Source organism: Felis catus, chromosome C1, assembly GCF_018350175.1.
Source record: "Felis catus isolate Fca126 chromosome C1, F.catus_Fca126_mat1.0, whole genome shotgun sequence".
Classification (NCBI taxonomy): Eukaryota; Metazoa; Chordata; class Mammalia; order Carnivora; family Felidae; genus Felis; species Felis catus.
In genome coordinates, this window is record NC_058375.1 from 112,390,386 (window position 1) to 112,534,564 (window position 144,179).

The 144,179-nt window shown below is 37.0% G+C and overlaps 1 long non-coding RNA gene across 2 annotated transcripts; it reads left to right on the top strand.

Moving 5' to 3' along the window:
* Positions 1-7,149: 7,149 nt before the first annotated feature.
* Positions 7,150-107,891, top strand: LOC109502622. Of its 2 annotated transcripts, XR_002161341.3 has the most exons (3): positions 7,150-7,515; positions 93,434-93,666; positions 106,235-107,891. It is a non-coding gene; the product is annotated as an uncharacterized LOC109502622 (long non-coding RNA). The 2 variants fall into 2 exon arrangements; XR_002161342.3 differs by lacking the exons at positions 93,434-93,666; positions 106,235-107,891 and adding an exon at positions 27,804-28,901.
* The last annotated feature ends 36,288 nt before the right edge of the window (positions 107,892-144,179 follow it).

The following is a 144,179-nucleotide window of genomic DNA, read 5'->3' on the forward strand; positions in this document are numbered from 1 at the left end:
GGGAAGAAAGTGCTCCAGAGAATGAACAGTTTCCACAGGGGTATATACTTTTTTACATCTTGTAAAAGCTCAAAAGATTATAAATTAGCATATAGGCAGGAATCATGAGTTTTAACATCAAGGAACACAGGGAGTAGAAACATTGATCAATATCTTAAGAACGAGATGGTTTTCCTTTAGGCTACTTATGCACAAAGCAGATGTACAATGCGTATTTGGCGGGCTATCAATCAGTCTTTTGGTTTGAACAAAGTTTATGTATGGTGATGCTGACTTAGAAATAAATCTAAATGGCTTCCCTTGTAGATCAGGCTGTAAGAGAGTTTTTCTCTCATCAAGTCATTCTATATCATGCTCACTTAATTATGTGTAACTCTCCTTAGACTAAGATCTTAGAAAAGCAATTACAATTCATTTCCAACTTTGTATTATCATTAGTTAGATGCCAGAGAGGGCCTATGATGATTAATTGTTAATGCCCCCGTTCACTTTTGGGGGCCTGACAGATGATGCTTACTGGTAGCAAGCAGGATGTGTAATGGCGCTACTCAAGTTGAATACGGGTTCATTTTCTTCTCAGATATGAGAAGAAATATTTTTTTTCAAAAAAAGAGAAAGTTCCTTGTAATTCACATCCCTACCTCAAATATCTCTAATTGATACAGATACTCAAGGGCCAAGTAAGCAATAATAAAACACTGTTAGGACCTTCAAAAATGCAAGCCATCAACTTTCAGAGAACAATGAAAGATGCAAGGCCCTTTTGGGAATCAAGGGATGGAGACTTGGTTTGAAAATGAACCTGGGGCGTTTGCATATGCAAAGGCCAGGTCATTTCTTCAGAAAGAAGTAACTGTTCTATTTCCTGGATGGCACTTTTTCTAATGGAAATGAAGCAAAACAGAAAGGTGCTCACAGCAGAGGGTCCTCAGAACTCACCAACACCTGACACCAATCAATCAAAAAGAGCAATTCCAGTCCAGTGCACAACTCTGTGGGGCGAATGCTACTTTCTTCTGACAACCTCCCAGACTCCCTTCATCCCTTAACCAAATTCTTTCCTGACCATTCTTTGGACCCCATTGAGAGTCCATGCCCTTATGACAAGAATTGAGCTCTGTACTTCCTCTTTTCACATCTGGTGCTCAGCTATACAGGACATTTTTGTGCATTCTGTTGCTTTAAAAAAAAGAATATCAGGGAAGGGTTTCCAAATTGATGGGAGAGACCCTCCTGCTATATCTTTGATCTCTCTGCTATTTGTAGGTAAACCAAACCAGCTAGGACCTGTCTGTAGGCAGCGATTTGTTAATTTGTTAGTGTTCTCACAGTCTGCCTCTGGTATTCATAGGCTTTCTGCCTTCTGGGTTAAACTCAAGGAGGAAGCAGAAAACCTCACATAAGCCTAAGACCTACAATATCTAGCACAGATTAGTAGACTGCCGAAGGCCATTTTCCTCTGAATTAACTATATTTTCTTAATTTTCTGCATTCCTTTATGCCCCAGCCTTATTGAGATAATAATTGACATAACATTCTATACATTTAATGTACAACATGATGATTTGATGTATGTATATAATGCACAATTATTAGCATAACTAGGTTAGTTAATACATCTGTAACCTTACACAATTACATTTGTGTATGTGTGTGTGGTGAGAATTTAAAACCTATTCTTTTGGCAAATTTCAAATATATAATAAATATTGTTAACTATAGTTACTTACTGAATAATAGATCACCAGAACTTATTCATAACTATAAGTTTATATCCAACATCTCATTTCCTCACCACACCCCATACTCCAGCCCCTTGACAACTACTGTTCTACCTCTGGTTTTCTGTGTTTGATTTTTTTTTTAGATCCCACATATAAGGGATATCATGCAATATTTACCTTTCTCTGTCTGACTTATTACACTTAGTTAGCATAATGCCCTCAATGTTCATCCACGTTGCTGCAAATGGTAAGGATTCTTTCTTTTTTATGGTTGAATAATATTCTGTATATGTATATATTTTTCTTTGTCTCACATTTTCTTTATCCAGTTATCTGTCAACAGACACTTAGGTCGTTTCCATGTCATGGATATTGTGATATTGACAACATGGGGATACCGTTAATTTTTCTCCTTCTTTCTTTTTTCTTTCTTTCTTTCTTTCTTTCTTTCTTTCTTTCTTTCTTTCTTTCATTCTTTTTCTTTCCTTCTTTTTTATCTTTCTTTCATGAGACAGCATGAGTGGGGGAGGGCAGAGGGAGAGGGAGAGAGAGAATGTTAAGTAGGTTCCATGCCCATCATGAAGCCCTATGCAGGGCTTGAACTCACAAACCATGAAATCATGACCTGAGCTGAAATCAAGAGTCAGATGCTTAACCGACTGAGCCACCCAGGTGCTCCTAGATAGTTTTTCTAGTTAGTTAGTGATTTCATTTCCGTATGCCACAAAATAGGATTGTTGGATCATATGGTAGCTCTATTTTTAATTTTTTGAGGAATCTTAACATGTGGCTGCACCAAATTATATTCACACCAAAGTATGTAAGAGTTCCATTTGCTCCACGTCCTCGCCAGGACTTGTTACCTCTTTTCCTTTTAATAATAACATTCTAGCAGGTATACTATGATATCTCCTTGTGGTTTTGCTGCTAATTAGTGATGTTGAGTGCCTTTACTTGTGCCCATTGTCCACTTGTCTATCTTTTAAGTTTTAATTTTGTCTGTTTTTTGTCTTTTAATTTTAATTTTTAATTTTTAAAATATTTTTCCCATTGAGTTGTATAAGTTCCTGAGATATTTTGAATACTAACCCCTTATCTGATACATGGCTTGCAAATATTTTCTCCCCTTTCATAGCCCCTTTGTTCTGTTGTTTCTTTTCTGCAAATAAGCCTTTCAGGTGGATGTAGTCCTACTTGTTTATTCTTGCTTTAGTTGGATGTGCTTTTGGTGTCATGTCTAAAAAACTGTTGCCAAGAGCAATGTCGAGGAGATGTTTCTCTGTGTTTTGTTTGAAGAGTTTTACAGTGTCAGGTCTTACGTTTAAGTCTTTAATCCATTTCAAGTTAATTTTTTGTGAGTGATATAAGATAGGGGTCCACTTGTATTCTTTTGCATGTGTATATCCAGTTTCCCCAATACCATTTATTGAAAAGAGAATGTTTTCCCCACTGAGTGTTTTTTTCAGCTCCCTTGTCAAATATTAGGTGATTGTACATACACAGATTTATTTCTGGGCTTTCTTTTATTTGTGTATGTTTTATGCCAGTATATTATGGTTTTGGTTACTATAGCTTTGTTGTATAGTTTGAAATAAAAAAGTATGATGCCTCCAGCTTTGTTTTTCCTTATGAGAATTTCATTGGCTACTGGGTTCTTTGGAGGTTCCAGACAACTCTTAGAATTGTTTTTTTCTATTTTTGTGAAAAAATGCCACAGGAATTATGATACGACTTTTATTGAATTTAAAGATTCTTGGGATAGAATGGACATTTTAACGATATTAATTCTTCTGATCAATGAACGCAGGATACATTTCCATTTATTTGTGACTTCTTAAATTTCTTTCATCAAATTCTTACAGTTTTCCATGAACTAATCTTTCACCCCCATGGTTAAATTTATTCCAAAGTGTTTTCTTCCTTTTGATGTTCTTGTAACTAAGATTATTTCCTTTCTTTCTTTTTCAGATATTTCATTAGTGACTAAAGAGGGACTGTCCCTCCCTGGGTTAGGTCAATTCCTAAAGATGGCAAGCAATGTGCCCAAGGAATGTACCTTTCATATACAGATGAACCAATACAGAGCCTATAAGCTTCCCACCCCATCTTCTTTATTGGGTTCTTACACTCCAAGACAATGTTCCCTTTATCACCCCAGGGCGAGGTAGCACACGACTAGAGAGAGCCTCTGTGCCCAAGAGCATGTTGAAATTATTCAACCTAGCCAATCCTAAATTTGGTTGGCTTGCCTTGCACTTCTTTTCTCAGGAAACCACAATAAAACCTCTCACCCACATTTTCCCCTCACTGCCCTTGATTGCTGACCAATTCTGGTGTTTCTCCATGTAGTCTTGCATGGTGTAGATAGCATGACCCCACCTCTTAGTTATTGTGAGTAACAATACTGTCTTTTCAATTGTAGTCATCCTTTGATCTTTTGGTTTCATCACACCTAAACAATAATAAAAACCACATTTTAAAACATCCTCACACTTCTTTTTAGTAGCAGAATTCCTCCTATGTAGAAGGTTGAAATGCTCTTTTCCTTCTCACTTTCCTCATTAGAGGTAGCCATGGGATCCAGTTCTGGTGAATGGGACAAAAGAAGTAAAAGAAGACTGCTTTTATGAGGCATCTGGAAATGTTATTTCTACTAAATAAAATTAAGAGATGCTGGGGAAAAAATTATTCTCTTTAGTGTATGGACGGAACACAATTGTCTTAGGATGTGATGTCTTAATGTGAATTGTCGTCTTGCAATCAAGGAGCAACATATCTCAAAATGAAAATCAACCCATTGGGGATTATGGCAGAGGCAGGAAGGAAAGTGCCTAAGTCTCAGAAGACAGTATTGAACAGCTGAGCTGTCAGCACAGAGCCTGATGCGGGGCTCAAACTCATGAACCGCGAGATCATGACCTGAGCTGAAGTCAGATGCTTAACTGACTGAGTCACCCAGGTGCCCCAGATCCTCACATTGTAAGCCAATTTTTTATAGCATCTTCTGCAACTTCTAACCAATGACATCCTAAGTGCTACAATCTGCTTTTTAAAAGATTATAGGGTTTTCTTCAAGATAATTAACATGGTACTTGATTTCTCAATTGGCTTCCAATGTGCTTTTTTTGCCTGAAAAGAATACCAGAATCTCTAGAAGAAAAAAAATCTATGAAAAAGTGAAACTCCTCATGAAATATTTCCATCATCCATAACAAAACTTCTCATAAGCTTTTAACTTAGGAAAAATTAGAAATTTATACAGAATGAAGAAATGAATATGGTTTATTATAGAGTTAACTACTATATAAAGTGCTCTTTATATCTTTTGTTTTAACAAGTATAAGAAATAAACTTTATAAATTTATATGTTAAAAATGCCTCTAGCAACACTAAACTTAGAAGTATAGATTGAAGAGGTAGATTTTTGTGGTGGTTAAAACCAGAGTCCCTGGAGATAGATGATTTCAATTTATACTCCTGGTTTAGCATCTTTCTATGTGTAAAATAATGGGGAAAGAACTCAGATTGTCTTAGTTGTTATTTTACATTTTGAAATGGAATGATGACATATAGTACTATATATTTATATATACTGTACGTATGTCCATACACACACACACACGCGCACACACACACACACAACCAATATACGTATAGTATATATAGTAATTGTATATATAAATTTCCTTAAGACACCACTAGAAGCTTAGTAAGTGCTGAATGTATTAGCTATTATAATTATCAGCTATATTTTTACCTGCTATTCATCTGTTTTTTGCCCTACTCATCACACAAGATAAGACCCTTCAAGAAATGCTGGTTAAAAAAAAAATATATATATATATATATATATATATATATATATGCTGGTTAAAAAATATATATATATAAACATATATATATATATGTTTAAGAAGTATAGTTTTCTTTATAAGTTTAATCCTTTATATTTGGTCCATGTCAACTTGATCTTCTACTTCACAGTTTAATTTTTTCAAGCAGGGGTATTGGTGTCAGCCCCAGAAGTTCAATAATTTCAATAGATAATGTTTTCCCTTATTGGTTTTATTTAAATGTCAAAATATTCTTTGCACTGAATTCCAGCTCAGGGAGAGATAAAAGACTAAAACTTGGTAGACTAATATGAGTACACCAAAACCAGGCTTCTGGGAATCACTGCTGCACATTTATAGCAAATTTCCTTACAATAAAACCAACCTCTAAATCACTGTCTTTTTACCTGTTATGTCACCTTAGAGAGCCCAAGACTACATGACCATTACTATAACCAAGCACCTACTGTACATCAAATACTATGCAAAGTGTTTGATCTGCATTAGCCGATTCTACAAGAAGCTTATGTGGTACATGTGGTTCAGGGGAATCCAGCCAGTTGTAGCCAGTAAGTTGTAGAGCCAGGAACAGAACAAAGTGTTTTGGTCCCCAGTTTTTTCCCCATGAAATCTTACCAAAATATTTTTTTATGGTTGATTTTTGGTAAAATACACACAACATAAAATCTACCATTAGAGACATTTAGTAAATTTACAGTGTTGTGCAATTATCATCACATCTAGTTCAAGATCTTTCGCACTACCATTAAAGGAAAACTGCCACTCATTATGAACCACTCTTGGTTCCCCCTCCCCACTATCACTGATAGCCACTGATCTTCCTTCTGTTACTATGAGTGCTCCTATTCTGGATATTTCATATACATTGAATCAATGTATATGAATGTACATTAAATGTACAAATGTACATTGTACATTTAATGGCCTTTTCAATTAGAACTTATTTGAAATATAGAAAGTCTATATAGGATCAAATTATTGAAACGTCTTACTGTAATAGAGAATTTTGTAGATATCTTAGTAAAATAATTTTGATCTTGAGTACTTAACTTAATTTACAACATGAGAAAAGCTGCCAAAAAAGCATGAGATTTGGAACAAAGGGGTTTGAATCTAGGATCTATTTCAATTATCTGCTGACTTTGTGATGCCAGGGAAATAATTCAAGATAAGATTCTAGGGGCTACAGAGCAGTCAGTCTATATCATTTTGAAGTCTAGTCTTAGAATGCTTCTCCCTAGTAGTCTATGTTCTAAAACAAGGCTTAACTCTGGTAGCAGCCCCTGGGTAGCACCATCCCTCTTTGTCCTGAGAATCAGGACTAGTTCTACAAATAATATTAAAAATAAATAAAGAGATGACTAATTATATAACATGATTTGAGGGTCATCATAAGACCTGTGCCACCCCAAATATATTCACAGTCAGATTGTCCTCTGTAGCCAAAAAGTTGCCTACTAAACTCATCCTCTGAATCCGCTGAATAGAGGCATTGTTTCCACAGAGTCATCGTTAGACTGTGCTTGTGTTGTCTAGTTGCTAATTAATATGCTTTTACACTTTGTGTCCTGTGAATAGACCATTTTCAGCCTAACGTTTGTAATGTAACACCATAACTACAATCAAGTTCTGCCTCTCCTAGGAGAAATAGCATGACTCTGCTGCCTGACTTCTGAGCATCTCTGCCTGAACATCTGAACACCCTGGTTGCTACCAGATCAAGTCATTTTGTCATGTCCATTAGGCCTGGTTTGCGCTGTTACTGTGGCCAGTGTGAAAGCAAAGGTCTCAGCTTCCCGCAACTCTGATCTCAATCCTTCTGATTTCCTTTAATTTTTTACTGTGATGGATGCTGGAGAGAGTATAGCAAATCCCTTAAGAGCCTGGACTGTGACACCTGCAGTGTGTTCCTTCATCTCTGGCCTTCCATGTACAAGGTAAGTGTCTGTGAGCAAGTTGGCTTTCTTCACCTCAGTATGACTCTGTTTCTCACTTGTACAGTGGAAAAAGAAGGAAATTTTGTTGACACACATCTCTGAGAAGGTGTAACTCATTTTACCAAGATGTGCATCAACATGATTAATTTAACAGAAGTTTTGTGTTTAAACTGGCATTCAGGCAAGATTGTACATAATAACTTCAAGGGGAGGTTGCAAATATGAAAAAGGAAAATGCTCTAAATGAAATGATAGCTAGTGTTCACAGCACAGGCAAGATACAAAAACTATAATCCACATTTAACATTGAGAAAACTAAAGCATAAAGAGGTTAATAGGCCCAAGGTCAACAGCTGGTGAGTCATAGGTCTAGGATTTGAACCAAGGCAGTTTAGTTCCAGAGCCTGTGATATCAGACATTTGGATGTATTTCCTGAACAATTCATCTAGAACAGAATTTCAATATGGTTTATGTTATTGGTTATGGTAAAGCTGGGTCCAATGGGAGTTAATAAGGAGTTCAGTTTCTGCATGTTCTAAAAATGCTAACAATGAAACTGTGGTACACCCAGGAAGAAATAAATTCTGAAGCAGTAAAGGTGTGCAAGCAGAGATTGGAACATAATCTTTGGGGACTACAGTAAAAAGTGTTCCTGCACTAAAAATGGCAGGTGAGTTTGGTAAATCTTGGGTTTCTTCCGAAGATTCTATGAATGCGGACCTCAGTATTCTGGACTAGATCTGGCATTTTCTGCAGGATTCCATATACACAGCCTTCCACTGAAACATTCATATGCATCAGTTCTAATCTTCAACATAGATCTGAAAAAGCCTGCTATCATTCCCATTTCACGGAGGGAGACATTGGTCTCAGATACATACACAATGAGTAGAGTGGTGGATATTATCTCAGGCTTCCTAATTCCAAAGCTCATGCTCTTTAATAGCCACTTTTGTGTTATATTGAATTTCTCAACAATAGCCCCAAAATGAGTCATCTGCGCAGGAAGACTTGCCTGATTCATTCTTTACTGTGTTCTCTTTAATTGTTGTAATATTAATGTAGATGAGGGTGGTGATAGCATTCATAATTATAATTTGAATACCACCCTAATTGGCTTTTATTGCTTCTTGGGAATGGGTCAGGGTTGTACATGGAATATTTAAGTTGAAATGTCGTTTCCAATACTTAATAGAATCTAATTAGGATTTTATTGATTAATTAGTGTCTACATGAAGCATTCTATTTTCCAAAGGCCAGTAATGCGCCTGACTGTTCCCTAAATGTTAACATATTCAGATAATTATAACTGCATCATACTTGCTGCTTAGACTGCTTGAGTTATTTGCCTTTACTGGAGTTTCAGATTCAAGTAAAGCAATCTTTTAAAGTAAAAATGATATTTAAATAACCTGAACTAATCGTTATGGAAAACCTCTCTTAAACATTCACTAATTTATGGCTATAAACGTGCTAGCATCTTTCTACACAAAGGCTCATTTGCAAATCCTTTAAAGGTGACAAAGATGGGGTGGGTAAAAGGGCAAACTGTATAGCCAATGAGGGACCCTAAAATATTGCAGTGCTTTAGGGTTGGATGTATTAAGGAATTTCAAATTTCAAACAACTGTACAGTGGCATGTATGAGAAACATAGGTTTAAAAATCAGACCAAGTATTATCCAACGAGTGGTGTTCAGTAAAATTCCGTGTCATGTAGGAATGGTTTGTTATTATCACTTGCTTCTCTAAAATCACACGAGCTGACACTGGATGGTACTCAGTGCCTGAAGAAAGTCATGTGAGTAACTGGAAGAGATTAGGAAGAGGCAAAAAAGCATGAAACAACTTTTGTTTGTTGGACCAGTGCCCATCTGTACTGGGTCGATGCTTGGGTCACAAATGGACAGACCAGCAAAAAAGTAGTTATATATTGTTATGAGGCAAATTACAAGAATGATATATCTGAGACACATATAAGTCCCAAATTGTACACTGAAGGAAATTAAGTCACTGATGTTTGAAATATTTTCTAGTTGTATTTAAAATCAATATTGAGCATTTACTATGGAAAAATATTTTGCCAATTGAACACATATGTGGAAAGATAAATGTTCCTAAGATGCATGTGCCAGGCTGTACCATATACATGACAATGCAATGTAATATACTATTACCACAAAATGTAGTATGGTTATCCTCATGTTACATAAAAAGATGGTAATAACTTAGACAAGGTTAAGTAACTTGCCCGAGATTATCCAGTTATGTCCAAATTACAAAGTCTGTCTTTATTAGAACAATCTGGGATTAATAATAATAATACCAGTAATAATTACAAAATCAGCAAAATTCTGGGGCCATGCCTTTCCAGTAGAAACACAACCTGTGGCAGTGAGATAAGCCACCTATAGTGAATTAGTTAGAGTTCTCCAGAGAGACAGAACCAACAGGATGTATATATATGTAAGCACACACACACACACATACACACACAGATTTATTATCAGGAATTGTGTCACAGAATTATGGAGGCTAACAGGTCCCAAGATTTGCAGTCAGCAATCCAGAGACCCAGAGAACCTGTGGTGTAAACCTCCAGTCTGAAAACCAGCAGCTTCAAGACCCAAAAGCCAATGTTAACATTTGCGTAAGAAGGCAGGAAAGGACCCCTGTCCTGGCTCAATAGCCAGACAGAAGTTCCTCTTGATCGAGGGTGAGTCAGCCTTTTTGTTCTATTTAGGTCTTTGATTGGATGAGGGCCACTCACATTGGGGAGGACAATTTGCTTTACTCAGTCTACAGATTCAAATGTGTATCTCACCTAGAAATATCCTGACAGAAACACACAGAACAATGTTTGCCCAAGTATCTGGTCACCGCTTGTTCCAGTCAAGTTTCCACATAAGATTAATCATCACATGCCATTTTGGAAATCTCCCTAGGTTATTTATATTCATAAGGGCCTGAACCCCCTGGAATATCCCTACCATTGTATTCATTAGGTCTTAAATTTGTCCATTGAAATTACTTGAAGGGCTTCAATAGTGACTTATGCCTTTGTTCCCATCCCTAGGAATTCTTCTTTAATTAATATGATTTTAATGTGTAGTCAAGCCTGAGACTAAGGTTATAGCCATTGTTCTGAAATGAAGCTGGTGGCCTTCTGTTCCCAGCTACCAGGCATTGTGGTCTTCCTGCCCCTCTCGGATGGCGTGCCACGGCCAGGGATTGTGGTCGTTCTGTCCCTCTCAGATGGTGTGTCACTGCTCACTCCATACTGAGAAGTGGCCAGGAATCAAATTATACCCACAGCTTTTAGACTCATACAAGGACAGTCCTGACATATCTTTTGGCTATCTCCATCCCATTGCAAGGAGAAAGATCTTCCCCCAAGGGATTTCAGACCTATTTCCCTTTTGCACAGAGAGAAGGAAAATGTTCATCTTTGTCCTTTAAGCCAATACTTTATGAGTTGCCAATGACACTGACACACTAGCAAATTGCTGCTCCAGAGAACTTCAGGAATGACAGTCATTGTTTCTAAATGGTATTTCATAGGTTTTCCACATCAGCACACTTGATGAATGGAGAAATTGCATGCAGTGGCCTCTGCTTGTATTATATTTGCAGTGACTGTGTTTAAAGAGTATGTGTTTGTACACAGGTAGGGAGAGTGGATCAAAGGTGCCTGGGTCACACCTATCCCACGTTCAGCAAGAAAAATGATCAGTAATTTGTGCATGTCATGTGCTCAACAATTGTGCATTAATAACATCAGCTCCTACTTTTGAGCATCTTCTATGTGACAATCATGGACAAATGCTGTGAGTAACCTCTGAGTATGAGTTCGGTCTCTATTCTCATAAGAACATACAGCACACAATGCACCATACACAGGTTCATGTAAAATCAGTTGAGAAAGGATATGCCAGCATGTGGGAGCCACAGGGATAGGAAAACACCAGCGAATGATGGTTGGAAGAAATTGGACTAAGTCCATGTTTTTAAAAGTGCAGGTTGTGGGGGCATCTGGGTGGTTCATTTGGTTGAACATCAGACTCTTGATTTCAGCTCAGGTCATGATCTCGGGTGTGTGGGATTGAACCCTGTGTGGGGGCCTGCACTGACATCATGGAGCCTGCTTGGAATTCTCTCTCTCTGCCCCTCCTCTGCTCATGTTCTCTCTCTATCTCAAAATAAATTAAAAATATTTTCACAAAATAAAAAGAAAATGAAAGTGCAGATCAGGATATGGTAGGGAAAAATGGTGACAGAACCTTCTAGGCAGAGTACGACTTGAGCAAAAATCTGAGATTGAAGAATGAAGGCAAGAGGTGGGCAATGGAAAGACTTGCCTCTGGCAGAGAAGTCTGGAGGAGTTGGCCAGCCATGGTGTGTGTATGTATATCTCTATCTCTATCTCTATCTCTATCTCTATCTCTATCTCTATCTCTATCTCTATCTCTATCTCTATCTATCTATATCATCTATATCTATATCTATACATCTATATCTATCTATATTTGTATCTATCTATAGATATCTACACACATATGCATACATATATATATACATATACATACTTTTTTTCCATAAAAAATAGCAGAAACCCATGTTAGTCTGTACCTATCTCTACCATAGTTCAATTAGCCATTCTTATATTGGTCTGCTTATTCATTTTTTCCCCAACTAGAGTGTCAGTTTATTTTTAGAAAAGGTTTCATATTAATCTGTATATTCCCACTTCTAGTTTAGTATCTAGCATAGAGTAGGTGCTCAACAAACCAATGCTAAGTGAATGAATGAGTAAATGAATGACCTGTTGCGTGGGTACAGGATGCAAGTAATTTACTTTCCTTTTCATATACCTCTTGAGTGAAAACAATAGTTTAGGGGAAAAAATGTCAGTTTTTATAGCAATACCGCATTTGTTATTGTGTGTGCCAGTTATTATTATAAATAAATAGTGTATGTCTATACTAGCCACTCACTAGTTGTTGTTTTTTAAATTTATTTAAAAAGATAAAAAAATTACCACTAGATTTTGACTTGAATTGTAGGCAAAACACTTGTTGGCTTGTAAAAGCTCTGTCTCCGCAGCAATGAGGGCAATGAAACAATATTTAGGACAAAATTTAGTTTTTGAGGTCTGCCTAAATTATATTTTTTCTGCTTTGATTTATTAGACTCTTCTTAGCGCTTCATTATAAACATGTATTTCTTTGGTGCTCGGTCAGTAGAGCATGCAACTTTTAGTGTCAGGGTTGTGATTTGAACCCCACATTGGCCATGGAGTCTACTAATTAAAAAAAATGTATTCCTCCACTTCAGCATTGGGTAAACAAAGATGAGTAAGGCTCTCTTCCTCTGGTGCCCAGTGGGAGTCAGGAAGGGTGTTGGTCAGTGTCAATAATAAACAGTAAACACACAAAAGATTTAAACACATATTTTTTAAAGTTTATTTACCTACTCTGAGAGAGAGAGAGAGTGAGTGAGTGAGCAAGGGGCATAAAGAGAGAGAGAATCCCAAGCAGGCTCTGTGCTGTCTGCATAGAGCCTGAGGCAGGACTTGATCCCACGAATCATGAGAACATGACCTGAGCCAAAACCAAGAGCCAGCCAGTTAACCAATGAGCCACTCAGGCACCCCAAACATATTTTTGTTTTAATTGAGGTAAAATTTGCATACAATGAAATGCACAGGCTGTAAGTATACAGTTCAACAAGGTTTAGTAATAAGTACAACCATGTAACTAACACACAACAATCAAGGTATAAAATATTTCTATCAACCAAGAAGTTGGAGCCATATTGTAGGCACAAGGTGGAAGTATGTTACATGTTTTATGACTCTATTTAAATGGAATAATTTTTTCACTGAGGTTTCCAGTTATTTCCTGCTAGTATAAAAATACTGTATCTCATAATCTTGAGAAATTTACTTATTAGTTGAGAAATTTCTTTTGTTTTGTTTTTAGGTTCCTTAGGGAATATTGATTTGAAGTAGTAGGAGCAGATACCCTTGTCTTATTTCTGTTTTTTTGAGAAAATGTTCAAAATTTCACCTGTAAGGATGTTGTAGATATGCCTTATCCTATCAAGAAATTTCCCTTCTATTCCCAGTTTTCTATTTTTATCATGGATGGATAGCGATTTTTATCCAATGGTTTTCCTACATCTGTTGAGATAATTATTTCCTCCTTTACTCAGTCAATGTGATAAATCAGTACATTTTTGAATGTTAAATCCATCTGACCACCTGGGATAAACACTATGTGGTTATATAATGTACTATTCTTTTTTATATATTGCTAAATCTGTTTGATAATATTTAGTAATTTTTTTTTGTTTTTTTTTTTTGCTATTGCTGTTTACATTCAGAAGAGTCTTAGTCTGTAATTTTCTTTGTAAGGACTTTCTCAGGTTTTGGTATCAAAATTTCCTAGCTTGATATCCTTTTCAGAAAAGAGAGTGTCTAAAATTTCCTTAGGTTCAGTATTATTTCACTCTTAAACATTTAGTAGTATTAGCCAGCATAATTATTTTGTGTTTTCTTTCTGATGAGGTTTTTAATTATTAATTCTTTCTCTTTCTCTTTCTCTTTCTCTTTCTCATTCTTTTCTTTTCTTTCTTTCTTTCACTTAGATTTTTATTTCTTATGAGTCAGTTTGGTAATTTCTGTTTCTCGAGTAATTGGTCCATTCTCTGATTTGTCAAATTTAATTACAAACAGTTGTTCAAAACTGTTATTTATTTTACTTTTAATGTCTGTAAGATGTATAGAGATAATGTTTATTTTATTTCTAATTGTGATAATTTTTTTTATCTTTTTAAAAAAAATCTCATTAGTTTTGCTTGAGAGTTTTCATTTTATTAATATTTTAAAAGAACCATCTTTATCCATGACTTTTTCTATTTCTGTTTTTAAGATAAAATGAATTATGTTCTTATTTTTATTATCTTCTTTTTTTCATCTTACTTTGGGTTTAACTTCCTTTTCATTTTTAGCTTCTTAAGACAACTGATTTTAAACCATCCTTTTCTTTTCTAAAATAAGTATTTAAAAATATAAAATTCCCTCAATTGCTACTTTGACTGCATTCTACAAGTTCTGTTATGCTGTATTTCTGTTATAACATGAGTTAAAGTTAGTTAAAAACATTTCCTTATATGTCTTGCAATTAACTTACTACACAATTATTATTGTGAAGTGTCTTGTTTAATTTCCAAATATTTGGGAACTTTTCTAAGTGTGCTATTATAACTGAATTATATAATAATTATGTTCTGGTCAGAAGTTGTATTATGAAATATTCCAATCATTTAATAATTTGTTGAGATTTATTTTAATGTCCCAATATGTAATCTATCTTAGTTTTTTTAAATGTATTTTTATTTTTGAGAGACAGAGAGAGAGCACAAGCAGGGGAGGGCAGAGAGAGGGAGACAGAGGATCTGAAGCAGGCTCTGCGCTGATAGCAGAGAGCTAGATGTGGGGCTCGAACTCACAAATATGAGATCAAGACCTGGGCCAAAGTTGGTTGTTTAACCAACTGAGCCACCCAGGCACCCCTGTAGTCTATCTTAGTGAGGATTCCAGGTGTAATTGAAAAACAATTTACATCTGTCAGATGTCATGTTCTATAAAGTCTAATAATGTCAGTTTGATTAACAGTGTTCTTCAAATGTATATTGTTATTATTTTCCTATTGTTTTTATTGGTTACTGAGAGATTAAAATTACCTGGAGGTCAGTGCTCACCTTACACCAATTAAATCAGAATCACTGGAAATGCACCCTCGACCTCAAGTAATTATAATGTGTCAGCAGGGTTGAAAACTATCAATTTAGAAAAAAATGAAATTCTTATTGATGCTATATTTGTTGACAAAAATGCCTTTTATAATTATGTTGCTTAAATGTGTACAAAATAGATATTTAAACTTTGATTACAGCTTACTTATAGTATAGAACTGTAAAAGCAAGATAAATATAAGAATTACATAAAAGGCACAAAACCAATATTCAAATTAACAAAATTAATTTAATGTCTTATGGATTGTGTTTTGCTAAAACAACATTGCCAGTGTTGGCTTTAATAGTGGAAAGATGTGGCTTCAGATTTTGTTCTATATTTAATTTCCTTTTACATTTTGAATTCAATAATACTTACGCAGAGATCTTTCCTATAACTATGTTGTACTAAATTGTATTGATAACAGCATTATTATCTGGTTAAAAAAAATGATCATTTTCTGTTCTTAACCAAAATTTTGCCGGCAAGCAATTCTTGAAGGCTAATATTAATGAATGGTAAGTTCAAATCTTAATATTTGATATTTTTTCTATATTATGACAGATTTTTACTTTTATTAATTTGTAGAAAAACAAAAGTATTCTTAATAAAAAGCAAAAACACCATATATATTGAAAGAACTGTTCCCCATTTGTGGTGGATTCAGCTCTCTGCTACCCATTGATCCTTCCCTTTGCCATTAAATGCCTGATCATTGTAGAACCTGCCTAAAATTTCCAGAATACTGTCCAAAAAAGAAATTTTGAGGCTGTTGCTTGGAGGTGAGATGACATTCATATCTGTGTTCATTGACCCCTGCCACTGCAAAGTGTCATTGTTGAGTCACATTTATAGTTTCTGAAAAACTGGGAGTCTTTTGCTCCAAATGGTCCCTAGTCACACAACCATTGTTTTGTCAGGCAGAGGACAATGCTAACTAGCAAAGATGGTGACCTTATTGGACATCAGACAATAAAGATGTCCAAGCTTACCTGCCAATAGCAAATCCTGTGCTACTGTGATTATGTTAGTGTGTGTACCAAGGATTTGATAAGGTCTTACAGTTACTACGTACATCACTTAATAACTCTGTTAAGTTGTTTCGTCTAGTTGAAGATCAAATTATGATTATACTGTTATTAAAACCTGTCTCAATGCAATTGTTTATGGAATAGGAACAAGACTCCTTCTTGCTTAGTTATTTCTGTATGTGCTACTAGTAAAACTTTGGCAAGAGTAAAACAGTGATAAGAGCAAAGTAGTGCCTCAACTCTATCAGTTCAACCAGAGAAGCAGAAAGACTAGTTTACAACATAATGGGATTTATTGCAGAGGATTAGCTGACATAATTGTAAGAGCTAGTTGAATCACCTCCAGAAGACTATTGTCTTTGCTTCTGAAACTAGAGCTTGAAGTCCACCTGACAGACATGCAGGAAGAAAAGAAGGAATCAAAGTGGGAGCTGTCAAGGGTAAACTGAACCTACATCAGGAGCTAAAATCCCAAAAGGAAGGACCAATATCTTCATCAGTTCTCATTGTCTCTGACTTTGGAGCTATGGGTATTCTTCAGAAGCCTGGACCTTTCATTACAGAGCTAAGCATACACATGCATCCCAGGAGTTGGGAAGTAAATGTATCTTAAAAACTGATGTAGACCTTAGAATCTTGGGTGTGAATTAGATCATAAGGTGGTCATAAAATGATCCTGAATACAGAATTATATTTTTTTTATATTACCAATGAAATAAAAACAAAGCAATTAAAACTACTGTGGTTTCCGTCGGAATTGTCATAGCAATCACAGAACCCAGTTTGAAAAGCAATTGCTTCACATTGGTGATACTAAATTAATTTAGACAATAAACCCCATAAGCAATTTCAGAGTTCTGATCTGTGTTGGAAAAAAATGATAAGATCTGGAGCTGCAACATTAAATCAGAGGCTCTGTTCACAAGGAGCACCCATAATCCAAGATCAATAATCACGTGTTAACACGAAGTTCTATGGTCAGAGAACAACATAGGATCCAGAGTTTTGGAGAAGATTTATATTTATTTTCTGGGGCTTTGCTGAAACAAACTGGACTGTCTATCCATCTCCCTTTACTCAATTACCACTACAGCCTAACTAGAGAGCTATTTGAATGGATATCCACTCACGGTTGTTTGTGTGATGAATATCCACTCTGAGATTCTCCCTGTTTCATCAACTGTTGTCAGGGGCTATTTGTGTACCCACTTGCTTAAAACTGAAAAATGGGAACTGGCGTTCTAACAGCTTCTGGTAGGTTTTACATAGAGAATAGTTAAATGTAAAATTCCCCTTTAGGTTTTGTACAGCATGGTTTTGTCTCCATTTGGCATTGATGATGTCTGACTCTTGGACTATTTCTCCAGGAGTCATTAAGTTCCAGTGGACTTGCTGAGGTAGATTTTAATGTGGCAAACTATTTACATTGTCTTCAGTAGAAACTTGCCAATTGGCCACATTCATGTTAGAAGGACTGTTTCTTTCTTTTTTTAAAATTTCTTTTCTTGCATTATTAAAATGAATCCCATCAGGTTATGGTGGTATAATTCTTTTTGTATGTTGCTTTATATGGTGTAGTATTTTTTAAGAGGATTTTGCATCAAAACATATGAGTTAAATTAGTCTTTAATTTGCTTCTCTTGTGATTTCTTTGATTTTCATGTGAGGATAATACTGACTTCATAAAATTAATTGGAAAGTGTTTGCTCTTCTATTTTTTGATAGAGAATGTTGATAACTGGTATTAATTCTTTTCTAAAAGAAAAGAATTTACCAGTTGAAGCCTTCTGATCCTGGTCTTTTCTTTGTGGGAGGTTTTTAATTAATAATATAGTCATTATAGGTCTATTTTAATAGTTTGTATATTTCAAGATTTTTGTCTATTTATCTAGGTTATCTAATTTGTTGGCATCCAGTTTTTCATAGTATTCTCTTATAATTCCTTTTTATCTCTGTAAAGTAAGTAGTAATACCCCCCCCCTTTTTTTCTGATTCTAGTAATTTGAGTTTTATCTCTATTAATAAGCCTAGCTACAGTTTTGTCAATTTTGATGATCTTTTCAAATAACTGGCTTTGGGTTTTGTTGGTGCTCTCTGTTATGATTATATCCTTTAATTAATTTTTGCTCTAATCATTATTTCCTGTGTTAAACTTCTTCAGGTTTAGTTTCCTTTTTTCTCTGAGTTTCTAAAGGTTACAGGATAGATTATTGATGTCATATTTTACCTCATCTTTGTAAGTTTATTTATTTTGAGAGAGTGAGAGCAAGTGGGGAGGGGCAGAGAGAGAGAGAGAGAGAGAGAGAGACAGGGAGAGAGAGAATCCCAAGCAAGCTCCGTATCATCAGCTCGGAGCCCAACATTGGACTTGATCGCAAAAACCATGAGATCATGGCCTGTGCTAAGACCAAGAGTCAGAAACCTAACTGACTGAGCCACTCAGGTGCCCCAGACTTCATCTTATTTCAATACAGGTGCTTACAGCTATATATTTTCTTGTGGGCACTGCTTCAGCTGAATCTTCTATCTTTGGATATATTGTTTTTTACTTTTCCATTTCTGTCAAAGTACTTTATTTTCCAAATTTACTGAGGTATAATTGAACAACAGAATTGTAAGATATTTAAAGAATAACTTGCAATGATCTGTTATATGTATATTGTGGAAAGATTCCTCTTATAAAATTAACACATCTATCACCTCACATACTTGTCTTTGTGTGTGTGTGTGTGTGTGTGTGTGTGTGTGTGTGTGTGAAAGAGAGAGAGAGAGAACATTTCAGTTCTACTCTCTTAACAAGTGTCAATTATACACTACAGTCTTATTTACTATAGTCACCAGGTTCTATATTCGATATTCAAATCTTATTCATTTTAGAGCTGACACTTTGCATCCTTTTGTAAAACTCTCCCTATTTATTACACTTCCTAGCACCTAACAGCCACTTTTTTACTCCTTGTTTCTATGTGTTCGACTTTTCTTTAAGTTCCAAATATAAGTGATTCCATTTAGTATTTGTCTTTCTGAGCATAATGCCCTCACAGCTCATCCATGTTGTAATGTATCTCACATCTTCTTTATCCATTCATCCATTGATGGGCACTTAGGTTATTCTATATCTTGGGTACTGTAAATAATGCTGCAATGAACAAGGGAGGGCAAATATCTCTGTGATATCCTGCTTTCAATCCCTTTGGATACATACCTAGAAGTGGGTTTGCTGGATCATATGGTATTTCTATTTTTAATTTTTTTAAGAGCTTCCATACTGTTTTCTATATTCCATTTCCATACTTCCAATTCACATTCCCTTCAACAGTGCACAAGGGTTATTTCTTCTCCATGTCCTTGCCAGTGCTTATTATCAGTTGTCTTTTTTTTTAAGTTTATTTATTTATTTTGAGAGAGAGAGAACACACATAAGGGGAGGAGGGGAACAGAAAGAGGGAGAGAGAGAATCCCAAGTAGTCCCCATGCTCAATGCAGAGCCTGATGGGAGGCTCGATCTCAGATCTCATGACTGTGAGATCACAACCTGAGCCAGTATCAATATTCGGACACTAATTGACTGAGCCACCCAGGCATCCCTGTTGTCTTTTTGAAATAGCAATTCTAGGGTGCAAGGTAGTCTAACACTGTGGTTTTGATTTGCATTTCTCTGATATTAGTGATCTTGGGTATATTTTCATGTACTTTTTGGCCTTTGGGTGTCTTCTTTGGTAAAATGGGTGTTCAGGTCCTCTGGCCATTTTTAATTAAGTTTTGTTGTTGTTGTTGTTCTTCTTCTTTTTCTTATTTGTTTTGTTTGGTTGTTTTTGCTATTCAGCTGTATAAATTTCTTGTGTAGCAGTAGATTACGTATGCCCACGTAGAGAGGTGAACTCATGGGCTTCTATGTTGCCACTTGGACTGGAACCACTCTACCAAAGTTTCTTCTAAATTTCCTTGTGGCTTAGTCTTTGACCCATCAGTTGTTGGAACATCTGTAGTGAAATTTCCATATATTTACTGAATTTCCCAAGTTGGCTTCTGTTATTGATTTTTAGTTTCATTTCATGAATTTAGAGAACATGATTTTGTATGATTTAAAACCTTTTAAATTTATTCAAACATGTTTTATGGCCTATGTAGAGAATGTTCCAGTGTACTTAAGAAGAAGGCATATTCTGCTACTATTGGGTGGACTGTTCTGTAGATATCTGTGAAGGTTGCTTGCTTTAAAGCATTTTTCAAGTCTTCTATTTTTTTGCTTTTATTTTCTGTGTAGTTGTTGTAGCTGTTACTGAAGGTAATGTATTGAAGTTCCAAGTATTACTATGAAATTTCTTTCTTTTCTCTTCAGTTCTGTCAGTTTTTACTTCTTATATTTTAGGATTCTTTTCTTTCATGCATATATGTTTATAATCAACTTTTATCATAAAAAAGTCTTTAGCAACATTATTTATCTTTTAATCTCTATTAGGTTTTCTATTGTTACTGTAAAAAATGACCTCAAATTTAATTGCATAAATCTCAAAGTTATTATATTTCAATTCTGGAAATCAGAAGTGCATTATGAGTCTTATAGGATAAATTTAAGCCATCAACTGAGCCAAAGTCATTTTGGAGGTTTTAGGAGAGAATACTTTTTTCTGACTTTTTTAATTTCTAGAGGCCATTTGCTTTCCTTGGCCTATGATCCCTTCCTCCATTTTGGATGCACATCATTCCAGTCAATTACTTCTTACATCATATTTCTTCTTTCTGACTTTGATTCTCATTCCTCAAGATCCATAACACAATCACACCTGCAAAGTCTCTGTCGACACATATTGTAACATATTTATGACTTCCGCGGATTAATATGTGCACTTGGGTGATGGCCATCATCCTACCTACCATAAAATGTATCTTGTCTGATATTAATATAGTCAATCTATTTGTCACTATTTACATGTATCGCTTTTTCCATGATTTTATTTTCGACGTATTTGTATTTTTGAATTAACGTATGTCTCTTGTAGATAGCCTATAGTTGGATAATTTTTTAAGTTCTGTTGCCATTTTCTACCTTTTAGTAATGTTTCATTAATTTACCTGATCAATCTAATTATTGATAATGTAAAATTTATATCTACTTTTTCCTGTTTCTTTTCTGTATATCTTATGTCTTTTTTCTCCTAATTCTTCCATTATTGTCTTTTATGAGTTCAGTAAATATTTTATAGAGTAGCCTTTTACACTCTTGTCATTTCTTTTAATAGGTATTTTTTAGTTATTTTCTTGGTAACTTCCCTGGGGGTTACCATTCATGTTTTAATATATAACTGTCTAGTTCATACTAACATCAACCTAATTTTTAGTATATAATAGCTCTGGCACTTGTTTAGCTTCATTCAATCTTCTCTCTGTAGTGTTATTATATGTATCACATCTTATACATCGTGCACCCATCAACAAAGATTTATAATCATTGCTTTATAAAGTTTTTTTAAAAATATGATAAGACAGGGGAGGCTGTGTGGCTCAGTTGGTTAAGCTTCTGACTTCAGCCTAGGTCATGATCTCACGGTCTGTGAGTTCAAACCTCATATCAGGCTCTGTGCTGACAGCTCAGAGCCTGGAGCCTGCTCCAGATTCTGTGTCTCCCTCTCTCTCTGCTCCTCCTCTGATCAATAAACATAAAAAAAAAAAGATGACAAGACAAAAAGTTACATACAAAAATATATTTATACTATGTTTTATATTACCTATATATTTTAGTTCTTTTTATTCTTCAGGTGGATTTGAGTTACAATCTAGTGATCTTTTGTTTCAACCTGAAGAACTCCCTTTAGTATTCCTTGCAGGGCAAGTCTGCTGGCAATAAATTCTCCCTGTTCTTGTTTATTTAGGGATGTGTTAATTTCTCCTTAATTTCTGAAGGATAGTTTTATAAGCTATAAAATTACTGGTTGACAACCTTTCTTTTAGCACTTTGAATATGCCACCCAACTGTACCTTGGTCTCTATTGTTTCTAATCAAAAACTTCATGAGGATCCCTTCTATATGACGAGTCTTATTTCTTGATGCTGTCAGGAATATCCTTGTCTTTGAGTTTTACCACTTTAGTTATGATGTCTAGGTGTGAGTCTCTTTGAATTGATCCAACATGCACTTAACTGAGATTTGGGGCTGTAAAGATTAATATTTCAAAATCAAATTTGGAAAATTTTTGGTATTATTTATTCAAATATCTTTGTGCCTCCCTCTTTAACTTTTCTTCTGTGACCCCCATTATACATGTGTCCTTATTTTAGATGGTGTGTCATTGATCTCTGCAACTCTGCCATTTTTCTTCATTCTTTTCTTCTTTTTGTTTCTCAGACTAGATAATTGATCTGTCTTCTAGTTCACTGATTCTCCCTCCTTGCTCAAGTCTCATGTCAAACTCTAGTGAAATTTTCATTTCAGTTATTATAGACTTACAGCAGTGTATAATAAAGAATATGATTCTTTTTATAATTTTTAGAAAATTGTAAAATTTTATAAAAATTATAATTTTTATAATTTTAAAAAATTTTAAATATTTATATTTGAGAGAGAGAAAGTGAGAGAGAGAAGTGCAAGTGGGGGCAGGGCAGAGAGAGGGAAACAGAATCTGAAGCAGGCTCCAGGTTCCAAACTGTCAGCAAAGAGCCCAACATGGGGCTCAAACTCACAAGCCATGAGATCATGAACTGAGCCGAAGTCGGATGCTTAATGGACTGAGCTGCCCAGGTGCCCCTTTATTTTATAATTTTGCTTTCTCTTTGTAGATATTCTTCATTGTGAGAAATATAGTTTTAATACTTTCTTTTAGTTCTTTATATGTGGATTTTAGTCCCTTAAGCATATTTATAATAGATGATTATTTATTTATTTATTTATTTATTTATTTTCTACTAAATCCGATGTCTGGGCTTCTTCAGGGATAGTTTCCATTGACTATTAAACTTTGCTGTCTATGAGCCAACATTTCCTGTTTCTTTGCATGTCTTGTATTTTTGTTGTTGAAAACTGAATATTTAAAATCATATTATTTGGCACTTCTGGAGATCAGATTACTTTCCCTGACCAGGGCTTGTTTTTGCTGCATTTTGTTGTTTTATTGTTATTTGTTTGTTCAATGACATCTCTGAAAAAATTCTGTATAAAGTCTGTGATGTTTGTTGTGTGTGTTCACAGAAGTCTCTGCTCTATTAGATTTGTGGTCAGCTAATAATTATATAAATATTCTAAAATGGATTGAACCAATGGTTTTCTAAGTATTTTCCAAAGAACTCCATGTGCATATTGAGGCAGGAAGTCAACACTCAGCCTGACATTTGAGAACTCTGATTTAACCTCCATTTCATGGTTGTACAGAGCCTCAAAGTTAGTGCAAGGTCCGATCTTAGGGCTTTCTCAGTCTTCTTTTCTTAGTACGTGCACAGCCCAGAGCATGCAAATAACCATATTGGATGGTTCTGGCCCAGTGCGCGTGTGAAACATTATGATATGTGGTTTGAACATCAAGACATAACAGTGAGATTAGTTTTAATTTTTACGAGGTGTCTCATCTGGAGTAAGTTAACCTCCCATTATTAGGGAATTTCTGTAATTCCAGAAATATTCCAGAGACTTTCAAAGACACTCTGGATATCTTCTTCTCCAGATACGTTTTTTAAGTTTTTTAAAACAATTATTGCATAGTTTTCACCAACTGTTGTCCACTGCCTCAGGCAGCTGCAGAGTCAAAAATTTCTTCTCACTGTTTTTTGACAAATGCTGTGGGGAAGCTTTTGCAGCACTGGGTGTGCTCTGAGCCATGTCAAGTAAAGACAGTCTTGCAAGTAGGATCTTCCAATGACTATCAGACAGGTTAAAGTAATGACATTTCTCTGGGAATGACAGTTCTCTGGTTTGAAGGAGGTTCAACACTATCTGACTCTTCGTGTTCCTGCCAGGCTACTAGTTTACAGTGTAATTTCAGCCTACAGTTTTCCAAGGTTACTATGGAGCTGGAGTGGTATGGATGAAAATGAGACTAATGAAAGTACCATGAAGTTTACTGTTATTATTGAATTCAGCTGTTTTCTCTAATAAATTGCTTTGTGGAAACTCTGGTTAATTTCCAGAGTCTTGAAAAAACTTGGTTTTCACAATTTTTGCTAGTTTTCTAACTTCTTTTATGGAAACAAAAATTCAGAGGTCTTTATTCCATCATTTGTGCTAAGTCTAGGGATTACATTTTGAAAAATGAAAAAAGAGTTGAAGAGAAACAGTGATGCTAGACTGAGGAAAAAATCTGAGTTAAAGAAAATTCTTTCTAAGAAAACTATTGTTTAGGCCTTTGTTGTCTATACAGTAGCCACCAGCCACATATATCTGTTTAAATTCAAATTACTAAAATTAAATGAAATTTAATATTCAATTTCTCATTCACAGTAGCAAAATTTGAAGAGTTCAATAGTCACATGGAGCTAGTGACTAACATTTTAAACAGTACAAATTTATAATATTTCCATAATTGATAAGTGTTCTACTGGAAAGTGCTGGTCTAGTGTGTCTATAAAGAATCGTGGTATGATTTGAACATCAGATTATGAGATTGAGATTGGCTTTAATATTTATTAGCTGTCTCATCTGAAACAAGTGACTTAATTTCTAAGTAGGAGGGATCTTGAAGCAGTAGGGAATGCAATTATTGAATCAAGAGAACACATGTGAAAGCATCTTAACTCAGATTCCAGCATGTGGTAGTATTCAATACATGTTGCTATTCCTCTCCTATGCCCATATATTTTCACTTTTACTTTCTCTTGAAATACTTGCCAAATGAACTGTCTTCTTTCCTGATAACATGGAATATTAGTCTCTCTTTCTTCATGTGAGCAGGTACTTTTAGGTAGTGGAAGAAAATATCATGGAGTCAACAACCTTCAGGGACAGAGAGGAGGTTACCTTCATTAGAGGTCTATTTATTTATATGTGGGGGGAAGACTGGATCTCAAAGTGGAAGGCCTCTGTTATTTTATTCATTATGGTTCTAGAAAGAACCATAAAATAGGACAAACCAAGCCCTTTGAGGAGCCAGATCCACCTTTGGTTTGGACCACTCTCCATTCTGTGGCACTACCCTGTCTTTATAAGTAAACCTCACCACTCTCAGCTAGTCTCAGCATATGGTCTGTAAACCTGTTTCCACTTACAGAGACATTTTTCTGTAAGTAAATAATATTTTCTCTTTTATAGTTAATCATGAAGCTTTTATTGAAAATTTCAATTTAAAAAAATTTTTCTAAATTTCTGTTAGGTAACATAAAGTCAAATGTCAGTTTTTGATGTACAGTTTAGTGATTCAACACTTCCATACATCACCCAGTGCTCATCACAAGTGCATCCTTAATCCCCATCACCTATTGCACCCATCCCCCCACTTACCTCCGCTCTGGTAACCAGCAGTTTGTTCTCTATAGTTAAGCATCTGATTCTTAGTTTGCCTCTCTCTTTTTTCTTCCTCCTATGATCGTTTGATTCATTTCTTAAATTTCACATGTGAATGAAATCATATGGTATTTGTCTTTCTTAGTCTGACTTACTTCACTTAGCATAATATTCTCTAATTCCATCCATGTTGTTGCAAATGGCACAATTTTGTTAAATTTTTTAAAAAAAATGTTTATTTATTTTGAGGGAGGTGGGTGGAGAGAGGGGGAGAGAGAGCGGGGGACAGAGAATCTCAAGCAGACTCCTTGCTGTCAGCACAGAGCCAGATACAAGGCTTGCACTCACAAACTGTGAGACCACGACATGAGCCAAAATCAAGAGTTGGATCCTTAACTGACTGAGCCACCCAGACACCCTTAGATTTCATTAAATTTAAGAAAATATCACTCTTGGCTTTTTATAACTCTCATTTATTAAGAAACAAGGAATGTATTTACTTCTTTTCTAATAAAAGTATACATTTTCACTGCAACATTTTTTTTTCTTAAAATCCTTAAACTAGAAGACATACAGTGAGACACTAAAAGCCATGGATTCTTTACTGGTGCATCTTAATGGTCACTTCATGTCTGAAGGAAAATGAATATTCCTTATGGGATAACTCCCAGGATTTATGAAGAAAGGACAAGGCTGTCAACAGTGATATAACTTTCCTATTAGGCTAGAATTGCACAGTGAAAGATGGACCTTGGCTTTGCTAGGAACCAAGCTCTCAGAGGAGGTGGTAATAACATGGAACCCTCCCCCAACTATCTTCTGAAAAATAAAAGAAGCTGTGATTATGGTAGCCTCCTGTAAAGCCCAAAACTATTAAGTCAAATTTCTTTGAAAAAGTTTTGGGTTAGGAGATTCCAAAGAGTAATAAATGCTATACACTTTTCTTGAAGAAAAAAAAAAGTGTATATAAACTTTTTTTAGGGAAACAAAACTACTATTTTCATAAAATTACTACATTGTTATTTTATTACTTAATAAACTATGACTTAAACAACTGTCCAGTATTGCTTCAAGATTTTCAACATTTCAAATGTTTTTCTCGACCATTATCTCTGTTCTTCATAACACTTTGAAAGGGATTAAATTTTCTAATAGCTCTGACTATTTAACAAATATAAAGACCATAGAGCAATAGCCAACTACTTGAGCCTGAGGGGAGAAAAGTCCAGCTTTCCTGCCTTATAGTTAAGGAAAGGTGACTTAGCATCATAATTAAGATTTTAAAAAGGTAGCATCATGATTGGTGCTCATCTAAAGGATCCTGTACGTGTGTTGCATGGAGTTTCATGATTTCAAAGCAAAAGAAGGAGTGATGGGGGAAAGAACAAGAGGCAAACAGGTAAAAAAACAAACAACATAATTCAGGAGATATGAGATGGGGTCCACTGGGTCTGTCACAAGAGGATGGTTGCACTTTGAATCTGTGCTGGTGCACATAAAGCTCACCATCTCATTGTCTTTGCAGAATCCAGGGTGATAAGAAAAAAAATAATGATAAAAGATAATAGAGGAAAGAAGGGTCAGAGAGGGATTTCATTGAGTCTACTCCAGTGAGCATTGAGGCAGCCATTAGGGATTCCCCATTTAATTGATGGGACTTTGGAGTCAAAGCTTATTGGTCAATATTCTCTCCTTTGGAGTGCCTGGGTTACTTAGTTAAGCAACCGACTCTTAATTTCGGTTCAGATCATGATCTCAAGGTTTGTGAGATCAAGCCTTGCACTGGGCCCTGTGCCATTAATGCAGAGCCTGCTTAGGATTCTCTCTTTCCCTCTCTCTCTCTGCCCTCCCCTTGCTTGTTCTCTCTCACTTTCAAAATAAACAAATAAATTGAGAAAGCATATTTTCTACTCTGATCTCTAGAAATAGGCAAAAATACAACCCTGTATGATTATCCATTTACTTAGTTACTTAAAAAAAGGCATTTGATAATAACTGTGTTTTGAAACTTTTAACTTCTCTTTTCACCCAGGTTGTTTGCAGCATTTACGGACCTTTGGGATTCCTGACTTACTGATGGTGGATTTACGGTATAATCCAATGGTTACCCCAGTACAGGATGCAGAAAAAAACTCACCCTAACACAGAACATGTTCTCATTATGGTGGAAGCAACAGGCATAGGCTGCTGAGAACCCATATGAAAAATGCATGATGGGATAGATCTTGCTGGTTAAACTGGGGCAGAAGTCAGACTTCTTTCTGGATTATGCCCCGCTCACTCCTTTGGAAAAAAAATATTATATTATGGAGAGAGACACAAGACTCATACTGGGGGATTCTAATGAAACTTTGTAATATGAGGAGTTTTTGGAACTTCTGAAAGCCTTGGTCAAACACGTGTGCCTTTAAGTTGAGTTGCAGACCTCTCTATCCTTGCCCTGGTTTCATTGATATTATAACATCAAAAAAATATTCTGAAATATCTGTCATCCAGATTAATTTCTGTGTTCTCTATATCCTTGCTGCTCAACATGTGGTTTCTGAACCGGCATTGTTGTAATCTCTCACACATTTGTTAGGAAGGTAGACTCTCAAACTTTACTGTAGACTTACTGTATCAGAAATTGCATTCTCAAATGATCTCCTAGTCATTGGATACACATTTGGCAAACAATGATCTATATTACCACAGCATTCCAAGGGGCCATAGGTACTCAGTAGGGAGTCGGTTCTGACATCCAGTCATAATGAGGTGGGTGAGAAACTTCATTAGCCAATGAAAAAGAATGGTTAAGTCAGAAGACCCTGAAAGGTTTTTCTTGTCCATCTCTTAAGGCAAATGCAAGCCAGAAGCAAGGAACAGCCTTGGGGAGGAAGAGGGCTTCATATTCCAATGAAGACACATTTGGAGTGATCTTAAATGAGAACCAAATTCATCAGCTTTAATGAAAGTCTGAGAAAGTGATGGAATTTTAAGATTAGTACAAAGTAGGTGAACACTGTTTAAGATTTTCCATCTGGGTCTAGGGAAGAATCTGGGGTAATAGCCATTTATGTGCCACACTGCCTAAGAATTCTTTGCTTTTGTGCATGAACACTGTTTGCAGAAATAAACCATTTTCCTTTTTTTTTTTTTTGGTGTGTTTGTTTATATTTCAGATATAATCAGGATACTGAAAAAGGATAGTAGCCATTTTCCTTGGTATTGCTACAGAGATCCCTGGTATTTCTATTTCATAGTATTTTGTATGCTTTTTACTGCTGAGTTAGAATGGCAAGACTCCCCACCTTTTTTTACTTTAAGTTACATGAGGCCAACGGGTTTGTTGGTGGTGTTCACCAGCAGGGCTTTTGGAACCCGATGGAACAAATAGCAACTGCTACTTGTTTATGTGCAGAAGGCAAGTGATTCATATGTACGATAAAGAGTACTATGGTGGTAGGTGAGCAGAGGCTTGAGGCGGCGCAGAGAGGAGGACCTCACTACCATCTGAAAGATGACCAAGATAAGTGGGGGTGCACCCACCCCAATGGGATGCTTCAGAAGAATGAAATGCAGTGATAAAATAGAGATAGTGAAGAGGAGGTGATGAGAAATCAGTAATCAGTAGAAGACCAGAATGAGCTTAAATGCTGGGGCATAAGAGAAAGATAAATGTCTCTCTTGCAGTCACTATTTTGGTGACCAAAAAACAAACAAACAAACAACAACAAAAAAACCCAAAAAAACAACAAAAACCCTAAACCAAAACACACACACACACACACACACACACACACACACACACACACAAACCTGTACAAACTAGCAGCTTAAAACAGACAAAACCAACAGTGGTATGTCCTGCCTAGCTCACCATACCCCATATATAATGTGTTTCATTATTTCACGGACACACAAAAAAGTGATGGCCTATCACTGTACTTACTGAATGTGATTTGTGATAGTTTGGGTTATCATGTAATTACATTTTGTTTAAAATATTGAACAAAGTCAATACCAGAGTTATAAGGAAAAATCCTTATCAGGATGAACAAATTACCTGGCAAGTGAATTAATTAACACCAATTTCAAGCAATGAAATACATTATTAATTACTCTCTATCACTACAGATTTCTTGCGAAATGGGTAAGTTTATTTATCACCATTAACAGTTTTAATTACTGAAACATCAACAATTAATAAATTTTGAAAGTGTTCAGTGTTAGATACTACTGTTTTATCATATTTAAAATTCTTGTCTGTACAATGTTCTTTAAACTCAGGCTAGCACAGGTAAATCCCCAATCTGGGCACTGTTTTCCCCATTTGTAAAGTTTGCCATTGAACAAGGAAATTTCTCAAATGCCTTCCCACTCTCAGATGTTATGTTACTAATTATGAAAAAAGATATAGATTTTTAATGACTTTTACACAATATATAGGACTTAAGGTTTATAAATGTCTTTTTTTTCAATATATGAAATTTATTGTCAAATTGGTTTCCATACAGCACCCAGTGCTCATCCAAGTTTATAAATGTCTTTGAGATACATTGTCTTATTTGATTTTCAAGTCAACATTTTGTCTAGGATGCTGGGTTGAGGGAATTTTTTTTCTTTTCTAGTACATTTCATTTTTGAAAAAAGGACACACACAAGCATATATAGTATTAGTAATTCCTAGAAAACTAGAACACATTTATGCTCATTTTCTTTCTTTCTTTCTTTCTTTCTTTCTTTCTTTCTTTCTTTCTTTCTCTCTCTCTTTCTTTCCTTCTTTCTTTCTCTCCTTCCTTCCTTCCTTCCTTCCTTCCTTCCTTCCTTCCTTCCTTCTTTGAGAAAGAGAGAAAGAGAGCGTGAGAGGGAGCATGAGTGGGGGAGGGGCAGAGAGAGAAGGGGTCAGAGCATCTGAAGTGGGCTCTGCACTAACAGCAGTGATCCTGATGTGGGACTTGAACTCACGAACCATGAGATCCTGACCTGAGCTGAAGTGGGCCACTCAACTGACTGAGACACCCAGGTTCCCCTGCTCATCATTTTCTAATCATAATTTTAGGTAATAATTTTATTGACCTGGATATAGATTGTTAGAGAAACCATTGCTTTGTGATTTCAAACCCTTTGGCCACCTTAAAGCATGGCTGCTAGGAAGAGTCACAAGGCTAAAAACATCGCTGTAAAATGTGTGTCCATTTCTGCAAGTTTTCAAACCTTTAATGACCAAAGTTCTGGCTCTAATGCTCTTCCTTGGAGGAACAGACTTTCCAAAGGCATCAGAGAACTCTTTCATGAATTTCAAGGTTCCTGGAAAGCCCATCCACTCCTGATACTTCTCATCTTTCTATGTTACATAAAAAGCCCAAGGTTCCAGCCCACTGCTATATTTCTGATTATTGTGCACTCTAAAGTTGCTGCAGTTTTAAGCTTGATATTGCTTTACCTAGTTTAGCATAGGCATCTCATAAATTTAAATTGCCAGCATCCAAAACCCAAGGTTTTGATATGCTCTTACTCCATATAATAGTACATCAATCTATGTTTTAATAATCCGTTTGCATGAAATTAATTAAAATGCAATTGCCATTGCAATTAGATGTTTACTTTTTTGATTTAAAGAGCAATTTCCCTTTATCTTAATATTAAGAAAAACATTAGTAGTTCTAATCATTTGGCATTTATATATTATCGGTTTCTATACAATCAGTTTAGTTTGAAAGGGTCTTTAGTAAATAAGAAATAATCCGGCATTAACTAATAAATTATTTTCTGGTGCACGTGAAAATTTTACAAAGAGCTGCAATTATATTTGTGTATGGCAGTGGTAGCTAATTTAAAAGAAAAAAATTTAGGCTATCAACTTTGCCTCCACAAACATATGGCCTTCTCATTAAATTCTTCTTTTATTGTACCCCATGTAAGTGATTATTGACTTTTTAGCGATCTCACTGTTCCATCACTAAATTGCTTATGTTCCAAATGCTTATGTTCTATCACTCTTCTATTACTAAATGTCATTATCTGACATGCATATCTTTGCTTTTAGTATTATTTTATAAAATTCTCCCCAAGTGGACTATAAGCCCCAAGAGAACACGAACTGTATTGTATATAGAATTTCATCATTGTCACTGGCCCTAAATAAAACACAGCACAGAGAGTATGCCCTTAGTCAATATTTGTTAACCATGACCATCATTTCTGCATTTCTGCAACATCTACATATGAATTTCAAGGCAACAACACAGCCTTTTAAGGGAAAGACTGTAAGACACAGAGCCAGAAAGTTATATTTGTTTTTTTTTCTTAACATTTTAATAGAGTATAACATGCATACAGTAAAGTACACCATCCTGTGTTCAGCTCAGTGCATTCTCACAAAGTGAACATACTCTGGGTTGAAAAATAGAATATTACTTGTCACTCAGAAGCCTGCCATGGGCCCTCCAGTCACTAACCTGTCCCCCCCAAATGTAACCACTATGCTATCCTCTGTCAACATTGAGTAGTTTTACTCTGAACTTCCTATAAATTGGATCTTATAATACAGATGATTTATAATTTTTTTCATATAGCATTATGTTTATGGGGTTTATTTATGTTTTTGCATGCTGTTGCACTTAGCAAAAGTGGCTTACTTACCATTAGTAGACCACAATTTGTTTATCTAATCTATAGTTAATAGAAAGATTGTTTCTAGTCTGTGTGTGTGTGTGTGTGTGTGTGTGTGTGTGTGTGTGTCTACAAGTTGGGGAGGGGCAGAGAGAGAGAGAGAGAGAGAGAGAGAATCCCAAGCAGGCTCCAGGTTGTCAGCTGTGGAGCTCTATGAGGGGCTCAAACTCACCAACTGTGAGATCATGACCTGAGCTGCAGTCAAGAGCCAGACGCTTAACCAACTGAGCCACCAGGCACCCCTGTTGGGAATTACTTTACAACTCAATTTATGACCAATTTTGGTGAATATTCTAAGAACAAATATAAATTCTGATGTCTGTGTGCACTGTTTTCCGTCAGTTTTTAATCACTTATACATATTAATACCTATAGTATTATACACATTTTAATTTGTTAATGTAAATGTACTATGATATATATATATATAATATATATATATATGCATTTTATTAAGTTTAGAAAAAAAAGACCAGTACATCCTCAAATATTTTTTTTCTTTTTCAGATATTCCAATTTTACATACACACACTTACTTTTCCTGTTTTTATATTTGCAGTTCTTTTCCTTTAGAATTTTAGTAAATATATTCCAATTACCTGGTTTCCATCATTCCTTCTGGAAAGTCTTATTTTAGCTGTGTTATTTTTCCTTTCAGTGTGATGGGTCTTTTTTCCTCTGGTTTCTTTTAAAACCTTTTTCACATGTTCTGTTAGTGTTCTGATGTGCTTAATTTTATTGTCTTTAGATGCCTCTGCTTAGAGTTTGTATCATGTTTTGAATTTGTGAGATAATTTTTTTTTCAATTTAAAAAAATGTTAATTTTTTAATTAAAAGTTTTTAAAGTGTATTTATTTTTGGGGTGGCTGGGTGGCTCAGTTGGTTGAGCATCCAACTTCGGCTCAGGTCATGATTTCACAGTTTGTGAGTTTGAGCCCCGCGTCGGGCTCTGTGATGACAGCTTGGAGCCTGGAGCCTGCTTTCGATTCTGTGTCTCCCCCTCTCTCTGCCCTTCCCATGCTCATGCTCTGTCTCTCTCTGTCTCTCAATAATAAATAAATGTTAAAAAAAATTAAAGTGTATTTTTTTTTTCAAGGGTGGAAAGAGACAGAGAAAGAGAGAGAGAATCCCAAGCAGGTTCTGTGCTGTCAGTGCAGAGCCTGGCGTGGTGCTCGATCACATGTATCATGAGATCATGACCTGAACTGAAATCAAGAGTCAGACACCTAACCAAGTGAGCCACCCAGGTGCCCTATCAATTTTTGAGAATTTTTAGGAATTATCTCTTTTAAACCCAATCTTTTGTTTCCTACACTTTTTGGACTTTAATTATATATACATAATTACTGACAAGTTAAAACTTTTCACCTTGTATCATAGTCTTCTTCATCACTTTAAAAAAATTTCCATGCTTTTAATGGTTAATACCATATTTTTTTTTCTTCTGACTTCTTTTAGCTAATGCTGTATTCATCTGTGTCTGAGGTTAAACCCATCTGTTGTTTCTAATTTCAGTTGTCATATCTACTAATTCCATAATTACTTCTTTAAAATGTATTTTTTTTCAACTTTTTTTTTGTTTGTTTGGGTTTTTTTTTATTTATTTTGGGACAGAGAGAGACAGAGCATGAACGGGGGAGGGGCAGAGAGAGAGGGAGACACAGAATCGGAAACAGGCTCCAGGTTCTGAGCCATCAGCCCAGAGCCTGACGTGGGGCTCGAACTCACGGACCACGAGATCGTGACCTGGCTGAAGTCGGACGCTTAACCGACTGCGCCACCCAGGCGCCCCTTTAAAATGTATTTTTAGGGTCACCTGGGTGGGTCAGTCAGTTTCACACCTGGCTCCTGATTTTGGCTCAGGTCATGATCTTGCATCTGTGAGATCGAGCCCTGAATTGGGCTCTGTGCTGACAACATGGGGCCTGCTTGGGATTCTCTGTCTCGCTCTCTCTCTGCCTCTCCCCTACTCATTGTCTGTCTCTCTCTCTCTCTCTGTCTCTCTCTCTTAAAATAAATAAACATTAAAAAAATTTTAAGTGTATTTTTAAAGCTTTACTGAGGCCCAGTTGACCTACAATAATTTGCCCATATTGAAAATGTATAATTTGATTTGTTTCACTGTACATGTACACGGAGATAGTGGTGCCAAAATCATGAAAATGAACATATTCTTTCCTTAAGTTTCTGTGCATCTTTATAATCATAAAACAAGGGGCATAAGAGTACCCCTTGTTTTCTCTGTCATCAAGCAATTGCTGATTTATGTCATAATAAATCAGTTTTCAACTTCTAGAACTTTATGTAAATTTAGCTATATAATATTACTTTCTTTTCTGTTCATTTTTTATTGTGCTAAATAAACATGACATAAAACTTACTGTTAAAGCTATTTTTAAGTGCACAGTTAGCTGGCATTAATTACATTCGCATTGTTGTGCAACCATCACCACCATCCAGCCCAGAGCATTTTTCATCATTCTGAATTAAAAACTCTGTACCTGGTAAGCAGTAACTTTCCATTACTTCCTTCCCAGACTCCTGGTAACTATCATTCTACCTCGTTTCTACAAATTCGACTATTCTTAGATAACTTATATAAAGTACTTCATATATTTGTCCCTTTGGGTCTGGTATTTTACGTAGTATAATGTCTTCAAGGTTAACATGTGCTGTAACACGAATCAAAAGTCCATTGATTTTTAATGCTGAATAATATTTCATTGTGCATTTATACCATATTTTGTTTAACTGTTCATCTCTTGATGGAACCTTTGGGTTGTTTCCACCTTTTAGCTATTGTGAATAATGCTTTTATGAACACTGTTGTGCAAATATGTTTTAGGCCCTCCTTCCAACATTTAGATATATACCCAGAAGTGGAATTTCTGGATCATTTGGTAATTATTTAACTTTTTTGAGGACCCATCACACTGTTTTCCAGAGTGGCTACATCATTTTATATTCCCATCAGTGATGCACAAGGTCTCCAAATTTTTCATGTTTTGGCCAACACTTACTTTGGTTGTGTTTGTTTGTTTCATGATAGCTATCCTAATGGGTATAAAGTGGTACAACATTGTGGATTTTACTTGCATCTCCCTAATGGTTACTAATGTTGAGTATTTTTTCATGTGTTTATTTGCTTTTTGTATGTCTTTGGAGAAATGTCTATTCAATTCTTTTGCCCATTTTTAATTGGGCTGTTTATTTTGTTGTTGATATGTACCCTTTTTTGACTGGCTTCTTTCACTTAGGGTAATTTGTTTGTTAATTGCATGATCAATAGTTCATTAGCTTTAATAGTGAACAGTATTTCACTGTGTAGATGTACAATAGTTTGTCTATACATTCACTTCTTGACATGCACATAGGCTCTTTTCAGTTTTTAGCTTAGAAATAAAGCCACTATGAACATTTGCATGCAAGTCTTTGTGTGTACATGTTTCCATTTCTACAAGTATGTGTAAATATATAGAAGTAGAATGACTGATTCATATTGTAATTATATATTCAAAACTACAGTTATAGAGAAACTCATCTCAGCAGCAGTGTGTGAGAATGTCATTTCCTCCAAGTCTTTATCAGCACATGATTTGGTTAATCATCAATATTAGTCATTATGATAGGTGTACTGGTACCCTATCATGGTTTTGATTTGCATTTTGTTAAGTTTAGAAAAAAATGACCATTACATACTCAAATATTTTTTTTTCTTTTTCAGACGCTCCAGTTATACATAATTTAGGCTAATGGAAGCTGTATTCCTGATTACTAATGATAAGGCTATCCTTATTTTGTTGTTGTTGTTGTTGTTGTTTTGTTTGTTTTGAATCTTTTAGTCTTTGTTTTTAATTTGGGAAATTTCTATTGCTGTGTTCTCAGACTACTAATTATTTCTTCTGTAACATCTAAACTGTCTAACTTGTCACTAATCTTATTCGGTGTATTATATTTTATCTCACACATAATATTTTTCATTTCTACATGTATAATGTGGGTTTTAGTATCTTTCTGTCTATTTAACATATTAAATTTGACTCCCAGCTTTTTGAACATATGGAATACAGTTGTAAAACTATTTGTGATTTTTTTCGTTGCTAATTCTAACATCTGTGTCAATTCTGGATGTTTGGATTTACTGACTTTATTCCTCCCTTTGGATCATACTTTCCTGCTTCTTTTCATGCTAGTAGTTTTTGGTTGGCTTAAAATATAGTGAATTTTACCTGGTGTTGGATATTTTTATGTTTCTAATTTTGTTTTTGAACTTTTCCCTGGAATACAGTTACAATATTCAGGAATAGTTTGATTCTTTGCAAACTGCTTTCAGTGTTTGTTAAATGAAGTCAGAACGGCCATTATTTTAAGGCAAATTATCTTCCACTACTTTGATAAGACCCAGCTGAGTACCCTACCCAATGCCTTGTGACTCATTAGACTTTACAATCAGTTGGGTAAGAACAGGCACTATCGCCAGTCCTCTGTGAGTTTTAAATACTATCGTGTGTGTGTATGTGTGTGTGTGTGTGTGTGTGTGTGTTGTTTTATTTTATTAATATATTTTATTTTTGAGGGCAGTTTTAGATTCATAGAAAAAAATTAGTAGAAAGTACTAAGATTTGTCATATTTACCTCCTCCTACAGATGTATAACTTCCAGTTATCTCATACCATAGTGATAACGTTTATTATACTTGATAAACATACACTGACACATCATTATCACTTAGAGTCCATAGTTTACCTTCAGTTTTATTCTTGGTGTTGTATATCATATGGGTTTGGATAAAAGTATAATGACACATATTTGCTATTGGGAGATCATAATTTTATATCCTGAATATCCTCTGTGATCTGCTTATTTACTTCTCTCTCCCTACCTAATCCCTGGAAACAATTGATGTTTTTACTCTCTCCATAGTTTTTCCTTTTCAAAGCTGTCATGTAATTGGAATCATACAAGATGCAGCCTTTTCAGATGACTTCGTAAACTTAGTAACTTTCATTTAAGCTTTGTCCATGTCTTTTCATGGTTTAATATAACATTTTTTTAAATACTGAATATATTGCATTGTCTGGATGTACCAGAGTTTATTTATCTATTCACATAAGCATATCTTGATTATTTTCAAGTTTTGGCAATTAATGAATCAAACTGCCATAAACTTATGCATGAAGGTGTTTTTAATGTGTGCACAAGTTTTTAACTCCTTTGGGAAAATTTTCAAAAGCACAATTACTGTATTATATGGTAAAAATATGTTTAGTTTGTAAGAAATTGCCCCTTCTGATAATTTTGTCTTTAACATCGCTAGTTTAATTCCATTGTGGTCTCATAGCAGGCATGATAGAATTTTTATTCTTTTAAATTTTTCAAGGTGTGTTTTACAGCCTAGAATGTGGTGCATCTTGGTGAATGTTCCATGTTAACTTGAGAAAACTGTGTATTCCGTTGTTGTTTTATAGTCTATAAATGCCCATTATATCCAGTTGATTGATGGTGTTGTTGAATTTAATTATGTCCCTACTGATTTTTTGTCTGAGGGTCTGTACATTTCTGATAGAAGGTTGTTGAAGTCATCAAGTATAATAATGGATTCATCCATTTCTCCTTGTAGTTCTAATTGTTTTTGTCTCAATGAATTTTTATGCTCTCTTGTTACATGTGTGGATATTGAGGATTGTTATGTCTTTTTGGAAAATTGACTCCTTTATCATGTAATGCCTCTGATAACTTTCCTAGCTCTGAGGTCTACTCTTTCTGAAATTAGTATAATTTTTCTGGTTTCTTTTGATTAATGTTAGAATGGTATATTGTCTCCATATTTTTACTTTTAATTTATATTTAAAGTGTATTTCTTATGGATGACATATAGTTGGGTATTATTTCCAATCTACTCTGACAAACCCTATCTTTTAATTGGTGCATTTAGACCACTGATGTTCAATGTGATTATTGATATAGAGTGATGGATATCAACCTTATTTGTTTCTGTTTTTTACTTATTGCTCTTGATTTTTGTTACTATCTTTGTCTTCCACTATTTTTCTCCATTTTGTTGTTTTGTGTAATAAAAAAAATACGTATCCTGACACAGAGCTCTTGAAACCCTTGTAAATTCCTAAGTGATAAGAGGACTAGGGCCATCTTTGGTTCTATTGAGGTGGCTCTTACTGGGCTCTTGGATGATTCCTAGACTGGAACTGTCACCAAAAATCCAAGCCATGATTAAAGGCTTGGAATTTTCAGCTCTACCTCCTATCCTCCAACGAGGAGAGAGGGGCCAGAAATGGGGTTAAATAATTGGTCATGCTTATGTGAGGAAGCCTCCAAAAAATTCTAATACTAGGGGATTTGAGGAACTTCCAAGCTGATGAAAACCTGCACAGTTAAAGGGTGATGCATCACAACTCCATGAGGTCAGAAGCTCCTGAGCTCAGGACCCTCCAAGACCTTGCCCTATGTATTTCTTCATCCAGCTGTTCATCTGTTCTTTATGACATTATATAAATAAATAAATAAATAAATAAATAAATAAAGTAAACAAATAATACATATATACGTGCATAAATGCATAAATAAATAAAGTAAAAAAAGTAGTATTTTTCCCCCTGAATTCTGTGAGCTGCTCTGGGAAATAAATCAAAACTGAGAAGAGGGTCATGAGAACCCCTGATTTGTAGTCACCCTGGACAGAAGTTGTGGGTACCCTGGGGACCTACTACTTGAGATTGGCATCTGAAATAGGGTGGGAGCAGTCTTGTGGGAATGAGCCCTTAATCTGTTGGTTCTGATGTTATCTCTGGGTATATAGTGTCAGAATTGATTTAAATTGTAGGATGCCAGCTGGTGTCACAGATAATTTCTTGATGTAGGGTAAAACCTCCATACGTTTGGTAATCAGAAGTGTCAAAGTGTGAGCAGTAAAAGAGGCTCACAGAAAAGAAAGACAAAGAGGGAAGAACTGGGTTTTTCCCTACAAAAGAAGAAAAGAACTTGTTTTTCAATATAGGTTCTAATTGAGCTTTTTGTATTCTATATGATTCTATTTCTTAGCATATTTTATACACTTTTTTTTTACTTTTCTTAGAAGTTACCTTAAAATTTGCAATATACATTAAAACTAACCCAAATTCATTTTTGAATAACACTATAGTGCTTTACAGGTATTGTGTCTTATAACAATATTTTCTCTCGTCCCTAATGTTGTTTTGTGTATACATAAGCATAATAAGTATATATGTATGTATATATCTATATATGCATACATAACTGAATATGTTATTACTATTATTATTTTGAACACTGTTTCCTTTTAGATCAATTAATACTAAAATAATTTATTATACCTTTACTATTCCATCTTTAGTTTGTTCTTTGTTTCTTTCTTTGTTTCTTTGTTTCTTTCTAGATCAAGTTTTTTACCTATATTATTTTCCTTCTCTAAGGAACTTCTTTTAACATTTCTTGAAATATAGGTATAGGTCTTCTGATAACAAATAACCTCAATTTATGTTTATCTGAGAAAGCCTGTATTTCTTCTTCCTTTTTGACGGATAATTTTGTAGGGTATAATATTCTAGGTTTGAGGGTTGTTTTATTATTTTTACTTTTTTTCTCTTTAACACTTTATTTCACTCCACTGTCTTCTCGGTTGCATAATTTCTTAAGGGAAATTAGATGTAATACTTATTTTTACTTCTTCATAAGTAAGGTGTTATTTTCTTTTTTTTTTAAGTTTATTTATTTATTTTGAAAGAGAGAGAGAGAGAGAGAGAGAGAGAGAGAGGAGAGAGCTAGGAAGGGGCAGAGAGAGGGAGAGAGAGAATCCCAAGCAGTCTTCGTGCTGCCATCACAGAGCCCAATGTGGGCTTGATCTCAAGAACCATGAGATCATGTTCTGAGCCAAGATCAAGAGTTGACACTTAACTGACTGAGCCACCCAGGTGCCCTTAAAGTGTTATTTTTCTTGTGACTTCTTGTAGAACTTTATCTTTGATATTCTATATTTTGAAAATGATATGCCTAGGTGTTGTACATTTGGAATTTATCCTAGTGGGTGGTCTCTGAGCTTCCCAGATCTATGATTTGACCTCTGACATTAATTTGAGGGGGAATTCTCAGTCGCTATTGTTACAAATATTTCTTCTAACCCTTTCTATCTTCTCCTTGTGGTATTCCTATTACACTTATGTTACATATTTTGTAGTTGTCCTATAGTTTGGGGGTATTGTATTTTGTTTTGTTTTGTCTATTTTACTTCTTGCTTTTATTTTTGGAGTTTTCTTTTGTGATATCCTCCAGCTCAGAGATTCTTTCCTCAGCTATGTCCAGTCTACTAATAAGCCCTACAAGAGCATTACTCATTTCTCTTACTGTGTTCTTGATTTTTTAGCATTTATTTTGTTTCTTTCTTAAGATTCTCACCTCTACTTATAACGTTCATCTATGTTTGCATGCTACTTCCTATATCTATTAGAGCCCTTACCTTAATCATAGTTGTTTTAAATCCCTGTTACGATAATTGCAACATCCTTGTCATACCTGAGCCTGGTTCTGAAGCTTGTTCTGTTTCTTCAAACCATGGTTTTTGTTTGGTTGGTTTTGCTATTACATTTTGGTACTTTATATATATATATATATATATGTATATATATATATATATATATTTGATAGATGGACATGTACGGAGTAAAAGGGACTGCTCTCAGTAGGCTAATAGTAATTTGATGATAAGCATTCTATAGTCAATTAATTAGTTCTCAGTTTTTTAGAGCATTTGTTTTTTGATGTGAACTTCACAAGTGTTTATCAGCCCCTACCATCACTCTCCCCACTTAGGTGGAACAGGATGTCTAGAAGGGTCTGGAGAGGGAGGTATTTCCCTTCCTCTACATGGAAGGCTAGAATTTAATGAAGCTGAAAACTTTCCTTATCCCAGGTTATATAGATTCTGTTAAGTCCTGGAAGGCTCTGATTAAATAGTTTTTCCTGAAGTCAAACCTTTATAAGAGAAACCTTGTTAAGAAAAACACAGTGCTCTGGTATACTTAAACATGCTTCATTTTTTCCCTCTCCTTGACAGAAATTTTTTTTTTTCTGATATTGACTTTGAGTATCTGTCAGAGCTTCAGGATATAAAAATATAACATAAATGCGGGGCCTCCTGATAACTGAATCCCTTGGAGTTTTTATTTCTCATACTTGCTCACACTGAGCTTCCAGCAATAAGTCAATTACAGCTCAGGTTTTCCTACTCCAGCTCTGGTTCCCATGGAGGCTTCTGCTCTTGTGGGCTATGATTCTCTATATTTGCTTGTATGTCTTTCCAGTTTGGGGGACAGCAGTTTTCCCTGTAAGCTCATTTCTTGTATGCATCTAAGAAGAACTTCAGATTTTTCCAATTTTTCAGCTTTTTATTTTCTGCTAGGATGGACTGACTCCCAAAGCCCTCATGTGCATTATTAGAAATGAGAAACCCCAAGTATTCTTCTCCCTAATCCTTTCAGGCATTTCTTTCCAGACTTTAGGTAGTTTTCTTACAAGTATGTATCAATCAATACTCTGTGGAGTACTTAAAAGAGCGGCATCTGCAGATGTCTAGAATCCCATGTGCAATCCTCTGCCTGTGTAGCTCTTCCTTCTCTGGTACTCCACCCTGAAAACTCTAACCTCCTTGACCTCCTCTGATGCTCAGTCCTATTTTTTCAACTCAGGGTGTCTTCTGATTTCTTCCCAGGTTTCTTTTTCTTGAGCTGCAGCCTAGAAGCTCTGTCAAGGAAACAATATGGGCAATTATAGGGCTCCCCTTATTTTATTTTCAACTCATAGGAATCACTGTTTTCATTTATTGACGTTCAGTGTCTTGGAAACGATCTTTTATATTTTATTCATTATTTTATTTTATTTTTTTTCTGGTGGGAGGTCATGTCTGATTCATTTTACTCCAATTTGGTCTGAAGTAGAAGCTATGCATTCTATAATTGCTCTTTGCTTCTTTTTTATTGATTTTGCCTTCTGGTAAATTTTTATATCTTGTCATCTACTTTCTTAAACATATAAATCAAAACAAAATTTGAGTCCATTTCAGGTAACTTAGATATCTGGACCATCTATGAATTTATTTCTTTTCTTTCTTTCTTTCTTTCTTTCTTTCTTTCTTTCTTTCTTTCTTTCTTCTTCCCTTTCTTTCTTTCTTTCTTTCTTTCTTTCTTTCTTTCTTTTTTCCTTTCTTTCTTTCCTTCCTTCCTTCTCTTGGTACTGTTTTGGTGTTGGAATGAAAATTTATAATCAAACCCTAGACATTGTGTATAGGTAAGTTATAGAGATGCTGCTTGATGCTATATACCTTATGGTGATTTAATTTAATGTTTCTAGCCAGTTAGAAAAGGGGCAGATCACAAACTTCTATTGGGATCTAGGTGAATACAGTCTGGGTTTTTGTGTTTTAATGCATGCTCTATTTCTGAGTTCTCCCTACTCTCAGTGTGAAGTCCTTCAGAGTCCCAACTCTGAGCCTGGGTGTTTATATAAGGTCTCTATTTCTCATTTAGACAAGTATTTCTTTGTGCACATCGTAGTGTAAGGCTTTCAAAAGCTCTGTTTATCTTCTCAGCTTCTTAGGCACTGCTTTATTCTTGATATTTAGACTGTCATCTTTGTTTAAAAATCTATATCAAATGCTTTCAAGGGAAACATGAAGAAGTTTATTGTCCTCACTTCTTTGTTTTTCCTTAATGTCATGAAATAGTTGTATTTGTGTGTACCTCTGTGTGTGTGTGTGTGTGTGTGCGTGTGTGTGTTTACACAGTTGTCTTATTTGTTTTTGGTAGGAGGATTGTGTTGATAAAAACTCTTAATTCATATATGCAAGTGGAGGGCCATGGTACTGTTTTGAATTTCATTTTTATTGTCTTTTTAAGTCTATGATCTTTAAAAGTCTTTTAACCAGGGGTGCCTGGGTGGCTCAGCTGGTTAAGCGTTGGACTTCCATTTAGGACATGATCCCATTGTATGGAGTATGAGCGCTGTGTCAGGCTCTGTTCTGGCAGCTCAGAGCCTGGAACCTGCTTCAGATTCTGTATCTCTCTCTCTCTCTCTGCCCCTCCCCTGCTTGTACTCTGTCTCTCTGTCTCTCTCTCAAAAAAATAAACATTAAAAAATAAATAAAAATAAAAATAAATAAAAGTCACTTAACCTGAAGACATTTTTGTTTCCTTATCTTTAAAGTAGAGACATCCTATTTTATAGAGCTGATGTAAACATAATGTAAGATAATTTTCTTGAAAACACCATAAGCTAAAATTTTCTGTAAAACATGGTCACAAGTTATGTATAATATTATTGTTTATAACATTACTTATAATAATACTAATAATAATAAACTGATGTGATACCAACTGAATACAACTTGCTACATAGCAAATATACTATAATGATTTTTATTTGCATTGTTTGTGACAATCCTCACAATAAATGTATAATTCAGTTATTTATATTTTCTTTGCAAGACACCATTGAATCTAATCTTTCTTTTTAAAATTTATTTTGTTTGGGTATTTTTAGGACTCTAAACTCATTACTGTAAAAATAAGTCTCAGTAGAAAAGAATATGTATATTTTCACATTCTGCTTTTTTAGATTCTTATTGGGATTTTGAATTCTTAAGAGATGAGACCTTGTTTAAACACTTTATCCTCTCTGAGCCTAATTTATCTCACCTGAAGAATAGAGCTGATACTGCCTTTTTAACATGATTATTGAGTAAGATAATGTATGTAAAGCCCCCTACCATAATGCTTTAGACATAGTTGTCATTCAAAATTGCTGTCAATGCATAGCATTTGATTTTATATAAATATTTTCATAAGCATTTGAATTGACATAGAACAGCAAGTATCTTCCACCTAGAATTCCATGAAACTTGTTGAAATAAGTTCATATTAATGATAAACTAATACTTTGCTTTTAATTTGTGTGATGTGATTTTTGAACATGAATTGGTTCTACTTGAAGTACTTCAACAAACATGGTATTTTGTCCTCTGAATTCATTCCCTCTGTGTGAAATTATCTCATCCTTTTACCTTTCTGAATGATTCCTATAATTCCTTCTAATTTTAACTATAACCTGATCAAGAAAGTTCTCTCCAATGCAATAGCATGATCTAGAAAACCTCCCATTCTTAATTAACTGCACAAACTTATGCCAAGCATTGAAATTGAATTGCTTTCTTAAATGTCTCTATTCTGGCTCACTCCCCACCAGAAAAACTACTCCTCAAAATGACAGACGGTATATTTTTCATTTCTGAATTTCCAAGGCTTAGCTCAATGCTTGATGCATGGCAAATGCTCTGGAAATATTTGTTTCAAGAATAAATTTTATTTTATTTTACTTTATTTTATTTTTTAATGCTTATTTATTTTTGAGAGAGTGAGAAAGAGAGAGACAGAGTGCTAGTAGGGGAGGGACATAAAGAGAGGGAGACAAAGAATCTGAAGCAGGCTTCAGGCTCTGAGCTATCAGCACAGAGCCTGAAATGGGGCTTGAACCCATGAACAGTGAGATCATGACCTGAGTTGAAGACAGTCATCTAACTGACCGAGCCACCCAGGTGCCCCTCAGGAACACAGTTTAAAAAGAATGAATGAATCAATGAATGCTAGTCTTTTTTTTTTTTTTTTTTTTTTTTTTTTTTAGTGTGGTCTTGTTTTTGCTTTTGTTTTCTTTTTTTTATAATTTATTTATTTTTAAATTTACATCCAAGTTAGCATATAGTGCAACAATGATTTCAGAAGTAGATTCCTTAATGCCCTTTACTCATTTAGCCCATCCCCCTCCCACAGCTCTTCCAGTAACCCTCTGTTTGTTCTCCATATTTAAGAGTCTCATGTTTTGTCCCCGTCCCTGTTTCTATACTATTTTTGTTTCCCTTCCCTTATGTTCATGTGTCTTGTATCTTAAATTCCTCATATGAGTGAAGTCATATGATTTTGTCTTTCTCTGACTAATTTCACTTAGCATAATATCCTCCAGTTCCATCCATGTAGTTGCAAATGGCAAGATTTCTTTCTTTTTGATTGCTGAGTAATACTCCATTGTGTGTGTGTGTGTGTGTGTGTGTGTGTGTATCATATCTTCTTTATCCATTCATGCATCGATGGACATTTGGGCTCTTTACATACTTTGGCTATTGTCAATAGTGCTACTATAAACATTGAGGTGCCTGTGCCCCTTCGAAACAGCACACCCAGATCCCTTGGATCAATACCTAGTATTGCAATTGCTGGATCATAGGGTAGTTCTCTTTTTAATATTTTGAGGAACTTCCATACTGTTTTCCAGAGTGGCTGCACCAGCTTGCATTCCCACCAGTGGTTGAATGCTACAGTCTTATCCACTGCTATATAGCTTTAAAATAAGTTGATCTATTGCACATGGAGCAAATTGGACTAAACTAGTGGTTTCAAATGCTGCCTGCACTTTAGAATCTTTTGGGGAACATTTAAAATATAAAATGTCTAGAGCTCTTGCCAGAGATTCATGTTTACTTGGCTTGGGAAGAGTGAGTTCTGGAAATTGAATGTTTTAAAAGCTTCCTAGGAGATTACAAGTGTTGTCATGTTTTAGAAGCATTCTATTAAATCCTTCACCCCCAGTAAGGAATCCTAGACAGTTATGGTTGATTAACATATATCTTGACTTTTTTTCGAGTTTTTATTTAAATTCCAGTTAGTTACCATACAGTGTTATATTAGTTTCAGGTATACAATGTGGTGATTTATGACTCAATATATAACACCCAGGGCTCATCACAAGTGCCTTCCTTAATCCCCATTATCTATTTCACCCAAATGCCCACCCACATTCCCTCCAACAACCCTGTTTGTTGTCCATAGTTAAGAGTCTATTTTCTGGTTTGCCTCAAAAAGTTAAAAATAGAACTACCCTATGATCCAGCAATTGCACTAATAGGTATTTACTCAAAGGATACAAAAATACTGATTTGAAGGGACACATGAATCCCGATGTTTACAGCAGCATTATCAACAATAGCCTAATTATGGAAAAACATGAATTATCCATCCACTGATGGATAAATGGATACAGAAGTTTTGGTGTATATATACAATGGAATATTACTCAGCCATAAAAATAAGAATGCAATCTTGACATTTGCAATGACATGGATGGAGCTAGAGAGCATTATGCTAAGTGAAATAAGTGAATCAGAAAAACACGAATACCATATCATTTCATTCATATGTGGAATTTAAGAAACAACAATAGTGAACATGGGGAGAAAAGGCACAGTATACAATTTTTAATTTTTTTCAAATGTTTCTTTATTTATTTTGAGAAAGAGTGAGAAAGAGCTTGAGCAGGAGAGGGGCAGAGAGAGAGAGAGGGAGAGAGAGAATACTGTCAGCACAGAGCATGAAATGGGGCTTGATCCCATGAACCATGAGATCATGACCCATGCTGAAATACAGAGTTGAATGCTTAACCGACTAAGCCACCCACGCAACCTAGTTATGAAATTTTGGTAGGGAATTGCAAATAGAACAAAATAAGCAGAAATATAGAGATGATTGAAAATATAAATATTGGATTCTATATGTGAATGCCATTTATTGCTTTTTCTGAAGCAAACTTTCAGACACCTAGAATATAAAAGTGTTTTCTCTGACTTGAAAATGGACTTAAATCTACACACTTACATGTGTGCAAACATAAAATTTCCATTCAGTTATTGTAGAAATCCAAATTTTATTAAGCCCAAATTGTCTTAGAAGATCTAGAATATTCTCCATGAATACCAGAATGAATATGGGGCTTGTAGTTAAGGGATTACAATTTGGACCCTGGATTGACTACTTTAGGCTTTGTTAATGGAGGGGAGTCTCCTTTCATGTCTCAGCCCAAGTTTCTCTTTGTGTAAAATCAAGGGTACTATAAGACATATTTCCCCCCTTCCTTAGAAAAGTAACCTCCATAGACCTGTGTGACCAGTTGTTCTAGAGTGAGCTTTCTGAGAATCAGGTCCTGAGATGGAATTTGCAGGATATTTGTTGGGGAATATCCTTGTGGAGGGAAAGAAAGCAAGATTTGGTACAAGTCAAATTTGAGGTAGAATGCCTGAAGACAGCCCTAGCAAACTCCATGGAGAGCTCTATTGTAAAATGACCATCAGTTATCCTTATAATGAGTTGAAAAATTCTGGTCTTTACACTCAAGGCCTAGACCACACACACGCACATGTGTGTGCGCACACACACACACACACACACACACACCCATTCTTTATTTCATGTGTCTCATCCAGGTCCTGGCATATTAAAAGAAAAATCAGTATATATCAATACACTGGTACTTAAATTATTAAATTGCCATCTCAAATATTGTCACTTCAAGAATGTTCTTTTTAGCACATCATTTCTCCAACTTAGGGGTGATATCTGTCTCATATCACTTCTTTCTATTATTGCACTTAAGTAACAACTGATGTTTACAAAGAGTATGATAAGTGTTCTAAATTTTTTAGAATTTTTTAAAGTTTATTTATTTATTTTGAGAGAGAGAGAGTGCACAAGCTGGGGAAGGGTAGTGAAAGAGAAAGACAAAGAGAGAGAGAGAGAGAGAGAGAGAGAGAGAGAGAGAAAATAGCAAGCAAGATCCATGCTGTCAGTGCAGAGCCTGTCGTAGGGCTTAAACTCACAAACTGGGACATCATGACCTGAGGTGAAATCAAGTCGGCCGCTTAACCAACTGAGCCACCCAGGTGTCCTTAGAACTTTTTATATATTAGCTCATTTGTTCTTCCTAATAATCATACATATAATAAAATATTTTTTATCCTCATTTTACACATGAGGAAATTGAAGAATGGGCTAAAATCATACAATCAGATTATGGTGAGTTTGAATCCAGGTAGTGTAGTAACTGCAGCCTCTGTGCCTGACTTCTCATAGCTGGTGTAAAAGTTGAGACATAGTCTAATCTCTTAGGCAAGATAGTAAGTTCCTGGAGGAAAGGAAGAATATTGTACTCACATCATATAGATCACATTATTTTTGTACTCACATCATATAGTAGATCTATAAGATTCCTTAAAAAGTACTACAAATTTTGGGACTGAGCAGTGGGAAGAAGGAAAAAGAGAAAGAAAGAGAAAAAGGAAGGAAGGATTATAATGTAATATATAAGGAGAAAGAGAAAATTCTGGCAGGGAAATGTTTTCTCAAAATCTACAAGGTTAAACATGTAATCAAGATGAGGGTAATTTTATTGAAACAGAAAGATCAATAGGTCCATTTAAATAGCTAGACATGAGAGTGTTTAATTTGAATATCTAAATGGATTTTCTTAGTGATAATGTCAGATGTCTATTGCCCCTTCAGCTTCCATTGTTAATTTCTCCTCTGCCCATATGTTTCCTGACCAGAGTACAGCTTTGCTGAGATAATGTTTCTCACTTAGCCTTGGGGTGGGCATTCCGTCCTGTCTGAATGGTATCCTGATAGCCGCAAGCACCTTGGGAAGAAGCCATATCACTGAATTCACCAGGGCATATTAACAGATAAGCTAAGTTCTAGATATGGCAATTAACACAATCACTCATTTAGAGAAATAATTTATTTAAAATTCCTTTGAGTCCTTTCGTCCTAAGATATAATTATCAAATCCATGCTTATTTTATTACCCACCAAGTTATGAGTTCTTAGCCAAATAGCTCTTGACATTTTGCAGAGGGAAATGATGAGGTTTTAAAAAATGCACTGGGAATAGCTTACTTTTACCGCGATGGCTCTTTCCCCCTAAGGAGGACGCTTCCCACGGAGCAGTGGAAACTATGATGTTTATCCTCTTTTTGGTACTAGTGATCTACCCTTACAAGAATTGTAAGAAAACAGGCTCAGTGGAAATAAATTGGAAGACTGATTATGACAGGCAAAGGCAAAGTAGGAAAATGACAGTCAAAAGAGATAGGCAACGTACACATTCAATCAACAAATACTGAGCGCTTCTGTGTTCTGTGTTCTGTCCTAAAAGCTAGAGGCACAACCGTGAAGAGAGAAATGTTGAGTTACTAACCTTCATGGCTATGACTATCCTTGAGAGGGCTGGATAAAATGTGGGGAGGGGATCTGTTTGTCAGAGTTCATTCACTATTTATGACTCTCGCCTGAAAAAGCCTTCAAGGCTGTGTGGAAATGAGTTAAATCACTGGATTTCAAATGTGTTCATGAATCAGATTCACCCAGAAGTCTTGTGAAATCACCAATTGCTGGGTCCAATGTTTCTGGTTCAGTTGGACTGCGAAGGGGCTGGAGAAGTTGTTTGTGTCTTTAAAAAATTCACAGACGATATTGATGCTGCTGGTCTGAGGTCCACTATTTGAGAGTCATTGAATGGGATGCTAGAACTTGAGGCAAGAGTCCCCCTTAGAAAGCCATTGCATAAAGACACACAGTAAAATATTATTTAAGTAGAGCCAAGACTTGATTAAAACAGGGCTAGATTTCATGGGGCACCTGGGTGGCTCAGTCAGTTAAGCATCCGACTTTGGCTCAGGTCACGATCTTGCGGTTTGTGAGTTCAAGCCCTGTGTTGGGCTTTGTGCTGACAGCTCAGATCCTGGAGCCCGTTTTGGATTCTGTGTCTCCCTCTTTCTCTGCCCCTCCCCTGTTCATGCTCTGTTTCTGTCTCCTTCAAAAATAAATAAACATTAAAAAAAAAGACAGATGTAGATTTCAACTTGGCTCCATTTTTTATTAATATTTTGCCACCGTGCAAGGTCCTTAAACTAACAGACCAGTTCAAAACAAACACAACACTGTTAAGGGCATCAGACACATCACATTAGTTAAGCAGGAAAATACCATTCTCAAGACCTAGGTGGGAGCCTGATACCCTTCTTAAGAATTCTGGAAACCAGAGTTGAAGCAGAGGTTCTCAGATCAGGCTTAAAGGAAGGCTTCCATGTGTCCTTCGTAAGTTACTTTCAGATTCTTCATTTTTTTTTCTTATCTGTTCTGAACCAGCATGGACCAAAGCCCTCACCTTGTTCACAGGATTGATGCTACTGCAGCTTATTTGAGTACTCTATCCATCTTGCTGTATTCTAATCTATTTTTCATGATGCAATCAGAGTGATCTATACCAAAATGCAAATACGATCACATGAGCCCTTTTGGAAAGATTTAATTGGCTCCCATGATATTTGGGCTGTGGTTTCACATTCTCAATACGAGCTGTGTACCCATGAATCATTTGGGTCCTGCCTGGCCCTTCAGGATCATGCATTCCACACACTGGATTTGACTCAGCACCAACCACTCTGCTCCTCCAGTCCTTAGCTGTTCTTTCGGCCACAGAATTGCAGTTGCTGCTAATTCTTTTTGGAAAAAGTTTCTCCTTTCTGTCCACCCTCTGCTCATTTTACTTAGACTGCTCCTCCTATCTATTCTTATTATCTCAGCATGACTATCAGATTTCAAAAAAACCTCTGTGCCTACTGCCCTCTTGCTCATCCCAGGTCCCAAGTTCCAATCACTTTAATTCATTTGCTTGTAACTCCATGTACTTTCCCTTCATTGCTTTTATGACAGTTGCAATTATATTTATTGGTTGGTTTTTAATCTGTCCATCCTTACCCTAAGCTCCTTGTGGGGACACAGTCAGTGTTGTTCATTACCCGGCACTTAGCGGAGTAGCTGACACACAGTTATTGGCCAACAATTAGCCACTGAGCAAGTGAATGAATGAAGTGACCCAAAGCGATGGCCAGAATGCATGGGTCTGTGTATAGGGGGGAAAATACACACCCATATGGAGTGGAAGAGAAGGCCACGCATTGATGCATTTCTTTCAAGTACCTGATGAGTGAGTTCTGGCTTGGGGATACATTTCAACCAACATTCTAGTCTGGTGGTTTCCTAATAGAGACACAACTGTTATTTTATTTGAGGCCATTCTTCATCATGTAGTACTACTTTGTTTGATGTAGGAATTTTAACATTCTTGGTCTTGACCCACAAAATCCCAGCAGCACCTTTCCTCTAACCATTTCTAAATAGTCCCAAACATGTCCATATGCTTGTGATGAGTAATGCTGCTGTCTCTTGAGAATTACCATCTAAATCACGTTAGCATCTACCTCCACCTTGCAGAGGAGAAAGAAAAGGAATGAACACAAACACAATGTCTAGGGTTTCCCTAAAGATTACTTGTTAACGTAAATATGAAGTCCTTAGTATCAGTCTAACACATAGTAAATGCTCAATAAATAGTGGCTGTAAGTAACAGGAAGTGATGTTGAAAGCCTGAAGTAAAAAGTGAGGTGAAGTTGGAGAAAATGCAAAAGATTCAAGAATCTATTTAGGAGGTAAAGTGAATTTATCTTGGTAACGTTGTTCGAGGTCAGAAAAAGAAAAAAAAAATGTTTTGTAATGTATGCTTGGACAATGAGTACCATTAACTGAGATATAGAATATAACAAAAAGGATACTCTTTCAAAGGGGAAGGTCATTAATTTGTTATGGGGCACCTGGATTTGAGCTGTCTCTGGGGTGAATTGCAAGAGATAATTCAGTAGCAGTTGGGCATTGGGCAATAGTAGTTTTGGAATTCATGTTGTAGGAGGTGAAATTTGAAACTTTCACAGAAGTGATGGGAACTGTTCAACAAGAAGGTATTGAGTGGAAATCCAGGGGAATAGCCCATAAAGGTTAAGCCAAGGATGAACAGAAGGGAAGGAGACCTTCAGGGATAACTGAGAAAGAGAAGGAGGACCTTAAGTTACATGTGTCTTAGAATCCAAGGGAGGAGTGTATTTTAATAGTAAGGGAGCTGTCATCAGAGTTCAAAGTCATGGAGATGTTTACCACACATCCTGAGAGTATATAGCTCAAAGTAGTGATTTACTACTCATTTAGGATTCTATATTTGTGTTTGTCTATGGAATGGACCATTGTTTTCTTCCCAGCAGCCTTTCCTCTTTCTGTACAAATGAAAGACTTTGGAAAACTGTGGTTCCTCTAATTCACATGGTTCTGATGGATCTGCTGACGTTAGGATCTCACTCTTTTCTCCCTGGTAGGCATAGGACATTCGCTTGGCCATTCTCCAACTTAATACACTATGTTTTTAGTTACAGGGTTTATTCCCAGGAATAAACATGTCTACTAAGCTGAGCTAATCAGAGATTTTTTTTTTTTATGTTTTTTTTTTTCCCTGAAATTTGTATAAGGACCCTGTGGAAGAGGGCTTTCTTCAGTGGTCTCCAGCTAAAATGATGTAAGCTTGGAGTTGCTGACAGCCCTGTCCACCATCCATGCCTCCACCACTCCCACCACCAACTGAAGAAAACTACTTACAGTAGGAGAAATGACACCAGCAAGAGAGGCAGAAGCAGAGAGAGACAGTGTCTGGACAAGTGATGAGAAGAGAACAATGGCACTCCAAAAGATTGTGAGAATAGCTGTCCCCTCAGCCTTTTGGCTACCTGAATCAATCAATTCCTATTTTCACCTATGCTAGTTTTAGTAGGGTCTTTGTCACTTGCAATTAAAGTATATTGACTCACAATGTGCTTTGCTTCCTCAGTAAAGTTTTCTCTGACCCCCAAACCAGATCTAGATACTCAGTTTTACTGTTTCTTGCCTTCTGTGGACACTCTCCAAGCACTGCACCCCTTTCCACTTCATTCATAAAGTAGATTCCTCACACTGAGGGTCTTCAACCTTCCTGCTTATGGACTTATGTCTCCACCTCAATCCCATTGCATTAACCTCTATTGTCTCACCTCTTGAGAAAGCCCTCTATGCCAACTTCCTCCACCTACTCATCCCTGCTCAGTCTTTCTGCACCTAGACACCAGCACTGGTGCCTGCTGTCTCCTCACGCCTGCCCCACACACCAACACACCTACCAGACGCTTCTCATGTCCATCTCAGGGCTCCTTCTCTATTAACCATAACATTCCTAGTCCAGTCTAATAGCTTTTACTGCAATTAAGACAGATATGTTTCTCTCAAGTTTACATGAAGCAAACAAAGCTGTGCAAATTATTTGACTTACTAAATATTATGCTATGTAAAGTAAAACACAGATTTTTTTTTTCAGACCAGGGCTTTTTTTTTTTTTTTTTTTTTTTTTTGGTCATTTTTACTCAATTTACCATCTTTCTTTTCCTGTTCCTTTAATTATATTTACACAGAACCTACAAAGAGCATATTAAAATAGGAGGCCCATAAATAATGTAAGAACTATATTCTCAATTCCTGCTTTTAAGAAATTTCTGATGTCCTTAATGGAACAAAGCTAACATAACATGTAATAACAATAAACAATATTACAAGGTTTTCTTTTGTGGCACAAATATCCAGCTATCAATAGACTGATCGATTGATTGATAGACCGAACTGGCTAATAAATGAGGATTGCATCAGTTGGGGAAGGCTCCTCCTCCTGGAGAAGGTTGTGTTTGAGTAAGGACTTTAATAGTGTCAAGAAGGAAAGGAGATATTATAGCACTAATGGGAACAACATCTTGCTGACTGGCCTGACTGGACCAACCAGGAAAACCCTTCATCAAGTTGAGGAAATTCCCCTGTATTCTTATGAGTTTTTAACACAAATGAGAGTTGGATTTTGTTAAATGTTATTCTGTGTCAGTTGATGAGATGACACGACTTTTCTTCTTTAGCTTGCTAATATGGTGGATTACACTGATTTATTGTCAAATGTTGAACTCTTGCATACCTGGAAAAAAATCCCACTTAGACCTAAGTTATAATTCCTTTTATACAGTGATGGATTCATTTGCTAATATTTTGTTGAGGGTTTTGGAGTCTAAGTTCATTAGAGATATTGGTCTGTAGTTTCCCTTCTTAAGGAAATTTTGACTTTATAGGCTTTTGGTATCAGGGTAATGTTGGACTTATGAATTGGAAAACACTTTGTCTTAATATTTTTCTGGAAGAGATTTTGTGAAAATTTTCTTTAAATATTTTGAGGAATTTTCCAGTTTATAAATACTAGGAGATTTCTTTTTCTGGAGCATTTAATTATGAATTCAATTTCCTTAATGGTTATAAGACTGTTCAGATTAATTATTTATGTCATCTTGGTTTTTGAAGAATTCATTTATTTCTCATAAGCTGTCAAATTTATGAGTATAAAGTTGTGTGCAGTGTTCCCTAATTATCTTTATTGCTCCAGGATCTGTGGTGCTGTCTCATTTCATTCTTAATATTGCCCTCTCTTTTTGTTTTCCTGTCTTTTCAGTGGTTTACCAATTTTATTATTTTTTAAAAAAACAAATCAGCTCTTGTTTCATTGACTTTCTTTATAGCTTACCAAGTTTCAATTTCCTTCATTTCTGCTCTTATTTTCAAATAAAAATTATATAATTTCAAATTAGATAGTTTTAAAAAAAGAAATATTTTATCTTTGCTTGATCTGGGCTTATATTACTTTTCCTTCCCTAGTTTTCTTTAAGATAAAAACTTAGACTGTTTATTTGAGGCCACCTTGATTGGCTTCTTCATATTTGGCCAACCTTGCATTCCTATGATAAATCTCATTTGCTAATATTGTCCTTATTGTCTATTGTTGGATTCCATTTGCTAATACTTTGTTAAGGATTTTTAGGTATATGGTCATAAATGTTTTGGTCTCTACTTTTCATTTTTTGTGCTGCCTTTGTCTGATATTGGTATCAGTATGGTGCTGGCCTCACAAGGTAAATTGGGATGTCTTTCTTCTTATTATATTTTTCTAGAAGAAATTTTATGCTTTCATGTAACTTTTTTCTTAAATATTAGGAATATTTCACCAGTGAACTTATGTATGTCTGTATTTCTCTTTGTGGAATGGGTCGTGAATAAGAATTCAATGTCTTGAATAGGTATAGAACTGTTCATTATATGTAAAGCTTCTTGTGACTTTTGATGGTTTGTGGCTTTTATCCTTGTAGGATGTCTTCAACTTGTATTTTGAAAATTTGTGTCATTTATGGTTTTGGTTTATCTTTACAAGAACAAGTTTTTTTTTTTGTTTTGTTTTGTTTTGTTTTGTCTCATTTACTTCCTCTACTGTTTTTATGTTTCCTATATTACTAATTTCTTCTCTGATCTTCATTATTCCCTTTCGTTGGCTTGCTTGGTGTTTAATTTGCTCTATCTTTCCAAGTTCCTTGAGGCTGAAGGCTAAATAATTGATTCAAGCCATTTTTCTTTTCTAATATAAGCATTTTATATCATACATTTTCCCTTATGCACTGCTTTAGATCTATCCAAGGAATTTTTATATGTTGTATTTTTATTTTAATTTAATATAAAATATATAATGCCTTATATAATTATATATAAAATATATAATGTGATTTCCTCTTTGATCACTGTATTATTTAGAAATATGTTGCTTAATTTATAAATATTGGCAAGTTTCCTGAATATTATTTTTTAATTGGTTTCTACTTTAATTTTATTTTGGTCCAAGAATGTACTTTGTATGATATCAATTCTTTAAAATATATATATATATTTTTTATGACTAAGGGTATGGTCTATCATAGTGAACTCTCCACGTGCACTTTGAAAGTATGTGTATTCTGTTGTTGTTGGTTGAAGTGTTCTGTAGATGTCATTTAGGTCATGGGGATAGATAATGTCCAGGTATTAAATATGTTTACTCATTTCAGGACACTTGTTTCATCACTTAAAGGGGATTACTTATGTCTATAACTATAATTGTGAGTTGTTCTATTTTTTTTTTCTTTTAGTTTGATCAATTTCTGCTGCAAGTATTTTAAAATTGTGCTTAAAGGACATATAAATTTACAATGGGTATGTCTTCTTGAGGAATTTACCCCCTTACAATTATGTAAAATCTCTATTTATCCATTATATTATACCTTGCCTTGAATTCTACTTTGTCTGCTTGTAATATAGTCACTCTAGATTTATTTTTGTTATAATTTGCTTTGTGTATCTTTTCCTATCTTTTTATTTTAATATATCTTTAACTTTATATTTGATATGTTGCATTACATTTACTTATTTTTGAATGTCAGCCTTGGATACCTAGAATAACCACCTCTTGGTCACGGAGTGTAATTCTTTATACACAGTTATAGATTCATTTGCTAATATCTTGGGGGGACTATTGTGTCTATGTTCATGAGAAATAATGTTTTGTAGTCATTTTTTGTACTATATTTTTAAGTCCTTTGATATCAGGACAATACTAGCCTCATAAAATAATTGGGAGATGTTCCATCTCCTTGTATTTTCTGGAAGGAATTGCATAAAATTAGTGTGACTCTAGTTCTGCCTACCTGGCCTGGAGTCACCTAGAAGGGAAAAGGGTCTCAGACATATGGAGAAAGAGAGAATTTCTGGGCAGACTGTTTGTCATGGCTGGGTCCCTCCTGCTGATCCCATCTGCTTATGTTTGTATGTCTTAGAAGAGAATGGACATCTCAGGCATAGTGGGAAGTAGAGGCACTTCCTCTAGCCACTTATTGTTAGTGGGGTTTCCAATTGATCCCCCCTTGCTTGTGGTGTAAAGCTCTTCTGATGTTTGGGCTTCCCTTAGATCCCTGGGAGGGATTGCCTTCTGTTGCTAGGCTGAGGGTCAGGAAACACAAGGTGGCATGTTCCACTAGGTGAGGGAGGCTGAGGCTGTGCTGTTCCTGGAGTCTCAAACCATTTTGCTCTCCTCTTCCACATCTCCTTCTTCTCCTTTGGTTATTTCTTTCGTTATTTCTATGGATCACCATTGTGTTTGGTGGGCAGAAAGAGAAATGAATCTATGTCATCTTGTCATGTCACACATTCATGCACTTTTTTCTGTTTACTTATATGTCTTCCCCCTCTTACTATGAATTCCTTAGCAAAGGTATGGGGATTTTGTATATCTGTATGTCTCCAGGGACTTAGATTGTGCCTGAAAAGTATGTAGTAGGCACTAAATGAATGTCAAATTAATACACTGACAGTTTTATGTTTCAATAGATAAAAGGGAAAAGAGAAGAATATTTTTCTCATTAGATTATGCTAGTGGGCCATTCTTTTGGGCATATAAAAACCTTCTTGGAATACAGGAAAGGGAACCATTGATAGCATATCTTTCCATGACTGAATTCAAATAGTCTGTAATCATGACACTCTAGTCCTTACCAAAGCAAACAGTCACATGTCAAAAAAGTTGACATAATTCACCAAACAATATACCCATGTGTTGGTTTCAGGGCCTTGGCAGACTCAGACTCCATGAATGGTTCCGTCTCTATTATCTACTGATTATCTTTATAAAAAATAATTATTAATTTATTTTATTCAGGAGAGGGGAGAAGAAGGGGGAGAGAGAGAGAGAGAGAGAGAGAGAGAGAATCAATCTTAAGCAGACCCCACGCTCAGCATGGAGCCTGACATGGGGCTCAATCCCACAACCCTGGGATCATGACCTGAGCCAGAATCAAGAGTCAGATGCTCTACTGACTGAGCCACCCAGGCACCCTGACTATCTATTATCTTTATACCCACTCAATCAAGCAACTATCAGAGATGGGAAAATTTGAGTCTGTAAGAAGGCAGAGAAAGAGGTACATTTCAGATAGAAAAAATTCAGTGTTGCACATTTAATCACACAATAACATCAACACGTATGCATTAATGAAACCAAATTGTGGAAGTGATGGCATGTGCCTAATACAAATTATGAAAATATGAAGAGCTACGAAATAGTAGAATGAGGTGATTCAGTTCCAGTTTATTTCATGTTTCTTGCTTTGTACATCCCTTAATTACTCAGAATGGAAAGGTAAGTGCTAGTGTTCATTAAACATTATGTGGATCAGTGCTCCAGGAGAGGAGAGAAAATGCCAACTGAAGCTACTTCAGTCTTCTGGGACTAGGCTTATCATGCAGTTCTAACCACAACTATAGCAAAAAGGAAATCACATTAAAATATTTTAAAATTTCAGTATAATTAACATATAGTGTTTTACTAGTTTCAGGTGTACAATGTGAATGATTTGACAATTCTAAATATTTCTAAGTACTCATCAAGTTAAGTGAACCCTTAATTCCCTTCACCTATTTCACCCATCCCCACCCCAGATCCCCTCTAGGAACCAACCATCAGTTTGTTCTCTATGGTTAAGAGTCTGGTTTTTGGTTTGTCTCTTTTTTCTTTGCTTGTTTCATGTCTTAAATTCCACATATGACTGAAATCATACGGTATGTATTTCTTTGACTTAATATTATACTCTCTAGCTCCATCCATGTTGCTACAAACAGCAACGTTTCATTTTTTTTATGGAAATCACATTTTTGAGGGGCTGTGGTCAAGGACTGACATTTCTCAGATGTGATTTTCAGGCCACCACCTGCCTCATCCCATCTCTTAACGCCACTCCAAAACATGTGTCTTAACAGTCTGTGACTTGCTTGAAATGCCATTGGTGAGACACTCATTTTGGGTTAAATTACTGTTGTCGTAAGTATAATTCTTCAAAATAACCCTGGAAACAAACGACCTTAGATAAATCATCAATTAGATGTTAATTTTTTATGAGCTGGGAATGCCTCTTAAACCATGCTGTGCCCTTTTGTCTCTTCAATGTCCTTGGCTCTGAAGCAAGGATTGAGGATATTTTTTGAGGATATTTTTTATAGGGAGTACAAGAAGGATAAGTTAGGAATGTGATGCTGTGTCAAAAGAAGACAGACCTGGATAAGAGGTTTTAGAAGGCCTGGATTGGAGGTACTGTGAAGCCAGGGGTCAATGCAATGAAGTTAACGGGAGCCCACAGACAGTGGGGCATAGTTACTATAGTGGAGTGAGTTATAGGAAAGGGACAAGACCAAAGAAAGAGGAAAGATACTTTTGGAGTTGGCCCCAATATATTATGTTCACGTATAGTCTACAATGAAAGTGAGTGTTTGCTAGTTTGGCACATTAGCTACACCCTCCAACCTGTTTTTCAAGGTTGCAAGCTTCTGACAAGTCATTACTGATTTATGTATGGTTTCAGGATGTGCCTCTTGTCTTTTATTTAAAATGTCTTCTTGGGGGGCCTGGGTGGCGCAGTCGGTTAAGCGTCCGACTTCAGCCAGGTCACGATCTCGTGGTCTGTGAGTTCGAGCCCCGCGTCAGGCTCTGGGCTGATGGCTCAGAGCCTGGAGCCTGTTTCCGATTCTGTGTCTCCCTCTCTGCCCCTCCCCCGTTCATGCTCTGTCTCTCTCTGTCCCAAAAATAAATAAACGTTGAAAAAAAATTTTTTTTAAATGTCTTCTTCTCTGTCATATCTGTGTTTTATTTTCTCCTTCATTCAATATTTTTGAGCACCTTCTACGTTCAGGCACTGATCTAGGAATGCAGAATGAACAACAGAAACAAAATTCCTGCCCTCCTCATGTTACCATTCCAAAGAGGGAATAAGTAAACAAATAAGTAGAGTTTATAATGTTAGTATGTTTCATATCAATCTTGTCCCTTGTGCTCTAACCTTGGTTCTATGATTCAAGTAAGTGAACTGCCAGCCCTCTTGTTTTGGTAGGATTCTTGGCTCTCACCTTCTATGCCAGGCAGCCCCCAGGGAAATGACACCTGAGATCTATCACACCTCAACCTTTACTCAAATGTTCATTACCTGCTCAAAGTCTTGTCTATCTGGGAAAGATAATTTGATGTGAGGTACTTAGCTACTATGTGTATGTTGGATGCTCCCAATGCAGGTGTTGAATGGAAGTTTTGCTGGATAGGGGAAGGTTTCTATTGTCTATCTACCTTTTAATGAGGAACAAATGTTACACACATATAAGCGGTGATAGGTTGGGCTGGATTCCACACTCCTGGGTCTCAGCACCTGTTAACTTCCCAGAGGTTCATATTTACCCAGCTCCATTTCCTATTCTTCAACTCAAAAGTTTCAGCTTTACATCTTCTTTCCCCAGCTCCATGTCCCCCAAGTACCTTGCTTACTTCTGGTTCACTTCTCTGTGCAATAACTTTACTGGGCTACAGTGTTATTGCTGCCTATTTGTGGCTTGCCCAATATGCCACAATAGTAATTTGTGTGTCAAGTACTTTCTAGGTGGTGAGCATATGACTGAGCAGGAGATCCCTATTCTCTGTCCTTGTACAGCTTATAATCTAGATGAGATCTTCTCAAAGTTTAGCGTGTGTGTAAGAACCCTGAAGGATGCATTGAGATTAGACTCCCAGAACCATGCAGATGAAGATGTGTGGTTGGACCTAGGATTGAGATGCCTAATAAGCTCCCAGGTGATATTGCTGCTGTGTTGGTCTGCTGACTACATTCTGAGGGACATACAAATGAATGGTCAAGTATATTAGTCAGAACTCTATTACAAGAGATACAGATCCATTAAAGAACATAAATAAAAAAGAAAATTAGTGGTTCTAGGATTCAGAAAGATTAAGGAAGAACTTCCTGAAGTGGAATCTTAGAGTTTTCAATCAAATAACATATATCTTTCCAGAAGCTTCTTTTTGCTTCTCCCACTTCTCCTAGGTTCTGTTTGACTGTGTTCGGCAGAGAAGACTTTTCAATTACCAGGTGAATATGGCCTTTGGTGACTCTGGATTTTCATCTTCTCATTTAAATGCTCCAATAGAGACATCCATATCAGCCCCAGTGAAAAGCTCTAATCAGTGTATTAAAGTACTTACAATCTGAAGCCCTTGTTGTTCCCAGGGGCATGGGCTATGCCAAGTATCAAAGTGGAGGGGTCTAATATCAGAAGTAGAAGGGAAAAGTCTGTCATATTTAAAACAATAGTCCCCCAAGTCCTGTGGAATAGTTCCTTACAGTTGATGAGTGTTCTCATGGGGCAAATGCAGGGTGCTTATTGATTACTCAGAGAAGCTTCATGAAGAAAGTGGCATTTGAAACTGAGACCACACAGATGAGTACATGTCAGGTATGTGAAGAAAAGTAAGACTGTCCTAACACAAAGAGAGGGACTGTGTGGAGGGAGAGTGAGTGAAGAGAGAGATGGAGAATGAGACAGGCAGACAGGAGTGAGAGTGTAAAAGCAAGAGAGAAGAAAGGACCCTGTGTGACTCAGGCTGAAACTTACTGGATTGCTCTGATTGTCCCCTTCAGTGCTTCCTGAGGGATTTTGATTGCCGCTATACTGGAACTAATAGGAATCATCTGGATTTACAGAAGAAGCCGATTAACTGAAGATATAGATACGATGATTGGAGCAGAGGTCGAAGTTCTGGCTATAGTGGAGAACTTGCTGGTGTTTCATTATGCCTACCCTTTTAATTACGACTTTTATCTGGTCACTAGTGAAATTTCAAAGACCCGATTATGCTTAAGTCTTACACCCTGGCTATAGAGTTGCTGTAGGCTAATATATGGTTATTTTTTTGCAATGTTTGCATTCCAATTGTGGCCATCATAAAAATAATTCAGGCTAATGAAACATCATTCAATGCATCGTAACCAGCTAGAGTTGAGCTTCTTACTGGGATGCAAATCTCAATCATCGTCAGGAGAAGTATATGAGGGCTCTGTAGGGCCTGAAATGGAGACTGACCATGAAATACTTACTGTTAGTGCCAGTAGAAAGCTGGAAGGAAATCTCACTTCATGCCACATGTAAAGTTGTACACCAGCTGTATTAAAGACCTAATTATGAAAAGTACATACACACACACACACACACACACACACACATTTTCTTCTTTAATGGAAAAAAAACACAAAAGAACATCATTTTGACGTTTTGGAGAAAGCTTCAAAAACACAAAATATAAGTAAAAACTTGCAAATTCAATTACATTGCGAATTAAAACTTTAATTAACAAATGTGCTAACTGAATAGACACACATGCACAAGTATAGACACATGTATTTTGGGCTCAAATGTAAACATTTGAATAAATATTTCTTGGCTCCATATAAGTTATCATATCGTTCAATTCAAGAACCCACTTATTCATGTATTTATTTATTTGCTTATTTGTTTGCTTATTTTCTACCCTTTATCTTCATTCTGCACTCATATCCCTCTCTCCTGTCTTCATAAACAACCATTCTAACATGTGGGTGGATTGGTTTTTGTTTGTTTAACTGTCCCTGATTTTATATAGTTTTGTAGAAGTTCTTAAAACTTTGTTTAAATACTATTATATTATACATTTTAGATTCCTTTTTGTTTTTATTTTTTTTCCCTTTCAGCTATGTGGGTGGGCTTCAGTTCCATCCATGTTTCTCTATGTAAAATTAACCTTTTTGTATTCACAGTGTTCCATTGTGACCTGTTTCCTATCTTATTGATTCCACTAAATTCACATGAGGAAGTTCAATGAATAACAAAAGCAGGAAAAGAACATTTAAAAAATTTACTCCCAGACATATCATGTTGAAACTGCAGGACACCCAAGAAAGTAAACATTTAAAAGCAGCCACAGACCAAAAGATCGATCCACTACAGAAGAACATTACTTAGCATGGCCTGATTTATTAAAAACAACTAGTAAAGCCAGAGTACAGTGAAATATTATCTCTAATGTGCTGATATTACATAAATCTTTCCCCAGAATACTATACTCCGAACACTTTTCGAGGATGAGAACGAGAGAAGATAATGACGGGGGTTGGGGGGGGGGGAATCTGTACTATCAACAGATTTTTTTTTTAATAAGGAAATTCTAAATGACACATATAAGGCAGAAATAAATAATATCAGGTAAGAGCTGGAATTTGTAATGAATTATGACCATTTATATAAGTATGTTGTTAAAATACGTTTACATGTACTTAATACATACCGTAAGCGTGTACGGATGTATTAGAAACAGTAATGCCTCATTTGTGTGTAGTGGGTGGGGGAGCATGACAAGGGAGAAGTAAACAAACAAACAACAAAAACAAATACGAACAACAACAAAAAAGCAACCCTGGAAATCAATATAACTTCAGGTGAAAGGGATAATCAAAGTTAAAATATATCATGGTTCTTTTAGAGGAGAATAAGAACTTAGATTAACTTTATGCTGTATTATATATGTATTTTTAAAAGCTCAGGCTCTCTGCTAAAAGAATAAGAACATGTAACTTCCAAACCAGTAGGAGGAATAAAAAATAATGAGGATACCGGTTGTTTCTCTATATTTATGAGTCTGTTTCTGTTTTTTAGTTTGCTTTGTTTCACTTTGTAGATTCCACATATAAGTGAAACTGTATGGTGTTTGTCTTTCCCTGACTTATGTCACTTAGCATAATAGCCTCTAGAAAGGAGGGAAGTGGGGGGTGGATGCAATAGGTGAAGGGGATTAAGAGGTACAAGCTTCCAGCTATGAAATAAGTGCAGTGCAGGGCACGCCAACAGTCATGTTGCAATTACATTGTATGGTGACAGGCACTACGCTTACGGTGAGCACTGAATAACGTTGGGAATTGTCCGGTCACTGTATTGTGTACCTGCAACTGACATAAGATTATACGTCAACGCTTCAATAATTAAAGAGAAAGAGAGTAAGAATAAGGTTAAAAAAAAGAAGCTTGTAATCTTTCTAAAAAAGAGAATATATGTATAGAAAGTCTGTAAACCAAGTGGGCATAAAGCGCTTAGTGAGATGTTAGAGATAAATGCAAGGACAACTGGAAAAATGAAAAAGTTTAAGACAAAAATTTAAAGATTAAAAACAATAAAAACAAAACAAGGTTTTTGTTGTTTTTAAGAAACAAAGCAAAAAGGAGTAGCTAAAGAGTTAAAGAATGGAAAAGCCTCGGGGCGCCTGGGTGGCGCAGTCGGTTAAGCGTCCGACTTCAGCCAGGTCACTATCTCGCGGTCCGGAAGTTCGAGCCCCGCGTCAGGCTCTGGGCTGATGGCTCAGAGCCTGGAGCCTGTTTCCGATTCTGTGTCTCCCTCTCTCTCTGCCCCTCCCCCGTTCATGCTCTGTCTCTCTCTGTCCCAAAAATAAATAAACGTTGAAAAAAAAATTAAAAAAAAAAAAAAAGAATGGAAAAGCCTAGCCCCAGAAATACTAACCTGAAGAAAACTGGTGTGACCAGACAAAATAGATTTTTAAAACTTAATAATATTAGAGAGAATAATTCCATTAACAATATGTATTCAGTTCATGAGGAAGATACAACAATTCTAACCTTGATATAATTGAAGGATTGGGATATAAAGAGTAATAATTGGTTGAACTACAAGAAACAATTTAAAAACTCACAAACTCAGGGGGCAGATTTTAAAATTCATATTCTTTAGTAAATTATTCCTCAAGGAGACAGAGAGAGAGAGAGAGAGAGAGAGAGAGAGAGAGAGAAGAGGGAGAAGAGAGAGAGAAAGAGGGAGAGGAAGAGAGAGAGAGGGAAAGAGAGAATAAAGGAAGCGGAAAAAAAAAACAACAGAAGAATTTTGAGGTTTTTGAAAAGGACAATAACCTTGGGCAAACATATAAAATAGCCCACACAACTTTGGAAAACACACTGCTTTATAAACACGTGGTAACCAGTTTTTAAAAATTTCCACATGTGAGATAAAATTTAGTAACTACACATTTTAAAGACTGGTGTCATATGAATCACATTCTCTGTGAATAAGCGATTAAAAGAAAACTGGAAAAAGAAAAGCCATGTGTTTAGAAATTTAAAAGTAAAATTCTAAAAACAAACCACTCATAGATCAAAAGGGAAATTAGAAACCATTTGGAACTAAATGAAAATGAAAAATACTGTCATCAAAACTGGTGAAAACAGTGAGAAGCCCTGTTACAGGGAATTAGAAGCTTTTCCTATAAAAGGGCGAAATATTGAAAATCAAAAGTTAAGGCAAATAGACTCTGACAAAATAGAAGAAAATGTTAAAAGATGAGAGTCAAATTGATATGGGAGAAATTACAAGGAGATTAACAAAGGCAAAACAGGTCTTTTGAAAAGGCTAGAGAAAGGAAGAAATCTCTGGCAAGATTGAATAAGGAAGAAAAGACTACGGGCACAAAAGGCACAAATAGCCAAGAGAATGCAAAGAGGGACATTACTACAGATCAGATATGACAAAGAGTGTCAGAAGACACTGCAATCAATCTGAAAATTTTATTCAATAAACTACAATTCATCAGAAGTTGTACCAAAGTAATAGAAAATCTATTTTAAAAACTATTAAAAAATGGAATGAATGAGTGAAGACCTTTCTTTCCACAAAGAAGTTCTAGGACCAGACTTCTGGGATTCCCTGGTAAATTCTAGAAAATATTGAAGAAAGAATGTTGCCAATCTTATATAAATTCATCTGAAAAATGGAAAAAGAAAAAAAAAACATTTCCAGCTCATTTTATGGGTTGTACATTGTGTTGATCCCAAAACCAGGAAGAAAATTAAAGCCAAACTTAGGGGTACATATGCAATTAAAAATATCATGTAAAATATCAGCAGGTAGCTCTGCCAAGCTGAATTTATCCAGAAAAGCTGGGATTATTAGCAAAGTGATTGTTGTAATTTATCATGTTAACCAATAGGAGAAAACTGCATGTTCATTTCAACAAATATAGAAATGGTGCCTCATGATATTCAAAAAAATAATCCTCAACAAACTAAGAATAGAAAAAACAATTTCTTAAATAGTTACCCATCAGTAGTATCTAAACAACAACAACAACAAATTATTGTACCAGGATTCTTGCACAGAGTCACCACACCGAGGCTTCTCCTTCCAGGAAACAACTTTATTCGTGATGACACTGCTCAGTTGGGTTAGTACCGGAAAACTGAGCCCCGAACATCACGTGAAGTAGTTTTTTATACATTTTCTATTTCTTAGTCTCCCATATATGGTAACACACAAACATGCAATCTGATTGTCTCATGTTACAAGGTCGTGAGGGATGTTGTCACCTTCCCTAAAGCCATGTTGCCTTGAGGTTTTTTTGTTCTTTTTTCTCCTTAGTGAGGGGCCCCTACCACATTATAGCAACTCGTATATTAATGGTGAAATGTTGGAAATAGTTTCCTGATGAGGAGGGACAAAATAAAGTCACAGATTATTGTTTTCATTTTTTTTAAATAGAATTCTCAGACAGTACAGTTAGTCAAAGAAAAACAAAGCCATACAAATCGGAAAGGAGGCATGATGGTTACTTTTGTGTGTCAACTTGACTGGACTACAGGGTGCTTGAACATTTGCTCGCAATTCTTGGGTTTGTGGGTTGGCAAACCAAGAGCTGGTGAGTTAAGAATATGCAGGGTTATGTTTGCTTGTTTTTGTTTTTGAGAGAGAGAGAGAGAGAGAGAGAGCGAGAGAGAGCGCATGAGCAGGGAAGGCTGCAGAGGGAGAAGATGGGAATCTTAAGCAGGCTCCATTCTCAGTGCGAAGCTCAATCTCAGGACAATGGGATCATGACCTGAGCTCAAATCAATAGTTGGATGCTTAAACAACTGAGCTACTCAGGTGCCCAAGAAAATGCAGATTTTGACCTGTAGAATGAGGAGGCACATGCACCCACATGGGGCCAGCAGGGAGTGTCCTCAGCCTTCTAGCACCACCTTCGGGGAAGTGAAAACCCCCAGTTTTGCTTTGTTTCTTTTTTTTTTTTAATTTAAATTTTAGTTAATTAACCTACAGTGCAATATTGGTTTCAGGAGTAAAACCCAGTGATTCATCCCTTACATACAATAGCCAGTGCTCTTCACAGCAAGTGGCCTCCTTAATACCCATCCCCCATCTAGCCCATCCCCCATCTCTCTCCCTCCCTCAACCCTCAGTTCATTCTCTAAGAATCTCTTGTGGTTTGTTTCCCTCTCTTTTTTTTTTCCCCTCCCTTCCCATATGTTCCTCTGTTTGGTTTCTTAAATTCCACATACTAGTGCTGTTTTGAGCAAAGGCAGGGTTTGAAGACACTCACACAAAGGAAGTAAGGTCATAAGGTTTATTATTTACAAATCCTAGAACCCAAGTGCCCCGAACCAGCAGAAGGGCAGTCCTTCCTCCCAGGTCACAAGCAAGCAGGAGACAGAGAAGAGGGAGCAAGCATCTGCTGCTTATAAGGTGGTTGGAGCAGTGACCATGGCTGGTTTCTCATCACAGTGTGTCTTGTGAGGGTGTTTTTGGATGAAAGCCACATTTGAAACGGTATAGACTGAGTAAAGCAGAATATCTCTTCCGATGTAAGTGGGCCTCCTCCAATCAACTGAATACCTGAATAGAACACAAACTCCAGTAAGAGGGAACTTCTGCCAGTAAGATGAGAGCTGCTATTCTCCTGTTCCTAGGCTGAAACTCACACCATCAGCTCTCCCACTTCTCAGGCCTTCAGACTCAGGCTGGAACTACACTTCGAATCTCCTGGATCCTCAGCTTGCTGACTACAGATGTGGGGATTTCTCAGCCTCCATAATTCTGTAAGCCAATTCCTTAAAATAAATCTCTCTCTCTCTCTCTCTCTCTCTCTCTCTCTGCTTCTATCTCTATCTCTATCTCTATCTCTCTCTATCCCTATCTCTATCTCTATCTCTATCTCTATCTATCTCTATCTCTATCATCTATCTCTACTCTCTCTCTCTTTCTCCATCTCTATCTCTCTATCTCTATTTCTCTCTCTGTCTCTTTCTATCTCTATTTTTATCTACCTCTATCTCTATCCCTATCTCTATCTCTCTCTATCTCTCTCTTTCTCTATTCTCTATCTCTATTTCTATCTATCTCTGTCTCTATCTCTATCATCTCTATTTCTCTATCTCTATTTTTATCTATCTCTATCTCTCTATCTCTATGTTATCTCTGTCTCTGTCTCTCTATCTCTATTTCTATCTCTATCTCTCTCTATCTCTCTCTTTATCATCCTCTCTTTCTATCTCTCTCTATCTCTATTTCTCTCTATCTCTATCTCTGTCTCTCTATCTCTATTTTTATCTCTATCTCTCTCTATATCTCTATCTCTCTATCATCCTTTCTCTCTCTTTCTATCTCTCTCTATCTCTATTTCTATCTATTTTTATCTCTATCTCTGTCTCTCTCTATCTCTATTTTTATCTATCTCTTATCTCTATCATCTCTATCTCTCTATCTCTATTTTTATCTCTCTCTCTCTATCAATCATCTATATATTTCTACCTATATCATCTATCTATATCCTTATCCATATCTATCTATCTATGCAATTGACCCTTGAGCAACATAGGGTTAAATTATGCAGGTCCACTTATATGCCAATTGTTTTGATAAGTAAGTCCAGTTCTATAAATGTATTTTCTTTTCCTTATGATGTTCTCAATAACATCTTCTTTTCTCAACCTTAAATTATTGGAAGAATAAAGTATACAATACATAATATAAAAAATATGTGATCACCAACTGTTTATGTTATTGGTGAGGTCAACAGTTGGCTATTAGTAGGTTTGAGGGAGTCAAAGTTTCCCTAACCCACATTGTTCAAGGGTCAACTGTATATATATATATATATATATATATATATATATATATATACACATATATATATATATAATAAAATATAAATTAAAAAATATTAAATATAGATACCAGGGGAAGATGGTGGCATAGGAGAACGCTGGGCTTACCGTGCGTCCTGCTGATCACTTAGATTCCACCTACACATGCCTAAATAACCCATAAAACTGCCAGAAGACTAGCAGAATGGAGTCTCCAGAGCCAAGCGCAGACGAGAGGCCCACGGAAGAGGGTAAGAAAGGTAGAGAGGCGGTGCTTGCTACACGGACTGGTGGGAGGAAGCCTGGGCAGAGGGGCAGCCCACCGGCCAAGCAGAGACCTCGAGTCTGGCTTGCAAAAGCGGAGCGGCTGGTCGCAGTGTGTTTGGATAGTGAGCAGGACTTAACATCTGGAAGGTTATAAGTTAACAGCTCTGCTCGGAGAGTGGGAAGGCTGGAGGACAACGGGAGGGAGAGTTGAGCCGCTGACAACATTGCTCAGTTTGGTGGGGAATAAAGGCGCTCGCCAGCGCCATCTCCCTCACCCATCCCCCAGCCCAAATCCCAAAGGGAACCAGTTCCTGCCAGAGAACTTGCTCGCACCCCGCAAACACTGAACGCTGTGCTTCTGTGGATCCATCCCTCCAGCGGTGGGTCTGACTCCCTCCCGCTGCCACAGGGCCCCTCCTGAAGCAGACCACTGAAGGAGAAGCGAGCTAAGCCTGCCCCTCCCGCCCCCATGCACCTTGCCCATCCACTCCAGCTAATATGCCAGATCCCTAGCACCACAAGCCTGGCAGTGTGCAAGTAGCCTAGATGGGCCACGCCACCACACAGTGAATCCTGCCCCTAGGAGAGGAGAAGAGAAGGCATACACCAGTCTGACTGTGGCCCCAGTGGTGGGCTGGGGGCAGACATCAGATCTGACTGCGGCCCCACCCACCAACTCCAGTTATCCAAGACAGCACAGGGGAAGTGCCCTGCAGGTCCCCACCACTCCAGGGACTATCCAAAATGACCAAACAGAAGAATTCCCCTCAAAAAAATCTCCAGGAAATAACAACAGCTAATGAACTGATCAAAAAGGATTTAAACAATAAAACTGAAAGAAAATTTAGAATAATAGTCATAAAACTAATCACTGGGCTTGAAAACAGTATAGAGGACAGCAGACAATCTACTGCTACAGATCAAGGGACTAAGGAATCATCAGGAGGAGCTAAAAAATTCTATAAACAAGCTGCAAAATAAAATGGAAACGACCACGGCTCGGATTGAAGAGGCAGAGGAGAGAATCGGTGAACTAGAAGATAAAATTATGGAAAAAGAGGAAGCTGAGAAAAAGAGAGATAAAAAAAATCCAGGAGTATGAGGGGAAAATTAGAGAACTAAGTGATGCACTAAAGAGAAATAATATACGCATAATTGGTATTCCAAAGGAGGAAGAGAGAGAGAAAGGTGCTGAAGGTTTACTTGAAGAAATAATAGCTGAGAACTTCCCTGAAATGGAGAAGGAAAAAGGCATTGAAATCCAAGAGGCACAGAGAACTCTCTTCAGACGTAACTTGAATCGATCTTCTGCATGACATATCATAGTGAAACTGGCAAAATACAAGGATAAAGAGAAAATTCTGAAAGCAGCTAGAGATAAATGTGCCCTAACATATAAAGGGAGACCTACAAGACTTGTGGCCAATCTCTCTTCTGAAACTTGGCAGGCCAGAAAGGAATGGCAGGAGATCTTCAATGTGATGAACAGAAAAAATATGCAGCCGAGAATCCTTTATCCAGCAAGTCTGTCATTTAGAATAGAAGGAGAGATAAAGGTCTTCCCAAACAAACAAAAACTGAAGGAATTCATCACCACTAAACCAAACTTACAAGAGATCCTAAGGGGGATCCTGTGAGACAAAGTACCAGAGACATTGCTACAAGCATAAAACATACAGACATCACAATGACTCTAAACCTATATCTTTCTATAATAACACTGAATGTAAATGGACTAAATGCGCCAACTAAAAGACATAGGGTATCAGAATGGATAAAAAAAAACAAGACCCATCTATTTGCTGTCTACAAGAGACTCATTTTAGACCTGAGGACACCTTCAGATTGAGAGTGAGGGGATGGAGAACTATTTATCATGCTACTGGAAGCCAAAAGAAAGCTGGAGTAGCCATACTTGTATCAGACAAACTAGACTTTAAATTAAAGGCTGTAACAAGTGATGAAGAAGGGCATTATATAATAATCACAGGGTGTATCCATCAGGAAGAGCTGACAATTATAAATGTCTATGCGCCGAATACCAGAGCCCCCAAATATATAAAACAATTACTCATAAACATAAGCAACCTTATTGATAAGAATGTGGTAATTGCAGGGGACTTGAACACTCCACTTACAGAAATGGATAGGTCATCTAGACACATGGTCAATAAAGAAACAAGGGCCCTGAATGATACATTGGATCAGATGGACTTGACAGATATATTTAGAACTCTGCATCCCAAAGCAACAGAATATACTTTCTTCTCGAGTGCACATGGAACATTCTCCAAGATAGATCACATACTGGGTCATAAAACAGCCCTTCATAAGTATACAAGAATTGAGATCATACCATGCATACTTTCAGACCACAATGCTATGAAGCTTGAAATCAACCACAGGAAAGAGTCTGGAAAACCTCCAAAGGAATGGAGGTTAAAGAACACCCTACTAAAGAATGAATGGGTCAACCAGGCAATTAGAAAAGAAATTAAAAAATATATGGAAACAAACGAAAATGAAAATACAACAATCCAAACGCTTTGGGATGCAGCGAAGGCAGTCCTGAGAGGAAAATACATTGCAATCCAGGCCTATCTCAAGAAACAAGAAAAATCCCAAATACAAAATCTAACAGCACACCTAAAGGAAATAGAAGCAGAACAGCAAAGACAGCCTAAACCCAGCAGAAGAAGAGAAATAATAAAGATCAGAGCAGAAATAAACAACATAGAATCTAAAAAAACTGTAGAGCAGATCAATGAAACCAAGAGTTGCTTTTTTGAAAATATAAACAAAATTGATAAACCTCTAGCCAGGCTTCTCAAAAAGAAAAGGGAGATGACCCAAATAGATAAAATCATGAATGAAAATGGAATTATTACAACCAATCCCTCAGAGATACAAATAATTATCAGGGAATACTATGAAAAATTATATGCCAACAAACTGGACAAACTGGAAGAAATGGACAAATTCCTAAACACCCACACTCTTCCAAAACTCAATCAGGAGGAAATAGAAAGCTTGAACAGACCCATAACCAGCGAAGAAATTGAATTGGTTATCAAAAATCTCCCAACAAATAAGAGTCCAGGACCAGATGGCTTCCCAGGGGAGTTCCACCAGACGTTTAAAGCAGACATAATACCTATCCTTCTCAAGCTATTCCAAGAAATACAAAGGGAAGGAAAACTTCCAGACTCATTCTATGAAGCCAGTATTACTTTGATTCCCAAACCAGACAGAGATCCAGTAAAAAAGGAGAATTTCAGGCCAATATCCCTGATGAATATGGATGCAAAAATTCTCAATAAGATACTAGCAAATCGAATTCAACAGCGTATAAAAAGAATTATTCACCATGATCAAGTGGGATTCATTCCTGGGATGCAGGGCTGGTTCAACATTCGCAAATCAATCAATGTGATACATCACATTAATAAAAGAAAAGATAAGAACCATATGATCCTGTCAATCGATGCAAAAAAGCATTTGACAAAATTCAGCACACTTTCTTAATAAAAACCCTGCAGAAAGTCGGGATAGAAGGAACATACTTAAACATCATAAAAGCCATTTATGAAAAGCCCACAGCTAACATCATCCTCAATGGGGAAAAACTGAGAGTTTTTTCCCTGAGATCAGGAACACGACAGGGATGTCCACTCTCACCGCTGTTGTTTAACATAGTGTTGGAAGTTCTAGCATCAGCAATCAGACAACAAAAGGAAATCAAAGGCATCAAAATTGGCAAAGATGAAGTCAACCTTTCACTTTTTGGAGATGACATAATATTATACATGGAAATCTGATAGATTCCACCAAAAGTCTGCTAGAACTGATACATGAATTCAGCAAAGTTGCAGGATACAAAATCAGTGTACAGAAATCAGTCGCATTCTTATACACTTATAATGAAACAACAGAAATGCAAATAAACTGATCCCATTCACAATTGCACCAAGAAGCATAAAATACCTAGGGATAAATCTAACCAAAGATGTAAAAGATCTGTATGCTGAAAACTATAGAAAGCTTATGAAGGAAATTGAAGAAGATATAAAGAAATGGAAAGACATTCCCTGCTCAAGGGTTGGAAGAATAAATATTGTTAAAATGTCAATACTACCCAAAGCTATCTACACATTCAATGCAATCCCAATCAAAATTACACCAGCATTCTTCTCGAAACTAGAACAAGCAATCCTAAAATTCATATGGAACCACAAAAGGCCCCGAATAGCCAAAGTAATTTTGAAGAAGAAGACCAAAGCAGGAGGCATCACAATCCCAGACTTTAGCCTCTACTACAAATCTGTAACCATCAAGACAGCATGGTATTGGCACAAAAACAGACACATAGACCAATGGAATAGAATAGAAACCCCAGAACTAGACCCACAAATGCATGGCCAACTAATCTTTGACAAAGCAGGAAAGAACATCCAATGGAAAAAAGACAGTCTCTTTAACAAATGGTGCTGGGAGAACTGGACAGCACCATGCAGAAGGTTGAAACTAGACCACTTTCTCACACCATTCACAAAAATAAACTCAAAATGGATCAAGGACCTGAATGTGAGACAGGAAACCATCAAAACCCTAGAGGAGAAAGCAGGAAAAGACCTCTCTGACCTCAGCCATAGCAATCTCTTACTCGACACATCCCCAAAGGCAAGGGAATTGGTGCAGCCACTCTTGTAAACAGTGTGGAGGTTCCCCCCAAAATTAAAAATAGACCTACCCTATGACCCAGCAATAGCACTGCTAGGAATTTACCCAAGGGATAAAGGAGTACTGATGCATAGGGGCACTTGTATCCCAATGTTTATAGCAGCACTCGCAACAATAGCCAAATTATGGAAAGAGCCTAAATGTCCATCAACTGATGAATGGATAAAGAAATTGTGGTTTATCTACACAATGGAGTACTGCGTGGCAATGAGAAAGAAGTATGGCCCTTCATAAAACGTGGATGGAACTGGAGAGTGTGATGCTAAGTGAAATAAGCCATACAGAGAAAGACAGATATCATATGTTTTCACTCTTAAGTGGATTATGAGAAACTTAACACAAACCCATGGGGGAGGGGAAGGAAAAAAAAAGAGGTTAGAGTAGGAGAGAGCCAAAGCATAAGAGACTCTTAAAAACTGAGAACAAACTGAGGGTTGATGGAGGGTGGGAAGAAGGGGAGGGTGGGTGATGGGTATTGAGGAGGGCACCTTTTGGGATGAGCATTGGGTGTTGTATGGAAACCAATTTGACAATAAATTTCATATATTGGAAAAAATATTAAATATATATATTCTACTGATTCTGAGTTTCTGAAAAACTCTGTTTAATAAAGGAGGAAACAAAATTACTATTATTTGTATATAATATTTTCTATGTAGAAAACCTAAGAAATCTATTAAAATAAGGGAATTCATGTTTACTGAATTAAAATCAATATGCAGAATTCACTTGCCTTTCTATATGCTAGCAACAACGCTGTTAGAAATATGTAATATAAAAAGCACTAAGGCACTGTTATAGGCTGAATTATGTCACACAAAAGACGTGATGAAATCCCATTCCCTGGTACTGGTGCACCTGACCTTATTTGGAAAAAGGGTCTTTCCAAATGTAATCAACTAAGAGGAATTCATTAGAATGGACTCCAATCCAATATGACTGGTGCCCTTATAAGAAGAGAAAAGAGGCACCTGGGTGGTTCAGTTGGTTGAGCATCTGATTTCAACTCAGGTCATGATCTCACAGTTTGTGAGTTCGAGCTCTGCATGTGGCTCTGCTGACAGCTCAGAGCCTGGAACCTGTTTCAGATTCTGTGTCTCCCTCTCTCTCTGTCCCTCCCCCGCTCATGCTCTGTCTCTCAAAAATAAATAAAAACATTAAAAAAAGAAAAAGAGAAGAAACACAGAGACAGACAGAAACACAGATACAGACACAGACATTGGAGTGAGGTAGCTACAAGTCAAAGAAAGCAAAGGGTCTATAGCCACTATAGGAAGCTAGGAAGAGGCAAGAAAGGATTCTACTCAGAATCTACCAGGAAGTACGACCAATGCTGACATTTTGGATTTAGACTTCTATTCTCCAAGACTGTGAATAAATTAGGAAACTACTAGAGATACCATTTACACTCATCATTAAAAAGTTACTCAAGAAAATGTAGAAAAACGTATGCACAGTCTTTGTGCAAAACATATAATACTCTATTAAAAGATATTAAGGGAGTCATAAATAAATGGAAAACCATACTACCATAAGATATCAATTCTAAATTGACTCAGACTTATTGGAATTCCAATTCAATTTCCAATGCAGTTTTCCTTGGAACTTGATAAGTTGATTCTAAATTTTGGTAAAATGAGCAAAAAAAAAAAATTATGGAAGTAGTTTCATGATAGCTTTTAAATAAAAATGAAATAAACACAAAACCTTCAAATGTCTTTCAACAGTAGAAAGAATACATGGATTGCAGTGCATTTAAACAGTGCTATAAAACAGTAACCATGAGTGGGCCACAGTCATGTGCATAATGTGAGTGAGTCTCAAATGAAGAAAAATTATTTCAAAGTGAAAGGGAAAGTCATCCCAGACAAATGATATCAATCTCACTTGTAAAACATTGGAAAACACAACATTTAAGTCAATACATTCTTAAAGGAGTCATCTACAAGTGATAAAATATTATGGAAGTAAATGGAATTATTGCCACAAAAATCATATTTGGAGTCATATCTGAGAGTGAGAGAAGAGGCCAGTCATAAGAGGGCAGATGATGGATGCTTTGAGATATTAGAAATGTCTATTTCTTAAGGATAAATAGATGTTCAGGCCTACTCTTTAAAATTTACATGTGTGCTCTGTATGATCTTTTATGTATATAGTATATTTTGTAACTGGATAGGGGTCTTTTTCATGAGGAAACATTATGTTGAATTCACATAAACTATTGGCGTTCTCGGGTCCAGTTGCAAAGAACCTTATTAAGCAAATGGTTTGAACCTGATACTTCGTAGCTAACACTCATTGGCTATAGAACTTCAGGTAAAGTTTGAGCCTCCCAAGGCTGGTTATTGATCAATATCTTCCCAACCTTACTGGCTCTGTCATTTACTTTAAAGCCAGGCACTACTGTAATGATGGCTGATTATAGGAGGCCCATCGCCCACAACTTCATTATCACCCAGTTTGCAGGGGGAGCATTTGGTCCACAATGAACTGAAAGGCAGCCAAAGCAAATTTATGACATTGCAAACTGTATCGATTTTGATGGGAACAAAAGCAGAGAAGGTCAATAGGATGGCATCCAAAGTCATTACTGGGCAGAAGAGAAGACTAAATCAAAATGAGTGATTAATTTTTTTTAGCCATTTTATGCTATGTTCCTGCGGCCTCAGAAATGATCCCATATTTTGGTGTCAGAGCTCTATAATAAAATGGCAATGCGACTGTGATAGAAAATTCAGATCTAGAGGCAAGAACATAGGAATAAATTCTTTTAAAAAATTCTCTATGAGAATAATTCAAAGAGTTGTGTTTTGACAAAGTCACCTTGTTTGGAAGATGCTTTGTTTCTGGTCCAAACCTGGTTTTCCTTGCCTGAATGCCCTGATTCCTCTGCCTTGCTCTCAGTATGCTCACCACTGAAAAGAGAGGAAAGGAGAGAGAAAGAGAAAGACAGAGAGAGAGTCAAGGAGGGAGAGAGACAGAGGGAAAAAAGCAGGGAGGGGAGAGAGAGGAAGGAAGGAAGGAAGGAAGGAAGGAAGGAAGGAAGGAAGGAAAGAAGGCAAAAGCAGAGAGGAAGAGAGATAAAAGAAAGATATAGGGATAATATAAATAAAAATAATGCAAATAAAATGGACGCTGATAGAATTGGTGACCTTGAATTCTGATGTTTTGTTTTATTTTTCCTAGAGGAAAATAGATGACTTTTCAAGGGAATGCTATTTTATTTTATTTTATTTTATTTTAATTTTTTATTTTTTATTTAATATTATTTTATTTTATTTTATTTTATTTGAGAGAATGAAAGAACATGTGAGTGAGGGGGAGGGGCAGAGGGAGACAGAGAATCTTAAGCAGGCTTCATGCTCAGTGCAGAGCCCAACTGGGGGCTCGATCCCACAACCCTGGGATCATGACCCATGACCAAGAGTTGGTCGCTCAACTAACTGAAACATGCAGGCACCCCTATTTTTCTAAATATATAGAAAACAACAGACAAATATGAGCAACAATAAATAATACTTGCCTTAATTCTAATAACATTAATTGTTATACTAAAACTTATTACCATTCATCGATAATTTAATGGTTAACAGCCACACTGCCTCTCCTGATTTACATCTTACTTAATTCTTGTAATAACCCTGAGATGTAGGTGCTGGTGTCTGTTAGTAAAAATAAGAAATTTGGGGCTCTTTAAGGTAGGAAAGATTAGCTTGATAGCTAATACATAGTAGGTTTTTAACACAAAAGTGCTGGACCTATACAAGCTCGTGTCCCAGAACTGTTACAGTGACTTCTTAGACTCACCATAGAGAAGTGTTGACATCCTCATAGCTATAGTTTATGGATACTTCTGCAGGTAGAATAACAAAAATACTGCTGTTCCCTAAAGGGGACTCCTGAAGGGCTGTCTGAGTCCTATGGTTTGAGTCCTTCAGCTTCCAGGTCACTGTGGCCACCAAAGAAGCTTCTAGCATATGTGATTAGGATACCAGCTCTGCAGCTGTGAGATACCACATGTCTGTGTTCTGCTGTGTTGACTGCCCCCATTGTAGACCCAGGAACTAAAGTTATTGGATACTAATTATCAGATTCAGAACCCCTCCCCAAGATTTCCACTTGCATCTAGGACTACGGACCCCTGCACCATGCTTCCTGTCTGTGCAGTTGCCTCAGGGCCTGTTTTCCTTGTTTTCTGTAGCTTTTCTCTCATTAGCAGCTTCCCTCTCTAACCAATCTCCCTTATGACTGGCCTCTTTCCTTTTGTCTTTTCCCTTACAGTTAGTGTTTTGACTTTCTTGAAACTCTGTACCCCAGAGTTATTGATCCCTTGGCCCTGACCTGGGGCCCGTGAACGTGGTGCCACCATCTTGGAGTGGCTCCATAGCACACTTGTCCTCTCCTCATGGCAGGGAGTAAACAGGGTCAGCATTCTTCCCAGAATTCCTTTCTCAACTTTCCACACATGGGGTTATGGAGAGATGCACACAGGACACACTTCTGAGCAGAAAGTCTACACCATGACTTGATTTGCAGGGTCTCATCTTTTTCTGATCCCAGCCTGTTCTTCTCTTTGCATTCCCCAAAGCACTCACACATGGGCTAGATGCCTCAAAATTCTCATCTCCTGTTTTGTCTCCTCTGGGAAGCCTTCCTGCCTGCCCCAACTTCCTGTAGCCTCTTTCTCTCCTCAGAGTCTTCATAGCTGGGGTTCTCTATTGTCCCCTTCTAACACTTTCTTGGAGCCAGACATCATGCAAAGCAGTGGGCATCAGCCTGGGGCACTGATCCTTTCAATATCCCCTCCTACTCTCATTCTACAGACAAAGAAAACTATAGAGTCAAGAAAATAAATGATTTGCCCAAGGCCCTACAGATCTTAGTGGTGAGGTGACTAGGAATAATGTCTTCAAGTGTGAGGAAGCTGGGATCTTTCCCCTCCCAAGGGGTTTATAAACAAAGAGGTACTTGTAGTGATGGGTGTTCAAAGAGGACAGATTTCTAGAGGCCAGAAGAGCTCTCAGATCAGAATCCCTGAGGACAAAGCCAGCCCCTCCATGTGACCAGAATCCAGATTTCCCGCTTCCCTAGTCTTCATTAAGAACCATTCACTGCTAATTTCATCATAGTCCCTCCCTCATTCACATTCACACCAGATCACGTTTGACATGTTTGCTATTTCCCAGGGGGAGGGTGGCAGCCTGCGATCATATCTACACTCAGACATGCAAATACACTGACAATATGAGAAGTTACAGAAAGGGCTCATTAAGGTTATATAAATAAGGTCAAATAAGGTTGCACAAGTGCACACACACGTATGGTTATATGATCTTATTTAGCTCTTTGAGGTTCTGCAATCTCTCCAAGTGTCAGTTGCATCATTTGCAAATGGGGTTAGAAATCTCATAGTATTATATTTAATATAAACCTGACCACTTCATACACCACAGAGGTCATCAAAGAGCTTGTTTGAGTAAAAACTCAGTTCTTCCCTACAAGTCAACAACTTTATATGTGGCAATTTCTATCCTTTGCCTTCCTGGAGAAGGAAATTGGCTTTTCCAGATTTAGTAAGAAACAGTGAATACAAAAATACTCTGCATTATTGGACTTTAGAAACAACTTACTAGGTAAGAGAAACAACTTTCTCCACTGTAGAAATGATAGAATGTGCAACGTTAAATGCAGGTGAGTGGTAAGTACATTTAAAAAATGTCAGATAATTTAGGCTCAAGGTAAGTTAATGTTCCAGAAAAAAACTAATTTTATAAATACATTTATATAAAAGTTGATGTATACTTTCATAAATAAATCTATTATAATATATATAGAATATATATTATAAATTTATACACACATGAAAATACACATACATGTATACACATGCAGAGGAGTCATCTTCCAAGCATTTTTAGGGAAACAAATAAACATTAAAAGAGACAATGTTGGTGCAGCAAAGTTCCTTAACTCCTTCTGGGTTCCTTTTATTCTCTGTCAAGAAGAATTATCTTTGGATTGAAAGGGTACAGCGAGCATTTCTGAGAGTGAAGTAAATACACTCATGATGGATAAAACGATTGTAAGAGTACACATGCTTGCTTTGCATGAGTTAAAACCTCTGACCTGTCTAAATTACACACCAGAGTCTCAAGAGACTCTCTAAATGAGATAACTGTCATTGATTGTTCATGTTCATGTTCATGTAAGGACAAAAGCTTCTGAAAGACTGGAGATGGGCAAATTCTATCAGTATTTAAAAAGAAGAAGGAGGTTTATTCCACAAACCACTCATTAGTAAGCTTCAATAGTGACCTGCCAAAGACATTAAAATCCCTTTAAACTAAAATTTCCACAGTCTAAGATGTAAGTCTTCCCATGGTTAAAATTGTTTTCTCCTTTTATTCTTCTTTCCTTGTTTTTGTCCCTCCTTCCTTTCCTTCTTTCCTCCCTTCCTTCCTTCTTCTCTTACTTCTTTCCTTCCTCCCTTCTTTCCTTTCTATGTGTTAATAAAATTTTCATTTTAGAACAATTTTTGCAAAGATGGCACAAAGGTAGTACAAAGAAATCACAAAGGTAGTGACAGAGTCCCTAGATATCTTGCAACTAGTTTCCCCTATTAGTAACATCTTACATTCGTATGGTACATATGTTAAAACTAATAAACCAAAACAGGTAAACAGGTTTCCATGCTAAAAGTAGAGTGTTTCCATAAAATCTTTCATGAACAGAAATGGCATAAAGCAAAGAAGCAATTACAGTTAATTTATATGGAAATTTGAGTGTTCCCAGACCCAAAAAATAATCTCTCGGAGGTTTTTCTATTGTAAGTCATACTGCAATAAACATAGGGGATAGATCAATGGAACAGGATTAAAAATATCAAAAACAAACCAATGATTATATGGCCAGTTAACCTTTGACAAAGGAGGAAAGAATATACAATGGGGAAAAAGTCCCTTCAACAAATGATGTTGAGAAAACTGGACAGCAACATGAAAAAGAATGAAAAAGAAACACTGTCTTACACTATGCACGCGCGCACACACACACACACACACACACACACACACACACACCTCACAATGGATTAAAGACTTAAATGTGAGACGTGAAGCCATAAAAATCTTAGAAAAGAACACAGCTAGTAATTTCTCTGAGATCAGCTACAGCAACCTTTCGCTAGATGTATCTCCTGAAGCAAGGGAAACAAAAGCAAAAATAAACTATTGGGAGTACATCAAAATAAAAAGCTTCTGCACAGTGAAGTAAACAATAAACAAAACTAAAAGGCAACCTACAGAATGGGAGAAGATATTTGCAGATAACATATCTGATAAAGGGTTAGTATCCAAAATATATAAAGAACTTATGAAACTGAATGCACCCAAACCTGAATAATTTGCATCCCCAAACCAAATAATCCAATTAAAAATGACAGAAGACGTGAATAGACATTTCTCCAAAGGAGACATACAGATGACCAACAGACACATGAAAAGATGCTCAACATGACTCATCATCAGGGAAAATCAAATCAAAACTACAATGTGATACCACTGCACACCTGTCGAATCACTAAAATCAACAGAAAACAAGTGTTGGCAAGGATGTGCAGATAAGGGAACATTTATGCACTGTTGGTAGGAATGAAAACTGGTGCATCCACTGTGGAAAACAGTTTGAAAGCTCCTCAAAAAATTAAAAATAGAACTGGCTTATGATCCAGAAATTGTGCTACTGAATATTTAGTAAATAATTTGAAATAACTAATTTGAAATAATATTGGTATCTTATTATTAACTGAAGCCTTTACTGTATTCAGATTTCCTTAGTTTTGACCTATTGTGTCTTTTCTGTTTCAGGGCCCCATAAAGGGTTGTATCATATCACAATTCGTTGCCATGGTTCCTTAGGCTGGGACAGTTTTTCATTTTTTCCTTGTTTTTTGATGACTTTGATAGTTTTGAGAAATTATGGTACAATTAGTTATTTTGTAAAATCTTCCAGACTGCAATTTGCCTGACTACCTTGGGATTATGGGTTTTGGGGAGGAAGATCAGTGAGGGGAAAGTGCCATACATAATTTATGTATTTTTTCTTTAATTTATTCTGTTGTTGCTTTCATATCTAAGAAAACATTGCCTAATACAAAGTCATTAAGATTAATATCTGTGTTTTCTTCTAAAAGTTTTATAGTTTTAGTTCTCACATTTAGGTCTTTGATTTGAGTTTGTTTTTATAATGGGGTGAGATAGGAGTCTAACTTCATTTACTTGTGTGTGGTTGGCCATTTGTCCTAGCAACATTTGTTGAAAGGACTATTCTTTTCTCATTGAATTACTTTCGAATCCTTACTGAAAGTCAATTGACCATAATGTGAGGATTTTTCAATTCTATTCTACTGATTTGTATGTCTATCCTTATGTCAGTACCACCCTGTCGTGATCAACGTTGCTTTATAATAAATTTTCTAAGTGGGAAGGGTGAGTCTACTAACTTTTTGGCTTTTCTGTTCCTTTGAGTTTTCCATAGAATTTGAAGATCAGCTTGTCAATTTCTGCAACGAAGCCAACTGGGATTTTAAATGGGATTTTGTTGGGGGTGACTGAGGCTCTGGCAGTTGAGTGACTGACTTTGTCTCACATCATGATCTCATGGTTCATGAGTTCAAGCCCCACATTGGGTTCTGGGCTGAGAGCACGGAGCCTGCTTGGGATTCTCTCTCTCCCTCTCTCTTTGCTTCTCCTGTGTTCATGCTCTCTCTCGTTCTCTCAAAAACAAACATTAAAAAAATTTTAAAGATAAATGGGGGCGGGGGGTGCCTGGATGGCTTAGTCAGTTAAGCCTCTGACTTTGGCTCAGGTCGTGATCTCATGGTTCATGAGTTCTAGCCCCGCATACGGCTCTGTGCTGACAGTTCAGAGTCTGGAGCCTGCTTCAGATTCTGTATCTCCCTCTCTCTCTGCCCTTCCCCCTCACTCATGCTCTGTCTCTATCTCAAAAATAAATAAAAGCTAAAAAAAATTTTAAAAGTAAACAAATGGATTGTGTTGAATTTCTATATCAATTTGAGGAGTATTGCTACCTTAATAATATTTACATCATTAAGTCTTTGTATTATTAATGTTTTATTATTAAGTCTTCAGGTACATGTGCATGGAATATGTTACCATTTATTTAGATCTTCTTTAATTTCTTTTAGCAATGTTCTGTAGTTTTCATAGTATAATGTTTGAACTTATTCTGTTAAATTGAATTCTAAACTTTTTGTTTTTGATGCTATTGTAAATGGAATTATTTTCTTAATTTCACTTTCAGATTGTTCATTGCTAGTGTATAAAAATACAATTGACTTTTGTATATCAATCTTATATTCTACATTTCTGAACTCTTTACAATAGCTGTTTTAGTGGATTCCTTTAGGACTTCTATATACAATATCATGCCTTTTGTAAATGGAGGTAATTATCTCTCTTTCCCTCCTTCTCCAATTTGGATGCCTTTGATTTCACTTTCTTATCTAATTGCCTTGGCTAGAACCTTTAATACAATGTTAAATGAAGGCAAGGAGAGTACATCTTGTCTTGTTTTTATTCTTAGAATAAAAGCATCCAGTCATTTACCATTAAGTATGATGTTAGCTGCAGGGTTTTCTGTAAATTTCTTTTTATCGGGTTTTGGAAGTTCCCTTCTATTCCTGGTTCAATGAACATTTTCATTATGAAAAGGTCAAATGCTTTTTCCATGTCTATTAAGATAATCATGTGACTTTTGTTTCTCATTGGATTTTTTGTCTTTCATTCATTGACAATACTTAATTATTTTATTTATTTATTTATTTGGTGTATTTTTGTTACTAAAATTTTTTTAATGTTTATTTATTTTTGAGAGAGAGATAGAGAGAAATAGAAAGACCCAGTGCGAGCAGGGGAGGGGTAGAGAGAAAGGGAAGCACAGAATCCAAAGCAGGCTCCAGGCTCTAGCTGTCAGCACAGAGCCCCATATGGGGCTTGAACTCACAACTCACAAACCTCAAGATCGTGACCTGAGCTAATGTTGGCTGCCCAACTGAACCACCCTAGTGCCCCTATTTATTTGGTTTTATAACATATATCTTATGTTATATGGTATATAACAATGATTGATATTATTTCACTCATATATGGGATCTAAAAACAAAAGAAATGAACAAATAAACAAAATCAGAATAAGATTACATATTTCTATGTAAATGCAGAGGAAAAAAAAAAGGAAAGATCATTTCCAGAAGGGAGGGAGGTGGGGGAGTGGGCAAAATGGTAAAGGAGAATGAGAGATACAGGCTTCATGTTATAGATTGAATTAGTCACAGGAATAAAAAGCACAGATTAGGAGATATAGTCAATGATCATGTAATAGTGTTGTATGGTGATGGATGTTAACAACACTTGGGGGCATAGCATAATGTATAGAGAAATTGAATCACTATGTTGTATACCTGAAACCAATGTAACATTGTGTGTTAACTCTACTCAAATTAAAAAAAAAAAATTAAAAATAGATATTTGGATATTAAGCCAATCCTACATTCCTGGATAAATTCTACTTATAATTGTCCTAACTTAATTGAGTTATGTTTGCTAGTATTCTGTTTAGAATGTTTATGTCTATATTCAAAAGTGCTATTCGTCTATAGTTTTCTTTTATTGTCATTTCTTGTTTGGCTCTGGTACCAGTATAATATTGGCTCCAAGAAATAAGTTGACTAGTGTTTTTTTCTCTTCTATTTTTGAAAGGCTTTTTGAAAAATTGTGTTAATTCTTCTTTAAATATTTGGTAGAATCTACCAGAGCAGTCATTGGGACTGGGCTTTTTCTTCTCGGTAGTTGTTGCTGTTATTATTATTATTAATTCAATCTCTTTACTTGATATACATTTATTCAAAATTTTCTATTTTTCTTGAATCAAATTGAATAGATCATGTCTTTATAGAAACATGTCCATTTTATCTAATTTATGTAATTATTGGCATGCAATTTTTCAAAAATTCTTTCATAATCCTTTTTATTTCTGTAAGGTCAATAGTAATGTACCATTTCATTTTTACTTCTTTATTTGAGTGCCTTTGTTTTTTATTGTCTATCTAGCTAAAGATTTATCAAATTTATTAAAACTTTCAAAAAAAACCCCAAAGTTTTCTTATATTAATTTTCTTTATTGCCTGTTTTCTGTTTTGTCAAATCTTGCCCTAAATTTTATTTCCTTGATTTTGTTTGCTTTAGGTTTAGTTTTCTTTTTATTTTTTTTTCAGTGATTTAAGATTTAAGTTATTAAGAATATTTCTTTTCTTTTTGACTCAGCCAATTAGTTACACATTTCTAAACACTGCTTTAGCTGTATTCCATTGTTAGTTGTGTTTCTATTTTAATTCATCTCAAAGCACTTCCTATTTTCCCTTTAGATTTCTTCGTTGATCTGTTAGTTAGGATGTATTGTTTAATTTCCACACATTTATGACTGTCTCAAGTTTCTTTCTGTTATTTATTTATAATTTCATTCCACTGACGTCAGAAAACAAACTTTATATAACTTCCATGTGAAATTTATTGAAGTTTGTTTTATTGCCCAGAATATGGTGTGTCCTACACAATGCTCCATGCGCACATGAGAAGACTTTATATTCTTTGTTTGTGAGATGGACTATTGACACGTGTGCTACGTCTAATTGGTTATATTATGGTTGAAATCTAATTACATGCTGATTTTTCACCTACATGTTCTTTACATTATTGAAACGGGTTTTATTGAAAATTTCAACTATTATTGTTGAACTGTCCTCCGTTCTGTCAGTTTTTGCTACATGAGTTTTGGTTCTTCATTGTTAGGTGTATGTATGTTTATAATTGATATATCTTCCTGATGGATCGACCCTTTTATTATTATAAGATGTATCTCATTTCTAGTATTTTTTTTTTTTTTACTTTACAATCTACTACTCTTGTATTTGTATACCCATTCTTTCTTTCTTGTGGTTACTGTTTGCATGGTATATATTTTTCCATCCATTTACTTTCAGTCTATGTATCTTAGAATATATAGTGTGCTTCTTGTAGGCAGAATATGATCATAGCTTGGTTTTTATCTGGTCAATTATTGCCTTTCAATTAGATTGTGTAATCCATTTACATTTTATGTTACTATTAATATAATTGAATTTGCTTCTGCCATTTTATTTTCTATATGTTTCAAGTTTTTTTGTTTCTCTGTTCTTACTTTACTCATATTTCCTGCATTATATAAATACATTTTCATTTCTTTGATAATGTTTTCTATATATAGTTTTTGATTTATTTCTTTAATGGCTGCTATATGGCTTACTATATACACTTGAACTTGTCAGAATATATTTCAGATTCATAAAACAATTTCAATTATGTATAAAAATATTACTTGATCTTCCTCTTGTTTTATGAAGTATTATTATTATATATATTACATCTATATATTTGACAAACTTCAACAATATATTGCTATAGTTTTAACTTTATGAGTATAAAAAAAAGCATGTATTTATAGCTTTTTGTTATATTTGCTTTTTTATTTCATGTTTCCTGTTCTGTTCATTTGTCCTATATTTTCAAGTTATTGTCTAGATTCACTTTTTAGCTCAACACAGCTTTATTCCCACTGTCTTCCTTTGCAATGTTCCAGCAAATATATTACATTATGCCCATCAGTATGATCCTATACGTATTATTTTATCCAATTATTTTTTAAAGTCAGTTAAAGGAATAAAATAAAATATGCATTTAAACTATTTTTTATAATTACATAGTTCCCTGTACTAGTGTTCTATGTTTTTTTTCTGTCAGTTCATATTATTTCCTGGAATCACTTGCTTTCAGCAGGAATAACTTTGTTTAGTATTTCTCATAAGATGGATCCTCTAAAAATGAATTCCGTGTTTGTTTGATTTTGTAAAACTTTGAAGTCTATTTTGCTATTATTTTTGCACTTTGCTTTACTGGATGTGGTATGCTTGCTTGGTATTTTTAATTTGAGGACGTTGAATATGTAATTTCACTGCCTTCTGGCCTCCATTATTTCAGATGAAATTTCAGTAGTCCAGTCTTACTGGGGTTCCCTTTTATGTGATGATTTGTTTTCACTTGATGTTTCCAAAATGTTTTTTTGTTTTTTGTTTTCATCATCTATATATGATAGGCACATGGATATCTTTGCATTTATCCTAATAACAGTCTATCAATCTTGTTTAATATATAGATTTTTTTTTCAAATTTGGGAAAATTTCAGCCATCATTTCTTTGAATATACTTTTTTTTCTGCTCCTTTCTCTCTCTCCCCTCAAGCTACTTCCCCCATTATGCATATGCTGGTGCATTTAATAGTGTCCCATCTTTTTTTGAGGCTTTGTTAATTTTTTTCCCATTCCTTTTTCTTTCTGTTTTTCAGACTGCATAATCTGCATTGGTCTCTCTTCAAGTTCTCTAATTCTTCAGCCAGTTCAAATCTACTTTGAGCCTCTCCAGGAATTTTTAATTTAAAATTATACTTTTCTTCTAAAGTCAGTATAAAGAACTACTAACTATGGCTTTATATACATTCTCTCTTTGATGAGACAGTTTCATCATTATTTATTTAAGCACGTTTTGCTTTCATTCTCTGAACATGGTCACCTTGAAGTCTATGTCTTTTAATCTGACATCTGTTCACTCTTACATACAGTTTCTATTGCTGTTTTTTACCCTTATACAGAGATCATGTTTTTCTGTTTCTTAGCCTGCCTCAGAATTTTAACATGCCCCCCTCCCCCCAGTAATATTCTTTTATACCTTAGATGAGACAAGAAGGCTGGAGGAGGTTGAGGGGTGCAGAATGCTCTTCTTCCAGCTAGGATAAGGCTGTGGAAAAAATCTTTTCCCCTGGAGGGTATGTCGACCACTTCAGGTATATTTCACAGTGATTACCCTATTCCTCCCCATGTCAGAACCATGGCGGGGGGTGGGGGGGGGCGGATCTTTCTCCGATTGTCAATATGAGAACTGGAGAGGATTACCAGGCATAAAACCACAGAAGTGTAAGGGTGTTACAGATCAGAAGCCTCCAGTAGATTCTCTGTGTCACAGTGGTTCACACTCCACCTCTGGCAATTTGTCAAAGTTATCATTTAAGTGTTCCTACTGGTGGATGGCTCCAACAGCTTCTGTTGGAGGTAAGCATATTTCAACTGTGACTCTCTGGATTCACCTATGTTTCTAGATTTTGCAGTGGCAGTTTTTACTGAAATCTTCATTCTCTGATGGGTGTAAGAAGAGTCGTTAATTTTCAGTTTGTTCAGCTTGTATTTATTTATTTATTTATTTACTTAATGTTTTTATTTATTTTTGAGACAAAGAGACAGAGCATGAGTGGGGGAGGGGCAGAGAGAGAGGGAGACACAGAATCCGAAGCAGTCTCCAGGTTCTGAGCCACCAGTACAGAGCCTGATGCAGGGCTCAAACTCACAGACTGTGAGATCATGACCTGAGCCGAAGTTGGTGGCTCAACCGTCTGAGCCACCCAGGCACCCCAGCTTGTATTTATTGTAAGGATGTGAATAATGACTTCAAAGTTCTTCTAAGTTCTTTAGTCAGTACTGAAACCAGAAATGTTGCACTTTTTTTCTTTCTTTTTTAACTTTCTGACTCATATATAATTGAATTACTCAAGTGTGAATGTGCATATTATCAGTGTCATTTAAGGGAGTGAGGGTCTGTTATCTGTCTGCATGTCCTTGGGACCCCAGTTTTCCTCACTTTGAGCAAGCTGAGAAGTCTTAATTTCAGTTAGCATTACTTTCATGCATAATTCAGCCTCTGCGAATACAGAGATGGCAACTAATTCAAGAGATTTATTTAGTTTCTTGCACATTCTCTGAGAAACTAATTTATATAGTAGTAGCATCAGGTGAGCCTCCTGTTTGTTTTAGATAAACAGAAATCTTAACTTGAAAGCTCCATTATTTGCTTCACTACCAACAATTCAAGAGATAATTTTCCTGCCCTGCTGACCTTTCTAGGAAAACACCTGGAAGTTTTTGTTGTTTTGTTTTCCTTCTCAATGTTCTGAACAGAGATGCCCCCTAGAGGCTATTACTTCATATGTTCTAAACCTTTCCATTATTAAATTACTCTTTTTGATGTTTGAAAAGACAAGTGCATAAAACATAAATATTTCGTCCAATAAAATGACATAAATCTGAACTTGTTAATTGTAACCCAAGTTAAGAAATAAAATTAAATCAGGGCCCCTGGGTGGCTCAGTTGGTTAAGCATCTGACTTCGGCTTAAGTCATGATCTCACAGTTCATGAGTTCAAGCCCCACATCGTGCTCTGTGCTGACAGCTCAGAGCCTGGATCCTGCTTTGGATTCCGTGTCTCCCTTTCACTCTGCCAATCTCTCTCTTTCTCTCTCAAAAATGAATAAAACATTTTTTAAACAAATTTAAAAAGGTAGCACCTGGGTGACTCAGTCGGTTAAGCATCCAACTTCAGCTTAGGTCATGATCTCACAGTTTGTGAGTTCGAGCCCCATGTTGGGCTTTGTGCTGACAACTGGGAGTCTGAGCCTGCTTCAGATTCTGTCTCAATCTGTCTCTGTCCCTGTCCTGTTTATGCTTTCTCTCAAATATAAATAAATATTTAAAACAATTAAAAAAATTAAAAGAAAAAGAAAGAAAATTAAATCGTTACTTAAAATTCCCCTTTATATCCCAAGTTTCCATTGCCCCTGAAATGTTCATTACTTTCTTCCTTTAAAAGTGTAATGATTCTTTCAAGATTCAATTCAAGACTCCTTTTCCTCCATGAACTCTCTACCAAAAAGTAATCCTAAAGGAGGATGAGTTTCCCAGAATGTAAATTAATAGATGTCAAAGATGCCTGCTGTTTTCCTCCCAGTAGTGTTGAAGGTCAGTTCTTCTAACCAGGATTCTACTCTCGAATTAATTTCTAAAACCATGAAAACCTTGTCTTAGGGACAAAGCGCACAGGTTACCTCCTTATCCTGAATTACAGCACATTATTATCAGCTTTTCTGGAGACTCCTTAGTAATAAAGCAGTGCCTATTTCAGAAAGAATTCACAATTGACTCTCCAAAGGGGTTCTCAAGGTGATCTACCGAGACACTGAAAGAAAATGGCAAAATTTCTATTCATATAAAATTTTATAACTTTCTATTTTTCATATATAATGTACATTTTATATTGTGGGTTAGCAGTGCTATTTAGAAGATTTATGAATTACAAAATCAATATGTAGAGGACACAAGCACAGAGTATTTCTTTAAAAAATTTTTTTTAATGTTTACTTATGAGAGAGAGAGAGAGAGAGAGAGAGCAGGGGAGGAGCAGAGAGAGAGGGAGACACAGAATCCAAAGCAGGCTCTAGGCTCTGAGCTGTCAGCACAGAGCCTGACGTGGGGCTTGAACTCACAAACCACGAGATCATGACCCGAGCTGAAGTCAGATGCTTAACAGACTGAGCCACCCAGGCTGCCAGCACAGAGTATTTCTTATACAAATTTGGAAGAACACTGATGTTCATTCCTTGGTGCTGTTGACTTCATTTGAGATTCATTTATCTTGAGATCCATGTTCTTAAAGAAAACAAAGTAGTGTTTTGACATTTGGGCTGTTTTTCTTCATCCGAGGGAAGCATACATGAGGGAAACATACAAATCAATGGTGCGCTAAGTGAACGGTTAGTCAGCCATTTCCTACTGTGGTTCTCCTTCTCTTGTCTGTTGGTGCTGAAGTCTTTGAAGTTGCCAGGAAGGACCTTGCTGTTTATCGTCTGTTCCTTGGATTGTGATTCTCTCTGTGTCTGGAATACCCTTCATGCTCTTATATTCATATATACACATTCATTATATACACATATGCTAGTATATAAACTATATATATATATATATATATATATATTTGAATTGATATATCAAATATACAGAGATAAGCACAGATCCTAAATATCCCATTCAATGAACAGAAAGCTAAATCCTTTTGAATCGACACCAATTTAATAAAATTAAAGTATCACCCAAATATCACCCTCATGTCCCTTCTCACTTACTTTCCGACCATCCTCTCTAAAGTAATAATTTTTCAGAGCTCTAACCCTAGGTTCTATGGCCTGGTTTTGATTTATATAAAAGGTGTCATATGGTACACACTTGCCTTCTGTTCCTTAGCCTTGTCTGTGGTATTTGTACATAGTATAGCTATCAATTGTTATTTTTCATTGCTCTATGGTATGCCATTGAATGGATGAATATGCCACAATTTATTTATTTATTCTATTGTTAAGGGGCATTTGTATTATCTCCAATTTGAGGCTATGGATACTACTGTTCTGAATTATTTTTACATGTCTCTTAGTGCACACGAGCAAGCGTTTCTTGGTCAACTATACCTAATTGTGGAATGGCTGAGTCGTATAGCATATGAACATTCACACTTTACAGATTTCCAAAACAACTACTGATGTAAATTCCACAGGCAATGCATAGAAAGGAAACATAGACATAATTATGGGAAATATTAGAGCCTATCCAAAATAATAGTGAAGATGTTTTCATATAACTATCTCAGTAACTAGTAAGATAAGTAAACAAAAATTAATGAAGATATAGATAATTTGAACATTCCTAAGAATATATATACACATATATATATATATATATAGGTGTATAGCATATACATTAATAATATAGTAGTATTATTATGTATTATTATTATTATGTATAGTATATACATAATAATATAGTATTATAGTGTATATATTAATTATATATATATGTATATATATGTATATAAACACCCATAGAAAATTTTCAAAAATCACTGATCCTTGAAATAAAATAGAATATGTTTTCTGACCAAAGTGGAATTAAGCTAGAAATCAATAAGAAAAATGAGTTAACATATTTAAAAATTAAGTCCCAGAAAATATCTCAATGGAAATCATATCCCACAAAAAAATCCACTTTAAGGCTATAAATGAAAAGAAAGACAGTATCAAGTCCTGACAACAATGAAGATTAACAGGATGTCCATTAAAAATATAACTCCACATTTCAATTTGTCTCCTCCATGAAGACTTTTCTGCTCTTTCCTTCCTCAGCAGAATGAGTACTTTTTTCTTTGTGGCCTGTGTCCTACAAAGCATATTCATTTTCATATATGTCTTTCTCTTATCTGAGCTTCATGAAGGCAGATATCTCAAATATTTAGTAAAGTCCCAATGGGTAATAGTAATAAAACAAAGGATTAATGTGGTGGATGAAAACTCTTTTCCTCTATTTATTCTCAGCTTAGGATCAACGGCTTCAAAGTAAACAGCATCAGAGTGGACCAGAGACGTATATACAGCACCTGTTTAGAAAAAGAAAGATAAGAAAAGAGTTTCAAGTCCTTTGTAACAAAATCTCAGTTTTCTTAGGTACCAGGATTCTGATAGAACTATGGATTCTTTCTATTATTCTTTGCTGTCTTATACTATTATTCTTTCTGGACATCAGATAGGCAAGAACTTCTAGGTATATATATGAAAGGGCTGCATCACAGGGAAACTTGTACAAATTTATTATCAAGTTTTCTGTCATAAAAAAGAAATAAAATAAATCAAACCAATAAATTAAAGTTTAAAGCAATGAAAATAAATGTGTGGGAGAAAGGAGTTTGAAGAACATACTACAATGAAGAGATTATTTCATTATGTAAATTTTATATTTCAAATGTATTCTAAAGAGACTTATAATGTTCCAGAAAGACCTCATGCTTCCATTGTTTAGAATGTGGAAAGTTAAGAAAAAGAATCCCAGTATGCTAGAGGCTGATAAATAATGTAACTCGGTCTTGATTTTTCTGTGATAGATTGTTTTGCCTCACCCCATGGGCAGAGGGGCTTCAGATTAGCAAAGGGACACTTTTAGATGGAGAAAAATAAATAACCAGGTAACTATAAAATCAATACCTCATTTTGGTTCATTAGTTAAGAGATAGCTTGCTGGTCAAGGTACATTCTTCACAGTCACTGCACTTATCTGAGGGAAAAGACCACACCTACCAGCCCTGTTCTGATAAAGCAGCCCATGCCTGCCACTCACTATAACACCTGTTCTTGCCCTTCGTAGCCAAGCTTTTTGGTTGAAAAACCAGCACCAAATTCAAGAATAATTTGTATAAACTGATCAATGACATGTGAGATGTTTCTTTTTGAAAGTTTATTCTGTCTAAGGACAATTAATTAATTGATTAGCTATTTCTCTTAGAAATTTGAACCAGAGATGTTACGCTTGGTATGTGATGGGGGACTCAGGGAGCTAAAAGCTAAAGAACATATAGTCAAAAAGTGCAGATGAGGAGTAAGGTGGAGTTAGGGGGAGCCATGAATAGGTTAAACTCTCCAAAGATGATGTCAGCAACATTTCTTTCATTGTGTATGGATACCTGCCTTAACCAATAAGAAATGGAATCTCTTCCTACTCTCCTCTTGTATCTAGGTTTGCCTCATAAGTTCCTTTGATAAATAGAATTCCATGAAGCCTGGTTGCCTCTGCTTTTGCTCTTCAAGTGATTTGCCAAGGAAGAATTCTGACTGATGCAGAGATAGATCACCATGATGTGAGGAAGACCAAGCTACTGAGCTAGAAGAGCTCATAGGAAGGAGTAGTGTGATACCAGACATGCAAGTGCGAACTTCTTAGACCTCACGACCTAACCCAACTGAAGGCAGGTAAGACAATGCCACATGGTGCAGGAGAACCATACATCAGAGCCCAGTCAACCCCCAAAACCATGAAAAATAATGGTTGTTGTTTTATGTCACTGAATTTTGGTGTTGTTACACAGCAATAGATAAAGATGAGTAAGAAGACATGATTAAGCAGAAATCAAAACCACAAAAAACATGCCCTGGGGAGAGACTGATTGTTTCTATTGGAGGAGGCAAAAACAGGCCAGGCTGAGACAGAGATGTGCTGAGTTGTGTCCAATGGCTGAGCCCTCATTAGGGACCTCATTGGATAAGGGAGTTAGCGGTAGTTGTGAACACCTTCAGTCTTAATCTGTTGGTTATTTAAAAGGCTATGTTTAAAATAATCATTCTTTCGGGGCGCCTGGGTGGCGCAGTCAGTTAAGCGTCCGACTTCAGCCAGGTCACGATCTCGCGGACTGTGAGTTCGAGCCCCGCGTCGGGCTCTGGGCTGATGGCTCAGAGCCTGGAGCCTGTTTCCTATTCTGTGTCTCCCTCTCTCTCTGCCCCTCGCCCGTTCATGCTCTGTCTCTCTCTGTCCCAAAAACAAATAAACGTTGAAAAAAAAATTTTTTTAAATAATCATTCTTTCTCTTCCCTGTTCTTACCCATATTCTCCACCTAAACATGTTTGACATTTGTATTTTATAACTGGCGTATAGAAAATTAACAATCTCAACACTTCTGGAAAAATTAATTTAAGGGAAAAGATGTTAAATTAGAACTACAGATGAAATAGTTTATATGGTCCAGTGGGATCTAGATACTCTTTTTGCTACTATATATATATATATATATATTTTTTTTTTTTCCCTCTTAAGTCCAGCATCATATCATATAGTTAGAGAAGGGAGATGGGCTGCTTGCAAAGTGGAGCATCACCTTGGTGTACATTCCAGGAGACTTTTAAAAAACATTATTAAGGTTACTCTTACAATTTTTTCTTTTTGTTTTTTTCTGGCTGCCAGTCAGACTTGCGTTTTTTACCATAAGATGATACGCTTCTTCAGAAAAGATACACCAGGTGCCTTGGTGTTCTTATGACATGGCACCTGGACCCCTTGCAGAACTAAGAATATGAGAGAGAAAAATAGAGTGACAACTCATGGTAGAAAATACAGTCTTATGTAACTTAACCTGGGACTGTAGGAGGAACTACACAAGGGTTTGAATACCAAGAAGTAGGAACCATTGGGAGTCACTCTGGAGGTTCACTACAACACATGTTCATTTGATCTAGGGGGGAAAAAGGTAATATTGCATTAGAATAATATTTAAACACACCTTCTCTAGATACAATATTAAATTATTTCCAGGCATCATCTTAAAATAATTACTATTTGTTGCAGTAGATGATGAAGCTTAGTCCGCTAATCTTTGTGTTTTGATTTTCATGTCTTTGTGATAACACTGCGATCTCTCACAGTTGATAGTAAATGTTGACACATACTTAGTGCTTTACATGCTCATCATCAACATTTTTGAAAAATGAAAATTTAGCATTTAATTTTTCATCAAACACACTCTCATTCTTTTGAGCTCATTACTACTGAAAACATTTATTATAAGAGAAGAAAAAAGGTGTTACTACACAACAAATAGTTGTGCACCTTATAATAAATGACCAAGCCTTTGCAGCAAGACTGCTCAGATTAATCGCAATACATCTCCACAGCAGGATTGCTCGGCTTTTTATTTTTCCACCACATTTATAGGACACCTAAGTTATGGTTTCCCTTCACTTCCCACTGACACAACCGACTGCGATCCTAGTGGCTTTGTGAATCTTATTGATTATGACATGGGCCATGGGAGGTCATCAAGTGGCCATCATGGAGAACTATGATGAATACTTCTTCACCCACATCCCAAGAGCCAAAAGAATTAGATGTGGCCAGCTGCTCCTGCCTAAAGGCACTTTGTTTTAATGTGTGTCCCCTGCATGTGCTCCTTGGAAGGGAGTCACTAGTACCCTTGTGTCTGGAAGGATATGGAAAAGAAAGATATATCCTGTGTAATCATCTTTCAGATCTAATCATGCATAAAGCAAGAACTATTTTCTGCACACATTTCATACATGACTATGGAAGACTGTGAAAGAAGCTTAAAGTAAGTACAAAGTGGAGACCTAAGAGCCTCCCTTGGCTTATTTTAGTGTAATGATAACAATGATACTTTGTTATGATTCCATTTATATCTGGTTCAAAATCAGGTAAAACTAATCTATGGTGTTAGAGGTTGACATACTGAATCCCTCTGGGGAGATGTCAGCTGGAATGCTCTTGAGGGGTCTGTAAGTGGCTGGAAACCTACAATAGTTGGTAGGTTTCCAGTATCTTCATTTGGGCAGTAGTTACACAGGTGCATACATACGCAAAGCATAGTACATTTAAGGGTTTTAGACTTTCCCGTGTATAATTTATACTTTAATTTTAAAACATAGTTATTGGTGGGGGGGGGGAGGGAGAATATGGGAAGTCAATGGAAAAACACTAAACCAAATGGACCACCAAGACAACAGGCAGAAATCCAGATTGTGTCAACCAAAGGCTAAACCAGAGTTTATACTCATCTTTTCTGTATGCTAAGAGTCAGAGAGTTCTGAAAGGACTTTGTTTTTCCTTCATGGCCTCTTTTAATTTTTCACTACTTATCCCCCCAAAAAGAAATTTCTGTGATCTTACATGCCAAAAAAAGGTGATTAAGGTCATTATAATCAAACACACAGCAATAAACTTTATATATACAGGTGTGTTTCACAATAGAAAACCTGGAAACACCACAAATAAGATAACAAATTTACAAAGCAAGAATGTCAGGGGCAATTAGAGATTTACCTGCAGCATTACATGGTCATAAGAATTGACAGGCAAAATCCTTGGTCTCTGAAACAGTTGTTCAATGTTTAGTATTAAAATTATACATGAAATTATTATTGTATAGTTAGTGCCTAAACTAAGATACATTTGCAAGTCACATTTGAAATGCCACTTGCTAATCCCAAAGACTTGTATATTCTAATTCTACAGTTGTTGGAAAGTTAGAAAAACACAGCCTTGTGCTATGGTCATACTCAGTCATCTCTCAAAGATGTGGCATGGTGACAGATCAGGGAAGAACAATTAGTAATCTTATGAATTGATTGTTTCATTTATATTTCTGTAGGAAAGAAAATAATTTATTAAAAACAGTACCACTTCAACTTCATTTAACTTTTGCAGATAAAATCATTAGTTTATTTTGGAATGAGCACAACAGAAATGATGACTCCCATCAGATGGAAATCTCTCACCACATGGAAATTAACAAGAATGTATTACCAAATAAAACTTTATACATATCTGGCTCTTTACACTTTTCAGAATTTCTGCATTTTACACTCCCTCATTGATCTTCATAATAAGACCATGTAACAGATAGATGTACAGAGAACAGATGTACTCTCTTCTCCACATGTTTGAGAAAACTGAGGCTGATGTGTTGAGCCTGGAAGGACTTTAAGGAGGTTCACATTCTTGGTGATTTCTATCTTGTCAATTACACTTCACAACTGTTTTTGTGTTACTGTCTTTATTAATGACATAAAAATTTCTTTTTAAAAAATAATGTGTATTTATTTATTTGAGAGAGGGAGTGTGCATGTGCACAAGTGGGGAAGGGGCAGTGAGAGAGGGAGAGAGAACAACCAGGTTCTGTTCTGTCAGCATGGAGCCTGAAGTGGGACTCAATCTCATGAACTGAACTGTGAGATCATGACCTGAGCTGAAATCAAGAATCAGTTGCCTAACTGACTGAGCCACTCAGGAAACCCGACATAAAAAAAATGTCTTAAGGGAAATAAAAATTATTACATTTGACAGAAAAAACATAAATAGAATTTTTTGCTAATTTATATTCCCATGTTTATTTGGCACATAAAGTTAAGGTGAAAGTCACAAAATATATTTTGGCTTTATCTCTTAAACTAGATATAAATGGAATTCTACATTCTCTAGTGACTGGAAGGTTATCATGGTGACCTGTAGTGTCTAATTTCATTCCTGATTCATAGGGTGTCTGGGTGGCTCAGCCAGTTAAGTGGCTGACTCTTGATTTTGGTTTAGATCATGGTCTCACAGTCTTGAGTTTGAGCCCCGCTTCAAGCTTTGGGCTCACAGCACAGAGCCTGCTTGGGATCCTCTGTCTTCCTCTTCCTGCCCCTCCCCCGATCATGCTTGCATGCTCTCTCTCTTTCAAAATTAAATAAACATTAACAAGTATTTAATTTTATCCCTTATTCATTCTTTCAGTGCTCTCCCATCAACTTGAAAGTTTACTTCCACTTCTTATAGTGAAGGTGGTCTACCTATGAATTGTTGGAACCCCAGAAACAGAATTCTGAATCTTGGATACATTATGACTTTGGGAATCTATGGGAGTCAAAGCTGCTTGCCTCCCCACCCACCACCTCCCAATTAACACAGATAAGCACACAAGAAGCAGGGTACAGTGCTAATGGCTAACGGCCACCAATTAGTGGTGCAATGAGGAGGTGGACTCCAGAGTCCAGAGGCTGAAGGTTTAAATTCTGACTCCACTTGGGAAGCCCTGATGAATTGCCTGCCTGTCTCAGCCATCTGCAAAATGGAAAATATTAATAATTATTTGCAGGATTGCCAGGAAAAATTAAATGTGGAAAATATATGCAAAGTGCCTAGAACACTCTAGAAATGACACCTATTATATAACAGGTGGGATAGGAACATTAACTGTCGGAGGTATAAAATAAAAGAACTTCAGGTAATAAAGATAGAAACTGTTGTTCAAGGACAAAGAGAAGATCAGCTACTTCCCCAGTCTCTCTTGCTACCCCATAATGACTAAATAATCTTTGTTTCCATAATGTCATGTTTGCATAGCTCTCTGATTGCAAGCACCACATAATTGCAAAATGACTGTGTTAATGGAAGATTTAGATCATTTTTAAAAAAGTAAAGTTTTCACATTTTGCATCTAAATTCATTGATTATGCATAAAGAGGTCAGGAAAGCCTTGTGGCTTTATTAAATTGATCGGCATCTAATAACTTAATTATCTACAGAAACAGATGTTACTTCAACTGAAAACAAATTATCTTATACACAGGGAAGAAAATTAAAGCATCGAACACTGTGGAGATCTGTAAAATGACCACATTGAGGTTAAAAGGAGAGAGAAACAACAAAACATCAGGATTCCTGATTCGGACTCCACTTTGTTTAATGTGCTCCAAATGTTTTCATCTTGAATACTTTTTATATCTCATTTGACTCCAGTTTAGGGGATTGTGCCTGCACATATACGCATACACAAACACACACACACGCACGCACGCACACACACACACACACACGGATTTTTGTGCTATTGAAATCTAGGAGGAGATACTGAGGTATTTGCTCCTTTCAGGTTCCTGACTGAATTGTGTTTCTTGTTCTGGGAGAGGAAATAGCATTGCTCAGCAGTGTTGAGCATTTTGAAAATAAAATCCGCCTAAGAGCAACCCCTAACACAAAGAGTCCCCAGAGTTTCTGTCTTTTCTGATGTTCTAGCCTTTGCTTGGAGCACTCGCTTCCAGGTTATTCTTCCATTGCCCACTGTCTGGGCCTCAGATTCATTGTTAACTTTGGCCTCCAAGAAACACATCAGGACAAGCACTTCTTGTTAACCCACTTTCCCCAGTATATCCTTGGCTTTCCTTTGACAGTGAGTCAGGCTCAGCCCATGATAGTGGTTTCTCAGTTCACCATGGACAAACACCTGTTCCGTTATGACGTGGGTCCAGAGTTCTTAACCTTGATAATGCTGAACTTCACTTCCATCTTGGGGGAACATCTAGTATGTTTGCCTTAGATTCAAAAGGTAGAATGGGGTTATTTTTTAAATGGCTAACAGGCTATAGTCATAAATTACAGGAAATTAAAGTTGAAAAAGACCTTAAATAATTCATTAATTATCTAATTAATGTCTAGCTCCTCTATCATGGATGGAAAACTGAGGCTAAATTATGTTAAGTGATGTGTCTCTGAGATCATAGACAGGAAGTCCAACTTTGTCAGAATTAGAACTTGGAAATGCTGCATATGACTGGATTGAGGACAAGAAGGTGGAGGTGAGAAGGTAGGAAGTCTTTGGAAGACTTCCCCAAGACTAAGTATTGAGGAATGTGCTGATTCAAGAAACAGGGCCAGCTACAAAATTCAAGGTCACTGGTAATGGCAAAGATTGACAAGGGCACCAAATGCCACATCTGGGGAGGGAAGCAGTGGGGGTAGAATCTGGAGTTCAGCTGCAGCTAGAGGAAGCAGAGGTACTTGGCCTATCTTTCTCCTCATTAATATTTATAGTAGCTACCACTTATTGAGAAGTTACTGAAGCATTGTTCTAAGTCCCTAATTTGTATTAACTCATTTATCCTTGCAACAACCCTATGGCAAGTATTTTTCTTATCTTCCTTGTACAGAGGAAGAATCTGAGGCACAGACTAGGAGACAGTTGCCCAAGCCTTACAGCATGTCAGGAGATCAGACAGGTCTCATCCCCAGGCATACTAACTGCAGAGTCCCAACCCTTAACTGAATCACTGTGTTGCCTCTCTGTATCCCATTGCCAGAATGGGTATCTGGCATGTAATAAACATTTAGGGGCTGTTGTATCTGATGTCAGAATGTGCCAGGACTTAGCTTCTGTGATTCTGGAAATATCACAATGTACTCAAGACCCATCTCCAATCACTGTCCACACCTCTTCTCCCCCACCCTCCCAACTTGTTGTACTATAAATCTGGGATGGGAACATAGTCCAGTGCCATCTAGATTGCCAGCCTGTGAGGCAATTGCCAAAGGCAGTGTAGATAGGTTACTGTACAGCTCATGGATTAAGTGAGTTCACTCTCATTGCTCTAAATGGTGAATGTGGGCTGAAAAAGAGAATTCAGTGCTGAATGAGATTCCTTTTATCATTCCTTTACTTTTATTCCCTTTGCATCTGATTGAGTCCCGATGGCCTTGGCAAGGAGGGCAGGAATCACAACTCTTCCATTTGTGTTTCTTAAGGATGTATTGAAAAGACTATCTGCACTCTACAAATGGCCCAAGAAGGTGAGTGGAGCCCAGATCTCTTAAAACTGGGACTTGACACTGAGAGAGAAGCCTTATCTCTCCAGAGGCTAAGAGATAGGCTTGGTGCTGGGCTTCTGACCTAACGCTGTAATCCCCTCTACATTTATTATAAATACTCAGGGAAACCACAAAATCCAAGACAAATAAAGTCAGTCTGTTTTCAAAGGGAAAGAACCATTTTTTTTAATCGTTTTTAATGCTTATTTATTTTTGAGAGAGAGAGAGAGAGAGAGAGAGAGAGAGAGAGAGAGAGTGCAAGTGGGTGAGGGGCAGAGAGAGAGGGAGACACAGAATCTGAAACAGGCTCCAGGCTTTGAGCTGTCAGCACAGAGCCTGACCCGGGGCTCGAACTCATGAACCCTTGAGATCATGACCTGAACCGAAGTCAAATGCTCAACCAACTGAGCCACACAGGTGCCCCAGAAAACACCATTTCTTAAATGTTGGTGATTTCAGTTGGATAAGTTCCTCCAAGCACCCCTGCCCATTTTGTAGGAAGGAGTGCAGGCTTGTTGAAGGAAGCCTGCTCTACAAGAATTTACACTCCTCATGGCCAAGAACACTGGTCTAAACATGATTGGTCATTTGATAGGCCTGTTCCTAAGTAGAATTGAGAAGTAAGTAAAGTTGTCTACCATCTTGTCATCAGACTGATAGAAAGTACTCATTGATGTTCATATTGCTTATGCCAACATTCCAAACATATTTAAAACCCTCACCACTGAGGATAAAACATATTCATCACATTTCTATGAATTAAGTATTATCCCCATTTCCAGATGAGCCTAATGAGCCTCAAACCTCAGTCGCCTGACTCTGAAGTATAAGTCTTTCTCTTTATTACTCCTCTGCTCCTGAATTGCCATATCTACTCCACTGCACTGATGCTGCCTCTCTCTCTGGCTTTATAACTCACTTCTCAGTACATGCTTCCCCTCCCATCCCACCCATTGAACTCATTGCAAGTTGTTGTTCCCCAGAGCTTTCTAAATCCCAACAGCCATCTTGATACTGAACTTGTGTAAGCTGTATAAGTTGAGTTATTTGTTTAATGAGCTAATTTTAGTATCAAATGAGAGAGAAGGTTACATACACACCACACACTGCCAGCATAAGTGTATCTGTGGGTACAGAAGCTTTAGTTGTGACACATGGTTTTTTGAAAACTCTGCAGGCAGAAATAGCACATAGCCAATCTCTTCCTCTGAACGTTTCCTGAGACAGATAGATAGACACATAGTCCAGTCCTTTGGTTTGGAATCATATAGAAGTATCTTCACTTCAAAAACACTAATGGTAACAGTAAGAGGGGAGAAATCTGGGAAGATTAATAATATGACACTGAAAAAGTATCAACTGTTAATTAATTCAGTTGCTTATCCCTCCAGTCTTTTCCACAAATGATTCTAAATGCCTAACACACCCCAGCCCTGTGCTAGGAACTGTTGCTATGGAGAAGAGTATGATTTTCACTGTCTCATCACCCCCTACTGTGAGTTCACAGATGAATAGGGGAGATAAACATAAACATGTATATCACAGCACAATCATTACTTGCACAAGGAAGCCCAAATAGTCATGGAAACACCAAACACAAAACAAAGGGCCCAAGAAATTTTCTCAGAGGATTGAAAACAGAACTAAATGTTCTAGGAGGTAAAGGAATTAGGGCATTTTTAGGAGAAGGACATGCCACATAGGGCAAATAAATGTGAGAGACTGCTGAAGGAGCCCAGAGTTCAATGCTTATATTGTTGGGGGGGGGTGTAGTTGGGAATGGAGAGTAATAAGACTAGAGAGTGATATTAGCTTGAAAGGTCTCATCAAAGGAGAGGCAGGGGAAAATGCAGAAGGCTTGGTTTCCTGTCCTTGGGGGAGGACATAAAAATTCAACTGTAAGATTAGTGTGTGTCAGTACCATTTCAGGTTTCATTCTCTGGAATCAGATGATAAAACACAATGGTGGGTGGGAATATAATTTAGGGATGACCATTTATAAGAGAGTGGGTGAGAAACCAGGACCAGGCAGGAGAAGCTCAACTGTGACACAAGCCTGACGAAGCCTTTGCCAAACCCAGTAGGAGCTTTGGGGTCCATATGGGAACATAGAAGGATAATTAGAGCTTTACTACTTTGGACTAACTTGGTTGGTAATCAGTCATTGGATGTGGGTTGCCTGGACAGATGACAGCTCTTGCTGCTGGGGGTAGGGACTATCTGCTGACCACACTCTGAGTGCCTGGGCCATCAAGAGTGTCTGTGCTGCATAGTCCAGGGGCCACCCCAAACTCCTAGTACAGGGAGCTCCCAGGTTTCTTATTTCTTTCTCATGACTCCATGGAACTGTCGAGAGTAAGAAACTGAGGTTCATGAGAATCCAGTGCTTATGGTCAGACTGCTCTTGATGACTTTGTGTTTCCCCACTTCTACCACACTTCCCACTGCTTCCTGAAATGTATCAAAGACTTGTAAGGTTTTCCTGATAATGGATTACAAAATTCTAAATATTTCCAGGAAGGAGTAAACTCAGCATGGGTCAAGATGATTGGGAAATTTTCATGAGGTCAGAATTTTATTGGGCAGGGAGGAATACATCTGGCTGTCTTTAAATAAAATGCTTCCAAAGATAGTAAGGCCATATTATGGGACAAGGGTCACGTAGTCACTCACTTGAGATTAATATCAAAGCTTGGTAATTATTACCAGGGTCAGAAATATAGGAACCCCAGAAAATAATGTCCAAAGGGACTTGAAGTTAATTGTTAAACTCATTCAAAAATCATTTTAAAAATAGCAAGAATAAATTCAGAGTACTATTATCACTTACTCAGAATAGTTAGAACTTCAGTGAGACCTAGTCTACAATGACATTTGCTTTTTAGCATACGATTTCCACACAGTTATTTTCTCCAACATTTATCTGCACTTTCTTTTAGCTAGCCTATATGTTACACCACAGAAGACAGGGTCAAATGGATCATAGACTCACATGTAAGAAAAACAGGAACCCTCCAGAGAGCATAATGATTTGTTCCAGCGAGATGGAGTGGGGCAGAGAGAAGAAGTGTTACGGTGGATTAGCTAATGCTGCTCAATAATTTACCAATCAATTAAAATGCCATTATTATTCTCCTCTGCCACTTAGCTTCTGTGATATTTAAAGGTCACATGGGCGCTATTGGGGAGGATGGCTATTAGCAGATACATGAAAATAGCATTTCCAATCTCTGTAACAGGGCGTCAAGGTAATTTGTGTCCTAGTTCAAGTTACACTCATCAGCACACAAGGGCAGATGTTTGACAAATGTAGTATACTAAAGGAAATGAGAAGAAGAAAAAGTACTTGAAGCCCTGATGAGGTATATATGGATAACCAGAGAAGCAAAGTGGCACATGATATTATGTGATCTTTTGGATCTTTTCAACTGAGGCCAGAGGATTTCTGCCTCTGCAGAAGGGAATCTTCAGGATCCTCTGCTGAGATTGATTCCGCATCAACATTGGTTACCCGAAAAGTAACTACTTGTCTGAGATCATAAAAAAATTTAGCTATAATTACAAACAATTTATTAATTACTAGTTATTTAGTAAATATTTAATTATTTGGTAAATAATTAGTAATTAAAACATAATAAATGATTATGAATACATAGTTGGCTTTTATTGAGTATTTAATATTTGTTGAGAGTTGTGTTAGATACTTTGCATGCATATCATCTATCATAATAACAACATAGGTAATAAAGTGCATTATCTCCATTTTATAGAAAATAAAACTGAGAAAGAGATGCTAAGTAGCATGTTTGAAATCTCGTGAGTAATAGGTGATGAAGCCCTGGGCCAATATTGTTAAAACTTCACAGCCCCCTTAATGACTTACTTGGAATTGGTACTTTTATGTTTTCCCCAAATGTGGGCTAATTTTTACTAACTGTTCACATTATAAATGACTTCTAGAGGGGAGCTAAACCTTTGATGTATGTGTGTAACAAAATAATCAAATTTACACCTAGACATGCAACATATGTTTAATAAATGCTTGTAGAGAAGACTACGGGATATTTCAATTTGTCCTTTGAAAGGTCGATCAGTGAAAGAAATGGTGTCATGTCCGCACATTCATATACTACTCCTGTACTTCTTCAGTGTTGATAAAAAATGTTCCCATGCTAAACTATTACTGAACAGATGGCTTAATTTTAAAGTTTGGGGCTATCTGTGCACGAACATCCATCTCAACTCTGGATGACAATATAGTATGATTATTCATCAAAGAGCAAGGCAGCACAACATAGTCACCCATCATTGTTTAGAATTGTTCTTGACTAAAGGGTCTATCTTCTGGAATTATCTCTCTGTATAGAAACATAACCTGAAATTCCCCTCTTCACTCAGTAAAGACTCACAGGAATGGTGTCTCTGAGTCAAGCACAGTGGGATCGGCCACACTGTTCACCATCAGCGATTAATGAGATGCACATCCCTTCAATGCCTTTATTTTCTAAGTTTCTATTCATTTTCCAACTTACCCCACCAGGACATTCTCTCCACACCAGGAAAATTGAGAAAGGCATCCGTGGGAAAGGCAAAAGCTTACCAAAGACCTGGAATTTTGAAAATGAGTATGCGGACCAGCTCTACTATTCCAGGACTTTGTGAGATGGTGCAAGCCACCTACATAGGCTGAATCATGATTTCCTCCTGGAAATAATATCAGCCTTACGGGTTTTGTTTTTAAAAGATTCAATGAGAGAAATGAAAAAGATTCTTGTTGCTTTTCCTTATGCACTATGGATTCCAATCAAATTAAACTAATCAAGTTCCCTTGAGTTACCACACTTTGCCTCCTTGTCCTCAGTCCTCAACACATATCACTTCTCCTGTCTCTGAGTCCTTCTCCTGCTTCACCTGCTACCAACAGGTCCAAGCAGATTGTAAATGAATTAACAACTCTTGGAGAACAGAGGGAGAAGATTAAAACTCTAAAGGATTTTTTTAAAAAAACTCTGTTCTGTTTCTCCTACACATTAATGGAATGCTAAAAGCATCTAATGGAGATTTTCGTCAAGAAATAATTAGATATTTATCATCTTATATTTCATTAATGGAATTGGTTTTCTTATCACAATATTTTAATTGACATTTAAAAATATCCTCATTACACAGTATTTCAAATTGTGGCTGAAATAGTCTGTGTGGAGTGCCTCCGTCATTTTAAGGTGAAGATAGAAACTTGAAAAACCATTTGAATTTCTAATTGAAAAATAATTGGGTTTAAAAGAAGGGAATTATGATAATCATTAGGTGTGATAAAATGGGAGTTGATGCTGAATTTTCAATTATGAATATAAAGTGTAATCTCAAGAATGTGCTGGAGAGCAACTTTTATGTTCAATGCTTGTGTTTTACAGACCCCCAAAATGAGAGCTTATATGAGAGATCAGACAACAGAAGAAGGCTCTGGGGATTATGGTAACATTTTACCATCTAGAAAATTCTAAAGGGTAAGGATGAAGACTTTTTATTGATCAAAATCTTTTTTTTAAGCCTGAAAACAATTAAGGTAATTTCTAATGTCAAAGAGATTTGAAGTGAAGCCCCTGAAGGACACTCCTTCCACTACCGCATTCCCATTTCATGGGGTCAGAACAAGAGGTTGCAAGGCCTGATGTCTTCAGTCCTTCCCTGACCCACAGAATACTTCTCTCTCCTTCACTTTTACCAGATAATAGCTTTATAATTCACATCCTCTGAAATTCACCCTCTGAAGTTTTTTGTTTATTTGTTTGTTTTGTATATTCACAGAATTGGGCAACAACACCACTATCTAATTTCAGAAATTTTCATCTCCCCCCAAAAGACACCCTGAACACATTAGCAGTCAATCTCAATTTGCCCCTCTCCATACTCTGAAAACCACCAATCCATACTGTTTCTATGGTTTGCCTAGTCTGACCATTTAGTATAAATGGAATCATATAGTACAGGGCTCTTTTGTATTTGGATTCTTCCCTGTAGCATAATGTTTTCAAAGATTATCTATCTTATGGCATATATCAGTATTTTATTCCTTTTGTTTGTTTGCTTTTTAAGTGTAGTTGACACACGATGTTACATTAGTTTCAGGTGTACAACATACATCGATTCAATAACTTTATACCTTCTGCTATGCCATTTTTTTATGTTAGTCATCATAGTGGGTGTGAAGAAATATTTCATTGGGATTTTGATTTGCATTTCCCTGACTAATGATAGTGAGCATCTTCTCCTGAGATTATTGGCCATTTGTAGACGTTCTTTGAAGAAATATCTATTCAAGTCCTTTGCCCATATTTAAATTGGATTATTTGCAAAAGTTCTTTGTTCTGAAAACTTGTATGATTTGTAAATATTTCCTCACATTCTGTAAGTTGACTTTTCAATTTGACTATTTTTTGATGGTACAGCACAAAATTTTTAAATTTTAATGAGGTTCAACTTACCTATATTTTCTTTGGTAAATATACTCTTAGTGTTGCATCTTAAGGGTCCATAACTTAATCCAACATCCCAACAGCCCTGATTTTTTTCTAAGAGTTTTTTTAGTTTTGCACTTGCATTTATTTCTATGAGCCATGTTGTTATTTTTGCATATGATATAAGGTAAGAGTTGAGCTGTATTCATTTATACACAAATATCTAGTCATCTCAGTACCATTTCTTAAAAAGACATTTCATTGTCCTGACACCCTTATTGAAAATCAATTGCCATAAACTTAAGAGTTTATTTATTTTTGGACTCTCAATTATATTCTATTGATCTACATATCTAGCCTTATGCCAGTACCACATTGCCTTGGCTACTATAGCTTTATAAGTTTTTAAATTGGGAAGTATGGATAATCCAAACTTTGTCCTTTTTTAAAGATTGTTCTAGCTATTTTGGGCCCATTGTATTCCCATATGAATTTTTCATATGAATTTTCACATGAATATATTACTTTCTGCACAAACCTCAGCCAAGATTTTGATAGAGAGTATATATATATGTTGAATCTGTAGATTAGTTTTGGAGGACTGACATCTCAACAGAATTTTTACTTCTCTTCTAAAACCATGGATGTCTTTGCACTTATTTAAGACTTTTTAAAATATGTCAATAATATTTTTTAATTTTAATTATACAAATCTTGTATGTATTTTGTTAAATATATTCCTTAGTATTTTATCCTTTTGGACATATTGTAAATGTAATTGTTTTCTTAATTTATTTTGCGGATTGTTCATTGCTTAGGTATAGAAATGCAGTTGATTTTTTTATTTTGATTTTTTATCCTGCAACCTTGATGGACTCTTTTATTTGTTCTAATAATATATTTTCTGGATTTATTAACATATTCTGTATACAAATTTTTGTCTTTTACGTAAACATATGTACATGTCAAGGTAGTTTACATTCTCCTTTCCAATTTATCTAATTGCTGTCACTAGAACTTCCAGTAGAATGTTGACCAGAAATGGTGAGAGTAGACAACCTTGCCTTATTCCAGGTATGGGTCAGCATTCCCTATGTCATTTCATGTCTCATAACTTTTGTTGAAAAATAAACATTTAATTAAAATGATTTGGCAAATCTCGAAATCCTATTTCTTCCCTCCCTCCAGATTATGTTGTCATTGCTGCTGTTTCTTGTTTAGGGATTCTTTAAAAATGTTTTTATTTATTTTTAGTTTTTGAGAGGCGAGTGTGTGATGCATGCTTCTGTGCGTGCATTTGGGGAGGCATAGGGGAGGGGCAGAGAAAGAGGGAGAGAGAATCCCAAGCAGGCTCCCTGCTGTCAGCACAGAGCCTGGTGTGGGGCTTGCTCTCAGGACTACAAGATCATGACCTGAGCAGAAATCAAGAGTCAGATGCTTAACCGACTGAGCTGCCCAGTCACCCCAATTGTTTAGTGACTTTTGAATTCTGTAAAGTTTGTATTGTTTTTCATGTGTGATCCTAGGTTCTGCTCAGTTAAGGTCAATAAATTAATGGATAGAGATTTCATTAAATTACCTTGAACCAACAAATCTCTTAGCTTTGCTGAGGGCCTTTGTGCTCATATTAAGGCTTCTTCAACACGCTGGTGGCTTACAACTCCGTCTTCAGTCTTCACTCCCTGTTTGCACAGAACCTCCAAGTCACTTAGTAGTGAGACCTAGGGCTCTTCCCCACTCATGCACACAGCCCTAAGCATGCACACAGTCCTATGCATGTTCCTGTTTTTCTAGACTCCCAGGAGTGTCTCAGAACTTTTCAAACTCCACTATGGATATGTCATTCCCCAGGTTTCCCTTAAGTTTTTTGTCATCCTTTTATTTTTCCTAACTTTTATCATGACCTCAGATTATTGTAATATGAAACAATTTCAAGCTGTGTTTTGAAAAAAAAAAGTCCCATGGAAATAGCTGTTCTCCCTGAACAAGTTCAGAGTCAGGACATGTACAGAAAAATCTTGAGTAGGGAGTTTCTGGGGAGCTGCCAGATAGGTTAAATAATGATAGTTTGTCAGGAATTGTGTTTCTTTTGGAGTGCCAAGTCCTTTCTTCTCATTCCAGCTGCTGGTTTCCAGAGCTACTCTGATTAGGAAGCTGTTGGTTTTCAGATAGACCATGGAGCTGGGATGAAGTGTCTGGGAATATGATGAGCTAACACACCAAAAATCTTGCTGTTCTTACTGAGATTCAGTCACTGTTTTTAAATAAATGTTACCCAGATTATTTTATAATTTTGTTAATTTCCAGAACTCTGAAAAAGCTTATTTTGACAATTTTTCTACTGTTTTTGTTACTTTTATGGATGATCAGGAGTTTGGAAATTCTTACCCCACCATTTCAGAATTGCTTCTCTTCCAACCAAGATTTTAACATCATGTGATGATCTACATTCTGCATTAGCTTTTCTCTCCCTCCTGTAGGGATTTATGTGAGATCATGTCTTTCTGGATAAAATGCTGGATACATGAAAAGTAGTGTGTATGGAGAAAATACTGGATGAAGAAATCTCCAGGGTTGTTGAAGAATGCTTTTGAAGATGGTCTTGAAAGTCAGATATTTTAATGAAGATGTCAAGTCTTGAACACATCTTCTGAAATGCAGTCAGAAAAATCTTTACTTCCTGTCTCTTTGGTTAATAGCACCAGGTATTCATGGTAGAATAGGAGTTGCAATGTTGATGGAGACTTGCCAATGTGGAGAACATCTTGAGTGAAATTGTAATGATATTCACAAAATCTCACTGAAAGGTTTTCTCTATATTTTTACTTGATTCTGTATCAGTCACCTTCTAGGTACCAACACCATCAAGAAGCCAGTAAAAGCTGCTGAGATCTGAAATGCAAATAAGTCTTAAGAACTCCATGGGATTACTAAAGAGCCATATCATTAACCAGGAAAGGAGCACCTGCAGGTTATTGAAGTTCCGTGACAGAGAAAAGCTTGAGCTTCTGTTGCTCACCAGCTACGTTTCCTGGGCCTCTGTATCACTATTTGCACAATGACTATCTGACCGAGCCTCCAAAAATGTTCATCATCCTGCTACTTTTATTATTATATTCTTGTTATAACACTGGTACATATCAAAAAGAAATTAAAAAGTCCATTAGAGTTTTTGATAACCATGGAACAATTGTTAGGGAAAAATCAATGGCACTTGCTAGAGATGGCAAGGGAGACTTTGTTTCAGGACCATCATGACAGGTATAGAGACCACTGCAGTGGGATCCTACAGTGGGGGACAGATTGAGCTCAACTGTGAATACAGCACAGGCAAGTGGAAATTTTAACCGAAAAGCAGGGTAGAAGGTTGTGGATGGAAAATTTGTAAGAGGAGACATCAGGGGTAAATAGGGGTTCTGGCTAAATTGACTTAACAAGGTTCTTGCTGAAGATAGGCCAGGGTGTTAAACTTTACCTGTGGGAAGGTGGAGGATGAGGAACCTGATGAGATATTGAGGGTGGGGGTTCTGGTTAAGGTTCTTGCCCAAACAGGATTTTATAAGGAAGTGCACATATGAGCTAAGAGAAGATAAATCTGACGTAATGTGTAGTCCAGTGAATAGTCTTTGTCACAGTCTCTGCATTCCTGGTGTGTGGGACACCAAGAGAAGAGGACATTGACCTTCTACCTCTCAGCACAAAGACTATTCTCAGCACTGCATTTCTGATTCAATGATGAGGTTGTATTGTTTGTTTCACAGGAACTCTCTTCTCCCTGAACCACCGTTCATCACTCCATCTTGATCGTTCTTGAAAATCTTTCACTCTAAAAGCTTTGGCAACACATAATTTGGAGGTCCCCTTTCCTGTCTTGATCTGTGTTACTTGGGGGCAGAGCCAACCACTGTCCATCTTAATGCTTGCATTTTGTTTTAGTCAGGTTAAACTCTCCTGATTTAAACCAGTAGTTGTGTTGGAGCCCTGTCGTGTGCCTGTATCCAGCTCCTACACCCCAGGTGGCTGCCTTGCTGGACTTCAGACTCAGCCTGTTTGGGCAGAACTGTAATTTCTACTTCCATACATTCTCATCTGTATCCATTCCTGCTTCAGAGCTTTGCCATTCATCCAGTCATAAGCCAGAAGTCCACAGGTTGTCTTGGATTCCTTCCTCTCCCTTTATCTATCTAGGTCAAGAAATCTGAGCCATATGGTAGCATTGTGAATAAAAGGAACGACATATGCAAAGATCCTGTGGCAGGAGGGAGTTCAGCTTTTTTGAAAAACTAAGTGTGACTGTAGTCAAAAATTGAGGAAAAGAATGCCATCAAAGAAAGCTGCTTCTAAACTCAGAATTTTATTGTTGATGTTATAAATTTCAGCCCATGAAATAAGAAAACACCACACAAAAACTGAAATTCAATCCAATTCTTCTGGTTCAAAATGAAGGTGGTACAATAATATCCCAACAGTCAACCCCTTATTCCATCATTTATGTGGATAATAGGTCAACAGCAGTCCTTATAAGGGAAGTAGGTATATCAATTACACATGAGGAAAGAGAAAAATGATTACATTTTAAGTGTTTAGGAAAAGTTTGTGTTTTAGCAAACACACATCTACAAATGAAAATAATAAATAAGTATAAGGTACCTAAACAGCCAACCAATTCAGACCTTCATATCAAAACCACGCAGGACGAGTTGAGAAAAGCAATTATATTTTCCTTTAGGGTGCTCTTCAAAGTGGAGAACTCATCTGGGGACATGCTACACCAGGGTCTCCAGTCAAGGTTGAACAGAGTGGGGCAAAGTCTCCCAAACTACATTTATTTTCATAAAAATGTCAACAGAAAATAAGCTCCAGTGATAAATCTGTGTTCGTATTATATTATAAGTGGAAAACAGTCAGTTTCACATCTTGTACCAGCACTTTCAATCACCTTTTATGGCCATGTAGTTGCCTTGTTTGGCAATTAAAAAATTAAAATATGTAGATTCCAATAACAATCCATGAGTATTGATGTTAAGATTGTTTGTGGTGCCTAATTTCATTCAGGGCTGAGCCGAGGCAGGTGGCTGTGGTCTAAAGGTCATAGAACGCTGCGTCTCCTCAAACTGCACTTTAAAGACATTACTGAAAATGCATTCCATTTAAATAGCTATTTGGATAATTAGATATGTCCAATCAGTAGGAGAAAACCACAGAAACAATCATTTGATGAGAAAATGCCCACATTTAAAATGCACTGGTGTCAGAAAAAAAGAGAATGATTTTATTTTCAAAGCAACTGGAGTTTGGGGAAAAGTGCTGAAGAATCAATTTATTTTCAAAGGAATGGGCTAGACTGATTATGCATTTGTTAGTTCCATCGGCACTGTTTGGATACAATATAGATGCATTGATTTTCATGCATATGCGATATGTCTTTTTCTTACACAGAAAATATGGTGTTCACAAAGAAGAGATGAGATTTTTTTGGTGGCTAAAATAATAAATTCAACTTTCTGTCTTTGTCTTTTTAAGTTATTTGCCTTTTGAGATTAATAAATTATTTGTGACTTATTATATGGAACACTTGTCCAAGATAATTAATTTCAACAGAGGGTCAGACCTGAAACCCCTCATTTTACAGCTTTGTCTTTAGAGGCAGTTTTGGGAATGGAAACAGAGAAGTCACTGCACAGACAGGCTTTTTTTTTTAAATGGAGGGTCAGACTGGGAGACTGTTGAACATTCTGATTCTACAGAGAAGGGGGATATTGTTTGGTTCCCTCCATATTCTGTTTTGAGGCATTCTAACAGGACCTGGTGCCCTCCCTGTACTCATCCCCAGACCACTATGTGCCCTGGATTTCATCCCCACCTCGAAGAACACTAGACTTATCTTGTAAAATTCTCACCCTGGGAACCTCATGTTGGTTTGACTGGTCATTATCAGGTGTGCCTGTGTGCCTGTGAAGCAGAGTTGCCTAGGAATTAGTTTAAAATGAAGATCCCATGACAACATTCAATACCTAACAAATAGGAATATAATAGATGTAGGGGAGAGGAGGATGTGTCAAGTATGGTCTCAGAAACTGCTTTTTGAAAACCTCCAGTTGCTTATAACATAATTTGCCTTTGGATTTCAGGATTTCGGTGGATTTGTTAGATTAAAAAGGGTCTCTAGAAGGCTTATGTTTGTTAAAATCTTTTTTTAAAGGTTTATTTTGAGAGAGAGAGCAAGAGAAAGCATGAGTGGGGGAAGGACAGAGAGAGAAAGGAAGAGAGAATTCCAAGCAGGGTCTGTGTTGTCAGTGCAGAGCTGACACAGGGATGGATCCTATGAATTGTGAGATCACTACCAAAGCCAAAATCAAGAGTCTGGCACTTAACCAACTAAACCACTCAGGCATCCCTAAAATAGATTTTTTATGCTTTATGGTGTCTTCATTCAGTTTAATGCTTACTTGAAAGGCCCCCAGGGAGTGGTAAAAAATATGGTTACTTGATTCAATATAATTTCTTTATGTTGATTTACCCAATCCTCAAACACTACCACTATGTATGTAAATTTGAAGATAACAAGGTCTTTGCGGAGAACCTGACATATTAAGAAATGTTTTTGTTTGGTTGCCATTGAGAGAGTCTTAAAGATTCTGGCTTCTCTAGTCACACAAGAAATTTATCCCCTTCCCTGTGTCCTGCTGTTGAGAATGCAGAGGTTGTAGATTTGAAAATTCATGGCTAGATACAATTTGAGCTGGACACAATTGCTATCAAATATTTTAATAACATGGAAAAATATTTCTTATATGTTTTTTGTCACTTGGCATTCACAGTAAGTCTATAACGTGGACTTCTTTTGTATTTCTATTATGTAAATGTCAGAATGTTTTTCTAAAACTACTTAGATATCAAACTGACTGTAGTTAATTCTACCTATCTGTGGTGGAAATGTCCTGTGTGACATAATACACATCAGTGGGAAAACAAATCTGGGCTACTCTCTTCTACATACAGGGATTAATGAGATTGAGTTTTGAAAGCTCCTATGTGCTGCTCATGACTGAGCCTAGGGAAAGAGGCACATCTTAGAGTCTGAAGTATGTAAAGATAGATCTACAAGTAAGAAATGGGTATTAAATGTTTTTCTCAACAACTACCATTTTTGCTGCATCATCCTATTTACAGGTGATATGACTGTTCATGTAGAAAATCCTAAAGAATCTACAAAAAACTCCTAGAGCTAATAAGTGAGTTTAGCAAGGTCACAGAATACAAGGTCAACACAAAATAATCAATTTTACTTCTATATACTAACAATGAATGTGTGGAAACCAAAATTAAAAACACAGTATCATTTATAATAACTCCAATGAAAATGAAGTGCCTAGATATACACTTAGTAAAACATGCTGATGATCAGTACACTGAAAATGACAAAATCCTGTTGAAAAAATCAAAGAAGACCTAAATAAATGGAGAGACATAACATGTTCATGGATTGGAAGATGCAACATAGTAAAGATGTCAACTCTTTTTGAATTGATTTGTATGTTTAATCTACTTCCTTTGAAAATCCCAGGAAGTAATTTTGTAGACATAGACAAGCTTATCCTAAAATCGATATGTAAGAGCAAAAACCCTAGATAGCTTTAAAAAAAGTCACAAAAGGACAATAAAGTGGAAAGAGTTGGTCCACCCAACATTAAGGCCTACCCTATAGCTAAAATGATCAAAAGTGTGGTATTGGTCGAGAGACAGGCACATAGATCAGTCAAACTGAATAAAGAACCAGAAATAGGCCCACACAAATACATCCCACTGGTTTTGGATAAAGGTGCTAAAGGAACCAATGGAAGAATTCTCTTTACAAAAAATGGTGCTGAAACAATAGACATCCGTGGCCCAGAAGTGAACCTTAACTTAAATATCATACCTTATACAAAAATTAACTAAAGGTGGATTATGGACCTAAATATAAAATTTAACTTTATGTAACTTTTAGACAAAACCCAGGAGAAAATCTTTAGTATCTAGGCTGAAGCAAAGAATTCTTAGCCTTGACACCAAACACACAATCCTTAAATGAAAATTGATAAAATTGGAAATATCAAGTTAAAAGCTTTTGCTCTGTGAACAACCCTGACCAGGGGATGAAAAGAGAAGCTGCACACTGGAGGGAAATATTTACACATGGCATATCTGACAAGGGGCCCATACAGAATATAGCATACAAACCTTGAACTAAACAGTAAAAATTCAAATAATCCAGTCCAATAATGGGCAAAAGACATGAACAGACATCTCACAAAAGAGGCTGTACAGATGGCAAATAAGCAAATAAAGAAGTGTTCGACCTCTTTGGGCATCAGGGAAAATGCTTATTAAAACCCAAATCAGATAACATTACACACCTACCAGAATGGCTAAAGCAAACAGTGCCAATACCAAATGCTAGAGAGGATGTGGACAACATAGATTACTCATGCGTTTTGAATGGGAGTAGGAATGGCTCAGCCAGTCTGGAAATGTTTGGTAGTTTCTTTTACAACTAAACACACAACTGCCGTATGTCCCAGCAATTGTGAACTTGGTCATTTATCCGAAAGGAATTAAACTATATCCACCCAAAAGCCTATGCAATAACGTTCATAGTAACTTTACTCAAAATAGCCAAAAACTGGAGAAAACCCAACTGTGCTTTAATAAGTAGACACTTAAACAAATCATGGTCCATCCACGTCATGGAATACCACCCAGCAATAGAAAGGAAGGAACTATGATACACAGAACAACCTGGATCAGTCTCTAGGGAATGCATGCGAAAAGCCCATCCCAAACGCCTACATACTGTATAGCTCCATTTATATAAAAGTTTTAAAAAACAAAATTGTAGACATTGAGAACGGATTAGCGGTTCCCAGGGGTTAATAACAACAGGGGAGTGCAAATGTAGGTGTGTTGATGGAATTGTTCTTTATCTTGACTGTGACAATGACAATGTCCTGGTTGCGGCATTCTGATTGAATTTTGCAGGACATTCCTGATGGGGAAAACTGAGTAATGGCTAAATGAGACATCTGAGATGCCTCAATTTTATTTCTCATACCTGTACACTCATCTATATTAACCCCAAATAAACTGTTAATTAAAAACAAAAGAGGAAGAAAAGTTGATTGCCCATGGTCACGTCATCAACTTTCAGCCATTTCCTATGGCTGTGGGTAGACTTTTCTAAAATCCTCAGTCCCATTTTGTAAAAACACTAACGATATTAACCCTCTCCATAATTTATTGAGATTTGCTATGAGCTATGTGGTTTCCACACATTCTCCCTAAACAACACAGCAAGCCCTAAACATTACAAAGCTCTAAGGCACCACATAGAGTTGTCCGTACTTTACAAATGAAGAGTCCTGTGCTTCAGCAATGCTAAGCCACTTACCCAAGGTCACAGGGCTGGGAAATGCCACACTAGCAATGAATCCCAGTCTGTCTGTGTCTGAAACACATGACCTGATCCTTCCAGCCTGACCTCAGAGCCAGTACAGATGTGGGTCAGTGTCCTCATGCCAGACCACACATCCCCTTGCAGGAACCAGCCAGGTGGTCCATTAGGAAGACACTGGTGTGACTTTCAAGGTAGATGAACTCATAAAGCATTCAGTATGTCAGGCTGGAGTCTCTGCCTTGTTTGGAAAGCACAAGATAAATTTCAGCAGGCTACGGTTTGTTTGAGGACGCTGGGAATAATCTAATCTGCTATTTCAAATATAATTTAGATTTAAGAGGTGTTTTACTGTTCTATTTCTAGAGTGCCTGAGGATCCAGCTGAGTGTATTACACATCACATTAGATTAAGGTCAATTAACAGCATTGCCAGGGATTTTTCCCTTTCATAATAAGATGGAGCGCTGCAAATTTGTGATTAAAATCCTGTATGTTCGTACAGACAAACGGAGGGATTTTAGACAAGCTCCAATTATGATTAAAGCTGCAGCGTGGGGTCTGGGGGTCATGCCATGTCATAACTCCCTGAACTTTCTGATCAGCATTTATTGAATAGCTTTGTACTTGGAGTTCAGTTGGCCAGAGGTGACTATTGTGCTGAGTGTCACATATTTGGATTCAGGATTTTGGATTTAAGTGTGTTGAAAGCAGCAGAGTTCATGTGGAAAAAAAATGGCTTTGCCCACAGTGCTGTTACTTGTACACATGTGCTTCCTGTCATGGTAAGGCAGGAGGAAGCCACAGGGGTTCACTCAAGGCCGGGGAGTGGCAGAGACAAGAAATTAGGGAGGTTATGTCATCAAGAAGGAAGATGGGGACAGACCTGGGTGCGAATATTGACTTTGTCACATAAATTGTGTGAAATTGGGCAAGTCACTTAAACTGTGTGAGCTTCTCTTTCTCAGCTGTATGGTGGCGATGACACTTTGTTTCTTCCAAAATTCTCCTGCAGGTGGGGCGCCTGGTGGTTCAGGCTGTAATGCATTTGACTCTTGATTTCAACTCAGGTCATGATCTCATGGTTCATGAGTTTGAGCCCTCAGTCTGGCTCTACACTGACAGCACGGAGCCTGCTTGGGATTCTCTCTCTCCCTCTCTCTCTCTGCCCTTCTGCTGCTTGTGCGTGCATTCTCTCTCTCTCTCTCTCTCTCTCTCTCTCTCTCAAAATAAATAAATAAATAAATAAATAAACTTAAAAACAATTCCTGCAGATGAAGCAAGGTGAAATATCTAAGCAGCTTGTACATGTAGGGGTTTAAAAAGTGGCAGACATCATAAGAACAAAAAAGTTACAATTTCAGCATAGAAAGGAACAGTGATTGTCACCTAGCTCATCTCCCTAATTTCAATTCAGCAGGGAAGTGGGGGTGACTTTTACAGTAGATGGCCATTATTCTCTGTGGTTGACTGAAAATGTTATCTAAAATTCATTCCTTCAGGGGGCGCCTGGGTGGCTAAGCACCCAACTTTGACTCAGGTGATGGTCTCGCAGCCTGTGGGTTCGAGCCCTGCATAGGGCTCTGTGCTGACAGCTCAGGGCCTGGAGCCTGCTTCAAATTCTGTGTCTCCCTCCCTCTCTGCCCCTCCCCCCTTCATCCTCTGTCTCTCAAAAATGAATAAATGTGAAAAAGAAATTATAAAATCAAGTCATTCAGAAAATACTGATTGAATACAGATTATTGTAAAATGGACAACAGTTACTCATTTGAAGTTCTGGGAGTGAAGTAAATCCTAAATGGCTCACTGACTGAAATAAGCCCCAGAGGTATACACAGGCATCCAGGTCTCCCAACATACTCAGAAGGTGTTTGTAAGCATGGGTGCTGCAGAGAGTTACATGAGCCCTCTGAGCCTCAGTTCTACTGCCTGCAAAGTGGGCAGAATGATTCCAGGATGTTTGTGAGGACTGAGAGAGGGGATATTTAATATATTGTGTTAGAGAGCCATCAGAGAGTAACCCCCCAATACTTAGTGGCTGTGGGAGTGACAAAGAAACCTGAGCGGCAGCCGTTTCATGACTGCAGGTGACACATCTTCAGGAAATCTCCTCGTATGCCTCAATTTTGCCTCATCGAAGATCACATCAGTCCTTCCCTTCCAGAGTACACTCCACCCATGCTACCCACAGATTTGGGTTGTTTTTGGCTCCAGTCTTGGTCTGTGCTTATTGATTTGGCTCTTTAATTTCACAGTTCCCAGCTCTGATTATCAGAAGACTGTTCTGGAAGCTCCTTTTCTCGTAGGGTGTGCTGTCTCTGAGTCATACTGATTGTAGGGATCAGGAATTTTGACAGTCATTTTTGTAAAGCATCAGTATCTTAAAATTGGCTAGAATAAGGAATTTACACCATGGCCATCTTCAGATACTACAAATCAGGGCTCCCCCTCTGACAGCCAAAGCTGGTAAGGCTTTGCCAGCACACTACTGGTTTAAGTTCACTCTTGGTCAGTTTAGCCATGGTTTATAACTTTGCCTCACATGCGTACATCCATTTCCATTTGGATCTGGGGCTAACGTTAGCTTATTCATTGTTAAGACTCATGGACTCTAGACACCAGGTGAGGTGCACTGTTGGTCCCAAGAACAACTTTGGGAACAGAGGGCACTGATAGGGATAATGCTTGCTCCAAGGGAAAAAAAAAATGAAAGTAAATATTAAGCCAGCTGGAGACTATGCAGTGATCCTGAGGGACACCCTCCATCACACCCTCTTGTCTCCAAACCTCCTAGCTCTCTATTTTCAGACTCTATCCTTTGTTCCCTCTCTCTTCTTGTCACTTTGTATGATTAGGCACTTTCAGTATACTTCCGTTTACACATTGCCTCACCCAGTATGCTTGGGACAGTCTATAACGCCCCAAGCCACGTGAGGCTGATCAATGTCCCAGTTGCATCAGTGATGAAGCCATGGGTGGGGGGTCTAATAGGGACGGTCCAGTTAGTGTCTGGGCACTGAGAGTGACAGGCCATTTCCCCATCCTTATCTATAGATGGCTGGGAACAACAGCCAGGGGAATGGTCATGATAACATGGTTTGAAAAATGGGAAGGAATCCAGTCATGGAGGACAGCCTGATACCATATAAATGCACTTGGATTTTGTCTGGAAGGAAAAGAAGAACTGGTTAAGGGTGTTCGGCATGGGCTTTGAGATTTGTGTTTTAGAAGATTGTTTAGAGCTTTTAAAGGATTGCTTTGATGAAATCAGAGAATAGGCTATATCCCAGAGAACTGGAAGGCAGAAAATGATTGCATCAACAGAAAATGAGGCCCTGGAATTACAACCTGAGGCTATTAAAATGAAGCGCAGTTGGTTTCTAGAGTTTTCTTTGCTTTTCTTGTTTTTGGACAGACTACTAAAATCTCTCTTGAGATTTAATCTGTTTTCCAAGACCCCAAAGCCTTGTTGCAAAATAGTTGATTATCAGTCTATAAATAAGTGAATTTACTTACATCACATTCTGCTTAATTGTAACAGCTCTGGTGAAATAGGTTTCCTTCCACTAAACTCTTACAAAAGTGAAAGGCACATGATGTGAGCAGAGGCTGTATTTACATGGTACATCTTTACTGGGACCTGATATCCAGTCAATTATCTTATTCATTGTCATCACATCCCTTTGAGACAGGGACAAAGAAAGTATCATTATCCTCATTTCACAGATGAAAAAAACTAAGGCCTAAGCAAGCTGACTTCTACTTTCTTGGTGCTTCTGAAATGGATGCAGATAACTTCTATTCCAGGGAAACCCAAAGGAAAGAGAAAAGTAATTGACTAAGCTTTAGAGTAATCACTTAGGAAAACCACAAACTAAAATAAATGATAAAGATAAACAGTGTCATACATCCTAATTAATCCCATCGCTTGTTTAGAAAGAGGCACATGAACTGCAGGAGTAGGCTCGCTGGCTTAACACATCACACATGCAGCAAAAAGTCACCATGATACCACCACAAGACAAAGGTGATAGGCAGACCTGCTAAACTCAGTTCTTAACAAGGAGGAAGGCCCTCAAGCTGTGCTGTTTATTCACCAATTTTTGTTTGTCTTAATGATCAAACATATATATGTAGACATATGCATGTATATATGTGCACATGCATGTAGATACTTATATGTAAATATATCTACATGTGTGTATACATGTATGTAAATATCTGCATAGATATATGTGTATATGTTTATACATACACACACAATTTCACATAACTATATTACCATGATCATCTTGTACCATGATCATCTCGTAATAGGGGGACAAGTACAACTTTAATTGTTTTCTTCAAACTTTATGCTTGCCTACTTATTTACTCTCCTTCTAGTCTTCACCAGAAGACCTACTTTGTCAGTAAACCAAATTTATAGGCTAAAAATAATCAAATTAATATAGTCTTCCATACTTTCTATGTATTTATATAATGTTTTATATACATATACACACACACAGGATTCTTCTTCTGCCCAGTATCATTATTTATTCCATAAAAATGAGATCTTATGCATACTTTGTTCTTAATCTTCTAGAAATCCTTCCAAGTCATATGGTATGATTCTAATTTATCCTTTTTGATGGTGTCTTAACCTTCATGCTATAGATATACAATATTTTATTCAAATATTCTCTGTGACAGAGTCCTTTTTGCACTGTAGTTTTTATTTCTATAGGACAGGTTTTCAAAGCTGTATTCTCTGAGTCAAAGGGAATCTGCATTTTTAATTTTTACAGTCTTACAAACTATACCTCAAAAGTGGTAGCATTACTGTAGCAATGTGTGGGTGCCCTATTCCTCACCTATCTGCCTCTAGTAAGTATAATCAGACCTTTTAAAAAGAAAAAAAAATGCTAGATTGATAAATATAAAGGAATATTCATTGTTACTTTAATTTGCATTTCACTATAACTATTGTTTTTGAGCATCTATTCACATTTGACAATTGGGATTTGCTCCTGTGTAAGTAGTCTTATCTAAATCTTTTAAATCTATGCACATTTTTTACTTCCACAATTTGTTTTATTCTTGCAAATCTGTAAAAGATATTTGTCTATTATTAATAATGGGCATATACATATTTTGTTCATTGCAAATACTTTCCCAAATATTTATTCTGTCTTTTGTGTTTTGACTTATCTCTTACCACATATATTATTTTTTATATAAATTCAAGTAGATTCATATATACTCTGCCTTGAGAATGTCCATGGACTCAGATTTTCTTGCATTTTTTACATTTAAGTCTTTAATACGTTTGGTGTTATTTTTAACATGATGTAAAAAGGAAGTCCAGCTTTATATTCTTCCAGATGGATAGACAGCTGTGCCTGTACCACTTACTAAATAATCCTTTGTCATTGAATTGAAATGCCATCTTTGCCATTTATAACATTCTGACATACAAGGTAATCTGCTACCTTATTCTCTCTTATAGCTCACGGATCTATTCGTGTACTCATAGGCCAAACCACAGGCATATAATTCCAGTAGCTCTGTAGTACTAATTTTCTGTAGGAGCAATGCAAAATTCAAAGAACTTTCAAAAGGTCCTCATCTATTCTCAAGACTTTCTACTTTCATATAATGTTTCGAGTACTTTTATTCAGTGTTTCCATAAATTATTGAAATTCTAATTGAAGTTTTTTTGTATTTTGGGGGAAGCATTATATTTTGGTATATGTTATATACCAAAGTCTATCTATCCAATGATATGAATCTTATAATACACTTTTTTTTGCAATCTTATTTGATACCTTGACTTTGAGCACCTGTGTCCTCAGCAGCTGGGAAAAGCAGACAGAGAACAGTAGGCAGCAGAGAAGATGACAGTCCAGCCAGGTCACTGACTTCCAAGATTCTCCTCCTGCCCTTCTTTGTCTGGCCCCCGTGAATCCCTCTGAGATATCATGTGCCTGTTTTCTCTTACATTATTTCTACATCCTTCTGTTCCTGTGTCACAGGAAACTTCATTTGCTGGCAGCTCTTGCCCTCTGGCTCCCTGCTGCATTCATTCAATAGGAGATAACAACAGAACATTTGAAGAGACAAGAAGTGAAGAGAGAGGCTATGTCTATGTGATTTTTTCCCTCTGCTTCCACCAGGATCCCTAGAAGCCATTTATGGAAAGTTTCCAACTTCCACTAGGTAGTCTCTGCCATGGTTTTAGCTCCTGTGGACGGCTTTGGGTTTTAACCCTGCCGGGTGCCATCTCTTTGTTAAGCCCCTCCAACCCTAGATTATGAGGGCATGCTTGCTGTTTCTAAATTGAGGATTCCCTCACTGTTCTCTATGCGGCATTCTAATCCTACCAGCCCTCAGCAACTAATTCTTTGCATTAAATTATTTCTGTTTGAAACACCTAGAACCTTTCATTTGCACTTTCCTGTCGGAATCATGACACTTTCCAAACATATTTCTTGTCACTCACTGCCTAACACCTTGCCCTTTCTTGCAACACAACAAAAAATGAGATTTTTCTACCTTTCGCACCCTTTCCTTTATGTGGAGATTCTTTCTGAGCAGGTTATGCAGTTATAGACGCACCTACCTCTCTGCACTCCTAGCATTTCATTCATGCCTCCAAAAATCACTTTCCAAACTAGTTCTTGAAACACTTGAGGACAACAAGCATGCATTTTTTTGGTTCCCAGTGCCTATGAGGTAACTGGGTGGTAACTGTAGGTGGTCTGTCTATGTGTCCGGGGAAAAAAGAAGGTGAGAAGGAAGTTTGCTAGTAAAGGAGACTCTTTTCATGCTACAGGAGAGAAAGGAAATTTCACAGACCATGAGGGATAACTAAATTGGGGTCATGATAGAGTCAAATAGAATAGTGCTTTATTGGGAATAAATAACTTTATTTTTAAATAAGTGCATGAATGCATTTTTAAGTGTTTTATTTTATTTTATTTTTTTGAGAGAGGGAGAGAGAGAGAAAAAAGAGAGAGAGAGAGAGAAAAAAGAGAGAGAGAGAGAGAATGGGGGAGGACCAGAGAGAGGGAGAGAAGATTTGCCAGCACAGAGCCTGACATGAGGCTCAAACTCACGAAATAATGAGATCATGACCTAAGCTGAAACCAAGAGTCAGACCAACTAACCCAGACATCTGACCCAGGAATAAATAACTTTTTATAAAATAAAATGTGATTAATGTGAATTAATACTAAGCCAGTATGCTAACGTTTCTGAACCTCAATTTCTTCACTTTACAAGGGTAATACTAATATCTACTGTGTGATATTATGAATTTAAAACATGATTATATGTGTACAAAAATCTAATAGTAAGTCTATAATTTATTCATTTAAAAGTCACTTGCCTAGAGTAACTGAGTGCAATAAGGCTAATAATAATAAGAAGAAGAATAAGAATGATAACAACAGCATACAGTTTGGAAAGCAAAAAATAAAATTGCCTTTGCTTATAGTCTACATAGAAAATCTTGTTACCTACTAAAAGCTACTAGAAATAGCAAGTGACTTCAGCAAGGTTGCAGAATAAAAGGCCAGTATACAAAAATAAATTGAAATTCTACATATGTGCAGTGAACAATTGGAAAAAGAAATGAAAACATTACTGTAATTCACAATAGAAATAAAATTTGAAGTACTTAGAGATAAAGAGATTAAATAGTGTGCAAGCACATATACTGAACACTACAAAACATTGCCAGGAAAAATCTTAGATGATCTAAATGAATGAAGGTATATTGTACAATCATGAATCAGAAGACTCAATATTATTATGCTATAACTGGCCTACAGACTCAATGTAATCCCAACCAAAATGCCAGCATGATATTTGCAGAAATTGATGATACTTCTAAAATTTACATAGAAATGCAAAGGACTTCTAATATCAAAAACAAGAAGCACAACAAAGTTAGAGAATTTATACCACCTGGTTGGTTTAAAGATTCACTCTAAAAGTTAATAGTAATCAGGACAGTGTGGTACTGTTTTAAGATCAGATATTTGGAGTAATGGAGAACAATGTGGAGTCCAGATAGACCCACATGTAAATGGTCAATTGATTTCCAGCATAGGTGCCAAGGCATTTTAATGTGGGAAAAAATAACACTGACAACAATATTTCCAGCAAATGATGTAGGGACAATTGAATATCCATATTCAAAATAAGTAAATAAAGTTCAGCTCTTACCTCACACCATATAGAAAACTAACATGAAATGGATCATAGACATAAGTGTAAAACCTATAACTACAAAGCTTTTAGATAAAAAAAGAGGAGAAAATCTTTGTTAACGTGGCTGGCTTAGGCAAAGATTTCTAGAAAGGACACAAAAAGCATGTATCATAAAGAAAAATAAGGGTAAGTTGCACATTGTCAAAAGTACATCTCTTCTGTTCAAAAGCCAATTAAGAAAATGGAAATACAAGCTCCACATGAGAGAAAGTATTTGCCAAACATATAGTTAGACAAAAAACTTGAAGCCAGATCATATAAAGACTTTTTATAAATCAGTAATAAGACAAATGGCTCAATTTAATAAATGCAAAAGAAAATATGGATGGGCCTAGAGGGTATTATGCTAAGTGAAAATAAGTCAGAAAGACAGACACCATATGATTTCACTTCCATGTGAAATCTACAAAACAAATGAACAAACAAATAAAACAAACAGACACTTCATACAGGTAACAAACTGGTGGTTTCCAGAGGGGAGGGGGGTGGTGACATGGGAAAAATAAAGAAGATTAAGAGGTACAAACTTCCATTTATAAAATAAATAAGTCATGGAGATGAAAAGTCTGCATAGAGAAATAGTAATATTGTGATAATGTTGTGTGGTGACAGATGGTGACTACACTTGTGGTAAGCACTGTGTATGCATGGAATTGTTGAATCACCATGCTGTATACTAATTTAACATTGTGTGTTAATTATACTTCAACAGAAATCAATTAATTTAATTTAACACATTTTTAAAATGTCAAAAGATATGAATGGACCCTTCACCAAAGAATGTATATAATGGGCCAACAAGCATATAAAAAGATGCTAATCATTACTCTAAACAATGCAAGCTGAAACTAATTGAGATACTGCTATACACTTCCTAAAATGGCTAAACAAAAAGCAAAAACTGGCAATACTAAGTACTAGTGAGGATTTGGGACAACTGAATCTCTCACTTTGGAAAATAGACAATTTTTTTCAAAGTTAAACATGCCCTTACCATACTACCTAGCAATCCAAATCCTACTTATTTATCTGTGGACAATAAAAACACATGTCCACACAAATATCTGGACATAAATGTTCACAGTTTTATTAATCACAGCCCCAAATTGAATACAACCCAACTGTGCACTAGCTAGTGAATGGATACACAGGTTGTGGTGGTCCATACAATGAGATATTCCTCAACAATAAAAAAAAATGAACAGTTATACTTTCAACAACATGGATAGATTATTATATTAACTGAACCAAATCATACGCAACAACTACATATGGAATGACTCCATTCATATATGATGCTCTAGAAAAGGTAAAACTGAGGGACAGAAAACAGATCACTTATTGCCAGGAGTAGAAGTAGAAGGGGCTTTTGGGGATGATAAAACTATTCTATAGTTAGGTTATAATGGTGGTCGTATGACTGCATTCACTTAGGACTTATCCAATTGTACACTTTATTTTTTTTTTTAATTTTTAAAAATATTTATTTATTTTTGGGAGAATGCAAGTGGGGAAGGGGCAGAGAGAGGGGGACAAGGGATCTAAAGCGGGCTCTGCACTGACAGCAGCAAGTCTGATGTGGAGCTTGAACTCATGAACTGTGAAATCATGACCTGAGCCCAAGTTGGATGTTTAACTGACTAAGCCACCCAGGTGCCCCCAACTGTACACTTCAAAAAGGTGAATTTTATCATTTGTAAATTATACCTCAGTTAAAAATAATTTAACTGTCAGTTTCCATCTACATGTATATTCATATTATTTTCCCCACCAGAAAGCACATAATGTACTGAAAAAACTTCGCTTATTTTGTACTGTTAGAGAATGGCAGTTAAATTATAAAAATCACCCCAAATAATAGAAATCAATATATTTTAATGGCATTGGAAATATTTCTTTTTTCCTAAATGTTTATTTCTTTATATTGAGAGAAATAGTGGGAGCTGGGGAGGTGCAGAGAGAAAGGGAGAGAGAATCCCAAGCAGGCTCTGTGATGTCATGGGCTCGAAGCCATGAACCAACAGGTCATGACCTGAGCCAATCGGGTTGGATGCTTAACTGACTGAGCCACCTAGGCACCCTGGGAAATATTTCTTAAGAATGTTTTGTAAATCATTGCATACTAAAACACTGTATAAACAAAGTAATTTGAATTGCTAGTTGTGGCACATTGATATCACCATGACCTATGGGATTTGGATTGAGATACACATGAAATGTGCATGGGGGCAACTGACTTTGTCCCAAATGTTTTCTTTGCAAAGTGGCAAAACCAGGTTATAAACACGAGTCCATTGGACACTAATGCCCATGATCTGTACACAGGATACATTGTTCCTGAATCCTAATCATTGACAGAGTCTCCATGTGGACACTGTGAAATATAGAAATTACAATCTGGCATTTTTAATAAATAAAGTTGGGGTTTTAAATAAGTATGTTCAATTGAAGGTATTTTATTTACTCCAAGTTTATGTCTTTGTGTGTGTATGTGTGTCAAATGTTTTTTGTTTCTGTCTCCTCGTATGTTCTTTGTGTACTGTTTCATGACAGTATATGATGGGCAAGTGAATATTGTTAGGGGGATAAAATACGCAGCCCAAGTAGATCTGGATACCAGTCTATTTGAGTTCATAGTACCACCTAACAATAGTCTCAGTTATTACCTTACTACCCTTTAGCAACAGAGCACTTTGAATATTCCACCGACACAATTGCCCAAAAGAGAGCCATTGTAGTGTCAAGTACACTCGGGTGAAAATACAATGTATTAAAGAACATTATAAAGAGAGGAATATACTGGACACCAGAACCTGACTGCAAGTTTTAGAAAAGGTCTTCACTGACCATAAAAATACTTAGAAAGGCAAATTAAGGACTTTGTGATTTCATTAAGAAGACTTAGTTGAGTATAATCAGCTAATAATATGGAAATGAGAAATTTATATAGTTTATGGTTTCTCAATCACATATAAGAACGTACTCCAAATAATATAGATTGTGTTCTGATGTAAATATTTATTTCTTCTTTAAAAGCAGTCCATAGAAACAGTTGCGGTCTTTCTGATTTTTAATATTTTTCAACTTCTTTCCTATCTCCCGTTATTATATTGGGCTTATAGCACTCAGTTTAGGGTGGCCTCTGATGCAGACTCAGATTCATTTCTGTTTCTCACTACTTACAACTATTTAAAACTCAGCTCCAGAACTATTTTGTTTTTAGTTGATTCTGAAAGAGTCTTCCAAATTTGTTCTGTACAGAAGCCATTTGCTTTACTTGTCACGCAAGGATGAGTCCTCTCTTCTGTCCCGTTACTCAGGACAAAGTGTGTTCTCTTTCTATCACACTACAGTGGAGACCTTTTTCCATTCTCTCAGATGGGAAGAACCACTTCTAGAACAGAATGCAAGCAAAAAGAGATTCTATCAATGGGCAGGAAGAGGTATGCATGCTGTTTGTTTGTTTTGACCTGCCATGACTTATTTCACACCATTGAACTGAACGTCTTCTCTGGAAGTCGAAATTAACATGGCATAGGCTACAGGGAAAATAAAATCCGGATTTGTAAGTCCTCCTGAGAACACAGGCTTGTGTGTGGTCTCCTTTTCCCAGGCCGCCATACCCGAAATGATTTTTTAAATATTTATATCTGCACAGGTTTAATGTTTCTTTTAATTAAAAAACACAATATATGCCAACAAAAATATCATGCAAAATTAAATAACAATGTTAAAGTGGGCTGTGTCTCCACATTGGCAGATTGTTTTTCCTCCAAGTGAAGTTGTTTCAGTTAAAAGTCAATCAACTGACCACCTCATTCCTTTATCTAGAACAGCATTTTCCAATCTGTATTTTGTGGAATACCACTATCTAAATATGATGTTAATTGATGGTCTGAAAGGATTTCAAGGTCAAATCATTTCCAGAAAGGTTATGTAGGACTCACAGAGCTCATTAGCCTTAAAGAGCCTCTGAGATTTACTGAGTCGAGAAATGTGTTTAACATTTTTTAACCCTGTTTTTCTCTTATTTGAGTCAAACATTTGCCCTCCCATTCTTACCACTACATACATGTCAATATTTTTTGTTGGCACATGTATGGTGCCATGTAACCCAAAATACAGAATAGTGGACTTAAAAAATAGGGCAAGATCTATGTCTACAGTTACAGAAGATGAAAAAATATATTTCAGTGCTTGAAGTCACTATTTTAGTTTACCTAATAGATGGTCTCAGATTTCTTTGCATTAAACTGTGATTAACAATTCCTAGGTAGGAGCGCCTGGGTGACTCAGTTAAGCGTCCGACTTCAGCTCAGGTCATGATCTCACAGCTCATGGGTTCAAACTCTGCATTGGGCTCTCTGCTGACAGCTCAGAGCCTGGAGCCAGCCTTCTTCGGATTCTGTGTCTCCCTCTGTCTCTGTCCCTCCCTTGCTCATGATCTGTCTCTCTCAAAAATAAATATATATTAAAAAAAAAAAAACTCCTGGGTAATGGCTTTTTGTGAGGATTAAGAGGGAAAACTGTTGTTTAAAACTCACTGCATGGTACCCAGTAAGGCTTCGACTATGGTAATTATTTCTATGACTAGTATTAATATTATTCACTCTTGAGTTATATCCCTTTATCTCTTAAGCACTATATCCCTTTATCTCTTATTATAAGTAGAATATCTTATTAACTATTTGTTGAATGGGTGAGTATTGGAGATGACATTATCTTTTTACTGCATTTATTCTGTGTGAATTCAATTCTGTTCCATGGTGTTGTTTTATGGTGTAATATTAGTATACAGAGACCGATGATGATATTACAGCTTATGGAACACCCCATATCTTTTAATTATCTTTCACTGTTTAACAAACTGCCCCCAAAACTAGTGGCTTAAAGCAACAATATTTTACTATTTTTGTTTTCTTGTTTGTTTGTTTTGTTTTTGTTTTGTTTTGTTTTTTCAGAATTCTGTTGATTCACTGGTATTGGCTGGATCTATGTGGTGTCAGATAGAGTTAGTCATTTGTTTTCTTGATGTTGATGTCTGGTCTGATCTAGAAAGTCAAAGAAGGCTTCACTTCCATGTCCAGAGTCTTTGTTTCTCCACGTAGCCTCACCACAAAGTGTCCCGGGCTTCCTCACAACATGGAAGGTTCTGGGTAGTTGGATTTCCTAAATGGTGTCTGATCCACAGAGTGATAGCACATGCTGCAGAGCCTCTTCCAGACCAAAGCCCAGAAGTGGCTCAGTGGCACTCCTGCCACATCTCACTGACCAAGGCAAGTCACAAGGCCAACTCAGAGTCAAAGAGAATTGGAAACCCAGGCACACGAGGTCGAGTGGCATACCCATCCAAAGACAGAAGGACCCAATGGCAGCATTCTTTGGCAGCTATCTATGCCAACATCCCTTACCAATTTAACCTCACCCTCCAACCAGCCTCTTCCTGACTCTTAACAAATGTGTTCTGGGCCCAGATCCTCACACAACTTAAATCCTCAATGTATGCTTGTTGAATACATTCTTCTTCACTTTGCCACATATCTCTGCGTGAAAGAAACCTATTCTGTGCCAGGAACTGTGCCAGCCCAAGCACAGCATTGGCAAAATCTGCCTCGGCCCCTTCATCTCTCCTGAATGAGATGAACAACACAGGCTGGGTGGTTTTCAAAATTCAGGCCCAGATGCACAGCAGCAGCAGCAGCAGTAGGGAACTTGCTAGACATGCAAATTCGCAGGCTTCCCCCAGACGTACTGAATCAGACACTCTCTGGTTGGAGACCAGCATGCAATGGATATGGAAGTTTGAGAGCCATAGCTTGAGACAGCAAGAATAGTGCACGAAAGCATCAGGTCTGGGAAAACATGATTTCCTCTAAATTTTCCCAGGGGAGAAATAAGTTGATCAAAATTACATCAGAGTGAGGACTTGCATGGCCTCATTTACAACTCTTTCTGGAGAGTTTCAGAATGGTCAGTATTACTGCTTTAAGGTCTAGATGAGAATGGTATACAAAAGGATATAACGAAGACAGAAATTATATAAAGAACCATTTTCTCACAAGGCCAAATGAAACCATGGAGCCAGTGGATTTATAGGAACTCTTAAAACTATAAAACACTATATACCTGCTGGGAATTTTAATTTTGATATTACTATAAAGCATTTATAAATTGAAGCAACATCCTCTTTTGCCTTATTTAGTTGTAGGTGGCTGCACGCATTTCAAAGACAGGATCCTATATTAACTGTTTCATATCTCCAGTTACTACAGTATAATTTTAATTTGTTGTTCCTGAACAAATAAGTGTTAGATAAATAGACTTTCAAAAGGGCTGAATGAGGACTCAATTGGGAGCTACACTACCCTAGTATAATCTTACATTTTAAATACCTTGCTGTGTGAGCTTGGGTAAACCACTTAACTTCTCTGAATCTTGGCTTCCTTATCTAATAGGAACCTGGATTCTTTGATCTTTTAGTTATATTTTGGTTCTAAAATTATATGATAAATCTCATTATCCTTTCCAAACAGAAAAAAAGAAAAGCAAAAACAAAACCGCTCCCCTCTCTCTCTTTTTCTCTCATTCTCCCACTCCCTTTTACTTAGAAAAGTAGGTCATTGGGGCGCCTGGGTGGCGCAGTCGGTTAAGCGTCCGACTTCAGCCAGGTCACGATCTCGCGGTCCGTGAGTTCGAGCCCTGCGTCAGGCTCTGAGCTGATGGCTCAGAGCCTGGAGCCTGTTTCCGATTCTGTGTCTCCCTCTCTCTCTGCCCCTCTCCCGTTCATGCTCTGTCTCTCTCTGTCCCAAAAATAAATAAAAAACGTTGAAAAAAAATTAAAAAAAAAAAGTAGGTCATCTATTATAAATTCAGCTAGAAAAATATTATTTGAGCTTTGAGATGAGATTTGATTGGAATACTTTTTAAGGGCTATTCCAGAGAGAAGGGAAGATAAACCGGCAAACCACAGCAGAAGACGGGGCTAATGGAGGGGACATCTGTTTGATTAGGTGTTTAGATTCAAGTTTCGAAGGAGCTGAGAGGTCAGGAAAGAGAGTTTATGTATGTGTGTGTGTATATATATATATATATATATACACACACACATATATATATGTGTGTGTGTGTATATATATATATATATATACACACACACACATATATATGTATATATATATATCTAACAACCTTAATATATATATTATATATGTTGAATTTTGTTATAGCTGAAATGATTCAGTCTGGTGAAGAATCAGAAACAAAAAATTCTGATGATTATGGGACAAAGCGGGAGATCAGGAAGGGGGGCACATAGAATTGAATTATTTGGAAACATAATAAGAATGCAGGGGATTCACAGGATTGGGACACCTCAAAGATATAAATAAGAATAAATAGTTGATGATTGGCCCGGTGGCTAATTATTTAACATATTAAGTATAATATAATTTCTTACAATTTAGCTCACCACAAAAATTATTGCCATTTTGATCCCTATAAATGCAATGGAACATATATTTTATTATAGCATTAAATCTTCTGTAAAAGGGTATTTGATTTTTTTAAGAAGTTTTCTAAATGTGGTCTTCAAGATAGGCAAACTTTAGAATTCGCAGTTGGAGGAAAACATATGCTAAAATTAACTCCTGCCTCCGGATGTTTTCGGCATTCTCAAATGCATTTGTTGGATATCATTAAGAGCACATTCTGTGAATACCTACTGCCTGCCAGGCCCTGGTGTGGGTGCCGAAGACATAGACCCTCATGAATTTCAGACCTGCCCCAAGAAAATGCACAGTGCCTTCTCCCAGGACTTCTTTTGTGTGCTATTTGGAAGATGTCAGGGAAACAGGACTCGAAAATAGGGTCTTCAGGACAGAAGGCCCTAGGAATACAGTGTGCCAAGTCTCTCTAAGGGGACACATTTCCTCACGCCTGCCCAAGAACTCCTGGAATACAAAGCTGGTGAGGAGGAAAGTCAAGTGAGAAAAAGCAATCATAGTTCCTTTGAGAATGACACAATAGGTTTTCCACCCCAATTCCAAGCTTTTCTATCTGCTTGCAGCTATCTAACGGGGCAAGGGACCTTAAATCCCTGTCTCCTCTCCCACCAGCTACCCATGATAGCTGTGGGTTAGCTGTTACGTTTTCTCAAAGCAGATTCTATCTGTGAAGTTTATTGGTGATGGTGGCGGGAATGTCTCTATTGCCACAATGTGAAGGAGGGAAGACTCTTGGGAAGGAATCTGGCCAGCTCTGTACACTGATTTCAGGTACATCTTCCACAGGAGGCCAGTATAGGGGCCGGAGGCTCTGAGGAAACCCTGTGGATTCACAATGGGAAGCCTAGGTTCCTAGGTCAAGGATGGGGATCCCAATGCAATTCTTGACAACACACCTACCTAATTCCTACCCAGATGAGAACAGATGGCAGGGGATGTTTCCCCTGGGTGACCCTTCCTTGGAAGCCAGACAAAAAAGTGTCTGTAGGAGAGAAACTATGATGTTTCTAGTTCCAGCTCTGTTCTTTTTTAGGCAGTTCTCCCCTTAATGCTCACTTCTTCTCTGCCAGAGTCCTGGTTCTATGCCTAAAATGCTGAATGTTTTTGGGAACGTGTCCTTCTCTGGCCTTTATTTCCACAGGTTTTATGGTGAGCATGAGAATAGGCTGGAAAACATTCTCATTTTGTATTTCTCTGGAAAACAGCAGTGTAAGGGATTGAGGGTTGAGGGAGGTAGCCAGGCATGGATATGGTTAGGCAGTGAGGGGATTATAGCATTTCTATCTGCCAGAGTCCCAGAGAGAATAGACATCATAATCAACATGATTTAACTGAATAGATTTTTAAGGAAAGACCTATTTACAAAGGTCTGAGCAGGGCTAATGGAACAAATAAAACATGGTAAGTTACCCAGATCTAGTGACAGTGGGAATTCATTAATACTCTTGATCTGATAGAGGATAGGAAGAATCTGTGTCACCAGCACTTGGTCATAGTTGTAGCTGTGTTAGAGTAGCTGCCTGAGAAAAACCAAGAGGGAGCATGAGGCTAACACCTTCCTCCTGTGTTCTCCTTTCTGCTTGTTTTCTCTAGGACTTTTACCTTCTAGTTTGCTGCTAATGAGTCCTGTTGGCTAAAGTCAACCAAATGCTGGAGAGAAAAGGAGTCCAGGGGATGCAGTCTATAGAGATAGCCTCTCTGGGTACAGAGCAGGGCCCAGAAAGTCCGAGTGAGGACCAGAGAGTAATCAAACATCACCAGCACAGTAGGGTGGCTGCCAGAAATCAACCCAATGTGTTACTGTCCAAGTACAAGAGAAGTCTGTTTATTCCTCAGGTATTATTAGTCCAGAATGGATTTTCCTGCTTGACAGATACCTCTAATCTACTCAGTGATTCAGAAACTCTGGTTTATGACTCTATCTTCTCCTAGGACATCAGCAGTGTTGGCAACCTACCATCAGAAGAAAAATGGCACCAGAGTGCACCTGTGGAAGATATCTTATGGGCCATGCCTAGAATTGACAAGTATCATTCATACTCACATTTCTTTATGGGAAATTTGATTATATTTCCACAACAAACTACAAGGGATGCGAGGCAGTGGAGAGTCATTTGTGCCCCCAAAGAGGAGGATCATTCCATAAACAGCTAATAACCAGGAGAGGGTGCTATGTAACCCAGCATTCCAAGTCCTCTGAAAGATCATTTTTCAACATCTTGGACTAGGAACTCTGAGAGTGAAATGATGGTGAGTTAAAAACACTAGACCCACTCCCAACCCTACATAACAAGAGAAAACTCTCAACTGGATGTCCAGCCCCTGAGCACATGGGAGCAAAAGTCATGAGGTGGTGACTATTTCACTTTACGCTCCAAATTGATACGCAACGCCCATATTTCTGTCACCACTGAGTCTGTCAGTGTTAACATATTCTTACCCCTGTCCTGTGGATTACTTCTGTACTGAGCTTCAAAAGTTAACTTCACCCACAATCTATCTCAGTCTCAAGGACCCTGTCTGCTACATCCAACATTGGTCTCAAACGCTGGACTAGTTGCAGTCCTCAGGATCAAGTGATTAGCCCATTAAACATCCAGCTTTGAGACACCAACCAGAAATTGACATGACACATTAGACCTTGAAATCTTGATGGATGCTTTTCCCTCAATGACCATGAGCCTCAAACCATCATAGAAGCTGTGATATTAGGTGGGGGGCTGGATAATGCACCAGAACATACTGCACTGTTTGAAGCTTGGTTTCAGTGCATGATTTTCTTTACACTTCAGCTATAATGATTTGAACTACAGCAGACCCTTGTCATTTACGAGAAATGTGCACAATATTGTACATTCCACAAATTTGCATACACTGTAGCATGTAATTCCAACCTTAGTTGTAGTAAATATAACTAGAAAATGTAGTTGAACCCTATAGGCCCTGAATTGTTCTATAAATACAGAAGCAAAGTAATTTATAAAGCTATTTTCTGGCTAGGAATCACCCCTTTCTCTTCATTGCCACTGCAAGCATTAGCAGTTGGCTTTCTTTTCAGGGTCATTTTCTGCAAAGAAATGAAGTCTTCATACTTTCACCACAGTTTGTGCTTAAGCAATGAGGAGAATAAAGCTTCACAGCCCCGTTGAGAGGCTAACTCAGCAACTCTTGCCTGCTAAGTATCCCAGCCCTGAGCAAAATTATATTTTGTTCCACAGATCCAGATTTTGGGTATTTGAAGTGCAGACTTCCCAGAAGGCCCTGCCCTTGTCTCTTGCTCTGTTAACTCTGGGCAAGTATTAAGAGTCTTTAAAAAACTTTTCTTAGCCTCTGGCGTAAGACCAGTGCTCGTGTGGGTCCATGGAAAATCCTGTGTTTTGTCATATTGGGGGCTTTACTCCATGTGCATGTTTTCTTATCTATCAGAGTCCTGCATTAGACTTAAGTTCCCTGACCAGGCACCACGAACCCCAGAATCACACAGCTCTTGGATACTTTCCTTGAATAATCTCCTTGAAAATTGTGTGGAGATACTTTTTCAACTCTCACAATACCAAGTGGTAGGTGTCAGATCTGGGATTTGCCCCTAGACTCCAGAGCCCAGGACTGTCCAGTGCATCTTCAAACTAATGGAGACATGGGTTTCAAGAATCAGTGAGGACCTACAGCCTCTACATAAACATTTATGGGTGTAGGAAGTCACTTGTCTCAGAGGCTGTAGAAATCCAGCCTTAAGAAATTTTATTGAGATCCTCCTGGGATAGAAACAGGCACCCTACTGTCATGAAAGATCAAAACCTAACACAAATCCCATCTCATATTTAGGCAAACTAATTTCAATATTATTTACTCTATTTTCTTTCTCTGAGGTCTACCATCACATCTTACTGCCTTAGCCTTGTTTCTGGATTCCACTTTAAAATTTGCACCTCTCTCTCTTTCAATATTATGGGCTGGTAAATGTTTGTCACCTAGTATGGGCCAAGGGAGAGCAGGAAGCCCTTGGGTTTTTACTGCTTATCAATTCCAAGCTAAAACATTTGCTCAAGCATTTCAAGGACAAGGGCAAGACAGTGGATGGTGGATTGAAATTGTGTGAAGAGGCAAGAATCAAGATTATAGAAGAAGTATAAATAACTTCAACTATGAGCATTTGGAATAAGAGATTGAATTAGGCTATCCTGAGAGGGCATTAGTAGGAGGGTAGGGATACAAAGGCCAAGACAAGTAGAGAAGGAGTCCACCAGTGGACACTGCTCCTCTATTTTTGTGTTGTTTTGTAAGTTTGTATTACTTTCTGTTAGTGGCTGCTCGACCCTGTTAGTTCATGCACAGGAGAAGCCACGGCTGGGAGACTGCATGCAATGATGAACGCATCCATGGTGAGAGGTGAACAAATCTTGTGAGCTGTTTATTTTTATTTAATAAAACAAAAGAAAACAAAAGAATGGCAACTCTGTGAATTTTGCCCCAGAGAGAAAAAGAAATCCCATACAGTTTCCTAAAACTTATTCTTCATGAAATCTTTAAGATGTTCTTTTCTTCAAGCAAAACCATTAGCTACGAGAGTAGCTAAGGGCAAACCACCAGAAGAAATGCACGCAGCAATTTTGAAGGAAGTCCTTTATGGGAATTTGTGAATATGAAGCATCTGATTATTTTCTCCCTCTGGGAGAAACAGCTTCTAATAGAAACAGGAAAAAAATGGCCAAATGCTACTGGAAATACCTGTCAATAACTTGTATCCTCACAGACTGTGCCTTTAGAAGCTCATTACTATGTGTGACGTATTCCCATCTAACATCTGCAGTATAGTTGGGCATGGGGAGGTGAGCGCTGCAAGGTCGTCCATGTGGGCAATCCAAGGATCGCCATGGGATTTTATGGCCTGAAATCCCATCATGCATACGTCTCTGGAGGTTTGCTAAGGATTTTCATTTGTCAAGAGCCTCCATGTAAATACCCTTAGAAGGCATCTTTTTCAGAGGCACTGTTATCAGCAAATGCCCTAGCTAGCACACTGGTTCTCCACCGCAAGTGGGCATTTTAAATCAATCGTGGAACAATTTTTAACAAACCAATGTCTAGACTCCTTCCTTGGGATTTCTGATTAAATTGGGCAGATTGGAGAGGTTTGGGGCAGAGCCTGAGCATGGCCAGCTTATAAAACCTGAAGGAATGGAACTCCTGTAGAGCAGAGTTCTTCTTGGGTAACTTCTGAACAAGATCCACTCTGCTCCAGGACTGATGTGATTTTAAAATCAGGGCTAGTCTTACCCTAGCTGAAGCTGCGGAATGTTTATATTGTGGCCACTTGGGGGACCCCCCAGGTCATATATTCCAGCTGACCATCTTCTTGTGCAATAATTCCTCTTCCTAAATGCTCTGCATTCTCCACTTTCGAAACCACAGAGGAGTGAGACAAGGAATGCTTAACTTGGCATCATTTTGCATGTGACCTCAAAGAGATTGCAGTGATTGTCTAGAGTGCTGTGCTGCAAAACAGAGTCTGCATCTGACCCTAGCAGTAAAAGCCCCGTCATCAATGAATAATGTCTGCATGGGTGCTGAGAATGAGGAAAGGTAGCGAAGGGACACATTTTACCATCTTTGAATAACCCAGTAACAAGGAGAATAATCTTCAGATGCCCTTTATTAATCTATACATGTATAATAGAGAGAGTGTGCTGTTCTATTGGCATATTAGGGTGTATCAGGTTACCTACGTAACCACTGTCTTAGAAGGCCTTTTAAACCTATCACAGAAAATAAACACTTGGGAAGTACCTAGAGGTTTGTTTTTGGTTTTGGTTTTGGTTTTAATTTTTGTTTACTCTGCTCTCACAAAATATCATGGATGCAGAAAACATATCATCATTCTCGATTGTAAGAGGCTCATAGTCTCGCTAGAGAGATAAAGTATATATGCAAGCAACAATTAATGATCTCAGCATTATTCATTGTGACAGAATTATGTCCTGATATAATAAAGATGATGAAGAGAGTAAATCCTTAATTATGGAGTCTGACGAGCAAATGTTAATTCCACAGTACACCAGGTGCTGTACTGACCAAAAGGGCATTGGAGGCAAACAGTTTCATACACACACAAAGCAGAGCTGGACACTCTCACTAACCATCACAGCATAGCACAACACAACACAATACAACACCACACCGCATAACAAACAAACAAACAAAAATAATGAAGGGCACAAGCGTGCTACCTTCTCAGCGTTGTAGCAAGAGAAAGGGTCCAGATGTTGGACAGACTTAGTTGGCTTTGCTTAGATCTTGACTGACTGCGTGGCCTTCAGATTCAGAGAGTCTGCGATGCCAATCCCTGCTCCCACCTACAAGGTGGAGATGCTAAAACTTCCCTTGCAGAACTATTTTAAAATTTATGAAGAGGTGTCTGCAATCTGATGCTTAATAGGCTCTCATTAAATAGCAAGACTTAACAACATTATTTCTTCGATTCTAAAATGACATTGATTTTAAGATGCACCCTTGAATTAATAGAAAGTTTTCAGTAGGGGAAAGAAAAACCCTTCATCATAACGTACTTCTCAGTGTAATATGAGTCTGCAGTTTAGAAATTGTAGAATGTGAATAAGAAGTGCTTCACAGTGGGGCGCCTGGTGGCTCAGTCAGTTAAGCATGGACTTCGGCTCAGTGGTTTGTGGGTTCGAGTCCCACATCGGGCTCTATGCTGACAGCTCAGAGTCTGGAGTCTGCTTCGGATTCTGTATCTCCCTTTCTCTCTCTCTGCCCCTCCCCTACTCATGCTCTGTCTCTCTTTCTCTCTTAAAAATAAAATAAACATTATAAAAATAAAAAAAAAGAAGTGCTTCACACTGGGTGAAGTGGCATATCATAGGGTCCAGCATGGACAGACAAAAACAAAGAAGCAGAGGAATGGCAGCAAATGCTTCTCTGGAGCTTACCAGAAGCCAGGCACTGTCATCAAACATAATCCTTGGGGCACCTGGGTGGCTCAGTTGGTTAAGCGTCTGACTCTTGACTTTGGCTCAAGTCATGATTTCATGGTTCGTGAGTCTGAGCCTCCTGTCAGGCTTTGCTTTGATAATGCAGAGCGTGCTTGGGATTCCTTCTCTCTGTCCCTCTCTAACTCTCCCCTTCCCCTGCTGACTTTCTCTCTCTCCGTCTCTGTCTCTCAAAATAAATTAATAAACTTCAAAAGAAACTTAAAAAACACTTAATCCTCATAGGACCCCCACAAAGCTGGCCCTATTGACATCCTCATTTTACAGACAAGGAAACTGAGGCTAAGCCATATCCAGAATTTGCCAGGGCCCAGATTTCACTCAGGAAGCCTCGCTCAGAGGGCCGTGACATCAGCACCACACTGTCCCTCCCTGGGCTGTCTGCTGGAAGGTAGCCAGACCATGTGAGGGAGGGCACCCTGAGATCTGACACAGAGGGCAAGAGAGCAGAACTAGACAAAAGCTGATTCATAATTGAGAAACATGGCCTGCATTTGAGAAAACTGATTGAGAAACTATGTCCAAAAGAAGGACATAGAAAGCATTGGAAGCCCAGGAGGTCAGGAGAAGTGAGGGCAGCAGGGTGTAAAGCAGACAAGGTGCAGCAGTTCCAGGAGATCAGCAAATACCAGCTACTTGTGAAGGTCATCAGACCCGATGGCTCTGTTTTCTGTGAAAGAAGAAATATTCATGCAAATCCTGACATTTTCCAACACAAAGCAGACTTTGAGTTTGCCACTTCTTCAGGCCATGGACACATCAAGGACATGAGAACAGTTGGGATATGTTGGTTGAACTGTGTCCTCCAAAAACTTATCTGTTGATGTCCCCATCCTTGATTTCTCAGAATATGACCTTATTTGGAGATGAGGTCTTTACAGAGGCAATCAAGTTGAAATAAAGCCATTAGGGGCATCTTAATAGAATATGACTGGGGTCCTTTTAAAACAGGAAATTTGAACACAGACACACATACAGGGAAAATGCCATGTGAATCCAAAGACAACCACCTACAAGTCAAAGAGAGAGGGCTGGCACAGGTCTTTTCCTACCAGCTTCAGCACAAAGTAACCTCGACAACACCTTAATGTCAGACTTTTGCCTCCAGAGCAATGACACAATAAATTCCTGTTGTTTAAGCAACCCAGTTTGTAGCAGTTTCTTATGGGTATCCCAGAAAACCAATAACCAATGAAATAAAAGGGTATGTTATGAACAATTCATTATCAATAAGCTTATCGTCTCATTCTACACATTTGACAGGAGATGTCTTTCCCTGATTCTGTGTGTTTCATATATGAACATTTGAAAGAAAAAAGTACATCCCAAATATATGTATTGATGCATTTTTATATTTTTTGTGTGGTAACGTTAACTCTTTCTGAATTTTCTCATTCACATACACACTCCTACACCGAAGATAAGGGCTATGACTGTGGACATTCATATGGACAAAGGAACATTGTGTAGACTCATTCATTTGTCATTCATTCATTCAACAAATGGGCATGCCCATTGTGCTCTGTGAGCCATACTAGTGTTGAGACAACAAAGATTGATAGAGTCGTCAAGATGGCTTCTTATGGAAGCCAGGGCAGGTATACGAGGAGCCAGTATACAGTAATTAAGGTAATGATACAGTCAGATAACAAGGAGCTATCCGGGAAGGTACCACTAACCTTGCTAGGCTGCTGGTAGCAGGCAGAGAGAGTCAGAATCAGCTTCCCAGAAAAGCTGGTGCACCTCAAAATGGCACTTGATAGTTACCCACTCCCTTTCCTCCCTGCTTTCTTTTCCTTTTAGTTAAACCCGTGGTTCTCACACCAGAACATGCATCAGCATCTCCAAGAGGACTTTTTCAAAAACAGATTCAGCATGTCCAGAGAGGACCTAGGAATCTGCATTGCCTGTGGTGCTGTGAGTCCAGTACCTACACTTTGAGGTCCACTTAGTGAACACTGGGGAGCATGAACCTGGAAGAATGTGCCTATCCTTACTAGATCTTGGGGGTGCAGCACTGAATAAAACATTATCCCACTTTGATGAAAATAACAGATACCAAATCAATCAGCTCCTTTATAATGCAATTGCATTTTTGAATCTCTACTTCATCATGGAGGAAATAAAATATGAGGTGAGCCTTGTTTCTCTAACAGCACAGTCAATGCTAATAGAAGAAGGGTTTCCAAATGATGAATGTCTCACCTGTCTTCTCTCTCCTTCTGTTTTAGCACTGGAACAGTGAGATCTGATGAAGTGGAATCTGGTCTGCAAAAGTTGAAGTTTGTAGATGGGGACATTTGGATTGATAGGGTTGGTAAAATAAATAGGCTGTAAATTTCCTTTCTTCCCCTGCTACTCCCCTTTCTTGGAGGGTGATATCTTGAGTCAGCAGCATGAGGCTGCTTCTTTGATACCCACGAAGGAACAATGAGTTATATGATGCACTTTGTTGAAGGCTGTCAGGATTTGTTAATCACATGTTTATTCTCTGTGATCCATGTTAAAAGGACATAAGAACCAGCGGGGCACAGCACAGCAGTGAATTCTGTCTATTAGGAAGAAGCCAAGCCAAAGAAGGAACAGAAGCAATGGTCTGACAGGGAGGTGTTCTCTGTTGTTCTCTAGCCTATGAGCTGGGCTGACAAATATTTGTATTTGTGCTGACTATATTTTGAAGTGGTCTTGGGGACAGCTGTGCTAGAATGCATACACTTGACCAAAAGGAAACTCAATAGCAATTGAACAGAACTTTCTCTTTTCCTCATTTTAAAAGCTAAGCCCTTGGCTTTTGAAAGGAAGAAGGACTTCCTGTGACATGCTCCCTTTTGAGCACTGGTCTTCAATTCCCAATAAGACTCCATGTTCCCCTAAAGTGGGCTTGGCTATTATCTGTCTTCAGGAAATTGGCCTGATTTTTAAGAGAAATACAAGGAGGATATAAGCCAGAGCTCAAATTCTGGGTGATCAGATAATCAGTTTAGTAATCCATGAGTATGTATTGATGGTATCTTGTAGATATTTAAAATATTCAGTGCTGTGAGAATAAAGAGAAATAGTAGCTCTCTCCAACTACCATGCCCTGATACATTTAAGAGATATTTTATTGTTAAAAGAACAAAGCCTTGTTGTCTGCATGGCCAGTTTGAGTTAACATGGTGATTGATTTTTTTTAATGAAATTTGTATTGAACATTCAAGCAAACAGATTTACTTAAAAGTACATGCACAAGGATGTATCTAAATTAGTACTGTTAATATTTTTACTCTACCACTGTGATTGTTCCTTGTTATTCCACTTTAGATTCAAATCATTCACTTCTAAAAATATTTATGGAGTGTTTTCCAGGTGCTAGATATGCAGGCACTACAAAGATGAATGCCTGGGTCCTTGATTTTAAGATGTGCACAGGTCTGTTTTCCATCTTAATGATCTAATTTCCATTACTATCACCCACAACTTGTTTTCACACACAGAGTTCTACCTTTGGCTAGCACTTCTCCAACATACTAAAGACCTCATTTGCACAAACCTGTACATCCTTCTATCTTTAAACACAGCATGGATGTTTGCTCCAAGCCCCCACTCACTCAACTTGAATGTCTGCTTCTTCTGTCTCTATGGTTCTTTGGTTGGAAGCCCAACGCCTTGGATTTAAGGCTTCACTCAGATTACTTGCATGCTGTTAATGGTATGAAATCTCTGTAAATTAGTTTTTAAAATTTTGCTCATGAAGAAAAGTTTCTGTATGTATGTGTAAATATAAGCAAAGTCAAAAAGACATGTGATGTGTAGGAAGAAAATGTTTTCAACTCATATCAAATAGAAAAAGCTAGCTCCCAAATATGTAAAGAACTGTTAAAATAGCAAAAGAGATAAAAAACTCTGTAGGAAAAAATGGAGGAAAGTACCAACAGTCAAAGTACAGGAAAGGATACGCAAATGCTTTAAATAATGAAAAAGTGTTGAAATTCACTCATATATGCACATGCACATTGTACTTCACTGAGATACAAGCTCTTACTCATCAGAGAGCAAAAACTCAAAGGCTTAACAACACACTCTGTATGGGATTTGGTGTAGGTATTATCATTCTACACTGCTGATGTGGTGCAAGGTAAAAACACCCTAAGGAGAAGGATATGGCAATGTCTAAAATACTGCAAGGGTATTGATCCTTTGGCCAGGTGCTGTCATTTCTGTGAATTTACCTTGAGAATACATCTCCAGAAGTGTGAAACATCATATGCAAAAAGGTATTCATTGTGGTATATATGAAGTCGTAAAATATTACAAAACCCAAAAATTCCCATTAGTAAGAAAGTGCTTAAAAAATGATCCTATGGGGCACCTGGGTGGCTCCATTGTTAAAGTGGCTGACTTCAACTTAGGTCTATGATCTCATGGTCCATGAGTTTGAGCCCCGCATTGGACTCTCTGCTATCAGCACAAAGTCTACTTCAGATCTTCTGCCTCCCTCTCTCTCTCCCCCTCCCCCACTCACTGTCTACCTCCCTCTTTCTTTCTCTCTGTCTCAAAAACAAGTAAACATTAAAAAAACACAAAAAAATGATAGTACATTGGCACTATTTAAAGAGCAAGGAATATATCTATAAACTGACATGTAGGGATTTGAGAGAGGTATTGTCCAATTTAAAAAAGCAAAATACACACACATATTTGCATACATATGCATTTGCA